This window comes from Ricinus communis, chromosome 5, assembly GCF_019578655.1.
Source record: "Ricinus communis isolate WT05 ecotype wild-type chromosome 5, ASM1957865v1, whole genome shotgun sequence".
In the NCBI taxonomy this organism is placed as follows: Eukaryota; Viridiplantae; Streptophyta; class Magnoliopsida; order Malpighiales; family Euphorbiaceae; genus Ricinus; species Ricinus communis.
In genome coordinates, this window is record NC_063260.1 from 1,080,301 (window position 1) to 1,206,325 (window position 126,025).

General features: G+C 31.2%; 19 protein-coding genes across 32 annotated transcripts; 9 read left to right on the plus strand and 10 right to left on the minus strand.

Annotated features, from left to right (window-relative positions):
- Positions 1 to 284: 284 nt before the first annotated feature.
- On the minus strand, positions 285 to 11,060 carry LOC8258338 (nucleolin). 5 transcript variants are annotated; one of them, XR_007215901.1, is made up of 13 exons: positions 10,640 to 11,060; positions 9,463 to 10,460; positions 9,308 to 9,397; positions 8,759 to 9,223; positions 7,154 to 7,268; positions 6,908 to 7,072; positions 6,562 to 6,818; positions 6,270 to 6,363; positions 6,117 to 6,169; positions 5,958 to 6,035; positions 5,802 to 5,867; positions 3,217 to 3,326; positions 285 to 713 (listed from the first exon to the last, which is right to left on the minus strand). XR_007215901.1 is itself a non-coding variant. In XM_048374148.1 (11 exons), the coding sequence occupies exons 1-10, from the start codon at positions 10,875 to 10,877 to the stop codon at positions 5,973 to 5,975; spliced, it is 2,538 nt and encodes an 845-aa protein (XP_048230105.1). In that variant the 5' UTR covers positions 10,878 to 11,060; the 3' UTR covers positions 285 to 5,867; positions 5,958 to 5,972. The 5 variants fall into 5 exon arrangements, 1 of the variants encoding a protein (XP_048230105.1); XR_007215902.1 differs by lacking the exon at positions 3,217 to 3,326; XR_007215900.1 differs by having other exon boundaries at positions 285 to 3,326.
- A 2,398-nt stretch (positions 11,061 to 13,458) lies between these two features.
- On the minus strand, positions 13,459 to 17,239 carry LOC8258339 (6,7-dimethyl-8-ribityllumazine synthase, chloroplastic). 2 transcript variants are annotated; one of them, XM_015726812.3, is made up of 8 exons: positions 16,974 to 17,239; positions 16,777 to 16,898; positions 16,204 to 16,278; positions 16,003 to 16,098; positions 15,795 to 15,873; positions 14,575 to 14,621; positions 14,421 to 14,480; positions 13,459 to 13,803 (listed from the first exon to the last, which is right to left on the minus strand). In XM_015726812.3, exons 1-8 carry the CDS (start codon positions 17,098 to 17,100, stop codon positions 13,765 to 13,767), a joined length of 645 nt encoding a protein of 214 aa, XP_015582298.1. In that variant the 5' UTR covers positions 17,101 to 17,239; the 3' UTR covers positions 13,459 to 13,764. The 2 variants fall into 2 exon arrangements, with proteins under 2 accessions (XP_015582298.1, XP_002531521.1); XM_002531475.4 differs by having other exon boundaries at positions 16,183 to 16,278; positions 16,974 to 17,238.
- A 1,562-nt stretch (positions 17,240 to 18,801) lies between these two features.
- On the plus strand, positions 18,802 to 23,374 carry LOC8258341. The gene is made up of 6 exons (XM_015726824.3): positions 18,802 to 19,015; positions 19,102 to 19,185; positions 19,277 to 19,367; positions 21,800 to 21,888; positions 22,697 to 22,808; positions 22,923 to 23,374. The coding sequence occupies exons 1-6, from the start codon at positions 18,980 to 18,982 to the stop codon at positions 23,147 to 23,149; spliced, it is 639 nt and encodes a 212-aa protein (XP_015582310.1). The 5' UTR covers positions 18,802 to 18,979; the 3' UTR covers positions 23,150 to 23,374.
- Positions 23,375 to 23,794: 420 nt separating this feature from the next.
- Positions 23,795 to 25,298, minus strand: LOC8258342 (GDP-mannose 4,6 dehydratase 1). The gene has a single exon (XM_015726823.3). The coding sequence runs from the start codon at positions 25,121 to 25,123 to the stop codon at positions 24,008 to 24,010; it is 1,116 nt and encodes a 371-aa protein (XP_015582309.2). The 5' UTR covers positions 25,124 to 25,298; the 3' UTR covers positions 23,795 to 24,007.
- A 7,481-nt stretch (positions 25,299 to 32,779) lies between these two features.
- On the plus strand, positions 32,780 to 38,032 carry LOC8287856 (zinc finger CCCH domain-containing protein 6). The gene is made up of 4 exons (XM_002530704.4): positions 32,780 to 33,156; positions 36,014 to 36,220; positions 36,380 to 36,504; positions 36,591 to 38,032. The coding sequence occupies exons 1-4, from the start codon at positions 33,097 to 33,099 to the stop codon at positions 37,831 to 37,833; spliced, it is 1,635 nt and encodes a 544-aa protein (XP_002530750.2). The 5' UTR covers positions 32,780 to 33,096; the 3' UTR covers positions 37,834 to 38,032.
- A 3,077-nt stretch (positions 38,033 to 41,109) lies between these two features.
- Positions 41,110 to 43,522, minus strand: LOC107260748 (peptidyl-prolyl cis-trans isomerase Pin1). Its single transcript, XM_015726338.3, has 2 exons — positions 43,050 to 43,522; positions 41,110 to 41,525 (listed from the first exon to the last, which is right to left on the minus strand). The coding sequence occupies exons 1-2, from the start codon at positions 43,282 to 43,284 to the stop codon at positions 41,401 to 41,403; spliced, it is 360 nt and encodes a 119-aa protein (XP_015581824.2). The 5' UTR covers positions 43,285 to 43,522; the 3' UTR covers positions 41,110 to 41,400.
- A 1,002-nt stretch (positions 43,523 to 44,524) lies between these two features.
- LOC8267110 (50S ribosomal protein L20) lies at positions 44,525 to 47,426 on the minus strand. Of its 4 annotated transcripts, XM_048375056.1 has the most exons (4): positions 47,188 to 47,404; positions 46,322 to 46,436; positions 45,209 to 45,422; positions 44,525 to 44,839 (listed from the first exon to the last, which is right to left on the minus strand). In XM_048375056.1, the coding sequence occupies exons 3-4, from the start codon at positions 45,392 to 45,394 to the stop codon at positions 44,651 to 44,653; spliced, it is 375 nt and encodes a 124-aa protein (XP_048231013.1). In that variant the 5' UTR covers positions 45,395 to 45,422; positions 46,322 to 46,436; positions 47,188 to 47,404; the 3' UTR covers positions 44,525 to 44,650. The 4 variants fall into 4 exon arrangements, with proteins under 4 accessions (XP_048231013.1, XP_015581820.1, XP_015581819.1 ...); XM_015726334.3 differs by lacking the exon at positions 46,322 to 46,436 and having other exon boundaries at positions 47,283 to 47,426; XM_015726333.3 differs by lacking the exon at positions 46,322 to 46,436 and having other exon boundaries at positions 45,209 to 45,418.
- Positions 47,427 to 49,089: 1,663 nt separating this feature from the next.
- LOC8267109 (peptide methionine sulfoxide reductase A5) lies at positions 49,090 to 52,252 on the plus strand. The gene is made up of 3 exons (XM_002530702.4): positions 49,090 to 49,582; positions 49,675 to 49,819; positions 51,812 to 52,252. Exons 1-3 carry the CDS (start codon positions 49,164 to 49,166, stop codon positions 52,007 to 52,009), a joined length of 762 nt encoding a protein of 253 aa, XP_002530748.1. The 5' UTR covers positions 49,090 to 49,163; the 3' UTR covers positions 52,010 to 52,252.
- Positions 52,253 to 55,218: 2,966 nt separating this feature from the next.
- Positions 55,219 to 56,487, minus strand: LOC107262166 (auxin-responsive protein SAUR50). Its single transcript, XM_015726339.3, has one exon. The coding sequence runs from the start codon at positions 55,802 to 55,804 to the stop codon at positions 55,487 to 55,489; it is 318 nt and encodes a 105-aa protein (XP_015581825.1). The 5' UTR covers positions 55,805 to 56,487; the 3' UTR covers positions 55,219 to 55,486.
- Positions 56,488 to 61,065: 4,578 nt separating this feature from the next.
- Positions 61,066 to 63,484, minus strand: LOC8267108 (transcription initiation factor TFIID subunit 14b). Of its 2 annotated transcripts, none has more exons than XM_048374053.1 (6): positions 63,258 to 63,484; positions 62,954 to 63,042; positions 62,625 to 62,846; positions 62,364 to 62,551; positions 62,009 to 62,049; positions 61,066 to 61,455 (listed from the first exon to the last, which is right to left on the minus strand). In XM_048374053.1, the coding sequence occupies exons 1-6, from the start codon at positions 63,363 to 63,365 to the stop codon at positions 61,363 to 61,365; spliced, it is 741 nt and encodes a 246-aa protein (XP_048230010.1). In that variant the 5' UTR covers positions 63,366 to 63,484; the 3' UTR covers positions 61,066 to 61,362. The 2 variants fall into 2 exon arrangements, with proteins under 2 accessions (XP_048230010.1, XP_002530747.1); XM_002530701.4 differs by having other exon boundaries at positions 62,009 to 62,121; positions 63,258 to 63,482.
- Positions 63,485 to 64,038: 554 nt separating this feature from the next.
- Positions 64,039 to 66,737, plus strand: LOC8267107 (probable small nuclear ribonucleoprotein F). Its single transcript, XM_002530700.4, has 5 exons — positions 64,039 to 64,197; positions 64,321 to 64,408; positions 64,499 to 64,536; positions 65,403 to 65,467; positions 66,398 to 66,737. Exons 1-5 carry the CDS (start codon positions 64,192 to 64,194, stop codon positions 66,465 to 66,467), a joined length of 267 nt encoding a protein of 88 aa, XP_002530746.1. The 5' UTR covers positions 64,039 to 64,191; the 3' UTR covers positions 66,468 to 66,737.
- Positions 66,738 to 67,429: 692 nt separating this feature from the next.
- LOC8267106 lies at positions 67,430 to 70,618 on the minus strand. 3 transcript variants are annotated; one of them, XM_015726347.3, is made up of 3 exons: positions 70,403 to 70,618; positions 68,502 to 69,369; positions 67,430 to 67,970 (listed from the first exon to the last, which is right to left on the minus strand). In XM_015726347.3, exons 2-3 carry the CDS (start codon positions 69,359 to 69,361, stop codon positions 67,796 to 67,798), a joined length of 1,035 nt encoding a protein of 344 aa, XP_015581833.1. In that variant the 5' UTR covers positions 69,362 to 69,369; positions 70,403 to 70,618; the 3' UTR covers positions 67,430 to 67,795. The 3 variants fall into 3 exon arrangements, with proteins under 3 accessions (XP_015581833.1, XP_015581832.1, XP_002530745.2); XM_015726346.3 differs by having other exon boundaries at positions 68,502 to 69,402; XM_002530699.4 differs by lacking the exon at positions 70,403 to 70,618 and adding an exon at positions 69,930 to 70,227.
- Positions 70,619 to 75,670: 5,052 nt separating this feature from the next.
- Positions 75,671 to 78,843, plus strand: LOC8267104 (endoglucanase 24-like). 3 transcript variants are annotated; one of them, XM_048374638.1, is made up of 7 exons: positions 75,671 to 76,105; positions 76,227 to 76,510; positions 76,599 to 76,742; positions 76,860 to 77,036; positions 77,240 to 77,387; positions 77,545 to 77,711; positions 77,824 to 78,843. In XM_048374638.1, the coding sequence occupies exons 1-7, from the start codon at positions 75,859 to 75,861 to the stop codon at positions 78,148 to 78,150; spliced, it is 1,494 nt and encodes a 497-aa protein (XP_048230595.1). In that variant the 5' UTR covers positions 75,671 to 75,858; the 3' UTR covers positions 78,151 to 78,843. The 3 variants fall into 3 exon arrangements, with proteins under 3 accessions (XP_048230595.1, XP_048230594.1, XP_048230596.1); XM_048374637.1 differs by having other exon boundaries at positions 76,599 to 77,036; XM_048374639.1 differs by having other exon boundaries at positions 76,599 to 77,036; positions 77,814 to 78,071.
- A 3,482-nt stretch (positions 78,844 to 82,325) lies between these two features.
- On the plus strand, positions 82,326 to 83,273 carry LOC107262165 (uncharacterized mitochondrial protein AtMg00810-like). Its single transcript, XM_015726336.2, has 2 exons — positions 82,326 to 82,503; positions 82,603 to 83,273. The coding sequence occupies exons 1-2, from the start codon at positions 82,326 to 82,328 to the stop codon at positions 83,271 to 83,273; spliced, it is 849 nt and encodes a 282-aa protein (XP_015581822.2).
- Positions 83,274 to 95,062: 11,789 nt separating this feature from the next.
- On the minus strand, positions 95,063 to 98,269 carry LOC8267100 (AAA-ATPase At3g50940). Its single transcript, XM_002530693.4, has 3 exons — positions 96,877 to 98,269; positions 95,967 to 96,308; positions 95,063 to 95,802 (listed from the first exon to the last, which is right to left on the minus strand). The coding sequence occupies exons 1-3, from the start codon at positions 97,804 to 97,806 to the stop codon at positions 95,182 to 95,184; spliced, it is 1,893 nt and encodes a 630-aa protein (XP_002530739.2). The 5' UTR covers positions 97,807 to 98,269; the 3' UTR covers positions 95,063 to 95,181.
- Positions 98,270 to 101,267: 2,998 nt separating this feature from the next.
- Positions 101,268 to 105,779, plus strand: LOC8267099. The gene is made up of 7 exons (XM_015726340.3): positions 101,268 to 101,606; positions 102,076 to 102,458; positions 102,559 to 102,589; positions 102,814 to 102,887; positions 103,001 to 103,185; positions 103,782 to 103,862; positions 105,400 to 105,779. The coding sequence occupies exons 1-7, from the start codon at positions 101,441 to 101,443 to the stop codon at positions 105,458 to 105,460; spliced, it is 981 nt and encodes a 326-aa protein (XP_015581826.1). The 5' UTR covers positions 101,268 to 101,440; the 3' UTR covers positions 105,461 to 105,779.
- Positions 105,780 to 105,828: 49 nt separating this feature from the next.
- LOC8267098 lies at positions 105,829 to 106,634 on the minus strand. The gene has a single exon (XM_002530691.4). It carries the CDS (start codon positions 106,516 to 106,518, stop codon positions 105,985 to 105,987), a length of 534 nt encoding a protein of 177 aa, XP_002530737.1. The 5' UTR covers positions 106,519 to 106,634; the 3' UTR covers positions 105,829 to 105,984.
- A 2,307-nt stretch (positions 106,635 to 108,941) lies between these two features.
- LOC8267097 (RNA demethylase ALKBH9B) lies at positions 108,942 to 113,307 on the plus strand. Its single transcript, XM_002530690.3, has 7 exons — positions 108,942 to 109,344; positions 109,595 to 110,215; positions 110,559 to 110,644; positions 111,795 to 112,105; positions 112,278 to 112,349; positions 112,447 to 112,716; positions 112,822 to 113,307. The coding sequence occupies exons 1-7, from the start codon at positions 109,173 to 109,175 to the stop codon at positions 112,826 to 112,828; spliced, it is 1,539 nt and encodes a 512-aa protein (XP_002530736.3). The 5' UTR covers positions 108,942 to 109,172; the 3' UTR covers positions 112,829 to 113,307.
- A 7,830-nt stretch (positions 113,308 to 121,137) lies between these two features.
- Positions 121,138 to 124,256, plus strand: LOC8267096 (protein WUSCHEL). The gene is made up of 3 exons (XM_002530689.4): positions 121,138 to 122,841; positions 123,024 to 123,112; positions 123,612 to 124,256. The coding sequence occupies exons 1-3, from the start codon at positions 122,394 to 122,396 to the stop codon at positions 123,966 to 123,968; spliced, it is 894 nt and encodes a 297-aa protein (XP_002530735.1). The 5' UTR covers positions 121,138 to 122,393; the 3' UTR covers positions 123,969 to 124,256.
- Positions 124,257 to 126,025: the final 1,769 nt, after the last annotated feature.

Genomic DNA, 126,025 nt, shown 5'->3' on the forward strand with positions numbered 1-126,025 from the left:
GGAATAAACATAAAGCCAGTACCAGGAAAATTTCTTTTACCTGCTTCAAAATTTCTCGTACACTTTGGGTAATTGGATTGCAATTTATGCAGCATATGACGGTACGCCCTAAGAAGATCATGATTGGAGAAATGGGCGCAAGGGGTATGGAGTTGCAGTAATTCATTGTATAACAAATTACAATGTCAAAAGTTATGGACAGCCTCATCCAGTATATTATCCATCAATTTTATGTTGTACCATAATTTGCCCTTCGGGGCAATTGAAAGAGAGAAGGCCACAAGTCAATCCCAATGTAAAATTTACTACTATTCTATCACATTGGACAATTGATTGTCAAGTGCAAAACATTGCAAAATGAGTTTGGAAATAACAGAAGAGAAAATAAGGAACTAGGCGCACATACATAACACTATACAAACTGCAGCACCCTAAAAAAGAATTGGTCCAAAATACTATGAGCATTCTAAAAGAGCACCTTGACACCAATCAACCAGCATTCTGTGATGTTATGTTACCAACACTAAGTGCCACCGAGAAAGCATCAGATGAATACTCTTAGTAGTGGTATGCCATGGCATCGGCGCATTAGCCGTGGTGAAAGAAAAGTATCAAACAGCTGAAAGTATGAACTAGAATACACTCGTGTGCTTGTTTGATAGGACTGTATTAAGATCTGACCTAGATTAACTGTATTGTATTTCTTCATCAAACTGAAGTACCACAAAAAATGAATCAACAAGCAGCATTGTATAAATAAATTGCGATTAGTGTTGAGGTGATGCATTAAAGCAAACAAGGAAACCATATAATGAGAGGACGAGACAAATTAATAAATCATCAAGAACAAAATACGCTAGCAATATATCCTTATCAACAGAATAGATAGTTATAGATAGAGATATTTGACCATTATGATCCTTTTTTCTACAATTATAACTTCTTGGGAAACATTATCAACCAAAACTAGAAGTCTCGAATCCCTTTTTCTGGTGTCATCTTACCTTCCCTTAACTAGCACCACTAGCAAACATGAAAAGGTATCCACCCCCGAAGAAAATTTCTTTTCTCCTCAAATTGGGAATTTGACAAAAAAAAAGAAAAAAAAAAAAAGCATTTTTTGCATGAAATGGGAAGGGAAGAAAATGCTAGATGGATCATCAGGTCGACGTGGTCCACTTGAGCTAATAGCATACCCTCGTAGTGTTATAAAGTATAGGCCTAAAACCAACACTTCAGTTAATTTTAATCCAAACTGATGTTTATACTGTTGGTTCTAGACTTTTACTGCTTATCAACCATACAAACCAAGCACATAATCCAACAACCAACACTATAAAGTGTCGGATTAAGGTTGTTAGACAACTTCTCTTAAAATGTTTTCCATTGAAAAGCAATTTCACTAATTAAAAATTGATAGATATAATCTAATTAATATATTTGTTCATCAAAATAAAATAAACAAGCTTTACTTTAAATTTGATTGTATTCAAATTGATTGAATAGTGTTAAATATTCTTGATATGAAACTTGCTGATAAAACTCGCGGAGCTCGACAAACTTTTACAAAAGGAATAAAGTTCAATTTGGCCCCTAAACTTTATGGCCACGCTCAATTTGGTCCTTTTTGACCATTTGGGTCATTTTAGTCCATAACTTTGTTATTTGGCTCAAATGAGCCCTTACATGAGAATGACAGTCACTTTCCTTTGAGAAATTAAGAAAATTAATTTTTTTTTAAATGAAATAAAAAATTAATTTTACAAATATTTTTTTAAAGAAAACTATTTTATAGTTTTAGAAAATATTTAAATACATAAATAAAAAAACTAAAATATCTTATGATTCAACTTAATAATCAAAATTGATTTTAAATAAATACTAAATTTTTTTTTTTTTGAAATTAATCAAAAATTTTTAGCAACTCACCCTCTTTTATAGAGAGTGGGTGACACTCTCTCTGAAATAGGGAAATTCGTGCAAAAAAAAAAAAGCAAGGTTTTGGACTAAATTCACCCAAAAGATCAAAAAGGGCTAAATTGAGCCTCACTGCAAAGTTTAGGGGCCAAATTGAACCTTATCCCTTTATAAAATGAATAAGTAGTTTACTACTAAGAGAATATATATATAATATATAACTTTGCAAAGAAATTAAAAGAGGAATACCCTGAACAATTAAATTAAAGAAAAAAATTATATCTACTAATTTTTAAAAGAATCTTTTCTACAAAGACATTAAAGAACTTCCAGCAAACTTAAAATAGACTGCTTGCAAAATGATAATTTCAATGTTAAAATGTATGCTAATAAAACCAATACTGGGGTTTGTACTGAAATGTACTAAAACCGTCAGTATAAGTGTTGTAGGTCAATATATGTTTAAAACCAGCAACTCAAACAGTCGAGTAGTTGACTTCTCTAAGTCAAAACTAAAACGCTGAAATAATGACCACATGAAAGCAAATATCAAAGCACACTAAATCTACCCCCATTTTCACAAGTGACTGCCTTGAGTTCAAACCACCCCATTTTGCACAACAACTATACATTGAACAACCAGTGAAAGATACAAAATTTACTGGCAAAGGCATCAAATCTACCAAACAACTCAACTAACAAATCAATATCATATACCAGTTACCTTAAAACATTTTGACTACTGCAACATTCACCAGTCACTATAAATCACCACCCACCACATAACAGTTGCCACACGCTTGGAGAAACACAACTGAACAAATCAAATAGAAAACTGAACAACTTCTGCTATACTTAGTCTGAGAATGAAGAGAACATATAGCCCAAATTGGGGAAACCAAGTCAAAGACCCATTCAAAATTGTGCAATCCTTTTAATTAGAAAACCAAAAACTGTTTATACTTGTCCAACATCAGTTTTCTAAGGACTAGTTGTATTTTACATAAAACTATTATTAAAAACCATGGTAATAGTATCAATAAATTGATTGTAATGACAGTGAGTGATGGTGACACTCAAAATGGTAATTGCAGTGGTCCTGCTGGCAGTAACCATCTTCTTTTAAGAAAGCATAATAACATTGAGAAAACAAAGTAACTATCCCTTCTAACATCAATGGCAACAGGAATAAATGAGCTTACCAAGGTAAAAAATATTGGGCTGATATTGGACTAAAGACAATGCAACATACATGATAAGTGAAAATGAAGGTCGAGAAATTATGAGAGATGATATTACCTCATCCTAAAAGTAACGGGAAATATAGACTGTGATTTGTGGTTCCACAACCATGCAGTTGAAAGAAGGTCCTTATTGCTTTTCTGCAGCGCACTAAATCAGACCCTCACCTAACAAATTGGCAAAATTTGAAACCAATGGAACAAGAATCCAGCTTCAAGAACAGGGAGTGCAGATTCAAAATTTAACATACTTTTAGATCAAGTGACAGGGTCAGGAAGTAACCAGGATGCAGGAGAGAGATAGAGACAAATGGGGGCAACAGTTAAGCCTGGTCTCATAGATTCAGATTGGATGATGGCATAGTGGTGGCTTATTCTTGAACCTACGACACTAGATTCAGAAATGAAGGACTCTCTATCTTCTAACTCTTTCAGTCCAAGTAAACATGCAAAACAAGAATGATCAGTAAGTCATAAAGGTTTCTTTCAAGCCCCCACACTATTCCTTGAGGGACAAACTGAGTAAAATAGATGATTGAACGGTAGTATTCTCTCTGAAACATGCACTCTTTCTCAGCGGCGAAGTAAGTTCATGATGGTAATATTCATTAGTATTAGCCATGTTATATCTTAAAGTCTCGCTGAAGAGCATCGTAATGCCTAAGCAAAGAAATTATGGGGCAAGTAACATCGCTTCAGACAAATTCTAATAGCAAACTGTCTCTTGGATGCACAACTAAAAGTTTGGAAAAATGAGCAAGACTAACCAATATACTAATTCTAATGTTACTCCCGGATTGATATGAAGTATGTGCAAGTGCTTGTGCACAAGCGGGCACACTCACAAGCAACATGGCCTTAAACAATCTACTAATACCAAGCATCATATCTTAACCCCAAACCTAAGGTTCAAAAAATAACAATATGTAATCCATCAATACTAATATTTGTCCTATAGTGAATAAAGTTTGAACGGGACATGTAATACACATCATCACAAACAATCACATTGAATGATAAAACTAAATTTAAAAAAAAAAAATCCAAAATCAAAACCCAACTGACCGACTCAGGAAATCACTTCCTTTCAATTTAATTTTTTTATTATTTTCCATTCAGTTCTTCAATCTTCTTAATCTCCCACACATGGTTATTTTTTCTATGCAAAAACTGGCCGGGCTCTAGAAAAGATTATTCAAGTGAATTTGAAGTTAAGGGTAGTAAGTTCCCAGCAGAATGCAACTAATCATTTTGAATAGTAACCAACCATGTCACTGTCACCTCACAATTTCCACGAAAAAAATTAAAGAGCCATAATTTTGCATAATCTTTGTTTAGAGCAAAGTGACTCCATGTTGCAATCACTGGCAGCCACCTTGTTTATGCAGCCTAGCACACTTTGATTTAAGTAAAATATACTAACTTCTCGTCAATTATGAATCAAAATTTGCAGAAAATGATCCAATCCAAAGTATCGCACCAATATGCAGAATTCCAGGTCTTTACCAAACATCAATATGCCACATCAACCATCTAATGTTAGGAGGCCTAAGCAATATACCATCAAAACTGTGATTCGTTGCTGGCAGCCAATGTCTTTTCTCTATATACAGATCAATCAGAACAAGATGCAATTTAAAAAACATTCCCCAAACAAAACAAATCTGTCTCGCCAGAAAGTCCTGTCCCCTAACAGAGAATTCCTGTTTAAAAGCTACCATAAGGATCTTTCTCATATCATATAAAACTGGTTAGACTCAAACACCAAAAGTAATGAACCAAATCAATCATTTAAGCTCCTCAGATGTAATAACAATAAGAAAAGAAAATGTATTTAAGATCTCAAGCTCACTAGGGGACAATGCACCTTAAATAAGAGCTTTCAAAATAGGTGCAAAATGTTACACGAACAGCCAAAATAAATCTGTAAGACAAGAGATTCCATGTAATACTATAAGTTCAATATTCATAGAGAGATGGTATCAACATCAAATGCTCCCTTTGTAACTCAGGTAACCATTACTTTCTATTAAGCTTCTATATCATCACAACAAATTCAGATCTGATGATAGGTCTCCGATTCAATAGTGCCTACATGTCAGGTATAGAAGCTCTAAAGCTCTTCATTTTGCCAACAAAAATTCAAGGTAGTCTCCACATGGCCCTCTTCAGCATATTTAATATTTTAGCATCTGCACCTCTTTTCACTGTGAAACCCTTGATTCAAACTGTCCTTCCATGAAATGAAGTCACCAATTTGGCTTCAAAATAAAGGATCTCAAGCATAAATAATCCATGATATAGATCATGATGATTACAGGGTATCAAAAACTGCACTTTAGCATATCCATCCTGCAGTCCTCAAGCAGCCCAAACCTAGATCGAAAGGGCTAATGCCTATTCCAATCTCCAAAATATACAGAAAATATTACTTAGTCTAAGTCCTCTTGAGACATAACCTAAACTAGACATTTTAAAAACTCAGGATACTAAACCATATTTTCTATCTATATATATATATATATATATATATATATATATATATATAGAGAGAGAGAGAGAGAGAGAGAGAGAGCAAGGACTCGGAATCAAGACAAACAGCAGAAAAAAGGCACGAGGAGAAAAAGGAAGTGTGACTTTAACTAATATTCTGAACAGCAAGTCATTTGCCTGTAACCAAAAATGAGCATCCTGCTCTTCCAAGTCCACCTAGACACAATGGAAGTTAGAATCAAAAACTTAGTACTTCAGGTGAGCTTTAAAATAAAAACATTTAAGAGGCATGACAATTGGCATTACCAAGCATTCATGCACCTAATAGTAGTAACCACCTCGATACGGACCATCACCTCTATAATAAGGTGGCTGCGCACCACTCTGCAATACAACCAAACAAAAAATATCATAACACTGTCAACAGTTCCACATGAAATGGGATAATAAAGATTGATTACTTACATCAGGACCATAATAACCATGAGAGTAAGGATCACCGCCTGCTCCATACATATCTAAAATATAAACCCATAAAGATGATAAATATCAGAAAGCAATACACCACTAAAGACAACCATGCTTATAGAAAGCAACATTGGGTACAAAACATCCTACCATGGTAATGTGCCTCGCGAAATGGAACTGCTGGATCACTGTAATCTAATCTGGGCCGGTGCCTACTAGGTTCTGCATAGTCAGGATCATGGTCCTAAAGGCAAGAGGAAAGTTTCAAAATAGCATGAGATACAGGGCACCAAATACCTCAGGAACAAAATTTATATAAACATCAGCCAGTAGAAAATGAAGACAACGACAACCCCAAACTCAGTCACATTTAGTTAAGGCAGCCAAAAGAAAAACGGACAAAGAAGCAGAAAAATAAAAACAAGAAAAGAAAAGGACTTACAGTCATGTAAAATGGCCGCTTCATCCCGTGTGCACCATCATCGCAGAGATAAGGGTCATCAAAGTTCCTTCCTACATATGATCTATGAAAGGCTGCTTCTGGGGAAAATGGCTGCCTCCTAGACGAAGGATGGTCTCCATGCCCTCTCTCAGGAGCATCATACCAAGGTCTATTGAAATTAGTTCTCGATGGGCCAGTACCAGAAACACCTCTGCCAGCAGGATAATAACCGCCTCTGGGAGGGCCCCTTCTTCCTCCTAGATTTGTATAACAAACGTTAAATTCTTAATAGCACCTAAAGATAATCGCATGAATGAAAGCACCTTGCAAGAGAGAGACACAAAACCTTGCCCAGTAATTTGCCTCCCATAAAACGGATTATATCGGTTATTAAAATCATACTCATTCGAACCCATTCTACTAGATTGACCACGTCCACGATGATAGAAGCCTCTACCACGCTGGAAATTTCCCCAGTTGAAGTGATGTCCACCCCGCCCAAAACTCCTCCCTGTTGAATAAAGAATAATAATCCAAAGGTAAGAGACTTGCAGATAATAAGAAAGATCCAATCCTCAAAATTAAAGAATACCAAATCTTGAAGAGGTTCCACTGCCAGTCCGATCTATCAGAAAACCACCACACATTCCACCTTTGACAGCCTGTGTTTTAGGCATAGGATTTGACAGCCTTGCTTTCACTCTTGTCTGCCAGTATGTAACAACACTATGAACTCATTTTGCACAGTAAGGGCTTCAACTTTAGACAATAGGTAAAAATTTCTTTTATGCATCATGCAATTGAATTAATAAATGCCATAGATATTTATGATGGAATGAATTTTATTTCCTACATAAACATACTGCAGCATAATTAATATCGAGAAAGCTTGCTGTAACAGTATTGAAATCCATAATAAAATTGAGGATTGCATGGTTGACAAGCATGCTTTCTCAAACAATCCAAGGAAAAATGAAAGCAAAATTATCAAGGAAAACAAATGGAAAAGAATTTTTACCACCCACTGAACAAATGCCTTTTTCCAGGGTGAAGAGAATTAAAAGCAAATGTATAAAAAAAAAAATCAGACTCTATATAAAAGTAGCTCTTAAGGGAAACCATTTTTGGACAAAAAAGGGCATGTAGTTTTTACAAATAGGAATAAATAACCTTAATTTTTAAATTTTAAGTTTTAGATTAAGTAAAAATCTGAACATCGAATTTAAAATTAAAGTAGTATAAGATAAAAATAATAATCATATTTCATTAAAAAATTTAAAATATTATGAAATCTATTTTTAAAATTTTGATTTTTTAACTTTATTATAAAATAATTTTTTCACTATTTGCATATGTATAATTCAATTTTTATTAGTCTTTTTATTTAATTATAGATAAATAGCAAAGTTAGATTGGCAAAATCCATAAATTCCCCCTTGAACTTTGCTATTTTATTTTATTAAGCCCTTCAAGTGAATTTGTGCTCTATAGAGCCCTTCAAGTATTTAATTGTCTTCTATTAAATCTTTTTTTTTTAAAGGACATCCATGTCATCTCGCCCCAACATATTATAACTAAAAAAATTTCAAAATTGATTCTACTTAAAAGAGAATTAAAAAGCAAATGACATATGTAGAAGTATTAGCCAACCATATACTGTGGAATAAAAATTCAATCACTCTTTTGCTCTAACCTTTTCATCAATTTATTCAAGATACCTTTTTTTTTCAATATATATTCAATAAATGAGTACGATAAGTAGCTATTATCTTGCTAAAACTCTGAGAAGACACTTTCTTATCACAATAGATTTATTTACCACTTTTTAATTTATTCTTTCTCTCATTTAATAATAAAACAATTATGATTCTCCCATTTAATAATAAAAAATATATGTTAGCAAGAAAATACATTCTATATTTATTATTTGTTCAATTTTCAATTGTTTATAATTTCATACGATTGATTTTCTACACTTACATAAACATAAAATTATAAAAGTGAATCGAATTATGTGTTTAACAATAATTCTAATCACATATAGTGTACGTGTAGAAAAAGCTAGTCTAAGAAAAAGGAAGACCGACACACAAGAAAAAGTCCAGCTAGGAAAGAACATAAGACAGAAAGGGAAAGGAAACTCCTGCAAAGCAAGAGACAGCAAAGTAGCTGAAGTAGCAAAGCAAGAAGTAACTACCTTTGAGTTCCCATCACCCAATTCTGCATTGTTTATTCTCTCAATACATGCAATAGCAGCTTCATGGGATGAGAAATCAACAAATCCAAAATCCTTCCTCTTGGCAGTTGACATATTTCGAGCCAGGACAATCCGCATTATCTCCCCATAACCACGCAACTGCTCCCTAACACGGTCTTCATCCCAGTGAGGAGGAAGCCCATCAAGAAAGACAGTTTTCACATGAGCCATAACTTCTGGATCAGGCTCCCGTATAGGTTCTGCAAAGGCTACTTTGGCAGTTCTCTCTGGATGGCCAAATACAACATCAGGCTTCTGAAGCCTCTTGTACGCATGCATTGCATCAGCATGGCAAGAGAACTCAAGAAATGCAAAGCCACGGCTCCTTCCTTCATGTTGAACATCTGCGACAAGAGTGATGTTCTCAACACCTTCAACACCATAATCCTTCAACTTTTGTCTTATCTGTCAACCAGCATTTCATCCCACACCAGTGAAAAAACGAAGAGGTAGCCAACTAACCATGCACTATATCTATGAAATACTTACAGCTTCCTTTGTCCATGTATTGCATATATTGCCCAAAAACAAAGTATCATTGTCCTCACTTGGTGCTGTCCCACATCGCTTTCCACATATCTACAAACTAGAAGAGTTAGAACAAAAATTTAGATAATTGTAGAACGCTAAATAGAGACTCATACCACGGGGTTTTTCATTTCTGACAAAGAGCGTTTAGCATGCTCCTTGTTTGCAAACTTCACAAATGCATACCCCTTACTCTTACTCATTGCAAGATTCCTATGTAATCGAACTTCAACTACTTCACCAATTGTCTCAAAAACCCTCCTCACGTCTTCCTCTGTAGCTTCTCTATCCAGGCCACCTACAAATATCTCGTATTCTTTCTTAATCTTTCGCTCCTTCACAACAGCTGTTAATTCCTTACGCTCCTCTTCTAATGCCTCAGTTTCTTCAATGATCTCCTCTGGATCCTCTTCTACAAAATCATCCTCGCCATGATCTTCAAAGTCCACTCGATCAGCATACTCCTCATATCCTTCATCGCCACCATACTCATCCTGCACAGGTTGAGTGTCATTCCCCATCAACTTATCTTTATTATTTTCATCGGTCTCAACAGCCACATTTTTTTTCTCCTCCTTTATCTCAACCTCCTTGATTTCTTCATTCACATCCTCTCCTTTATCTAGACTGCCCGATTCTTGAATGTTAGAAAATTCAATAACCTCATTAGAAGGCAGATCCATAACCGTTGCATTTTTTTCTGTCTCTTTAGAATCTTCAATCACAATTTCTATTTTATTTGCAGATTCGATTACAGGCTCTTCAACTTCCACAATCGCTTTTCCCTTCTCTGATAACTCTTCAACACTAACAGCAACAGGTTCTGCCACTTGAGCAGTAATTTTTTCATCCTTAGTAGATTCGGCAACAGCCGTCTCAATAGCAGGTTCCACTTCCTCCTTTGCACTCTCTTCATCCTTAGCCGAAGCAGTTTCTTCCTCGGTCATCGTCTTAGGTGTGTCCTCACTAACAACTTCTTTTATACTAGTAGGAGTTTTAGCCTTTTTAACTACCTTCTTCACTACTTTCCTCACTACAGTTCTCTTTTTCGGTGCGACTTTCGTCTCAGGTGTTACTGAAGTCGCAGCATCAACCACTACTTCTGTTTCTTCAACTAGTATACGATTACGGAAAAAAAAATTGCATTTAAATGTTAGTGATCAGCGGTAACTCTTTTATCCAATTCGAATTCAGGTAAAATGTACTTTAGTATCTGAAATTAATATTCTCAAGTGTAAATTAGCGAGTAAATAAAAAGCCCTAAAATCATTAAAATTGGATTTATCGACATACCTGTAGATTGTTGAGGTTTTGAATCAGAAGAAGCAATTGGCGAGGGTGCGGTGGCGGATTCATTGGTCTTAGCTTGTTTGGCTTTGGCTGCAGCGCTGCGTTTTGTCTCCGTGGTTTTAGGAGTGGAGGAGGAGTCGGCCGGCGTAGAATCTGGAGTGGTTTTGGGAGCGCATTTCCTAGCCGGCGTCGTTTTTTTAGGGGTTACTGATTTCGTAGCGTCTGCATTTCTAGTTCTCATTTTGGGTTTGCTTTTCAATGGTGTTTCTGATTACGGAGGGAAGTGAGAGAGAGAAATGCCAAAAGTTTATATATAAAGGTTCAGAGGAGAAGAGAAGGAAAGAAAATTTTAGAAATTTGAGGTTGAAAAACGGCGTCGCTACTCGTTGCTTGAAAGTCAACACCTGTTCAGCGGGGCTCGCGACACCAGAGTCCGATATATTCATATTAAAGATATATGTTTTTATTTTATTTTTTGAGCAAAACATAAACTTTTAAAATTACTAATCAGGCCTTATCGAGCCGAGCCAAAATTTAATGAGTTCAAGCTCAATTCAGATTAGTTTGAAAATAATTTAGGTTTGGCTCCTCAACTTATTTCTAATTAATTAAATTTGTAAGTAATTCAAGCTTATTTTATAAATAATTCATTTATTTGCAAAATAAATTAGATTAATTTATTAAATAATTATATAATAAAAATTTGAGTTCAAATTTAAATTTTTTATATATTTTTAATATTATTATTAAATAATAATTATTATATATAAAAAATATATATATTATATTATCTATTTAAATCTAAAAATAAAATTAATTCAATTTTAAATCATTAAACAATTCTATACAGCAATATCCTTAGTAGTAAAGAGAGATCATTGTATGAGTAAGCACATAAGTCCAAACCTCTCCCAGCTTAAAATAAATAATTAATCTGTAATTTGATTTGTTATATTAATGTCTATGGATATATCTAAGTATTTACAGGTATTCCTTTAAAATTTTTGAAAGAGTAAAACCAGTTTTTATGTGGAATTTTTTATGAAAAGGTGCAAAATAAACTTAAAATTTCGTTATTTGATTTTATATTGTCATTTAAAAAATTATCTAAAAAACTTGAATTATTTTTCGAAGTAAAAGCGCGTATAATTTTTCCGTATTTATTTTCACGTTTCAATATTTATGTTTTAATACCACATACAACATGACAAATAAAAAATAAAAATAAAAATTTATATATATACAAAAATTTATGAACTTAAATTATTTGACATATATATCTAATTTTTGATATTTTTGATATGAGATTTAAATTTATATGTAATTTTATAATTTTTTCTATTATTTTATTGATTCAATACATTTCTAATGAAACACTAATTTATTTTGAAAAATTAATATATTATATATTTTAATATTATATTAACTAATAAATAGTTTTTAATGAAATAATGATAATACTTTTATCATAAAAAATAGCACATTAATTATATTTAATATTATATTAGTTATAAATTAATTTTATAGTTAAATAATAATTTTAATTATAGAGAATAATATTTTAAATAATATTTTTAATATTATATTCAACAATAAATTAATATTTTAATTATCTAATAAAATTTTAATCATAAAAAATAGTAATATCAGTTATAATGATATATTGATTTATATAATATTAAAATTAATTAATAAATTATTTTTATATTATTTCATTTAATAAGTTTTAAAAATTTAAAAAAAATTAAAGACATTTAAAAATATTAGTTTGCTATTATTTTTTAAAATTTTATCTATTAACTTTATTTTATAATTAAAATAATAATAATGATTGTACAACTAGTTTAAATAAATAGTATCCAAAAAAATAAATGTTTCAATTAAACTTTTTTATACCTTAATAGAGCTTAAACTAACTTATCAAATATGAATTAAATATTAAATTACTCATCAATTTATTTAAGAAAAAATGAAACACTTACATATAAATGGAAAAGGTACAAAAACATACTATACTTAGGTGTTCTTTTTCTCTTTTACATTTTTATTAGTTTACAAATCAATATCTTTAAATTTTTATAATTTAATATTAAAATAATATTTATCTTTAATAATAAAATTATTTTGTAAATAATTTACCATCAAATCAACTATCAAATATTCTTAATTTATTATAATTTTATTTTAAAAATTATTTTATTTTACTTTTAATAAATTTAAAAATATATATATTAATTTTATTTAGGACAAATTCATTATAGTTAGTATATGTTAAATCACTTAATAAGTGATCTTATCATTAAAAATAAATATTATACTAATAAATTATAGAAACTTAAAAATATTAGTTTGTAAGATAATAAAAATATAAGAAAATTAAATTATTGGATACTTTTTTATCCCGGAAAAAAAAAATTTCTTAAGTATAGAAGCATCAAAATCACATGACACTTCATTGTACAATTATAACAGATTTTAAAAATTTGATGGTATTATTCTAGTAAATATATTTAAATAGGTATTGTATATCTAATACAAAGAAAAAAAATATAACTTTTATATAAAAATCTGAGGTTACCAAACATAATATACGAAGTAGCTCACAAGCTTAGATATACAAACTGGCTCAGGGGATCAAGCTTTCTCTTCCTACGCTTTCTGAAAGTTTTTCAAGAATTTTGTAAACTATTTATCATTCCAATGGCAAGGTAAATATCAGGACTGCCTTTTGCATAAAGTAAAAAAGCACCTGAATGGGAAACTCTTGCTATTTTCTCAACTTCTTGTTGACACTTGCGAGAAACTAAGAGCAATAAAATCAATGAACCGTAAGGCAACAAAATTCTTATTTCATTTGTAAAAGCAGAAACTACCGGGTAAGACCCGAGCATTGTGCTGATTAGAGTTGCATAAATAACATTTCCTCTGTGTCTAAGCAGTTTCAGTGCAAAGATAAAATTTAGGAAAAGAAATGAACAACTAGCCGGGTATCGCGTAAACTCTGAGGCTACCTTTTGAAAGTTCCATCTAAATCTCAATACTAAACAATTTTCACTGGAAAGTCTGCCTGAACAGCCTCCAAAAGGAAAACCAGGCATTCACGACAAAGGAATAGATGCACAGTATCACTACTTCAAATGATGCTCAAAAAGGGATGCCATCTCAATCTGCAATACAAGCCAAAACAACCAAGGAGTGAATTATTCAGTGAGGTAGATATTTACAGAATTTTGTTTTCCAGGCTTCAATTATTCGACAGCTTTCATAGTTCTGTTATAAAGGAGCAGAGCTCCAGGGCTACGAGATTGCAATGTAAACATATAAACATCATGTAGATATTTATAGTGGATCAATAAGTGGAGGGTGATTCCAAACTGAAAAAGTGATTTTCACATGCATGTATCATGACATGGCCAATGAACTAGTTTTCAAAATGGTTATCAGCATGCAAGCCAATGCCTAAACATGATAAACACACATGGGACACTGTATGCCAACTGCCAAACCTATTAAGCGTACCACATGAATCAATATTATCCTTAAATATATGTAAAGAAAATGGACTTGACGAACTATCAGGCCTTTAATGCTCAAAAAGTATATTTTGTTTGGCAAGAGAAACTGATGCAACATTTTCCCCCCAACAACTTACCCCTCACGACAATTCATAGAAGTGATGAAGACTAGTTCAAAAAATTAGCAGCAAACATGCAAGGTGCAGAGAGATTAACATTACGGTAATCAACACAAAAACAGCAACTACATAGGTCTAAGTACAACTTACAGCTGTCAGAGCACCCTCAGCGCCCTTATTCCCAGCTTTACCACCAGCACGATTTAAAGCCTGCAGTTATTATGACATGCAAAAATCTCAGATTATATTTATCACCATAATTTGCCTGCATGCAACTGCTTTAATGCTTTTATCATAGCTTTACCTGATCCATGTCATCACATGTTAGAACACCAAATATGCATGGAACTCCTATAATGTCACCAAGAAACAACGTTAGTTTTGTATTAGGTTGCCCGTGAATGAAATTTGAGACTAAAGCCTTTAAGAGATTTTGCAAACTGAGGAAAAAGGCAGTGATAAATATTTTTCAGTCTTAACTTAAAGACACTGGCGTTCCCCATGAGCATGGTACTTCATAGTAAATTTCATTTACTTGTTAATGCTCCTTACACTCTTTCTACATTTAAATCAATTCAAAAGCATGAGGTATTTCTGCAGTTTTGGCATGGTGGATTGAAGGTGTTTGTGCTGGTGATCCAGACTCCAAAGGTCTACTGTGTCATATTTCTGCTACAGGTCTCATTTGTCTGAGGTTTTGAATATCAAGGCAAACTTGAACAGATAGGTTGTCCAGGAAAATAACAAAAGCCAAGGTTCGATTATGACTATTTAACAAGTCTATGAAGTGTTACAAGAGGCTATTTTACCATCTCTACTAGTAAACATAAAGAAGAGGATAAAGAAAAGTGCATGTCATTAGAGTCCATAAACAACTTAAAAGATTTTGTAATGCATATGATGTGAGAAAATTACAATCTAAAAGAGATTGGCACCATATCACTTCAGCCAAGTATTACATATGACATATAAATAACCAATGCAGTTGATGACTACTCCTCCCCCATTTGAAAAGGCAATGGAGTTCAGGGAATTTTGTTCCCACATCCTAGGATCGTGAGATTTGGCGTTATAGAAGCTTATTTAAAAATAAAACAATCAAGAAGTAAGGCCATATCTTCTGGAACCTCAGTCGATAGCAAAAAAACCCACTCAATTATCATGCCAGCATTTATTTGACTAAACATTTGACTCCAAAATCAAGTGACTCCATGTTGGCAACTCTTTGTAGTCGTTTAAGCAAAGATAAATTCATGTAATATCATTCCAGCAATACTTTGACTAAACATTTGCAGAAAAACTTATGAAGCATGACTATGCCTGTATGAATGGCACTGTAAGTTTGAATAAATATGCAAAATATGAAAAACCAAGGAAATAGACAATAGTAAACTAATATGTGGCTGATATTTAGGCGTGCGAGACTCAGCATAATTATATCTTAAAGCTCGTAGAGCAAGAGATGGGAAACAGAATGAAATAATCAAACTAATAAGACAAATAGCATAAACCATTAATGCCAACCTGAATTCAGACCAGCTGAAAGTACTCCAGATGCTGCTGAATTAGCAACTGCATCATAGTGAGTAGTATCACCTCTTACCTACTAACCAAAAAAGAATTCAGACAGGTTCAACTAGCAGCTTGCAATTAACAAAAAGCTAACTTAATTCCACATCTACTTTTTTAACTAACTGTTAAACTTGTTATCAATTATAAGGGGAAATCATACCACAGCTCCAATACATAAAATTGCATGATATTTCCGTGACTTCCCTAGCCTTTCTGCAACAACACCTATTTCAAAACTGCCGGGAACCCACACCACCTGCAATGAGATAATCAAAAAATTCCCAGGATAAGAACGTGTAAAGAGATAAAATATTCTAAAACTGCCTCTGCAGTTCCATACATCAACATCTTCTTCATTAACTGAATATCTCTCGAAAGTTTCCAAAGCTCCCTCCAAAAGCTTCTTTGTAACAATCTCGTTAAACCGCGCTACAACCTATCATGTTAATCACAGTAAGTTTTCAGTAATGAGAACAAGTTAATTATGAAAAAAATTCAATTGAAAACAGCATATCCCTTAATATTTAATTGATTGAGGAACTACATTTATAGGTAAAATGGCGCAAGTTGAAACATATCATGAAGCTCAAGGATAAGCAAGTTCAAATACAAAATTCAAAACTGTGGTCAATATTTCACAAAAAGCTTAGTTGGGAATGCAATTCAACCCTATAATTAAGACAAACTTAGACATTAAAAACCACGAAATTTTAAGTGAGAAGCATAGAATCGGATTATCTTATTTCATTTTAACAAGCAAAACTTCAATCCGATGGAACCCGAAGCAATTAATTACCTGTTTCAGCTTCTTCTTTGTCTCCAACCATAAGCTTACATTACTATTTGTTATTATTTTATTGCAACTAACAAGGCATCAGAATTCAGTTCAAATTGAAGTATAAAAATTGAGGAATTAAAGAAATAAAGAACTGACCACGGCGAAACGAAGGCCCTCAGTTCTGGTGAGAGATCCGATCAAATGTTTAACAGCTGCCGTTTCAACAAACGACGAACGATCCTTCTTCGTCTCAAAGGAAATGCTGCTAGTACCAATTCCTGTACATCCAAAATTAAGAACTTTTATTTCATTGTCATACAGGTCTAACAACTTAGGTTCTGAATTTAACTAACCTGGTATAAAGGAACTAGAAGTGGAGAAAGATAGATTCACTGGTTTGTGAGAAGGAAATCCATGACGGACATGGGAGTGACGAACAATCTGAGTTGAAGATGACAGGCAAAGAGTATTTGAAGACATCCTAAATTTCTGGAGAGGTTTTCAAATTCTACTGTAATATAACTGTTAGTCACTGCGGCGGCTAGTCTCCTAGTGCTTCTTCCGATTGTCTGCCTCCTGTTCCTGTTCTGTTTGTAAAAATTTAACCCAAAACACAAAGCAAGAAAGAATGCAGACATGGCCAACGGTTCAACCCAGGCTGGGATCGGTCCAAAACTGCCGGTTTTGGTCCTCTATGAACCTATTGAACCATGATTTCTGACCGGTTCATGGTTTTAGATAGAGTGATTCCGGTTTAGGCTCATACTTCCAACTTGAATCTTTCCAATTTTAAGTGAGTTTAGTTGAAATTTATAAAAGAATTTATTTCATTTAAAAAAATGATGTAGAAAAAAATAAAATATAATCGATAAGGTTGAAAGAGATATTTTGATGTTATAAAATATATTGATTTATTAATATAAAAATTATTTAAAAATTCTACATATTTTATTATAATTTAGTTTTGTTATAATTAATTCTACAAAAATTTTATTTTATAAAATACTAAATTAACTTTCATTCCATTTAATGTATATAAATTTTAGATTTATAAATAAATTTCATAAATTTTATAGATTTCAATTAAACATTCTTTTTCAATTAAATTTCGATTTGATTAAATTAAAATCTAAAAAGTGAACCAATCAGCTTTTTATTTTTATTTATTTAATCTTTTATAAAAATATATAAACAATATAAAATAATTTTAAAAATAGGCAACTTATTTTTATTTATATAAATACATCTTTTATCCAAACAATTGTTACGTGATTGATTATAATATCTTTTGTAAAACTTACTAAAATGAGTTATTCAATAGAAAATAAGATGAATAAATAAAAATTGATTATCAAAATTTAAGATTTGAAATATATCAAATTGCTAAATAAAATCAAAAAAATTAGAGAGTGATATAAGTTTTAATAAATAAACACTTTTAACAATATAAATAGGGTAAAAATTAGATGACAATTCTATAAAAAAAAGTTTGACATATTTAAAATAATATTTAAGAATTAGTTAAAGTAGAAAGTTGTTAAATAATTTATTTGATAAAATGGCAAATTGAAATTTTGATAAATGTCAAATATCACATTTGATTTTCATTGTAATTTTTTATTTTATTTTTGCTAAATTTTTACTTGGTTTCTTTCTACTAAATTTATGTTTTATTTTATTAAATTTATTTAAAAGACTATAAAAAATGTAAATTACTGTCTATAAAAAAGATTGACTTTTTTTATATTTTAGTTTTTGTTAAGTTTCTTTTTCATTTATATTTGATTTTTGTTAACTTTTACATGTTAAAAGTTTTATATTAAATTTATCTTTTTGCAGATAAAACAATTAAATAATAATTTATTTATCATATATAAAAAATTACAAATTATAACATCAAAGAAAGAGCAATATATAATAATAAATTTTAAATAATTATATGAATATAGTTCAAAACATCCAATTGTCAAATAAAGTAGACAGAAACTAAGTGAAAAAAAGCATAAGAATAGAAAAATAATGATCTAAAAATAAAAAAATTAATATATTTTTGTAAGAAAATTGAAAATTAGTTTTTACTGTGTAATTTCCTTTTCCTTTTTTCTTTTTTTTTTTTGGTTTGAACCAGTCTGAGCTACCAATTCTATTCCAAGCGTTCGAGTTAGAAGAATAAATCGTTAATCAGCCTCTCAATGGTTTCAAGCCAGTTTCTGAACTGTAGACCGGTTCGGTTCTGGTGTGAACCGAGCTTGTTGTGGCCAATATATGCATTTTTTATCTTAAAATTTATATAATTTCATTTTTTTATATTTTATTATTTCACTCTAGAGCAGACTAAAATCAAAGAAGAGTTGCAGTCATGGGGGCTTCAGAATCAGCTCTCTCGAGTTCGCAGGTGATTCAAAGACAAAAGTTATTTCATTAATGTTGTCGATGTTAAATTTTACTTTCATTTATTTATTTATATAATATTCATTTAAGGGACTTGCCGATGAGATCACCACCGTGTCTGAGCGGTCAAGAAGTGTCGATCCTATTTTGGAGAAGCTAAAATCACTTCAAATTGTATGATGTCTCTTACATTTCTCAATTAATAGTTCCAGAATCTTTTTCTTTCTTTTTTTTTTTAAACTGATTTTAACGGCTTTAACTGTAGTCGCGCCCAATTCTGACTTCACTTCCGGAGGAAGATAGCAGCTTGACTGACATTTTGGTTAGGAAGCCATCATCTTCTTCATCTCTTCACTGTAAGTCAACTCTACAACTCTTTCTTTTCCTGAGTTGCATTTTTATCTCCTTTAGATAATTTGCTGATTCTTTCAACATTAAATAAATGTTCAATCAGGGTATTCTTGCATGACATATCCACTTTCTAGTTGTGTATCACAAGCACTTGCAACAGGCACGTAAAAGAATTTGTGCTTATAACTTTCAGAATCATCAGGACAGTAATTTCTTTTAGGCTATAAGATATAATGGTAATTAAGACTGTTATATAATTGAAACGACAGTTCAGCATGGTTGCCATTGCGCCTATGAAATGAAACTGCATTCTTTCAGCTTGCTGTTTCTTGTTTATAGCCTCGTTATGTTCTCCCATTATGAAATTAAGATTTCTGTTGTTGATGTTTATAATCTATCTGAAGATGAGAAAGGACAGACAAGAATAACAGAGGTCAAAAGGTTTATAAATGAGTAATCTGTCCTAAAGATGACAGTTTTGTCACTCTGAAGGTTATCTATAGTGCTAAATTATAAGGTTTATTGGTGAGTAGTGAAAAGCTGTTTGTATCCCTTTCAATTGATACAGTACTTCAGTCAACTAAAATAGTTCTTATTTTGTTTTATCAGCAAGTTACTGCTGGAATTGTACATATTATTTAATTTTCAATTAGTTATGAATATTTGAAACGTTTTAACAAGTGTGTATATTGTAGTTCAGAGAAAGATTAATCACATTAGTTGTTTAAACCTGCCATCATAAAGTGCTCTTCTTTAATTTGGTTAGCTATTCTCAAGATGCTCTTTACTAAAAAGAGACATCTGAAATGGTGTAGCACTGTAGCTTAATCGTGTATTTCCTTGGCTGCTGTTTCAAGTCGAAGGCCTCATCTTCTTTACTTGCCTCTTTAATATAGGATTTTTAGCTGTAAAAGATTTATAGAAGGGCCAAAAGACCTGCAGACAGAATTAATCCGGCTACATACAATCTGAAGGAATAAAATTTTTTAATTCTCTTTGCAAAGTTAGCTTTGAATGTGTATCTGTGTCATGTTGAGAGCTAGGAATCATGTTCTTCTTATTGGCATGAACACTGATGCAGCTAGTTTCTTGAGTAAATTTGAAGATATTAGGTGTAGGATCTTAGAATGGTGTGGATGTAAGATGACATATTTTAGTAATTATAGTGTCCATGATTAGTTAAACCATTTTCTTTATAAGGGCACGTTTAACCAGAGTAATAGATAAAAGCCACTATTTAGCACTGCTTTTACAAGAGCAAAAATATTATCATAAGATTCATTTTCTTTTTCTTATTTCTATATGGATATGGTATCTTGTGATATTAGCAAAAGTAAAAATAAAATGTATAGATAGTTGTGTTGGGATAAATTTGTTACATTTGTGTTGTAATCTATAATGTACAAATTATCTTGATTGGGTAGATTCATTGAATATGGGCCAAATTCGTAGAGGTGGGTTTTAGTTGTTTGAGTGTAAATTTTGCAATGTTTACCATATAAGGTGTAATTTTGGCTGCATTCTTTAGAATTCAGTACAAGCATGGTCTCCTTTCTTTCTTTGCAAGTAAATATTAACAACTTAAACTAATAACTCAATCAAGTTTTGTGCTTCTATCAAGATGGACTATATTATTAGTTGGAAGTACTTTAGAAATTTTATGATTTTCATTCCAATTCCTTTACAAATCTATGCGTTAAACTTCACTTGGCTAAAATGGAAGTTCATATCTGCAATGGATGTGGCTGTTAGATAACATCCTCAATGATCTGTTTCTATAGCACTATTATTGCAGCCACTATTAAGATTTATAATTAGAATGCCAATAAGTTCTTGTGTTCAAATCCCACTCTGGAGTTGAAGTATTATTTTAATTACTTTTTGAAAATTTACTTGGCTAATCCACTTGTGCGAATGTAAAGTCATGTAGACTTATATTTCTATCTCTGTGAAAAGAAAGAAAAGCTACAGGGATGAGTGTTGCAGGTTAGTGAGGTAGGTAACTCCTTTTTCCACGGATGTTAATGAAGAACTTTTGATGGGACAAAAACACTTTTCAGTTTTTTATATTACTCGTTATAATACTTGAATATGGAATAAGAGCCCAATAGCATTGCACCTTCTTTCTCACTGTTGTGCAAAAGAAGGAAATTCACCAACCACTTTACTTATTTTCTTCTATTTTTCTGAACATGTGAAATTATTTGCCTAGATGTCAGTAAATTTGGCTCCCATTCATTTGTGATCCTCATTCTGATATTATGAGCTGTGTTCTTCATCCAAGTGGTTTGTTGTATCTTTCTCATTTCCTTTTAAGGGACAATTTGGAGTTTTTCTTTTATCAGCTGTTTTTAAAAAAAATAAAAAATTCTTTTCCCTTTGTTTTTCTCATTTATTCTAAATTTTCTGTTTTCTCTATTCTTATTGGCCAATGTAGCTACTGTGAATCCAAAAGTGCTGCTGGAGCTCTTCTCAATGTACCGTGAATGGCAGGAGCAGAAGGCCCAACAGATTGGCAAGAAACAGGTACTCCTTGGAGATCATATATGCTATAACCTCAAGGATTCTTTATTACCTATAATTATGATTTAGGTAAAGGCATGAGATTTTGAAAATTGGGGTAGGGTGGAGGAATTGAATTCTTAATGCTTCTTTGATCAAAAGAAAATTTGGACATGGTTTAATGTCTAGGTTAGACTGATACTAAATAATACTTGCCTTAAGCACATAATCATGGAACTTTACTCTTTTCTAAGGTCCTTGTAGAACTCAGATATAAAACAAGATCACATCTAAATGTATTTGAAGAGTGGCTTTGCAAATTATATGCGGATTGTATTGGTGAAGAAAAATAAGTTATGAGAATTTATGACAGTGATGGCCAGAGAAATGTGCTACGTTAGCTGCTAGTTATACCTAAAGGTATGATGTTTTCATGTGACATCAGCATCATTCCTATCCCATTAGTCTGATTCTTTAGTAGATCAAGATAACATCCCAAGGCACATGATATAATGTCAAGTATGAGAAGCTGATAAACCGCCTAAACTTGTTTTTGTTTTTATGTTTTATCCTCTGTCAATAGCTTAATGGGTTATCCTGCCATAACAGGTTATAAAATGAAACAGTATTCTAGTTTCAGTGTTAGAACATGAAAATTCGAAAAGCCTATGTTTTAAATCCTTGTAGTGACATGCTTTTCTTTTTCTAATCCCTTTTTCTTTTGAGTATTGGTCATATTTATTAGGCTATGCAACTTCTTTTGCTATTTTATGCTGGAGAATACTAGGAAACTTAGGGTGCTTGCACTATACTGTGGTGAAAATCGATGCAGGAAGAGATTGAAAATAAGATAGAAGTTGCAGATGCTTTGGCAGCCAAACTTCTCCAACGGTTTAATTACTCATTGTCAACAATGAAGACTACTTCACAACGTCTATCAGAAGGTAATTTGCTCGTGCATTGGATGATTATAGATTCAATCGAGTAAGTTGCCATGTCTCAGTTTCATCACATCTTTTATAACTCCATGATTGCATTCCCTTCGGAAACGCATGCAGTTCATGGATTACAGGTACAGATTGGGGAACTGAAAGGGAGGTTGACTGAGGTTATTAGCAACTGTGATGCATTGTGCAAGCGAATTGCCGCAGAGGGTCCAGAATCTCTTCAGTCTTCTGTTAAGCCATTTGAAATTGCTATTGCTGACTCAGAGATCAGCTGTGACCCATCCTTGCAGCTAGATCTAAGAAGAAACCTGGTTTCAAACGAAACCAATAAAGAGTGACCTTCTTGTACAAATACATCCTCAAGCCCTTCAAGTCTTCCTTAAAATTGAGGTTTGACAAATGTGACAGGCGTAAGATGAGAAATGCAAAGATACGTGTCGTTATCAGCTTCATTGCTGCTTCTTTCAAATTGTTTTAATTTAAATAACTGTGACCAGTCTTGTTTCTGTATAATTGAAAAGTATTGGCCCATGGATTCAAGAAACCAGATATTTCTGGCACCACATGATATCAGCATTTTCAATTATAAGACCATCATGCTGGCACCGACATGAACCCAGATCCAATTTTTCTTTTGCCAGCTTCCACATAATATATGGACCAAAGGAAAATGGAAAGGCCAAGTTTAAGTAAAAAAAAAAGGCAGCAAACAGCCCCACCTATACTGTGAACATTAATAAAAAGCAAGTTATTATTGCAACTTGAAAGCACTGGACAGTTTCTTCCTAGTGTACATTGTGCCAGGATCTTCTTTTCCAGAGCTGTACTTGGAAAACAGCAATGTAGAGGACATGAATATGCCCTCTGTTTGAAAATTTAACAGCAGTGACTTCCTGACAATCCACTGCAGACTATATTTTATGATATAATAGGAGTCTTATCTTTAGTATAACTTGGAAAGAAAAGCAGAATGTAAAATATCTTCTGAAATTTGAATGAATTTGATTCTCAGATTTGCAGACAAACAGAACAACAAATGAACAATAAGGAAATACACTTTAAGATTAGATGAATAACAGCAAGATAAATTATCTTTCACTTGAAACAAAATGAAGCCATTTTATCTAGTATTATGTAAGCTCTTAACATCATCTGGGATTAACTTAAATCGATCTGAATATAGATTTTATTACCAATCAAGGTTGCTGTTGAGCATCCATATAACCAGCATCAACAAGCACTTTCTCCCTCTTAGCTAACTCAATATCTTCATCAACCATCATCTTCACCAACTGCTCAAATCCCACTTTTGGTTTCCAGCCAAGAACTTTCCTAGCCTTGCTTGAATCCCCTTTCAAGTTATCAACTTCAGCAGGCCTGAAATACCTCTTGTCAATCACCACATGGTCTTTCCAATTCAGACCCACATACCCAAATGCCACTTGTAAAAACTCCTCCACAGTATGCGACTCCTCAGTTGCCACAACATAATCGTCAGGCTTCTCTTGTTGTAACATCATCCACATAGCTTCAACATAATCCCCAGCGAAACCCCAATCTCTCGACGCATTCAAATTGCCTAGAAACAGTTTGCTTTGCAACCCAATCTTGATCCTTCCGACAGCCCTTGTTATCTTTCGAGTCACGAAATTCTCTCCTCGCCTTGGAGATTCATGGTTAAACAATATCCCATTACAGGCAAACAACCCGTACGCCTCCCTGTAATTAACAGTGTACCAATGGGCAGCGCATTTCGACGCTGCGTATGGAGATCTTGGATGAAATGGTGAAAGTTCAGATTGTGGAGGCGCAGTGGATCCGAACATTTCAGATGATCCAGCCTGATAGTAACGAATATGACTTCTCCCAGTTGCAGCAATATGAGATCTCACTGCTTCAAGCAAGCGCAGAGCACCTGTAGCAACAACATCAGCAGTGTAATCAGGGATTTCAAATGAGACAGCAACATGTGATTGTGCAGCGAGATTATAGACTTCATCAGGATTAATAGTATCCAGCCATCGCCGGAGAGAGGACGCGTCTGACAGATCAGCGTAGTGTAGCTTCATGCGAGCCTTGTGGGTATTGTGTGGATCTATATATATGTGGTTTATTCGCTGTGTGTTGAAGTTTGATGATCTACGGATCAACCCGTGAACCTCGTACCCTTTGTTGAGAAGGAATTCCGTCAGGTAGGAACCGTCTTGGCCGGTTATGCCGGTGATCAATGCTATTTTGCGCTTCTGTGGAGCTGTGGCATCGCCATTCACGGTGGTGGATCCAGATCCGGGTGTGCTGTCGTCAGTTGCCATTGAAAATGGGTTGGTTGAAACCGCGGAGGATTGATGGATTGAATGGAGAAAGTTTTGTAAGAAATTACAGAAATTGAAAGATTTAGATTTAGATTTAGTGTTGAGAGAGAGAGAGACCCGGTTTTTGTTAATGGAGGGAGAAGGGGGTTTAATAGTAGGATTGATGTGGGAAAAGAGGATAGAATGGTCAATGTGGAAAAAGAGGGGACGTCGATATAAAATAGGAATAAGATCCAATTTGGCCCCCCAATTTATGACCCGGGATCAATTTGATCTCTTTTAACCTTTTTTGCCAATTTAGCATAAATGTTTTCCCATTTTTAGCTCATTTATGTCCTCTTTTTTTAACTAGACAGGCGCGTGAGTGAGTTATAAATTCTTAATTAATTAATACAAAATTCAAATACTATAGTTACTTGCTAGTAAATACTGAAATCATTAATTCATTGTTATTCAATTTAAGCATATTTTAATATTTTCGCGTTAAATTTAATTCTTAAATCATCAGATTATAGATAGGTTTAGATAATAATTCCTTGTTTGGCTGATCTGAATGGGGTGTGTGGGTCAAAAATTGCCACTCTAGTTTCAGATAATAAAGTAACAGTTATTAGTTCAGAGGAGGTAAGAGTGTTGACGCAAAAAAGAAAACGAAGTAGAGTAACCCATAAACAAATGCTGAATTAACCAATAGTTGTGGGAGATACATGGACCAAAATAATTATGATATGCCAATTGGATAGATTATTCAACCATCAGCAGTAGCTTTATTTAATCTTTAAGTTTTGGGGTATATCTTAATTTTGTCTCTCTAAACAAATTAAAAAAATAAAGAAAAAAATTAATTAACTAAATCAATAATAATATATGATATTATTTATTAATTATTATATTTTTTTATTAATTTTTAATTAAATTAACGGTTAACGATAATAAATAAATAATAAATATAACAATTAATTAAAACATTATTTGCCAATACTATACAATTTAGGTTATCTAAATTTATTATTTAAAATTTGAGCGGTAACTTTGGTAAGTATGACGTTATTTTTTCTGGTAATCGCTGATGGACGGAGCCACCGGTGGCCTCCCAAACCAACAGAAAAGGAGGAAAAATAAAAGAGAAAAATAAAAGCAGGGATATTTCTGCAATAATTTTAAAAAAAATCATTATATATAATGCTATCGTAGTTTTGGAGCTGCACGGATGGTGTTTTCATGTAAAATATAATTAATTAAATAGAAATAACCACGAAAATAAATTTTTCACTGATAACAATGCTCAAGCATTGGAATATCGAGTAATTTGTATTATCCATAGGCTCTATTTCCAGGTCATTGAAGGAGCATAAGCCACTCAAAATATATGTTATCAATGAAAAACCATTAATCGACCTCTGCATCAGACACCTCAGGTTATGGCAGAATTGGATCTGGCACTCAGAGTTAGGAATCAACAGGAAGACGTAGTCATTTCCACTCCACTCATCTGCACACAGCAATGGATGGATGTTGTGTCACGATCTCTCACATTGCCAACACCCCGGGATGACCCCACACTCTCTCAAGAGCAGCAGGATGCACTAATATAAGATTTCCAGCCACTGGAAGATAATGAGGAGCTAGACGACATCAACACTGGTCCATGGTACAGACATCTTTATTAAGTGTTATCATGTCTCAATTACAGCTGTCAAAAGTTGGGGTAAAATTATATATTGGCATAGTCTTTATGTATTGTCATACTCTTATTGTATTTGTGTCATGATAATGACGTTTCAGAAGCCAATCACGTGGTGTGAACAATTAGGCTTCCTTGAAATGTGTAATGTACAAGCCCTGTCACTTAGTATCTTGGGTGAGTCTCAAGTCCTTATATAAAGAGGCTATGGTTGTAATGAGAGGGCAAGCTTCCTTCCCTCTTCTGAAAAATAAAATCTCTGTATTCTAATACTTATGGTTTTCTGAGCTCTCTCTCTCTTCTCTGATCCTTTGGCAATGGTTCTTTAGCTAAGCTACGATCTGTTTATTCTCGAATACAAAAGGGCTAGCTCGGCTCATCGGGATTTAAAGAACAAAGGACCCTCAGGCTAGGTGTGCCGTCTTGGTCGTAGTTTGCGATTTTTATCCAGCCTCGAGCTTACAGCATGAGTATCTGGGAATAAGCAGCTCTTGACCTGTTTTGGAACAACCATGTTAACAATAAAATGAATATTCACATAATAAAATAGTATTTTAATTTGGAAATAATAAGAAAATAATAGCTAGAATACTTTATTATAAAAACTGAAAATTATATGTTTAGACTTTAATTTAACTAACGGGTTATTAAAATAAATTACAAAAAAATATATCATCTTTTTCTATTTCTTTTGTAAATAAAACTGATTTTTTTAGTCATGAATAAAATTATAATTTTATAAAAATATGCCTAATAATCAGTATATCAATTCTAACCATCAGAATCCAAATCATATATAAAAAAAATTAATACTTTGGCACTCATAAGCTTCATAGGTTTTATGGATGTTATCTATCTTAAGATTTTTTTTTTCAAACTTAACATATTTAGCTTTTTATTAAAATAATTTATTTGAATTACAAATAAAATTATAATTTCATGAAAATATAATTAATTGTTTATAAATCAACATAACAGTTCTAATTTAAATCATATAAAAATTATTTATTTTGATAATCACAAGCTTCATATTTTATTTTTTTCAGTAAAATTAATAACTTTTGAGACGTCCTGTTCGTAGCTAAATGATCAAAATGTTATGTAAAAAATGGTCGCAATTTACTTATACATATAACAAAATTTTTAATTAATTTCAGATAATGATTGAGATTTATGGAAATTAATCTAACGGTTGATTAACACCAAATAAAACTCTATTATTTTTCTGTTAAAATCTATTGATATTAAAAGAAAAAAGAAATGCATGAATTTTATTTCTACACGGCGCCAATATTTTAAGATTGCAATCCAATTTGACCTTAGTCGGTGGAGTCATCGGGGCCTCACTTTGCCTTCATCCGCACCTTTGCTTTGCCCCGCGTTTTGCCGCCTTGTCTCCCTCCCTTGTGTTCTGTGAACATGTGCTCTCTTTTAAGCGAGAAACTAGAAATTAACCCCCAACTTGTGCGGATTAAAAAAGAAATCTAATTTCAAATTAATAAAACATTAGTAATTAATCTATATAATCTATAATTATATATAATTAAAATAGTTTTAAAAATTTATTCATTATAATAAAATTAATAAAATAAACTTAGTATGAAATTAACTTTTAATAAACTTATATTTGATATTTTAATTTTTGTAATAGAATTATTAATTATTTTAGTTATATGGAATGAAAATAGCTTTGAGAATTCATTTGTCATAATGAAATGAGAAAAAATTAAGATGGTGATTAAATCTTAATTAGATTACTTATAATTATTATATATTATTTTTTATTTTTAACATTTTTCAATAAAATCCAGCCACTCTATATTTTTTATTATTACTTAATAATATCTGAAAGTTTATAATTTATATATATATATATATATATATATATATGACATTTTAAATTACTATATAACCGTAGAGTCGGTTTGTACCCATTGCATTGAAAAAATTATATTGATAGTATTTTTTCTAAAAGAATTTATTATCCTTTTTGTAATAATTTTTCAATATTCATGTATGTTTATGAAACAATATTATTGTAAATTAAAAATATTAAGTATTCTTGATTATTAAAATAAATTGTTGGTAAATATAAATCTAAAAATTAAGATTTTAGTAAATAGTATAAAAATATTAAATATTTTCAATGGATTAGAATAAATTTCAAAAAACAAGTATAAGTTCAAAGATTAAAGTAAATAGTCTTATTTGACCAAATTTCATTATAAGAAATAACAATATTTTAGCATAAAATCAATGGCACTTACTTCTTCAATTATAAGTGCATAGAAGAAAACAAAAATATAAAATATATGTATTGGAATATAAGAGAGAAGAAAATATTAAGATCCAAATTGAAAAATTAAATTTTTAGATTTTGTTACATTATAGTATCAGTAAGAATTACTCGAGAGTTTATAGTAATAAAAATTATATAAAAATGTAATATATAAATAAAAATATTGAAAATTCTAAAAATAAAAAATAAACAAAATATATATCTTTAATCTCAATAATTAGAAAGTCAGTTAAATATTTATAATTTAATCTACAATTAGGTAATTAATGTTGTTAACTTTAAACAAATTTATTTAAAAAAATAAAAGAAAAAAATAGATATAGAAGTAGAAAAGTTTTATTTTGGGAATTGTAAGTATTAATAATTTAAAAGAGAACTGTAAGAAATAATTGTATACATTAACTTAGTTTTAATAGCTTAAATCTTGTATATTAGATGAGAGATTATAATTTGAATGTATTTTGTTATTTTAATGCACTAATTAGTGGAATATTATGAATGTTTAATAAGTAATATTTGTGCATATTAAAATATATAAAAATATTAAATGTTATTCAATGTTGTTTCCTATCTATATTATTATACCTATAAAAAAAATTACAATGTAGAAATATGTATTAAGATTTAAACTACAAAATTGAATTTTTAGATTTTATTAAACTATAATGTTAGTAAAGATTAGACTACAAACTCATAACATAAAAATTGTACAAGAATTTAATAAATAAATAAAAACACTGAGTATGTAAAGACAGAAAATAAATAAAAACTATATCTTCAATCTCAATAAAAAGTGAAAAAAATTTGATCTACAGTTAACTAATTAACCTTAAAAAAATTCAATAAGGAAAGAAAAGAAGTATAAAAGTAGTGAAGTTTTATTTTAAAAGCACTTTTAATTTTTTAATTTAATATAATAAATTTCTAATTTTTAATAATATTTATATACCTTTATATAATATATATAGATGTATTAAATGAAGTCACATATTCAAAAATATTTAAATATTATAAAATAATAAATTGAGTTAATTATTAGATTATATTAAAATGTATTAGTATTAAAATAATCAAATGATTAAATATGAGATTTTAAATATACATCTATATATATTAATTTTTGAGATCTAAATTTTTACTGATATGTGTGTTTAATTTTTGATATGTAAAATTTTTATATTGACATGTGTACTATTTTTGACACATAGAATTCAAGTTTATATATAATTTTGTGATTTTTCTATTAATTTATTGATTAATAAGTTACATTCATAATTAAACACTTATTCTAATTATAAAGAATAATATATTATTAATAAATTAGTTTTCTAATTAGATAATAATTATTCTAAAAGATAGCATATTAATGATATTTTAATATTAGATTAACTAACAGATTAATTTTCTAATTAGATAATAATTCTAATTATAAAAAATATTTTTAAATATTATATTTTTTAATAAGATAATTTTTAATTATATAATAATTTTTAATTTTTAGAAAATAGTGATATTAAATATATTGATTATTAATTTATATAATATTAGAGTTAATAAATAAATATTTTCAAAAATTTTAAAAATAATTTATTGATAGTATTAATTTTAAGATAATATTAATAAATAAATATTTGATTAATGCAATAATATAAAATAAAATTAAAAAAATTAAAACATTTAAAAATAGTTATTTTGCTATTATTTTTAAAATTATTATAAATCAATATTAAATATTAAATAATTGATTAAATTGTACCTATAAACTTGATTTTATAATCGAAATAATAATAACAGTCGTGCAACACATAGGTAGATGACTAGTTTGATCTAAATTTTCACCATTTCAACGAAAGTTTAATATAGATTATGTCTATTTTCTGAAACATTTTCTCAATTTAAAGTAGAGAGTGAGATTTATTTAGAATTAGTAGTTTACCCATGTGTTGCACGACCTTTATTATTATTTCAATTACAAAATTAAATTAACATATGTAATTTAATAAAATTTTAATATTCAATATTTAATTTATAAAATTTTAAAAAATAATAGCAAACTAACTATTTTTAAATATTTATTATAATTTTTTAAAAATCTGAAAATACTATTAATTTGATAATATAAAAATTATTTTAAAATATTTAGTAATTAATTTTAGTGTTATACAAATTAATAATATCAATGTAATTGATATTATAATCTTTTAGGATAAAAAATTTATTACATAATTAAAAAATTAAGTTAGTATTGAATAATAAAAAAATTATTTAAGATATTATTTTTAAAATTAAAATCATTATTTAATCAAAATTTATAAAAATTGAAATTATTATATAATTTATAATATTTATCTATTGATAATATAATATTAAGATATAATTAAAATATATATTGTTTTAAATAAAACAAGTATTATTATCTAATTAGAAAACTATTTATTAGTTATATAATATTAAAATATAATTAATATATTATTTCTTAAAATTAAAATTATTTTTTAGTTAGAAATAGAACTTATTAATTAATAAATTAATAATAAAATTACATATAAATTTAAATTTTATATATCAAAAATAAATAAATATGTCAAAATAAAAATTATATATTAAAAAAATTTATATTCTAAAAGAATTATAGATATATATATAATCAATGTTGCATTAACGACTCTACTAAAATTGAAAAGGATATGCTAAACTAAAACATAACTTGTGTTGTTCCATTGTGAAAAATAAAAGGTTTAATTTTATGTCATAATAAAATGCAATATTTCTTCTAATTATTTTAAGATTATGAAGTAGAATGAGGTATGAAAGTGAACAATGATTCTTACGAAATAGAATCAATTAAAATAATTTGTTTTATTTCTAAGACAAATTTTTATTCTTTTGTCTATAGAATTATATAAAATGTTAAAAAAAATTAAATATCATGCAGAATAAAAAATAAATTCAAATGATGGCGGTGAATAAAAATTATGGTATATGGTCATGAATAACACAAAACAGAAATAATTAAATTAAAAATAGACAACAAAAAAATATACTTCTTAGAGTGCCAAATAATTATTTTTTAATTTACGATATAAGAATTTTATAAAATTGAATAATAATAATAATAATAATTTATGTAATCATTTAAGACTAGGATTTAACAAATTAATAATTTTATTAAAAATTAATTATAATATTATATTTAAAAACTGTATTTTATAAATTAAAAATAAAATTTTCAGTCAAGACGAAGGAGATAAATTTATTGGATAAATAGATAAAACTAAGAGACAAATTAAAAATTAAAAATAAAATTAATATAACACTACAAATTACAAAAGAATTTAGTAAAATATTAAAATTATGTAATATGAGAATTTAAAAAAATTAAAATAGCAATTATTTTATTCTATTTATTAAATAAATTCATTAATTCACAACAGTAAACATAGTAAAAAAATCGCATGACTCTAATTTTAGATTAATTAAAAATAAATAAAATTTTAACCGGAACGTAAGTGAACCAGAAGTACAGCGCAGCATTTTATTTATCCAACGTCACATGCGCTGTTACACGTTGGTCAAATCTCCAATAGCCACCTCATCATAATCAGTAATACTAAATAATAATAATAATAATTCTTATTATAATTATACTCCAAAAAGCAAACGGAAAAAGCTTTCTAGGGTTTCCTATCGCCACCTTTCCTACTATACATATATCATCTTCTTCTCTATTCCTTTCCTTCAGTATATAAGCAGACGCGTTCTAGCTTCCTTTCTTCTATAATAGCATAGCATATAAGAAAATCAATTTGAAATCCTTAGGTTTATTTATTTATTTATTTATAAATCTGGTATCTGGTTTTCTATTATCACTAGTCGATTAGGGTTTTGTTTCGTTTAGTTAGATCTGATTAATCGATCTTGTTCAGTTAGAAATCGTTGAAAAATAATTTTTTCTCCGTGATTTGATTTGAAGCGAAATAAATTTAAGATATGAAGCGATCCAGGAAATCGAACAGGGTAACGTGGGCACCAGGTCTTAATCTTTGTCAGGTATAATATGACCTTCAACGATTTATTCAGATCATATCATAATACTTTCTATTTATTTGTTTTTTTTATTCTGTTTTTTCTGTTTTTCTTTTTTAATAATTTACTTTGCGATGTTAGATGATTATGTACTGTAATGTTATAAGAAAAAATTCTTATATAAAAATTTGTAGAGTTAAAAAAAACTTATTAAAAAAACCTGATTGATTTGTTAAGAAGATTCACAGTTGAGCACCAAATTCCACCGCTCAATTTAGATGAGTGAATTGAATGGCGAGAATGGTGCTAGACTATTGCTTTAATCTGCTCCAGTATGTTAATCAATGGGCGAGTTTGTAATTTTCCTTTTCTTTTAGTTGCATACTCGCACCGAAACATATTGGAACATTCCAAGTCAAGTTTCTCAGTTTATTAATTTAGAAAATTGTGAAAAGTTAAATATCTTACAGATTTTTTAGAAGATTTAAATTGATCAAATGGATAAAGTATAATCACACCAAGAAACTTGAATCCACGCATATGGATTTGATATTGAATTTATAGTAATCAAAATTATTGATTTTTTTCTTGATAAAAGCTATATTGAGGTGATATTAGAACAATCAATTCCTTGCAGACAAGCACTCAATATAACTTTAAGTCAAGTGAGGAATATCCTCTGTAATTTCTTCATTTGGTTCCCAATTTTACTAGGTGAACTCTATACAAACCTTTAATTCATTACATATATGAACTGGATCTGCAAAATCTCTCATTGCTGTGGAGTAATACCCATCAATCATTTGAACAAAGAAAAAGGATAAGATAAAAAGGGGGAATTGAAATGAAGATTAAATACCAAAGGAGGATAATTATTAAAAAAATATGGGAATATGATAATTAATCTATAAATGAAACCCATATAAACATCTCAAATCTTCAAAGGTTTGAGTTCACAAAATAAAGTATGAAAAATAAAAGAAAATTAGAATGAAAAATAAAAGAAACTTTTGTTTATTGCACCATAAGGACATGTAATAGAGAGTTGTAAAAAGGGGACACAGTGGCAATACCTAAATCTTTCAATTATATAACTATGCTTTTGTTTAAGCATCACTAATACATACCCTAGTTTAAATGTAAGTTTCTAAATGATGCGTCTCCATTGCACCAGACTATAGGCTTACTCAAGGTCGGTTTTAAATAATAAATATTGGCACGGTATTCATCCAAATATTTTTCATTTAAACAGCTGGAGTATTTGATCCTTTGGGTGCCATAATCAGTAGATAAGGATTATGAAACTATATGTCACTGTCATTTGTCTCCTTAATATCTGCTCTGGTGTATAGCCTTTTTTTGGCCATCTGGCATGTTCCATGGACAATTGATTTTGGCTTTTACATCTGATTTTGGTTTGAAACTAAAATGGATTCAATCTTGTTCATTATGTGCAATAAGTTTACTTGTATTATCATATGTAGAGGTGAGGAATAGTTATTCAATTAATAGAAAAATCACAATTTATCAAGAAAAGCATTAAGAGATATATAGTGGTTAGATTAACTATAATGCCCTTTAGGTTAGAAGAGTTGGGTTACTCTAACCAGTTGTGACCATTGGATAGATTCAGTAAGTGAAATTTTTTCTCTTTGTATCCATTGGCACAGTCTTTGGAGAAAATTGAAGTTAGAAAACTTCAAAAATTTTCTTCTACATGTGTACTGGGAAATTCTATAGAAATGTGTTTTGGCATTTCCTGTATTCCTTAATTGAAGCTTGTTATTTTTTGTAAACCGAATTGAAGTTCTTATTGTTAGTAATTAAAATGTAATCTTATTCTCGAGAAGAAAATATTGGATAAATGACATGCATGTGATGTATAAGTTGAATGGGGGCCATTTCTTAGCGCAATGATAGTCGCTTGAAATCAGAAGTAGGTTTAGTTTTTGAGAGTAAGCATTTAATGCAAATAGGCACAATTATTTGGTGACTCATATTACATGTATAAAAATGGTCTGAAACTAAAGATATGTTAAAATAGATACTTTTGGCCAAGTTATAATAATTTGTTCTTTCTTATAATAAACATCATTCTCAAGCTTGGTATTTCTGAGATATGCTGTTTTTATTTGGAAAAGTGATAAAAACAGTGGCAATGTTTCTGAATGCTAGGTTTGCTCAATGGGTAATTAGGCAGATTTTGATTATGACCCGATGAGCATAGGATGTTATGATATTCTTGGGTTTCACATGATGAATAATTTTTACCAATAAATAATATTATTTGCATTGCATTACTAAAATTTTGTTATTTACCTCAAAGCTTGTTGCTTTGCATTTGTAGATCAGTCCGACTATCATGGGCTCATTACTAGAACATTGTTTTATTTCACCTTGAAATTTGTGTCTGATCTTTTCTGCTCGTGAGGTCTAACTGCTGTTTTCACCAATTGTAGCAATATATGTTGTTAATATCATCATGTTTGTCTTGCCTGGGTGTTGAAATAGAAGGTCTGGAATTGAAATTTAGATTGCTTATAATATAACTCTGAGATGTAAAGTTTATATTAGGGAACTAAAGTCTATTGCATTGCTTCCATTTGGTGTGAACTCAAAAGCTATGAGTCTGTCTCACTTGTGCTGCATCTATTGCCATTTGGTTTTGATTTTTCTTTCGGAGCATGGTGTATTTATAGGGAAACTGTCTTAATCTGCTGTATATTTCATATTCGTTGATTGAAATCCTCCTGATGGGTTGTCCATTAGGTTCTTGGATATCTCTACACATTATCCTGTTTGGATTGCTATTTGTTAGTATCGTGATTAAGTGATTTACTAGATATTAATCAGTTGGTGAATTTTTCTGGGTTTTAAATAGGTAAAGCTATTTCTAGTCGAGGACTGTCCTTCAAAAGTTGGCACGCAAACTCAGGATCATCTGCAAAAGAAGGGCTCATGCATGTTGCATCATTTGCCTGGTAAGGAAATTAGTGACCTTCCCCCTGGGTTTGGAGACAGTCATTTGAATCATTTGAAAGAGAAATCATCCAACATTCCTAGGATTGCATGGAAGTGTCCTCCCAAAGTAAGCATATATTTCTATTTTGTTAAAGCTCAATAGAATGTGGAAATCTTAAGTGACTTATAAACTTTATTTGAGGACCTTTCAGCTTATAGCTTCTAGTATATATATCAGCAGTCATTGTTATGAGTTGTAAATTAATGCATATTTGTCTTGAAACAGGTGGTTCTGAGTCACAACTGGCATGTTGCAGCTGGTGAAGAAAGTACTGAGGCTGAGGCTCAAAAAGTCAGGGAAATAAGAGTGCTTGAAGCTGTTTTTCCACGTCAGTCAGCCATTCCTCCTAGGTAAAGTTTTTTCCTATTGTTTTATGTTGTGCTAATTATGTTCATCTTTGTCTTACCAAGTATTTCGCATGCTTTTCTATATATAGTCCCTCTATTTCATTGGACGTAGAAGAGGAATTTTACAATGATAACTTCACTCCAAGGATCCCGGTCACTCCTATTGAAGAAGGGGTGGTTGTAGATTTACCATCTGATTTATCAGCACCTCTGAACACCTTGTCAAACCCCCAGTTGCCAGCATTTCCTCGGGATCTTGTATCAGTCCCAAACTCTGCTGAACGTGACACCCCTGTTCTAGAACCACCTGCAAGTGAAAAACCCAAGCTTGGAGTATTACCTGATCTGGGTGCTGATGTAGTAACGGCTGCTTCTGCTGCTGTAACTGCAATTATGAAAAGCATGGAGAAGGGAAGCTTGATTGATACTGGTCTGCTTGTTAAAATATTGAATGACCCAGAAATGATTGACAAACTGATTAATGGTCGTGAAGCACCACTCAGTATGACCAGGACACCCATGCTTGTTTCGAAGCCAGTAACCAAGTCAATTCTCCCATCCTGTCCAAAACCTAATGTGACTTTCGCAACATCTACTGATGGAAACTTCCATTTTTTACCTATTGGGTCGCAACCTCCATCAAAACCAGTGGCAACATCAGTCTTCCCTTCCTGTCACAAATCTACCATGCTTTCAGTGCCAATGCCTGCCAATGGAAGTTTGCAACCCCCAACTGGAGAGGTGCAGCCAACAGTAACTAGGCTGCCACCACAACCTGACACGAATCCAATTCCTGGATCAAAGCCAACTGCCTCAATATCATTAGCCAGACAGCAATCCGTCAATATATCCATACCTAAGCCAGCAGTCTCAAACATGTATACAAAGCCTGATCAGGTGCAATCTACGGTGAGTAGTATCCCTGCCCAACTAGCTCCGAAATCATTCGCTGAATTGAAACCCAACCCAAACCCAATCTACGGTGGTACTCTTCAAGCTAATGCAGTGTCCACGAAAACCAACCCTGTAAAGGATATCAACTACATTAAGGACCTGATTAGGGAACATGGATCTGACAAGCATAACGAACATATGTCGTATAACGGACCTCATGCTACTAATCACATACTAATAAAGGAATTCGGACAAAATAACTTGAGACCCAAGTTTCAGAAGCCTTGCATGTATTATAGAAGTCCAAAAGGATGCCGGAATGGCTCCAATTGTCCCTATCAACATGATTTGTCATTCCAGTTTCAAACCGGTGGCAACTTGGAGGCCCCATACGCTAAGAGAATGAAATTAGATGGGGAAATTACTGGGAGGACGTAAATCAAGTTTGGCCTGCTTTTTAACTTTGGCAAGATAGTGTAAATGGTAGGGGGTTTCTGGACAACGTTTTTCTGTAGGTTTTGTACATACGTGGGGAAAGAGAAGAAAAAAAAAACAAAAAAGAGATAGAATTGGTAGCTTTGAAACTCGTTTTTTATTTTTGAGAATTTTTAATTCAAGGGTTAAAAGTTTAATGGAATTATGTGTAGTGAGATTCTCTAAAACAGGTTGGAGATTTCATGAAATTTATTTTAATTCTGAATCTGGGTTTTTTGCTGCGTTGACAAGAAAATGAAGTGCGTCTAGCAGCTTGTACAGGAAATTTAAGGAGCCTTGGTGTATTCTTATTCTTCAGCCTGAGCCCAATGAAAAAAGGCCTGAAACTACGGTGTAGTCTGAAATTGTTATTATTTTAATTATAAGTAATAATATAAATTGAGGCTATAAATAAAATTTTATAATTAATATTAATTTTAGAAATTAGATATTTGAGAATTTTATTAATGTAATAATATGAAATTTATTTTATAAATATATATATTAATTAAGTTTTAGTATTATATATATGAATATAGTCAATACTATTAGTTTAAAAATTAAAAGTTGTTATACAATTAAGTAATTAATTTATTAGTTATATAATATTAAAAGTATAATTAAATCTCTTTTTAAAAAACTAGAACTATTGTTTAATTAAAATATTAATTTGAATACTAAAATATAATTAAAAGGCCACTTTTTAGAGTTAGATCTATTATTTGATTGAAAATTTAATTAATTAGTTAATTAATTAAAAATAATATAAAAATATATAAATTTAAATTTTATATATTTAAAGTAAATAAACATGTCGAAGAAAATTTATGAGTCAATCAAAAAATTTGTTTTAATACTAAATATATATTAATTATTTATTTATATATTATACGACTGTTATTATTATTCTTGAAATTAGTTTATAGATAAGATTTAATAAAAAATTAATATTTAATATTTATTATAATATCTTTAAAATAACAACAAATTAACTAGTTTTTAGATATCCATTTATATTCTATAGTATTTTTAATATTTAAAAAGTTTATTAATACAATAATACATGAGTTGTTTTAAAGATATTTTTTAATTGATTTTAATATTATATATTAATACTCTTGGGATAATTGATATTATCATTGTTTTATCAAAAGTTATTATATAATTAAAAGTTAATTTAGTAAACATCATATTAAAAATATAATTTAAAAGTTATTTTTTAAAATTAGAATTATTATCTAATTATAATTAATTTACTATTTATATAATATTAAGATATAATTAATATTGCTATTTTTTAGAATTAGAATCATTATTTAATTAAAATTTTAATTTATTATTAATTAATTATTAAAAAATTTATAAAATTATACATAAATTTAAATTTTATATTAAAATATAAATATAAATATTAAAAAATTTATCTAAAAAATTAATATATATAAATATAATATTATTTAAAAAAATAAAAAGAGATGTCACGGAAAATATTAATAAAAAATTATATTAAAGTCTTCAAGGTTTGACCGGAGAAACCTTCCATGTTTTCGAATATGGTTTATAGTGCCTTATTTTTATAATATTTTCTTAAATTTAAAGATTCGGAACTTTAGTTCTCTAATTAAAAAAAAATGGCTTAATGAGCAAATCTATTTTTTTAGTGATATAACATTTATGCGTATAATATTTATGACGAAAATCTACTGCTCGTAAAATTGAAAAATTCAATAGCTATAAATGAAATTTAGATAGTCAATTGCAAAAGTTTAAGGATCCAAACATATATGTAGATAATATTTCAAGATTAAAGAAATCTCATGCTAGCCACCAACCATTACAAATGCACAACAGACTTCAAAATACAGTTTATTTTGCAGGGTTAAGGGAAAACCCCAAGAAATTATATTAATTAAATCGAAAGAAGAAACAATCGAGAAAATCAAAGGAATCATTAAAGTGGATTGAAATTTGATTAATTTTAAGAATTTAAAAACCCCCATTTTATAATTATTATTTCCTTCCCAAATAAAGGTTGGAAGTTACCGGTTCTTATAAAACCCACTAGTACAAAATGTAAGGAAATCATATACATCGTTTAACTAACATTTAACATTTATTATATAGCCGATGGAGGATTTTTGTGCTTTTTATCTTTGAATTTTGATGAATTCCACATGGGTTAGCTCTTTGCTGTACCAATAGATATATGGTTGATGAATAATGTGGTGTCTTTTATAAGCTTTGGTGTTAGCAATACTCAAGTGGCAACTATTTGGAGGTAGAGGTTCTGAGTTCAAATCTCCACTTTTGCACTAGATGAGACTTCGCCGATAAAAGAAAATAGATACTAAAATAGATACTATTTAAGATACTAAAATAGATACTATTTATTGTGCAACCCATCGCCCGGTAGATTTTCTATGGATAAAAATAAGTGTAGGAATGTTAGTCCTGCTTATTCATTGCACATTTTATTTTTAAGGAGAAAGAATTAATTATTAAAAAAAGACCAAACCTTCCAATTCCACTAATCAAATAAACTGAAAGAAAATAAAAAAAGAATGAAAATAAAATAGAAAAAAAAACTTTTTATATTTAAAAAAGAGAAAAAAAAAAAGAAAAAAATTATTGTTTTCAACCCTAAATTTCCTTTCCACTTTGAAATAAAAATAAAAGAAAGAAAAAAATAATGTTCTTATTTTCTTTCAGCTTTAAAGAAAAATCTGAGAGAGAGAACTTTTTTATAATCGATCCAGTGTGCCTTGACAGGTGATCAAATCCATGATAAACTATTTTCCTTTTCCAAGCACACATCATTAAAAACTTACATATAATATAATCTCTGCAAAATTTACAACCAACATTTGTAATCTAGTCCTTCATGATCAAGGTTATCAATACCATTCCGATAGGTGCTACGAATGTTCTATTGAAATCATATTATTTCCGGTCCACTTTAGTATGAAGAATTTATCATTACAGATTTGAATGCATAGTAAGTTTAGTAATTTGATTTTAAAGTTTATATATAAAACATGTTAATATTACCATATTACTAATTTACATATCAATTTTTATATTTCATTCAACCATCCAAAAGCTTATTCTATCCATGATGTGAATAAGCTTAACATCATTTTTCTTTACTGCCATGTTAGTGCCTCTCCCTAATCCTCTGCTGCAATTCCATGCAACTCAATCAGAATAGTATAAGATCCTGCTAATATACAACACATAAGATTAAATATCAAAAACCCTTATTATAGTCAGTCGAATTATCCCAAAACCAAAACCAAAACCACAACGACAAACAGAAAATGTAATCCCAAGAACACTACGTTGGACCAGTATTGGGGAACAATTGCATCAATGTGTCAAAAGGACTTTCAAACAATAAAAGACCTGAAGAAGGGAGCATCATAATGTTATGATATTACACTGACTGGAGGCGAATGCAATTTTTCCATATCCTGAATCTTTTGTGACAAGTCTACTGAAAAAATCGGTTGGAATTACCCAAAGGCTTCTTGATTAACTTGTTCTCATGATAATGTGCACTCCACTATCAGTATCCACGATCTCACTTATCTCACCAACCTTAAGAGCATATGTTGCATCTTCAAAAGGTTTCTGCATCTGGCCCCGGCTGAATGGACCTGTTGAAATATTTGCGTAAAGCTTTGTTTAGATTGAAGCATGATATACATCACAGTTAAATATACATGAAGTTACATTTGATTCAGCTAAAAAACTCGGAAGAGAGAAAAAAAGACTTTCCGTTCATAAGTACACACATAGACAGACAGGCATGGTCATGCAACTGGGATGGAGCAATGTGTTACTGTTATCTAACCTTTAGATTCAAAAGTTAAAATAAGCAAAGAGGAATCCTCTCAGTAAAGATGCAGTCCCAGAAAAAGAAATTTCTCCAAAGAAATTCTGTATAAAGATCCATGGAGTTAGTTATTCCAGTAAGGATTTTGCCTTTCCATGCATCTGATAATGTGGATTTGAGTATTTTGATTAAATTCAAAGGAATCTGTGCCTAACAATTCGTCCTCTCTATTTTCTTTCTTTTGTTTCGCCCTCGTCTTATCTTTCCTTAACAATTCTGCTATTACAGTATAAGGTTCAAAAACAGTCACCGCATCTTCCTTTTCTTGCATCAATTCAACTTCCTAATCTCTATCACCTATATAACTCATCAATTAATTGATACTTGCGAAACATAAAAGAACTAGCAACAGTCACTAAATCTCTCATACATCAGAAAGGCAAATGGAATTTTTTGCTGCAACCAAAAAAGTTACAAGTGTTCAGCTAAACTTAGTGTTACCTTAAAAGTTCTTCATTTTCTTACTTCCCTTCTATGATTTAATAGAAGAAAGTAGCCCCCATTTTGAAGGTTCAAAGGGGGAAGGGTTGTCAAATATTATCAATTTCTAGATCTCACTTCATACAGATACAAATCTATGTCTTTTCCTCTTCAAACTTCAATTAATAATGCAAATATACTATATCCATCTTTATATTAATAAGTAATAAAACAATATGAAAACGACTAACCTCTTTTGGCTTTTGACTTGAACTGAGTTTGATTTTCAGCCTAAAATTTACTTCTATTAAACTTTCATCTTTGCAAAATTATAAATTGTTCATATAATTTTAAAACAATAATTGCTTGGGTAAGATTACAAATAAAATTAATGAGTTAGTTATTATTATTTGCCTGTTTGAATTCTTGTAATTACGTATCAGTTCATAACATGTTAATCAAAACCATACACTCCCAAGATGCTATGAAATCTAATCTGAAGTCAGAAGTTAAAAATTCATCCATTTCAGAAGAAAGGATTTCAAATGACAAATCCCAAATTGACCCACCCAAACGCACCCTAAGTTCATTTCAATTCCAAATAATGCATTGCCATTCTTTTAACAGTAACTCAAGAGCAGAGACTAATTACCAATACAAAATCCTAAAAATAACTGTAAAATAACACCAGGCACGAAAAACTGAAGCTACACGTTAACCAAATCTTTTATTACCATATTACAAGTAAACAATTTACGCAAAACCCTAATCGGTGCTACAAAACCCTAAAAATTAAAGCTAAATTTAGAGATCTCCAAACTCTATAACAAACAAACAAACAAACAGATAAGGAAAAGAAACTAACCGAGGTCGCCGCCGCGCTTAGCGGAGCTACAATCAGAGAAGCGAGAGGCAATATCCTCAAACTTAGCTTTGCCAGAAACGATGTCCTCACGGAAAGCTTTGAGTTGAGAAACAGCGGACTCTCTTGTCGTATTCTGAATGACGCGACCTTCTGGATCTTTCCAAGAGGCCTTTCTTCGAGAGCCTTGATGCTTTATAAGTATATGTGATGCCCTGACTTGATTGGTTGACGCCATTTTAGACCTTTTCTTGTTCTTTTCTCTTTCTCTTTGTTTGTCTTTGCTGTTAATTAAAGCTGTTCGATCTTCTGATGAGACCGATTCCTTCTTCCTCTTACGATCCGACTCTATTTTTACTATTCAGATATAAGTCCAAGTGGGTGTCTCTCTGTGTGAGTGCGCGCTTAGCAGAATATAAAAGAAGAAGAAGGAGGTGCCGGTGACTGTGAGATAAAAATAAATGCTCGGCTGTAAGCTTATCAAAATCCTTTAGTACCATTCAGAAGAAAACGCGTCAAATAAAATATTAGCTTTATCTTTTCCAAATCTCTTAAGAAAAAACTTGAATATTTTGAATTTGTAAAAGGGACGAGAAAAACATTAGTAATTTTATTTTAATTGTTTTAATGGGAAAAATATACAAAATTCATCCTGTAATTATATAGAAAAAAGGTTTGTGATAGGATTAACTATTTAGTCGGTTTAGTTTTGTTTTATGGAATAAATTCAACCAGCTTTAAAAATGAATTAAAATGAATTAATAAATATAGACCGAATTGAATTATATAAGAAGGTAAATTATAGTAATTAAATTAAATAAATTCAATTAAATCTAAAATCACTCTTAAAATAAAATTTTATTATAAATATAAGAATCTATTTTACTAAATTATTAAAATTAATTATTTTTATTTATTCGATTAAATTAAATTTATTAATATTAAAAGAAACATTACCGATGTAATTACAATTCTTAAACAACTTAACCCGAGTCTACAAAACATTTAAAAACCAATCAAACTAAATCAAATCAAATCAGTTCGATTCATTTTAAAATTTTCTTTTAGACTTTTGCTAGTCTACAAAACATGCGATTTTCTTTAGTTAATTTTCTATTTTTTATTTTTTAATATTTAGCGTCGAGTTAATGATATAATTAATGTTTCACAATGTTCTTATTTTCTTGAAGTAAAATTCACTTTGGTATTTTTTTGAAGTAATTCTTTCAAAACAAAAAGTATTATAAATAAGTTACAAGAACATATTATCCAAGTAATGGTCGTCCAGATCCAGAGAACATGTTTTGCCCACGTCAAAGACTTTTGCCAAGGAGATCACATTTTCCCACCACCATACATTCCTACGTTCTTGTTTCTAAAATATATACAAACGGTTCCTTGACTTTGATTAGGACAACATTAAGACACAAGGGAATGTACAGCACATTCATAACTTGAACGTGACAATTGGAAGTAAATTAGCAAAAACAAAACAATAATAATTATTGAAAACGATTACTAATTATCTAAAGTATCAAATTGATTGTTTAGAAGATTAGTTCCAACCAAGAACTAACTGGTGTTGGAATGGATGAGTAAATTGATTATACATTAATTGTGTCAACCTTCCTAGGAGGGAATACCAAGTTTTTGTTTCCAGGATTGGTATTTCGAGATATGTCTACCAGGGCCTTGAAACTATAGGGTTCATGCATGGATAGCTCTGACAAAACTTTCCTGTTCAGCTGAATGTTCTCCTTCATCAACCCATGCATGAAATTACCATAGTTAACCTGATAAAAAAGCAAGTAAAAATTAACCATGGGAAAACAGACGTCAGTAGCCCATCATAAATCTGTTCACAATAGCGAAAAAGATTGCATTCTCAATCTGCATCAGAGTGTAAAGAAATAAATCATCCCCAAGGTTGTATTTCTACATACATGTTCCCTATATAAGATAATACACTAGCACAGCAAAAGTTATAATATTGGACTGACAAATTTGAAAATCCTTGCGTTCGGCACACCTCAATAACCTAGTTACACCTTCTCTTGATTAACCGAAATTAACCAACAGAGCCGCAACACAATGTAACATTATAAATCTAGTAAATGCTGATGCAAAAGAACATAGAGTAATAAATCATAACAATGACTTACGCCATGTTGACGGGTGCCAGCATTGATGCGTTGGATCCAAAGGGAGCGCATGTCCCGCTTCTTATTGCGACGGTCTCTGTAGGAATATTGCAAGGCCTTCTCTACTCTCTCCCTTGCGATCCGAATGCAGTTCTTTGCTCTTCCCCTAAACCCTTTTGCAAGTTTAAATATCTCCTTCTTGTTCATCTTTCTCCCTTCCCTCTCTCTTTACTGCCTAATCAAAGTCAATATCCAAATCATTTTTCTTGCACTTAAAATTAAATTAGAATTAGAACCACATAGAAAACATGATTTCTTTATGCCATTACAGATTGGTTAAGTATAAAGCAAGCCAGATACTACCCTAAAATTAGGGTAGTTTAAGGTATGACAATTTCAATTCATTCATAAGGTATTAATATTATCAACAACAATTAAAAGAACACAAGAAAGGGGCATGCTTTAACATTATGATTACAAAATTGACCTTTAATTACATTACTATCTACTTAAATGCGATCTAAATAAACAAATCTGAAGGTACAGAGATTTGGGTCTAACAGGATGTTTTGGCACAGTATGGGAGGAGTGGAGACAGTTCTGTTTTATTCAGTAAATAGAAAACATAACAACTGTATCTGAAACTTCTAAAGATATAATTATCTTCTTCTAGAGCAATTTCACTTGTAACCAGTTAGTTTTCCCTTCTGTAACGACATTTCCAGAAGAAGAGAGGACAGCATTTCAGATTATTCATTAAGAAAATAAATAGTAGGAATTAGAAAGCATGTGATCTGTGCTAGTCCAAATGAGCCTGCCATTCTCAAAAGTGCAGTTACAAGCCTTGGCTTGTCTCCACGTATGCATAATTTTTGTTAGTGCTAAACTTGGACGTTATGCTTTCAGGGCTACTCTCTCTTGCACAAAACTAAACTACAGGGAAAGAAAAAGCAGTGACAAAATAATGTTTAAGTTGCTCATTTTCATCATATTGCCGCATATCCCATATGATTATATAATGCCACATATGTAGTAAACAGCAGAAATATGGATAAATCTTTCTGGGCAGAATATAGCTTGTGGACCATCCCAAGTTCTCCAAAACATGCCAGGGAGCAGGAAATATCAGCAAACCTTGAAATGTTTTTTTGTTAAAGAAAAGGTAACTGATACTTAGTGGCGTATCAAGTTTGACAAAAGACTAATCTGATCACTAAAACCCACTTTTCAAGCTTGGCTTCCACGATCTCTAGCATCGAAAGTAACAATTTAAATTAGATTAAAGAAAAAAGTCCATATATAAAGAAAATGTCAAGAAAAATGAATCACAGCATAACGTATTTTGTACAGTACGAATCATTTGAATGCAATATGAGAAAAAGACAAAGGGCAAATCTTGTATTCGGAATGCTATAACTATATACATTTTCATCTATTTATATCAGTCCAGTTACAAGCTTCCTTATAGTAAAGTTAATGAGCTCTGCCTTAATAAAAGCCTACTTGCATCACATAAGGGATCAAAGAACCAAACGAGCAATTTACATATACGAACTAACAAGATGACTCAATATATAGCTGACCAAGCATTACAACTGAAAACCAAACGCTGGGACAGCTTAGAGAAATAAAGGAGAAAAACTGATGAAAGCTCAAATCTTTACGATCAAAGAATAATGTTTTTGTCCGGGGCTAAGTACATCAACAGGAACAATTGAACCAGGTATTAGCAAATCAAAGTTTTCTTGAGTTTCATATTAAAGAAGTAATACATATATCTAACCAATGTAAACAAATCAAAATAGCAAAAATGAAAGAGAAAATGAAGTTAGAAACTCAACCAGATATTAATCGGACAAAGATCATGTCAATAAATTAAAAACAACCCCGATCAGAAATACAAAAGGAAACAGCCCTAACACAGCACAAATCAACTGTGCATCCAGAAACAGAGCAACTGAATAAAAAAAAGTAGCATAACTTTATATAAAGAGGCTTACAAGGAATGTAAAGCTTGTTAGGAAGATCAAGCCTGAGTCTTCTAGTAATAGGCAATAATTAAAGACTTGACAACAAAAGTTCTTTAGATTTCAACCTCGAAGGATGGCGAGGCAGCCGGGACCAATAGCGAACGATGGCGGAGCAGGCGTCCAGTAGCAAAGAGTAATTCTTTCGTTAAGAGAAGACGGTGCGCGGCTGCATTTTTTTAGAGTATATGTATACTGTTGACTGTAAACCTAAGCTTTATTGGACAAAGGGTCTATTTGCACCCTTTAAGTTCTGTCAAGGGATCAAATAGTCCGCCTTTCAACTTTTTCAACAAATAAGACTAAAATTTCTATTTAAAAGCCAAACTAATCCATTTACGGACTAGAAAGAGAGCATGACTGAATTTTAGCATTAGAAACACCATAATTTCCTTCTCAAATTATGTATTCTCAATTTCTCTCTAAATTCCATTTCTCACAAAATTCTTTAAGTTTTTAATTTAATTTTTCATAACATCAATTTCTAACTCTTTTATAACATTTCTCAAATACACATATCATAGATAATGGAAATGAATCAAATGGCAATGAAAAATTTAAAACATGCCATCTCTCGAATCACATTCTCCCGAGTTTTATAAAAAATATTTGAATTTATCCAAAAATTCACAAATTACTCCAATAACAAATTCATGTCACTAAAGCCATCATTAGATTACTTTTAATTAAATTAACTTGCCGCATTATTATCTGTTAAGTTACACTTTAATCTTGAAATAGACCGATATCGAATGAGTTTAATAGTTTGAGATTGAATGATATAACTTAACTTAATCATTAGTATCATTCTTAGGGTTTCTTATTGCGATTATTCATGAAATCAGTAAAATGGTAAAATGGCATTGGTCTGATAACAAAATGATTTAACGTTATAAAGTATATTTACTTTTATCTATTGGATGTTTATAATAATTCTTTTAATGAATGATTTATCTAGTTATTTTTTATTTTTTTACTTTTCTAAGTGATTAGCGAATGATTTGTTTTACTATTTGATGTTTGATATAAATTTTAAGATGAATTAGGCTAATTATATTAGAAGAGTAAGAAAAATAGTAAATAAAATTTGCATTCTCTCCCTTATGAAAAAGTAAAATGCATTTCAACAACTAAGCTCATAAACCCCTAGTAATTGGTCTCCCCAAGAGTAATGAAGCTTGATTCAAATACCTCTATTAGAGGAAATGACAAGGCTAAAGTCCAGAGCCCTCATAATGGTGATCTGGCAGTGGTCTCTTGTATCTCCCTCCTACGAGAAGAACCACTTGCCTTACTATTTGTATCTCCCTCCTAATTGGTTTATAGTACGAGGTTCCCTGCAACCATTTTTGGAACCAGAATGCATTGTGCTCAATGCCTTATGGAACCTCAATTTAACTAAAAGATTAGCAAAACTAATTATTGATTGGATAGTTATACGAAGTAATTCATTATATAAAAACATCATTTTAGAAATACAAACCAGCCAATCGAATCGAGTTTTTCATTTAAAATACTAAAATATTTATACTCATTACTGAATTACTAGCCTAATGCAGTGAAAGGAGACCTTTTATTAAATAAATAATATATACTAACAAATTAAACTTCTTAAACTCTCTAATTAAAGATTAGTGTCACTCATTAAGTGCTAATACATATATATAGAAACTTTACTATAAGTATGGAGTATTTTAATTTTAATTTTATCTTATTTTGTTTTAAATATTAAAATGGACAATCATTAGTTTTATCTTTTGGTGTTTCGTCTTGTCCATTTTTACGCGCCACATGCAGTTAAAAGAAAAACCGGGAAAAGGTAAGATTGTAATTTCAATATAATCTGAGGGGGTAAATAGTAATTATGCTTTATAATCCATATCCTCTCACCATGTCTCACGTCGAGAAGACAAAAAAAGCAAAAAAGAAAAGGAAAAGAAAGAAACCAGATGGCTTTCCCAGAAACGGAAGCCATTCTTCCTAAATTCTTAACGCTGGCGCTACTCACACTTTCACTAACCAATCAAACAGCCTTTTCCATTCGGATCCCGAATCGGAGCTCTATTCCATCATCAGGAGACCCATCGGATCATCAGCCTCTTAAAACGGCCGTCTTCGCTCTCGGTAGCTTCTGGAGATCCGAAGCAGTATTTGGATGCTTAAATGGCGTCGTTCGGACAACCGCCGGCTATTCCGGTGGATCGAAACCCAACCCCGAGTACAGAAGCTTAGGTTATCATGCCGAGTCCGTACAGGTGGAATATGATCCACGGGTAATTAGTTATAGGCAACTTTTGGAGGTGTTCTGGTCAAGTCATGATTCAAGGCAAGTTTTTGGTCAAGGTCCTGATGTTGGGAATCAATACAGGTAAGTTAAAAATGATCACAAACCCAGTGGTCTGTTTGGCTTGTTTCAATTAAGTATGAAAATGTAATACGTGCTTTATAATTATAATGCAGGTCTATTATTTTTACTAATGGAACTGAAGAATCTAGATTAGCTGGTGTTAGTAAAGAAAAAGAGCAATTAAAGTCCAGGAGTAGTGTTGTCACTACTCAAATTCAGCAGCTTGTGGCATTTTATCCTGCAGAACCTGAACATCAGGTTCTTAGCTTTCTTTTATTATTATTATTATCTATTATTATGATTACTATTCTCTCTGTAGAATTTAATACTTGCTTAGTATTATGCATGGTGCAAAATTCTTTTGATTGGGTATGTGAATCTTTTAGATTTTAGTACGATGGTTTTGGAGTTTGATAGAATTTGTATTATTGAGTAGGATCTGATCTTAAGTGTGTGCTCCGCTGGATTTGTAAAAATAAAGTTGTGAATTCTGTCCACTTTTTCATTTTTAACTATTAAGCTACGAGGCTAATGATTTGAAATAGTAATGTATGACCAAAGTTGGGTCTACATTTAGGAAATTTGTTAAGTTCTGGGAATGTTACTTGTTTGAGGGTGAGACTTAGATGAGCTGAGTTATTAACATGGACTCAGTGGCACTACACAGACAGAACGACCAAGATTTAAAATTTCTACAACTTTTTAATGTCTTTTAATCTTCTATTAAAGTTGATATGTATATTTCCTACCAGAAAATTCTCATTTGAAGCAAACAAATCTGGTGGCCAATCGATTTTCATTCCTGAAAAGTTTTTTTTCCTTCTTAAAGAGAAAACTTAAAATAGATAATTCCCATCCTAAGGAATAGAAGCATGCAAAATTTCAAAAAGAGATCTAAGGGCCAATCCAACTAACAACCCTATCTGTTTATGGAGAGGGCGAGAGAAAGTTTTTACTTGTTGATCTCAGTCATTGCTACATTGAAGAAGATGGTAGCCATCTCATAGAGGCCTCCATGAGCATGCTTTCTAGTCAAGTTCAGCTGGTCTTCTAATCACATAGTGAGCCACCCCCTTTTAATTCTTTTACGCCAATCACAATTTGCAAATCCTGAATCTATGGTGTCATTTCCTTTATCTGCTGAGAATTTTTCTCTCTCGAAAAGATTGGCTTTGCCTGCAGCTTCCATATCTATCTAGCATGTCTTGGCTTGGCTTGCAATGAAATTTGATAGTGAGACTTGCATAATTAGAAAAGCAAGAGAAAGTTGGGAAACGGCTGGGTTAGTATTGGTATTTAGCCTTGGAGCTTGGAGCCCTGAGTTACCAGGCCTGGTCTGGTGGATGGTTTATGATGAGCAGAGTAAGCTAAATGGCATTTAAATGCTGGAGATCAATAAAAGAGAGAGAATAGGGAAGAGTTCAAAATTTTGAAGAATTTGGCACGTAAAAGGAGTTCAAGTTGGACTAATTTTTTATCCTAAGATGCTAGATCATGTGGTGCTGCTGTTATGGCAGCATTATATTGGCAGTTTAATCAAGTTTCTACACAAAATGCTAGCTACAACCATGAGTATACTACTAATAACTGGTCATTGTTTGATCTGTTAAAATTATAAGGTTTGGTTGGTAGCAGTTGCAAAAGCTCAAACACGTGCATGTGTTTGTTTTGCTTTTTTCCTTTTAAACTTAACCTTAAATACATATTTTAAGAATTTTTATTCTTTTATTGGTTCTTAAATTTAAATCTATAGAAATTGGAATAATTCTGATGGAGTTAATCTGAATTATTTATCGATGAGCATGTATCCATTTTTAGTTAATTCTTATCATTGCCTAAAACAAATATTTTTCACTGTATATTTATTTATGCAAGGTGTAAATGATCATAATATGTTTGCTTGAGTAGATAATTGCTTTCTATTAATATCTTATCATCGCATGATTTGCATGTGGCAAATGAATAGTAATTTAATGGCCTAGAGAACATTTGAAAATGTTCAAGTAGAAAACCATTCTGTATAGAACTTAGGGAACATTTGCTATGCCTTGGGATAAGAAGTAGAAATTGATTTCTATATCTGAGAAAAGGATATTACGAAACGTAAAATTATCATAAAACTTGGATTTTTTGTCTACCAAAAGAATCAAATTGAATCCTATTCCAAGAGTTGTACGCATTCCAATTCCAAAAATTACTGAACTTTCCCTTAAATAGTGCTAATGGATTTCAAATGTTTGGTGACTGCAGAAATTTGAGCTTAAGCGAAGACCATTTCTTCTTCAGCTGATGGGTAACTTGCCTGAAGAGGAGCTTGAAAGGTCTAGTTTGGCAGCGAAACTAAATGGTTATGCTGTAGAGCTCTGTCCTCCAAAGGTACAAAGCCAGATTGAAGCGAAGATCAATGACATTGTTAGGAAAGGTTGGCCTGTTTTGAGAGACGTGTAACTGGCATTTGGGGTATATATGTGTAATTGGCTAAGCTTTTCTTCAAGAGCACAATCAATGCTGTTAGTAATGTCATGCTATTGAGGATCACAAGTAATGGATGACAGAAGCAGATAGATTTTGGGTACCCTTCTAGGACTCAATATTCTTTTGTTGGTCAAATAGTCTTCATCATATCCTGGTTGTTCAAAAAGGACTTTATTCTTAAAAACATTATAATTGAATTTATTTGTTTATACTAAACATTTATGTTGGCATATCAGGAACTTAAAGAATTAGCTCTTTCATGCTGTGCCTAGACGTCTCTCTTTTGCCTGCTTCTCATGAGCAGAATGAATTTTATAGATGGTCCTAGAATTGCACAATGACCATGACTCTGAAGATAAGCATGGAAACAAATTTTCCTGTTTCCAGGGGTTCAACTCCTCTCTGAGCCATTTATGAGGACCAGTAAAACAAGCTTACTACTGAAAAATACAGGGATCCAAATATGGGTTTTGCCCAAAGACTTGACAAGTCAAGAAAGTTATGTCAAGGCATTCTTTATTACTGATTACAGTGTCTGCATAGACTTGGGCACTTTGGCTTCCAATCGGTTACAGCAGAAGCCTACATACATTAGATCGCAAAGGATTCATATAAGCCTGGAGATCAGAGGTTATTCATGTACTCCTGTAGTTGGGGGGGCTCTAGCGCAGGCTCGTTTTTCTCGGTGATAATTTCTGAAATCTACAAAAATATATAAGTTTCTAGTTAGTATATACATGCAATGCACTACTAAACATAGATAATCTTCTAAAATCTGAAGAAACCATATAGGTTATTACTAGTACATCTGCGCAATAAGTTGCAAAATTGGACATTCCAGATGGATAGGAATTATGTGATTTTTGAAGGATGCAATCTGCAGCCTCATGATCTTGCACAATTTTGCTTTGTTGATGACTTGTTTTTGTTTCGCAAAGGTGACAAGGAGTCAGTTGGCATTCTTCAGAGTTTTTCATATCGTTTTTACACAGTTTCAAGTTCACAATCAAATATAGCAAAGAGTCAGATTTTTCCTCTGGAATGTCTCAACAAAAAGGATAAAATCTTCATAGAATGTGTGGGACTCAGAAAGGGTGTATTGCCTGTTTTTCCTCTAACTACTGATCATTGTAAAAGTCTCATTAAAGAATTACTGCTAGTTAGGATTAGCTCTTGGACAGTAAAGTTCTTATCATACTTTAGCAGACTACATTTTTAGTCAACTTTCTGCTGATAAGCCTGCAACCCTAAAATGTTGAGCTAATGAGGGTATAGTTAAGCCTCATAATAAATGGAAGCTCCAGTTAGCAGAGGCCTCCTTCAAATCAGGAAGATATAAAACAGACCACCTTGTATAAATTTGGTCATGGTAAATGTCTGTCTTCTTCTTCTTCTTTTGATCCATGGATGAAGGGTAAAAGTCTTACTGATATATTTTCTCGATATTGAAAATGAGGAAACTGATCTGAGAAGCAACTTCAAGGGTCCAAGAAACTGAACCTGACAGAATTTTCTGTAACAGTAAGGGGGGTAAAGAATGATGAGAGGTAGGAAAGAAGAAAGAGGGTCCATTATTTTTTTAATTTTATTTTTTAACAGCCATTAATTGGTTGTATATTTAGAAATTCTTAATAAGATATATAGAGCTCAATAAAACAGAACTGCAATATAATTTAATAAAATAAAATTAAAAATCAAAGGAGTTTAATAATAAAATACAGTTTGCTATGTTATATAATATTATATTTGATATTTATTTATCAGCACACTGCTTTAACATGTGAGCCTTGTCTCCAACTTCAATGAAAGCTTATTGTTGTGGTCAGCTCACATTTTTCTTCATCTTTATTGCCAAAGCATCACTGTAACCATTAATTTAAGATATAAAAGTTTGCCTTAATAAATAGTTTAGAAATTTATTTATATTAAAAAATTTAAAAGGTTTTTAATTTAAGTTTATATTTATTATTATAAAAATTAAAATTTAATTAGGCAACTGGATATTAAATAAATATAATAAAATTAGAATTTAGTATATGATTATTGCGAATATAAATGAATTAATTAGATTGTCACGCATGCATTGATGATTCCTTTGACTAAAAGGATAAAATAAAGCGTTAATAATGGATTTTAAAATGTCCGATAAATATTAAATTAAGGATTTTTTTTATAAATATATATGATACATGAAAAGTCAAAATTCAGATTAAAGAAATCAATCAGTGAACATTTTGTCAATATCTTTTTGGTAATAATATATCAACATTTTTGAAATATTAATATCTCATCTTAATAAGAGATGGACAATATATTCAATTAATATAAAATTATTTTTTTATGATAAAATAATAATTCAAAAAAATAGAATGAAATGGGAATTCATTGGTTCATGCTCATCCACTCATGGCTTTTTCTTTTTTCATTTTGGTTGCATATGAATAAATGGAGACAAATTAATACTATGTGTAGCAAGCATGACAAAGCCATCTTGCTGTACAACATTACCAATTATTATGTTTTCTTTCAATTATTCTTATTATTATTTATTTATTTTTAATCATAGAAATTCGGAAAAGAGATTTGAATTTAAAACCTTTGCTCGAATTTTATAGAACTTTTTTACCGAACTAAATATCTAATAATTAATGATGGTGATTTTCTTAAAAAAATTTAACCTGATTTATATATCAAACTTCATATCTTCTCTTACAATATCAATAAGTTGACATGTAAATTATGTAAAAATTGAAGGGTTTATGGTTTGGTTTGGTTTAAACGCTACATAATTAGTGTCTAGTGTATCAGACAAGTGAATTGTACTTAGGATGATATAGGAAGTACCCTGATATGCTTCCTGAACTAACCCTAGTTGTTGAGACTTCAATTTTTCCCCATATGTTGTATAACGTAGTCAATAATGGAATTATAGAACTCAAGCCTTTCCCCACTTGCAACCCTTATTCTCCCTCCAATACAGAAGTCAAATGCCACACCACTGCGAACTTTTCTTGGCTACGATCGCCATATATTATATTTTATTATTAAATAGATGACCGTTTTAAATATAAAACGTTAAATTATATATCACTGATTGCAATATAAGAAGGGTATATCTTCAAGCTGAAATTGGCAGCCCTACACTTGCACCATGCATGAATGAACTAGAAAAGTAAAATATATAACAGAAAAGAAGGTATAAGATTGATCATGAACAAGAAAACCCCACCAACTTTACATTATCAATCCTTTGAAAAGGATTAAATGATAGAGAAAAATCAAGAATTGATGGTACATACATCCACCTTACTAGGTTAAACAATGCTGAGTTCAGGTTAGGGTTACAAGAATTTCAAGTATATGTGTGTGTGTGTGTGTGTGTATAAATATATGTTCTCCATGCATCTTCAAAAGATATTGATGAATGCTCTCCAAGAGTCTACATCCTTTTTATCTGATCATTGCTGTTAGAGAGCGGAAAACAACTTCTTCACAGGGAATGGTAAGACCCATGTCGTGTTTAAACCCAAATTCTTCTTCAGCTCTTTGAAGCAAGTTCTGAAACTCAGGATGATCCAACCATGAAATCGGAACAATGTATCTACTTCTGTTTTGGCCAACATAGACAGCAAAATGACCCTTTGGCACATCATCAGGAAGGCCAGATTCTTGATCATATCCATGTTTCTTTCCAAAACTCGAGCATCTTCTGAGGATTTGCTTTAGAGCTGCTGTTTGAGGAAGCTTGTTTGATTTCCTCATAGCCATTGTAATTGGGTTATGGATGAGTTGTGCTTATGTGGAAAGTGCTTGAGAGTATAAGATTGATCGAAAGAAAAAAGAGGAAGAGACGTGTGGAATGATTGAAAGGGGTTAGAGAGGTACGTATTTATGGGGAGAAGGTCCGGTTTGGGTTTGGAACAAAGACATGTGATGTGTAGGAAGAAAGAAGAGACCAAGAGAGTTTTAAGAAGGTGGAAATGTAGGTAAGGGCAAGCAAGTTCCAACCCCATAGGGGCTTATCCTACCTTGTTGCCTCCTCCAAAGACATCAAGGGACACACTCTTTCCCACTTCAGAGTTTTTTCTAACTTTTGTTTCTAATACTATTGGAATTCTAAGGTTGCAAACATTTGTGTGCTTTTGTTTAAGTTTTTCATGTCCCAATTGTGTCTCTACTTAGGAGAAGTCATTTTATCCATTCCAGCCAGGTCTCCACGTGTCTTCATACCAATAATAATAATAATAATATGACAATTTATTCATTTAATTTCAGCATTGCTTATGCATGCTTCAATATGAACTCTTTTTTTCTTTTATTTTTATATTGTTTTTCATTCAATCCTTTCTATATTCTTTCACACTAGTCTCCTAAGACCAGTTGGTAAGATTCAAAACCCCAAAACAGCTCTTAACAAAATAGTAAGAGGTTCCATAAACACAGTTGCGATCCACCGCATTACCAAAAATGATATTGTTATATATCATTCCCGTTTTGGATATTAACCTTAATCTAAAAATTAATTAGGATTAATAAAATAGTTAAAATTAATAAAATAATTAATTTTTTGGTGTAAGTTTGATATAAAGATATAAAATATAAAATAAGATATTATAATTTTATTGAACGAGTTTTTTGATGATATGACAGATCGGATACGTATAACAATTTTAATATTAAGTGATAATTGTTTTAATAAAAGTGGTACAATAAAATTTGTTTTTAAATGAATAGGAATGATAACGAGTATGGTACAGGAAACTAGGATAGTATTATATCTTTGCCCATATCCAAAATGATGTATGTTTATCCATACCTATCTAGATAATAAGTATTAAATCCGTTTTGTAACTATAGAATTTTAGGTAACTCATAAGTAATTCACTGTCCAAATAATTATTGAAATATAATAAAAAATTTATAAAATAATATTATTGTGACTAAAAAATATTATTTTTTAGATAAATTATTTATTTATTTTAAAAATATTTATATTTTAATTATTTATTTATATATTTTTATCAAAATTTATTTATATGTGAAATTTAAATTTCAAAAATTATCATTTATATATAGAGATTAGATACGTATAGGCCAAAAATTTATTATATTATATATTGAGCGAGATTATTTATTTAATATATTAACTCGAGTCAAGATTTAAAAATTTTATTATTTAGTCGAGATTACTAATTTATTAATTATTTATTTGTCAAGATTTTAACGTATATATAAAAATCTAAGTAAACTAAAACATCAAATACATAAGCTTTTAATTAACTAAAATAATATATAATATATTCAAATATACTATATATTAAAATAATAAAAATAAAATATTGAATAATAAAATAGTTTGTCTAATTTTTATAAATACAATATTTTTAGATAATCAAAATTAATAAGTTTAATTATATATTTTCTAATATTTTTATCTAATTTAAAAAGAATTATTTGAAATAAAATATGAATACGAATACATAGTACTGGTCAGTTTTTAAATATGGGTCAGCCGTACCTATTAGTGAGTTTCGAGAGAACAAATTGGCACCGCTAAACGTAAACACGTCCTAAAAGAAAAATACTAATTTGAATAAAAGTCATATGATGATTTTGTCTAAAGTCTCACTTGGGATATGGCCGGCTAGACGTACAAATTCTGTTCCCAAAGAGAAAAGAAGTTGGACACACTAATGATTCATAGAATAGGACTTCAGAAATTAGGCTAATGACAAACCAGAAAAAGAAAAAAAGAAAAAGAAAAGAAGGGTACCAGCCAGATTCATTGGATTTTGGCAGAGCCAAAGTGGAACAGTGGGTTAAGGTTTAGTTCAAGCCACTGCACTGCACTGCACCACCGGTAAGAGCCCAGACATTATAGTCCTGCCTGCATGGTACTAAATGAGGTTGATTTAGACGTTTCAAAATTAAGGATTTATTATTATATCCAAAGTGTATGGCCCCCCTTTGCTGCTGCTGTTGATGTTGTTTTTGGTTCTGTCTAGCAGACACATTTCTGGTAACTTAAAAGAAAAAAACAATGGACCACTAAGTGACATCAACGGCAATGATAGCCTTTTGAGTCTGTTCAATTTTGGAATACTCATAACTGAGTTTCAAAACTTCAGCTTATCCATGTCAATCATGCTTCAATTCCAATTCATAAATGTAATGAAAAATAGATTTACAATTTTTTTTAATTTAATGTACTATTTTTTTAAACCTTTTTTATAAAATGAAATTACTTTAGAAATGGAGCACCCGTTGAGGTAACAAACCTCACTGATCTCAGAAAAAAAAAATGAAAAAAGAGGAACAAAAGCTTATTTTTTGTTAATATATGTTTATTTGATAGAAATCAAACTAAACCAGAATTAGATTTTGAGACACCAAGAACTATGAAGAGAGCAAGTTTCACACACCAAAGCTCAAATTTTTTATTGAATCTGAACCCAGCAAGTTGTCCCTACCCAAGTGGTCTACTCTTATGAAATTTTGTCTGTTCAAGCTACTCAACTTGGCTGGGCATGAACTTCCCTGACCGAGTGAAGAAGCTCTTCCCGAATCCCGATCCACAGTTTTTTCAGCTCTATCCAAAACAATCTGAATTAATGCCCCATCTTTAATATAATTGAAAAAATTACAAATTTAATGTTTTAATATTTTAATTATTTAATTAAATATTTAAACCTATTCCGAATATTCAATATAACTTACTTTATACAGTAAATTAGTTTAAATATTTTTCTTCAAAATAATTTTACATTCTCTTTCTTTTATCCTCTTCCTCTTTTTTTTTCTCTATCCATTTGCAGCATTATCTTATTTAAAATTTATGTTTATTTCTCAAGATATTAGAAAGAAAAAATAATAACTTTCTTTTTTCTTTAATCCAAATAAAAAGCTAAACATTATTTTCTTATTTTTTTCTTTGCATTCACCTGAAAAAAAAAAAAATATATTATTTCAAGTTAAGATGATAGAGAGGAGGATGTATTAAGTTTTTTTTAAAAAGAAAATAAAATTTAAAAATTAAAAAATAATGAGTAAATTTCTTTCTTTAAAATGAATGAAAAAAAATAAGAAAATAATCTAACTTCTTTGCTTCTTTAGTGCTAAAAAAAGATTTAATAAAAAAGGAGAAAAAAAAATAGAAAAATTATAAATAATGAGGAAGAATATTTAAATCATTTCAATATATAAAATGAATTAAATTATTAATTTAATCTATTATATTCGTAAGAGATATTATAATATACATAAATTAATACGTTCAGACACTTAATTGAACAAAAAAATAATTTAAACACTGAAATAGAAAAAATTAAAAAATTAAGATATTAAATTTATAATTATTTCAATAGAATTCGACCCTGCTCTCTCTGTTCTATTATGATTTTACTCCTCCAAAGAGATACTATCCCAGCTTCTATCTATAACCCCAATAATATTTATTCTCATATGCTTTCTGCATACGAAATAGATGAGCCACCCATTTAAAAATCAACTCTCAGAAGATACTTCTTTTCTCCTTTTTCGGCTAACGTCTCATCACTTGCACTAGTAACTTGTCAACCCTAGATTAGTACAATTTTAACAGCTTAAGTATGAAATCAAACATGTGACTAATACCTACTTAATTTCTTGTGCCGACCACATGCTGCCTCAGTCAGTTCCTTCTCTTTGGCTAACAAAAGCTTATAGACAGCTAAAGATCTTCAGCCAAGATTGTGATGTAGGATTCCCATAATTCTGTTAGGACATATAAGAAATCAAACTATATCAATAACTGTTCTCAGTTGTCAGATATTCATCAGTTTTCAGGACGAATCCTGCATGACAAACGGGATAGGGGTGTCCATGTGTCTCTGCTTAAACCAAAATGGCAAAAATCATCACATAGCCACCACATACAGGAAATAAACAAACAGTGGTTCGTTCCTCCTAAAACTGACCACCACTCAAATCTTCAGCCTTTGCTGAAATGACACGAGTCATTTCTCATGTTCTGAGGCTGACAAAGCTACCTTTAGAAGCTTATAAGATTAGTCTTACCTGTCTTTCACGTTCCAATGGATAAGCATTCCTGCAATTTGGTACCAAAACCAAAGGTATGTCAAAGTGGATCATCAGTAGCACATACCTAAATTCAAGTATGAAGGGAAGTATAATATCATAAATGAAGAATATCGACACAGGCAAAAAGTCTGAAAATAAGTAGGATTGTAAGAAATGCAAACGGGGGATGGCATGTCCTTGTCACTCAGAGTCCAGCAAACCGCCATAGATAATCATAACAAGGCAATTACTTTTGGTAGATAGTGACCCTATCAATGATTACATGTGAAGGCCATGTTACCCTTGCCTCCAAAACACTCAATAGAGACAAATTAGCAAGGCAATGCAATATCTTCCCAATGGCCAACAACACCTTCAGTTGTCAATGCAACCTCTAAAAAGTTTTCTACTGGAAATTATATCGGAGAGCTTCTTCCCCTTAAACTAACACATATCTTTTTTTCTCCATGAATTGGCTAAACATAGAGATCACTCTGATCGATTTCCCTCATATGAACTTTATACCACTTACACCAAATTGATTGAGTACTAAAATCTACATGCAGTATAGATGATGCCCAACTTTAAGAAATCAATGGCTTTCATGCGTATTTTAAAAGGGTAGAGAGAGACAAACCGTTAATAAAAAGAGATGAGCAAGACAGCCACTATCCATCAATATAAAAGAGAATAAAATAGCTTCAAAACATTACTATGTACATCAGAAAGTGTCTACATTTTCTGGAAGTGAATAAAATTTTATAGAAAATAAACATATTTCCTAAATGCTGAATCAAAATACAGACAATATGTAATTAATTGAAAAGAATCAGAAAAATACCATCATGCTATCTGCACTTTGAATCATTTCTTTCAACTAAACCCACCATGGTAAATCTCCTACTTCATTCCTTTCTTAGATCGAGAACTATCTTGACTGTATTCCCTTCAATGCATTGACTCGATCAGCATAGAAACATATAATCATAAACATTCCACTCCAATATCCTCTTTGAGACATAAATACACGCCAAGTAGTCTCTGACAATTTTCTTTGCTAACATAGGAGAAAAGAACATTGTTCATTGCTAATTCTCTAGAAAATGCTATACAGCCATCTATTGTTCATGAAAGTCTCCAGAAATATTAGCTCTTTACACAGAAATTACACTAAAAAAAAAGTTGATTACTGCAGCCACGAGGAGTTGTCACCCATTAATTAAATTTGATGATAAAGCTCCAAAATTAATCCAGCACGATATTTTCATTCACAAATCATAAGTAGAGGCTGTTATAGGTGGTTGTGGTAGCCCATCTATCACATTCAGTTGTCTTCTCAGCTTAACAATATGAGCTTGCACCTATCACATTTTCATAGCATCAAATATACATCTTGATAAGTTCAGAATCTGTCTGTCAAACAATAGAAACAGACAAACAATATGCAATGCAAAATCCAACAAAGGTCACTCAGGTGGGGTTATCAATGGTGTGTGCAAATAGAACAGCTTATACTGCATGCCAATAACCAAAATAAGATATTATTAAAATGTCAGATCATTTCTTCCACGACTAGATATTATTAAAATGTCAGATCATTTCTTCCACGACTCCCTTAAATCAGGTTAGGCATATGAAGTATTGACTTCTGTGCAAAGGACAATTACTATAGGCCGAGTTTAATACTAATATTTTTGGGTTGGTATAATGATCAGAGGTAAAATAATTGACAAAGAGATAGCAGCAAAAGAGACAAAATCATCATTAGCTCTAGCAAGTCATGGAGGGGATTATCATCTTTCGAAGTACAAGCAAGGAGTTTCTTTAAAAAATCCCATCATGCTAAAACAGTCAGCACTCACTAAGCAGTTACACATTGTTTGACCAAGTTATTTAGAACCAGAACATGCTAACCTGCTGACGAGCTGCTGCAAGTTTCAAAAGCTCATCTGCCTCTGAAAAATTCAAGAACCAATGATAAAGTGGATGATCTTTGGTATCCCCTCTCTTCTCATTCACAATTTCCACTGGAAATACCAAAAGTTCAAAAAGCTAATATAACAACAGAGAAACTGAGAGTTTATTAAACAGTGCAGCCATGTTACTCGGATCTTCATCATGGAGCATCCAAGCACAACACTTTTACATGGATAAGCATATGGGTGCTGGATATTCAAAAATAAGAAACATATCTTATATATTGACAAGTCCACTACCATATACTGGGACATGAATCCATTAAATAAAAGAAGGCAAGAAGAAATCTTACTGGGAGTAGGCAAGTTGAATCCAGCAGGCAACCGGGGCACAATAACAGCAGGATGATTCTGCACACGAGCCAAAAAATTCTCAGAAGGATCAGGAAAGACAATCTCATTGTAAGACTCCACAACAACAGGCTTCTTAGTAGACTGAGGCCCAGTTTCATCTTCGGGATACAACTTCAGCTGGTGATACCTGCATAAAAACTGCTTCCGGTAATCAATCTTCTCCTCATCCAAATCAAGGCAGTAAGAAATAAACTACTCACAAGTCCAACTGCTCATTACAGACATCGCTATGGAAGTAGAGAGTGATGGCAATTTCGAATTCACCCCACCCACATTCCGATAACTCAAATGGAGGTGACTCAACGACTCTTGTAGGGTTACTGAAACTAGGATGCAATTGAAAAACAACTCGCTTTATCACTACTCCAATATCTTCATTTGTTGCCCCACGTACATACACTGTCCACCTATGTGACTGAGTCCTAATAAACAGACAAACAATTAGCAAAAACCAACACAAAATACATTGCGATAATAATAACAATAATAATAAATTAAAGAGAACAAAGAAACAAAGAAAAGCACTTACTCACTGGCCTTTCGGCCAAGATAAAATGCAATAGTTCCATATACAACAGGAACACTTATCTCCACATCTTTAATTCTCATGTTTGCAACCTACATTATAACCAATAACATGCAATCAGAAATTGAACAAAAGTTACTATCTTTTCAAGTTCTAAACTAATGAAAGTCAGATACTCAAATTAATTTCTACGAGATCATGAAATAATGTCATTCATATACCAAAAAGAACTATTAAACCTAGAGAGAAAACATAATTGAGCAAGAACTAATCAAATAAAGATCAAGTGCGAATGAAGAAATATTACCTTGTTGGTGTCGCTATTTTCAGTAGGTTTTCCAAATTTGATACGCTGTGGCTTCGCGGCGGAACCACCATCTTCTGGTTGGGATTCGACTGCCGTTGGATTAAGCATTTCACAATCCAGCAATGTTGATTGGAATTGGAATGAGATACAATTAGGGCTTTCCCGCTTTAATTGCAGGCCTTACGGTTTAACGACCAATTTTTAAAATTGGGCTTAGGGTTTATTTTTAAATTTCTTTCAATTTTGTTTCAAAAGAAAATTCTGTCAAGTTTATATATTACAAAAAGGTTCTCTATCTTATGCTAATCCTTGAAATTAAGTCCCTCAAAAACGTTTTTCTTACAATGTTAACCTTTTGCATTACAATTAAGAACATAAAATTAAGATTTTGTTAAAGTTAAATACATGGGCATAATTTTTTTAGCCATAAAATTAAATTTCTAAAATAATATTGAGAAAAAGTATATGATGTTTGATAACTTGCTTTCTTTTATTTAACTATCCACCACATGGAATAAGTATATATATAATATCTTTTTTGATCTATATGAAATATTATTTAAATTAACATTTTCATAATTCTTTTAAATATTTATAATATTTAAAATTTTTATATATCATCACATGATAAGTAAGTGTTTCATTGTAAAAAAGAAGAAAAAAAGACTTAAGTCTTTAAGTGGTCAAAAATAAAGTTGAGAGAGTGTAATGATAAGATGAGATAAATTCAGGTGCCAGCATTATGCATTAGGCTGATTCAAAATGAAGTCAATTAATAAAAAAGAAATAAAAATAAAATGCCAAACTAGAAAAGGCCCGTTTATAGTCTCTAGTCCTCATCTATTAAAAAGCTTTATTAGTCGCCCCAACTCCACCACCGACCCTTGCTGCCGCCCAATATCTCGCACCCCCAGTTTCTTCTTTTTCCTCCTCCATGGCAGTAAGTACTTTAATTGGTATTCTTTTTTTAAAAAAGTTTTTGTATGTTTTTCTTGTTCTTATAAAAAGTTATGAATTTTATCTTAATGGGTAGTGGGAAATAATGGAATCTGTATGAATGCAGACTATACCAGTTAATCCAAAGCCATTCTTGAACAACTTGACTGGCAAGACTGTTATTGTCAAACTTAAATGGGGTATGGAGTACAAAGGTAACCCAATTCCATCTTCTTTTTTTATTTCTCTTTTTTTTTTTTTTTTTTTGTTTTGTTCCTTATCTTGAAAATGGTTTCTTTTTTTAGGTTTTCTTGCTTCAGTGGATTCATACATGAATCTACAGGTACTGCTTGTTTAATTGCATGTTTCTAATATACTTGTGCAAACTGTTTACTGGCTCATTGCTAGGTTCTTTTACCTGTTTAATGGAGAACTTGTTAGATTTTATAATCATAAGCTTTTTAAACTTGGATTGTTTGTTATGTGTATTGTGGACAGAAGGAAAACCTAACATAAAAGAGTAATTTAGTTTAAGGAGTATATATATATATGTGTGTGTGTGTTTGAAAGCTAGCTTTGTTTTAACAGAACAAACTAGTTTTGCACTGCTTTTGAGATCAAGTGTGATTTTTTTGGGGACTGGAAGATATGATTGTATCCCTAGTTTCAGGCACTATTGAAATGAGAGAGAAATCTTTGATAGCTTGAAGTAAAGAAATCAATAAATGGTGGAGAACATATAGATCTGTAGGAAAGGGATGAGAATTGAAGGAAAAGATGTCCTTTAATTTTTTTGAACCAAAACAAAGAGACAGATATGTATTTGCTGTTTAGGCCTGTGTATCTATTTAAATTGATAATGAAGAAAACACAACCCATTTTGCGTAAAATGATAAAAATTAGAGCATGAAAGAGGTTTTGTCTTTATTCTTTTTGTCACAAAACCAACTGCATTCATGTATATTATCAAACAATTTGTCAACCTTAGTATTTTCTGTCAATAGCCAAGTAAGTTCAAATTGCCAACCCAACTAGACTTGGACCAAGGCAAGGTCGATTTTAGTTGAGTTAAACTTCTACTTGTTACTTGTTTAGCATAATACAGTTTTTCTCTAGCTGTTGGAGTTCCTCTTGCTCATGTTCTTCCAGCTTAATTTTTCCCCTTTGGTGCACTTTCTAATGTTATCATATAATGATTTCTCATTGCAGCTAGGTAACACAGAAGAATTTATTGATGGGCAGTTTACTGGAAATCTTGGAGAGATTTTAATCAGGTAACTTAAAGTAACCAGATCAACTAGTATTACTGCGCCTTGTCTTACCGCGAGATGTGTATTTTTGGTGTGAGAAAACTATGTGCAACTGCTAGGTGTTTATGTTGACCTCAAATTTCTTTTCGGTTGCTGGGTAGATGGATGGAAATAGAAGTTTTGAGGTTTTCAACCTATGAAAAATCTATCAAGTTCCTTTGATTTTCTCCATCTTCCAGACAATGATTAAGTGACTGATTTTTCCTATTTTTTCTTTCGAAAATTGTGGACATAAAAATAAAACTCAATAAACCAAATGCCATTGTTTCATTTGCGTGACATAAAGATGGCGACAGCCCTCTCTGTACGGTGATTTGGAAAAGTTGAATGTCGAGTCCATGAGAGGGGTTAAAAAAAGCAAAAGAGACACGAATTCAGCAATCTCAACAACTCATGTACATGCCTAAGCAACAGATACTTGAATAGCCTTCACAGAATGATGGTGTTTCGATCCCTTTATTTGAAGGACTTGACATTTTTCATTCTAGCTCTAATTCTCTCACCCAGTTAATCTGAACTATGACAAATTAGAGAAAGACTTTGGCTTTGGAAAATTTGTTGAAGTTCAGGATAGGATGGTTTTAGAAGTTCTTGGATGATATTTAGCATCTTGCTTATTGAGTTTTATCTGTCTGTCCGACAATATTTTTCAAAGACAGAAAAAGTATGTGAATTATTTACGTAAAAAGAGCATATCTTGAGGATAGCTCTCCCACCTTACAGGAGCGCAATATGTCTACAACCTCAGAGGAATGTGTTATAATCTGAAAATCTGTGATGAATCTCGCATCAACCTTTGGAAGTTCACCAGATCGCAGCATAATTTTTTTCTTTCTTTCTTTTTTTCCCTCTATATAGAAATGTTAATGGCTTTTATTTTCTATGTACATCCAGATGCAACAATGTTCTCTATCTCCGCGGTGTTCCAGAAGACGAAGAATTAGAAGATGCAGATCGTGACTGAGATAGGGGCCTAACAGTTATTAAATCTAAAGGACTCTTGTAGTCTTACTTTTTAAGAGAAAGATGGTAGAACTTTGTTGCCTAATTATGATGTTACCATTTCCAGATTAAGAAATTGAGGTCACCTGACTTTGCCTTAGATTGACTGAATATGAAATATTTGCTCGGTTAAAATGTTATGGCGAAAAGCTGTGCAGGGCCAACGGCTCGATCGTATGCTTTATGGCTACATTTTACTATGTTTTGCATAACCAATTGTCAGTTTTATTTATGATCTCTTCTCAAATCCGATGCATGAAAGTAGATTATTATTTGTTTTTTCGTTGTAAGTTATATTAATAGTCTGTTGGGACGTTATCCTATCCAAAACTGGTTTGCATTTGAAAATCTGGCATCATAAATGCACCAGGAAACGTCATGAAAATGGCCATTGATATAGGGCTACTAGCCTGTAAGAATTGGAGGCCAACAGCTGTAGATCGCCTGTGGATTGCCGGTCATGGAAGGAGAAAGGGGTCGGCTAAATATCAACTCAGCTATAGATTTTTGCCCTTTTGGCTTCTTGATAGTTTCAACAATAAAAGCTTTTTGATACTTATTACACACTGAATTATATGCTTTGCTATCTTCTCTCTTCAATGCCCATTTCACAACTTATATTTCAAGTTCTAAACAGTGGTGTCCACTTAAAATAAAATTATCATGAATCCATCTGCCAATCAACTTGAGCTAAAGACCATATCAGTCATATGTTCATGTTCTGAAGTAAAGAGCAAGGCATAAAAGAAACAATTATGGAAATTATGATATGCATACCACTGCCCCAAGATTTCAGGAAAAAGGAACAGGCAAGACAAGTGATATCATTCCAAGTATGATATTCCAGATGGGTAGAAGCCTTGTGCCAACTTGCACTGCAAGAACCTGCACCATAATCAATTATATTTGACCTCAAAAGAATCATATCAAAAATCTGACTTTGTTAATGAGGATAGGTCATTTGATGTGAAATAGAATTGATCCCAGACAATTACAGCAAAGATGCATAACTCAACAGCTATTTGATTAATAATACAAATCGGAATTCACACAGCACAACTCTTTGTTTTATGCTTTCTGGCTTGGCTTTACCAACAGCACAAGAATGGTAATAGTAAACATGCTCTCCATGCTCTTCACAATGTTAAAATTTGCATAAAGGATCTGCGAAGTTCTACACTTCAGCATTCCTCAATTCCAGATCTTCTCTGGCGAATTGGCAACTGCGCTTGAATGAAGCAACCATCCACCGCAAGCCACCAGAAGGTAGAACAAGATAATCCCAGCAACTTATATATTTGAGGCACTCAGAGCCATTACTTTGCACTGTTCATTCATGGCCAGAAGTTGAGCCTCTTTCTTGTCAAGAAGAGCAGTCAACCTCACATTCTCTTCCATAAGTTTCTGAACCTCAGCCTCTTTCTGCATTTTCTCACCTTCCAATTGACTTGTCTTTGCAACTAGCCTGCTCCACAAAAATATTAGATAATAAAGTAACCCAGCTCGTAAAGCAGCTATCAGAGGAGAAAAGGCTAGAAAGCTAGCTTTCCCCAAACAAAATGAAAAGCGCAAGCCTGAATAGACTGGAAATGTTAATGAAATCATGCAGGGACTGACACTGACGTCATTATGATTCTAAAGAGAGTCAAATGTTAGCCCTTGTCTACATTTTTTGTTAATCCACGTTAAGAGTAACAATACTAAGAAATCATACTATTTAACATCAGTATCAGTACCACATACAATCCTCATAGAAGTTATCATACTATTACAAATTTAAAAGCTACAGTTATCCTGTAATATTAGAATTTATCATTTGGGACAAGTCTAAGAGTGACCCATAAGAATTTGGCAAAACTTGCCCTTTGAGGGGTTGGGAAGGGAAGGCTGGAGAAACTCATGCATTCTAGGCTGTTAGACCTACGATTGAGTAAACCCTTAGAAAATAAAGAATACATATCATCAGGCAAATTCACTTATTTGAGAAATAACTGACCGTTCAAAGAGCCTCTCAATAGTTTGAAATTGCTTCTCTGAAGAAAGAAGTGTTTCTCTTACACTAATTAGACTGCTAACATATGATTTCAGTGACTCAAAGTCCCTTTTAACGCGGCAAAGCTCCTGTTCATTTTCTGCAGCTCTTTGCCTCTGTCTAGATGTTTCTTCGACCAAGTCTTCGACTCTCTGCCGCATCTCACTCAGAATACCATTTGTACCAAGAGCAAATTGCTCCATCTCTTCTAATTTTGAAGACATGCTCTCAATTTGGATTGCCTTCTTCTTAATTTCTTCCTGACCTAAGGTTACCTTCTCTTTCTCGATTGCAGTTTCAGATTCTGCCATTATAACCCTCTTAACAAGAGCTTCCATTACATCTGTTACCATTTGCACAGACTTCAGTAATTCACCAATATAAGCTTCATCCTGTTCATCGAAGCTACCTTGCTGCTCACTAAGTCTGATCCATGTTTCTTCATCTGGACTGTCAAATGAAGAAAGATCAACATTTCTAGACCAACTAGAAAGAGGTGTACCATCCCTATCTATAAGTCCCACTCCCTCTAATTGTTTAATACCACATGATGTATGAGCTAAATCAGGAACAGCCATGATTCTGGCTTTTGATTTCAGGTAGGTCAATAATGTTGCAGTGGTTTTCACTCTCCGCCAAAGGACTTCCAACTCCTTCTTTGCGTCTTCCTCAGACCCCTGGATACAAGCTTTTACCTCCATAAGCTTTGCTTGCAACACATCCACTTGGGATTGTCGTCTTTCCATCTCCTGCTTCCATATTTCATGAGTGTCATTTAGTTGGGACTTCAAATTTGACAAATCAACATCTTCTCCGGCTGCCATGCTCTTTCCTAAGTTAGGAAACACATGTGAGAACTTCAATTCTGAAAGATTAATACCCATCAACTTCAGAAAAGCATAAAGCATTAAGCATTATGAAGCACATAGGTTACAATTTAACATTTGAACGAGATATGCTTAGCATATGGCAAGCTTCAAGCAGAAAAATGGATTCTGAGACTCGCACATTATTATATGCAGCAAGACGAACCCTTAACAAGCAATGTCAAGACACAGTCCCTAAGCACTGAAAATTATAAAACAGCCACATAAAACAATAATATTTCTATGCATCATTTGAAATAGATATCCAGGTTTCTATCCTAAAACAAGCTTTATCTAAACACATTATCATGTTACACTACAAATAACTAGAAATGAATTGGTCACAAATTGGTGATTCCCTGTATCTCTAAACTACTAAATTCCCACATGCATTTTACATAGTTGATTATCTTTGAGCAGACAAAATTCCCAAAACAGATTATAAATTGCGTTCATGAACACAAGCACACAAAGAAGGGGCACAAAATAAACCTAACCCAAGAAAGATAACAAAAATGAAACTCACCCATGAAAGATTTTGAGAAGAAAAAAAAGGCTTATTCAAGTTCAAAGTCTCAAATTTCTGTTTCTTCACTACAATAACAAAAAGATAAATCATTTCCCAAGAGGGTAATTTTATTTTTCTATAAATTATAAAATAAAGCATTAACAAAAGGGTATCCTTCATTAAAGATTTGAAAGTTCAATTCAATGATCTGAACTGACAAACTAAGAAAAAGCACAAGAAGGAATTAAGAAGAAAAAAAAATAAAACCAGGTTTAAACCCTAATTAAGGATTAAAACTAGCAAAATTCAAGACAAGAACACGAAATGTGACTAAGAAAACTCAATAACAGACAAAGAAAACGGTGCGATTACATGCATCAAAACGACAAAATAGAAAAAGTGATGATACAAAAAAAATTTAATTTAAACTTTTAATAGTAATAAAACAATAAAAGAAAATAAACATTGATCAAGAGAGAGAGAATAAATACCTTATTTTGTGATTGGATGGAGAATAAGAAAACAAAAAAATTTGAGAGAATTGTGGTTTCTTGGAGAATAAAAGTCTGTTAACAGACAAAGCCAGAGAATGTGTAAACAAACAGAGTTTTTTAGCTTTGCAGGTTTGTTTCTTCTTCTTCTTCTCCTTCTTCTCTCTTTTATTTTAATTTTTTTCTTCTCTTTTCTCTTTTTTATTTACTTTCCCTACCTAATCAGTGACATTAATTATAATATTATTCCATTCCAGTGTCATAAAACATAGTTAAATGGAATAAATAATATTACTTTCCTTTTGCTCTTTCCTTTTCTGTTCCTCCACCCATCAAACAAAAATAATATTTATTGGTATGTTCAGTTTAAAATCAAATTTATTAAATTCATTAATTAAAAATATTTTAGACTTTACTTTTGAAGTAATTGTAAATATTATTTCTGTTTTAGAAATATATTTGTCTCTCATCCATCTCAAATTATAAACTTTTTTAACTTATAATTCAATAGCTAATGATTAAGAATGCCTTTTATTTATTAGCATAGATGTTATTATTTAAGAGAATTTTAACTTTTTTTGTCTCAAAAATGAATATATTCTTTTTATTCAAATCTTAAAATCATATAATAATAATGATTGAATTGGCAAGTATAATATAATTAATGTAACTAATTTATATTTAAATACTTAATGAGGATATTTTAGTAAAAATAGTAAAAATAAATAGTATTAATTACGAAAAAATGACTTTTTTCAGTCTATGTATATTATTAAAAATTAATTATTTTTTTCAAATTGTGGGAATATCTTTTTTGAAATTTGCTTTATTTTCTATTTTCATCGCTTTTTTTAGAATATACACTTATACCCCTCATAATAACTTATTGATAGTGATTCATATATATATATAGGAGTATGTATAATTTAATTTATATTTTTAATAGTTAATTTGTATATTAAGTATTAATTTTATTTATATTTTTTTAAAAGGATCATTTTTCATTTTCTTTAATATATTGTACACAATTTTTTTTATATAATTTTTTTCATTTATATGTTAAATAAAATCATTATAAAGGTGTTATTATGTCATTATATTTATCATTTAATATGATTTAAGTTCTTGATACAAATGCTTTATCATGTTGTGCTTGGTTAATTCAAAATCATATTATATTTATATCTTAACATCACATGAATATAGTTCATTCATACGAAATTTTATTCCTAAAAAGAATAATATTACAAAAAAAAAGCTAATTTACTGTAACACATAAAACTCAGTCAGTACATCTAATCTAATCACAAAACACTAATGTAATAAAGAAGAAATAAAATAAAGAAGACAAACTAACCAATCACAAAAATATTGACTCGCTAAGAAAACAAGGGTCTAAATGGGTAAAAATCGTTAAGTTGTGTATTAAATTGAACCAAAAAGATTAAATGGGTGATGTGTAGGAATAACATCAGTTAGGGTATCCGTCCATTTAAGGATATTCGATTCCGATTAAAAACGCATATCCAAACTCGTTCCAAACTCGTTTAAAATTTATCTTTGTTATCTGAACCCATTTTAAATCTGAATTAAAATACTTGTATAATACCCGAACTTGATTAAAATCTATTTAAATTAAATAGTTATTAAATATATTTATAAATATTTAAATAGGTAACGAGTATTTTATTTATTTATATAAATATTCGTGTAATTAGTAGGTACATGTTTATCAAATCATTTACAATAATTAAATTTCAAAATATATTAATAAAAAAATTAATATAAATAAAAAACATAAAATATAAACTAATTAAATTTAAATATTTAACATTAAAGATTCAATATATTAATACAATCCAAACATAAGTTTAGTAAAATTTAAAAAAAAATTATAAATAATAAAAATGTAATATAATAAATTTTAATATAATCGAGTTTCAAGTTTAAATTCAAATTCGACCTAAATCCAATACAAATTGTAAAATTAAATCTTAAATTTATTCCAAACTCATTTATTATTACTCAAATCCATTCTATTAGGGTTCAATAGGATAAAATACCTAAAAATACCCATCACCGAAAATACTCGTCCGATTGTCATCGTGTGTGTATTTAGACTTTCTTTCCAAACAAGTAACCACCATCTTCAAACCTCACAATTTGGCGCTCTCTCTCTTTCAGAGTCGAGAAAACTCAAAACTTTCCTGATTCTCTTTTTCTCGTCTTTCTTTGTTTCTCTATCTTCTTCAATTCTCAACATTTGGGTTCTTTGCTATTGTTTGATTTTTTAATTAGAATTTATCGATTGAATACAATGGCTGTAATAGAAAAATTAGACAATCTCTGCACTGAGCTATCCGAGGCCTTGGTGAAAGCAGCAATTGAAGCTCTGCAGATACAACAGAAACAAGAAGAAGATCCCATGGAAGGGTTAAATGAATCTTACAAAAAGTTTGATCTGGGAAAAGATTTCATTGACTTGAACAAAAGCAACGAAGAAAATTTTGAGAATTTGAAAGCCTTGCTTGATTCACCTTTGTATAGAGACAACTTGAAAGGAATTGATGACAAGACGAGAAGATTCTTGTCTTTGGGTCTCATTCAGGAAATGAAAGCCAAGATGTATCCGCTGTTACAGGATCAAGTTTTCAAGCATCATCAGGAAGGGCAATGGACCATGAAGAGTTTCTTGGACTGGATTAAAGAGTGCGATGCATCCATTGACTGTTTTCAGTGGCTGATAGAATTAAAGGATAGAGCAATCAAGGATGGGATTAACATTTCTCACCTGGTTCTTAATTTCATGTTTCCAATACTAGGTGATGACAGATACGTAGCGAAAGTTGAAGTGTTTGTAACTTGTCTCAAATGGGTATGTGAAGGTCAGAATTCCATTGTAATTCGCAGGATTATTGATTTACTTGATGCCGCTGGTCTAGAAATCAAGAAGATGAGAGAATCTTTCAAGAAAGCACACAAGAATTCGATCGAAGAATACAGCATGCCGTGGATAGAAGACTTTGAAGAAGAGTACACTGATAAATATATCCTTATATTGCTTGATCAGATTCTGCTATTGGAGAGTTTCTGGATGCATCAAGGATTGCCCAGTTCAAAGATACGACTCAAGTATTCACTTTCGTTGATGGAAATTGATCTTGGAGATTGTGAAGAAACCTTGGAGAGGGTAAAGTTTGAGATTGATGACTGGACAGAACTACCTGCATTCGGATTGGAAGACACTGACATGAAAATGAAGGACATTGATGAGTATAAAGCAATGGTTTTAAAGGTAGAAGAACTATGGAGTCCAATTGAGGAGTTAGAGAAGGAGACGGGCCAAAAAAGGGACTAATCATGAATTTTTGAATCAGAAGAAATGGTCAGTGGAAGTTAGCATTAGTTCTTGTTATCTTCTGGTTTTGTCTTTACATTCTTTGTTCCTCCTGGGCACAAAGTTGTGCATATGCAGTAGATAGTAGAAGTATAAATAGACACAATAATGTTCTTGGAAAGGATAAGGGTAGAACTGTATCAATCATATTTTTCAATCTCAATTCAGTATAAAATGAGTGCTTAATTATTAGCAATGATTTTCCATGTTTCTTCCAAGTTTTTCCTCAGACGGTTGCTGCATTATTTGTAGTTGCAGTGGTATGAGTGAACTCAGTGACTGAATAGCTTCAAGCTAAATTGGCTGTATCAAGAGGTATCTATAGCAATATACAATGCTTTGGCAAATGATATCTGATAGCTTAATCAAGCATCACAGAGAAAAAAGAATTCGTAAATAAAAAATTTAATTTAACTATAATCAATTCATTAAATCTAATTATATAAAATTATAAATTAACTTTTATTTCATCAAGTTTTGTTTGAAATGGTATGGTTTTTATTTTTAATTTTAAATTGAATAGATGAAACTTCATTTAAGAACTTAAATTTAAATTTTAAAAAACTAGTATTTATTTATTAAATTCTCAATTTAAATTTTAAATTTTAACTTTTATTTATTAAATTTAAATTTTAAAAAACTAGTATTTAATAATCATGATTAATAGATTTTGAAAAAAAATTAATCTATTTTACTAATAACAATATAAGAGGATTTTAATCCGATATGATAGTATGTACCACTAGATCAAATAATATTTATTCACATTAATGAAAAGTATCCGTCAATTTATACTTTTATTTTCGGTTAGTAATCTTTATGTAACATATCGATTTATTTAAGAGTGGGAGACTTGAGCTCCATTTTTCATTTATTGGTGTATTATTCTTCATAATAATCTAAAAATACTAACCTCTAATAATCATTTTTTTCTAGAAAGTAATTTAATAATGCCACTAGTAAAAAAAAAAAGCGAGACACTTCTCCAAAAACATAAAAATAGTACTTTTGAACCTTTTTGTCACTTGTGACGAGTTCAAGTTCTAACTCCCCATTCGGTGATATTTTATTTTTATGGCGAACGTAAGAAAATGACTATTTTATATTGTGTAATTCATAATTTATGGATATGAATAAAAAAAATATAAAAATAGTTTTTATCTTTTTTTCTTCGATCTATCACAATATGTACACATATTCAATAAAAATAAATCATATTGATTAATAACGTCATACCATCTTATATAATTGATTGAAACTTAAATATATATATATATATATATGATAGATAAATTTTAATTTATAATGACTTTTTAACATATATATATATATATATATATTTATTTATTTATTAAATAAAAATTATAAAATTTTAAATTAATTTTTATAAAAGCATTTTAGTATATAATTTTATATAAAAGTTATATATTAAAATTAAATACATAAAGTTGATCCGATTTCATAATTTTTTTAAATAAATATATAAATGTATTAAAAAATTACTGTAATTTATGTAGCAGGCACAGTCTTGGTAAGAATTTCTACATCGATAGCAATGCCCATCAGATGTTCCTTTATGTGTTGCAAAAGGAAACGACAAAGCAGCATAACCTATCCATTTTAACCAGTTTCTACAGCCTACCCACAAGCCGCCTGCCGTTCTGGCACTAGTCCCTGTCCTGTCAACTCGTCTTTCTTTTGATAACGGTATCATTCCTCGGCCACATCCTCACCCTCCACTTCTATATGACCCCACATAATCCAATGGCTCAGACATCTCCCTAAGTTTCCCGCGTCTACGAAGAATGAAAGAATCTTATATAGAGTTGCACAAGGAACTAAGTCCTGTGAAATTGAAAGCAAATCCTGCAAGTCATCAGGCTTTTGTTTTATGGGTATTAAATAAAAAGTCAAATCTTTTCTGCGTCCATTGTATTCTGAAATTCATTGACATGGTTTCAGATTAACACTTAAATTATATTTCCTGTTATAATATTCTTTCATACTTGAATTTTCTTTCTTTCACTCGTAAGGAAAGAAAGCAAATCTTGGACATGAGATGGAAGGGAAGAAGGTAGAGTCTTTAAGAACCCAAGACTGGAAACAAGTAGAGAGTGCAAAATTCAAAGGATGGGGTTGGTGGTTGTCAGTGTTAGTGATAGGAGCTATAGTTGTAACAGCTTGTGGGCTCACCATTTTAAAGAGCTTTAACCACTTCAAGAAAAGTTCAGGTTACCACAGAGCCATTGTCAAGAAATATTCAGATGCTCTTGAAGTCTCCTTGCAATTCTTTGATATACAAAAGTGTAAGTAACTGAGTACTAAACTAAGTTTAATTTCATGTACTATATGCTGCCACCTAGTTTGACATTTTTATTGGAGCGAAGATTTCGATGTAAATGGCATCCATTTTTGCTGTTGTTACAGCTGGTAAGTTGGTGAATAATAGGATTCCTTGGAGAGGGGATTCAGGGTTGCAAGATGGGAAACAACAAGGATTGGATCTTTCAAAAGGAACGTATGATGCTGGAGATCTCATTAAATTCGGTTTTCCTATGGCTTTTACTGCGACAATGTTGTCTTGGGCTATTCTTGAATATGGAGAACAAATGAATGCAGTTAAGCAATTGGGTTATGCTCAAGATTCACTTAAATGGATCACTGATTATCTTATCGATGCCCATCCTTCTCCATATGTTCTCTATATCCAGGTTGCCAAAACTTTCTCTGTTCAATTTATGCTTGAATTAGTCTTCGAATTAATATGGTTGTCTTACTTTGAATTGCTTTGCTATAAAGGTGGGTGATCCTGAACTGGATCATAATTGTTGGCAAAGACCAGAAACAATGACAGAGGAAAGGCCAGTTACACAAGTGAATACTTCTTTTCCAGGGTCAGATGTTGCAGCAGAAACTGCAGCTGCAATGGCATCAGCATCTCTTGTATTCAAGAAAATCAACTCCTCTTACTCCAATTTGCTCCTTATGCATGCTCAGCAACTCTTTACTTTTGCCGATACTTACAGAGGTTCTTATAGTATCAGCATTCCCCATGTACAGGAATTTTATAACTCCACAGATTTTGGAGATGAACTCTTGTGGGCAGCTGCCTGGCTCTACCATGCAACTGGAGATGAGTCATACCTTAGTTATGCAACTGAAATTAATGGCGAAAAATTTGCTAATTGGGGTAATCCAACTTGGTTTAGTTGGGATGACAAGCATGCTGGAGCTCAGGTACATACCACAGTTTTCAATCAACTACTCTATACATGTCTATTTACAGGCTAAGATTGATTAATACAATCAATTGAGTTAGTTAGGCTCTGATGTAATGGAAACATGATTTGAGAAAGACAAGATTGCTTACTACATAAAAATGGTGATGCTAACTGGGTTGAGACAAACTGAAGATAATAAATTTTGGGTTTCCCTAACAGGTTTTACTTTCCAAGATAAACATGTTTGGTGTGGAAGGGATGTCAATGGAGGAAAATCTTGAACTTCAGATATACAGGGAAACAGCTGAGGCCTTCATGTGTAGACTTCTTCCAGATTCACCTACAGCCACATCTAGCAGAACCGAAAGTAATTTTCTCTACTGATTTAGCAGCAAGTCCATATATCATAGAAAAGCTAGAAAAGATTTGTACTGATTATTGGGTTCCAAATTTCACCATTTTGGCATTGCCACATTCATTGCTGGACTAAAGACTGATAGTTTGATACTGTTCTGTAAATGCAGATGGCCTGATATGGGTCCTAAAATGGAATCCTCTGCAGTATGCTGTGGCTTCTGCATTCCTAGCTGTTCTGTTTAGTGATTACATGGTTGCTTCCCACATTCCAACTCTATATTGCAGTGGGCAATTCTACAGGCCAGATGATCTTCGCAGCTTTGCGATTTCGCAGGTAAGCCATTTGTTGCATAAGCTGTTGGCTTACTATTTACATTCACATAGAAATTAAGGAGTGTTTGTCTCAACTGTTTGATATATAATTTCTTGTTGAAAGATGCTTTCAGGCAGACTATGTGTTGGGAAAGAATCCAATGGAGATGAGTTTTCTTGTTGGGTATGGACTGAACTTCCCTCGTTATGTACACCACAGGGGATCATCGATTCCTGTCGATGCCAGGACCGGGTGTAAAGATGGGTTTATGTGGCTTCACTCACAAAATCCTAATCCAAATGTTCCTGTTGGAGCTCTAGTTGGTGGCCCTTTTCTTAATGAAACCTATGTGGACTCTCGAAACAATACTGATATAGCTGAGCCAACTACTTATAGTAGTGCACTATTTGTCGGCCTGCTCTCAGCCTTAGTCATCGATAACTCTCATCATACTGTATGAGCATTCTTTGTTTCTATAGAATTGGGTGCAAATGGTGAAGAAAGATGGCTGATATAATCAAGAATGTGTTTGCTGTAATTGTGATAATTGAAGTGAATACTAATAGGTTCGATATTTTCAGCTATTTGTATAAAGTAGGGTGATTGCAGATGAATGATTGAATAGACTACAAGGCCTCTTGATTAATTATTTTCCATTTTTATAGCTTTTCATATTTATTATTTTTATTTTTAATCCTTCATGTCATGTGATCATCTCTTAGCTTTTTTTTCTTTCACTTTAATTTTCTTGATTTTTTATTATATTTATTTGCTTTTATCATCTTATTTTTTCTATTTTTTTTATAACTAATCTAATTTTTTAATCTATTTTATATTATTTATTTATTTATATATTTTAATATATAGAAATATAAAATTAATAAAAATTTGGATTGGATATTATTTTATTTTTATAAATAACTGAAAGTATCCAACCAATTAGTATTCACATGCAAGTGCCTAAATCAAAGTGGACCAAAATGATAGCTGTTAAACAATGTAATTAAATGTTTATTGTAAGGGTAGTATAGTCATTTCCATGTTAGAGTATAAATAGTCATCTTTCCTTTGTTTTTAGGTTAAGCTTTACTTTGGTTATGTACGTTATGTTATTCCTTCATTTGTAACTTGGTATCAGAGCAGCTGGGTCTTGGAAAATAAATTGTTCGTCTTCTTGCTCGTTCTTCCTCTTCTTTCTTTGCCGTGCATCTACTTCTTCTTTGTTGGCTCTTACTTTGTGCGTCACGTTCTCTTCGTTGTTGCTTCGCGTCCGGGAAAATAGGCTGTGTGTCTGCTCGTTCTTCCTTTTCTTTGTTGTGTGCATCTGCTTCTTGCTGTTGTGCGTCAGCATTTCCACTTTGCGCGCCACCTGCTCGACAAAACTCCCCTGTTAAATCTATTGTGCAGACTGCTGTTTGTGGCGTGTTGTTCAGTGGTACTCTTTGCATGCCACCTGCTCGACAAAATTCTTTGCTCTCCGACATTGACAAACACAACATTATAAGGTTGGATTTTTTGCTTGGTGATAGGCATTTTGTTGATAAGGGTTGTGGCGTAAATTTATTTGCTTGGTGAGAAATTATATATTGTGGTTTAATATTAATAAATGGTTATGGAACATAAGCAATCTGTAAAAGAGGCTTTGTAAGATTGTTATCGGTTTGTAAAAGTAGATTTGTTGCCCCTTCTTTGGAGTAATTGATTGTTGTTGATTTCTGTTGAATTTTTCTTTCTTTTGTCTGTTCCGTATGGCTGAAGCTAGAGATGATTCGCTCAAGCAATTAGTGTTCAGTTGGATGGTAAGAATTATGCGTATTGGAGCTACGTGATGAAAAATTTCTTGAAAGGGAAATAAAAGTGGGGATATATTTCGGATGCTTATATTAAGCCTCAAGATAATGTGGCATTATTGGATAAATGGGAGGTCGATAATTCAAAAATTATTACTTAGATCAATAATTCTGTTAAGCATCCGATAGGTACCCAATTAGCAAAATATGAGACGACTAAAGAGGTTTGGGATCACCTAGCTAGACTGTATACACAGTCTAATTTTGCAAAGCAATACCAATTGGAGTCTGACATTCGTGCTCTTTAGCAGAAAAGTATGAGTATTCAGGAATTCTACAATGCTATGATAGATTTGTGGGATCAGTTGGCTCTCACAGAACCTGCTGAATTACGAGCCTTTGGGCCTTATATTGTACGAAGAGAGGAGTAGAGATTGGTACAGTTTTTAATGGCCCTTCGTGATGAGTTCGAGGGACTTCGTGGGTCTATTTTGCATCGTCATCCACTGCCTTCTGTTGACTCTGTTGTTAGTGAACTTTTGGATGAAGAAATTCGTTTGAAGTCCTCAGTTGTAAAAGAGGTTTCTTCAGCTTCTACTCCATCTGTTTTTGCCATGCCTCCTCGATCAAACTCTAAATCTCAGTTCAGGCCATATGGATCTGTTGCTCGTGATGAATACGGGTTCCGCAAGCAAAAAGGTCATTGAAAATCTCAATGTCTGAAATTGAGCAGAGGAAAACATCAACAGTTTCATCAACAGCAGTAGCAACAGTCTCATCAGTGGTCGTATCGATCACCGCCTCTCCATAATGGACCTCCTCTTCTACCCCGTCCTCACAATGCCTTGTCAACCTCCTCCTTAAACCCATCAACGATTGGCGGTTTCCTACCTCATGCCATGTCTGCTTCCTCTCAAGTAGGTCTGTCATCTAGTCCTTCAGGTATATCCCCTTCCTCTTGGATTTTTAGATTCTGGTGCTTCAAACCATATTTCACCTAATTTATCATCATTTACTTCTTTAACCCCTAAAGTTTCAGTTCCTGTTATGAGTGCTAGTGGTACACCTATGCCATTGCAAGGTGTTGGTTCGGTTAGTACGCCTTCTCTATCTTTGTCTAATGTCTATCACATTCCTAGTCTTGCTTTAAATCTTGCTTCTGTTGGTCAGATTTGTAATACTGGATGCTCAGTCTCATTTTTTTCTTCTGCTTGTTTTGTTCAGGATCCACAATCTCAGAAAGTGATTGGGATCGGCCATAGAGAAGAAGGACTTTGTGTATTGGATCAGCTCAAAACCCCTCACACTACTGTTGTTGTTCCTGGTGTGAATTTGTCATCCTTTTGTTTGAATCCCTCTTCATCTGTGTTTTATTTGTAGCACTCTCGCCTTGGTCATGTCTCTGTGTCTCGTTTAAAATTTTTAGTTTCTACAGGAGCTTTAGGAAATTTGAAAACTTATGATATTTTTTATTGTAGTGGTTGTAAACTAGCCAAGTTTAATGCATTGCCTTTTTCTAAAAGCACTACTATGTCTATTACTCATTTTGATCTTATTCATTCTGATGTATGGGGACCCTCTCCTGTTTCTACAAAAGAGGGTTCTCGCTATTATGTATCTTTTATTGATGATTGCATTCGTTATTGTTAGGTTTATCTTGTGAAACGTCGTTCAGACTTTTTTGACATTTATAATAAGTTTCGATCTCTTGTGAAAACCCAATATTCAGCTGTTAACAAATGTTTTAGATGTGATTTGGGGGGGGGGGGGAGAGTATACTTCTCATGCTTTTAAGGATCTACTTGCTTTAGATGGTACAATTTACCAAACTTCTTGCACTGATACTCCTGAACAAAATGGAGTTACTGAAAGAAAACATAGGCACATTCTAGAGACTGCACAAGCACTCTTGTTGTCTGCTAGTGTTCCTAGTGAATTTTGGGGGGAATGAGTTCTTACTTCTGTTCATTTAATTAACAGAATTTCTATTTCTCATAATTTTGGTTTGTCTCTCTATGAAAGACTGTATGATCGTCCGCCAGATTATTCTTCTCTTCGTGTTTTTAGTTCTACATGTTTTGTTCTTCTTCCTCATGTTGAACGCAGTAAGCTAACATCTCGATCTACTATATGTATTTTTCTTGGTTATGGTGCAGGACAAAAAGGATATCGTTGTTTTAATCCAGTCAGTTATAAATTATATGTTTCTCATCATGTTGTTTTTCTTGAACATATTCCTTATTTTACAATTCCTGACCGTCCTCACCATATATCTATGTCTGATCTTATCCACATTGACCCTTTTGCTACTGATGTTGATGAGCTATCCTCTGCTGACATTCCTGACACCTCTATTGGCTCCTCTACTACACACTCTGCCCAATCACCTCCTGAGATTGCGGATACTATCGAACCTCGCTATCCTGTATGCAATCGTAAGTCCACTAAACAACCTAATTTTAATTATTCTTGTTATTCGAGTTCATTTGTTTCTTTTCTCGCTTCTATTCATCGTCTTTCTGAACCTTCATCTTTTAAAGAAGCCATTCTTGATCCTCTTTGGCAGCGTGCCATGGCTGAGGAGTTAACCGCTCTTCACAAAACCCATACTTGGGATTTAGTATCCCTTCCTACAGGTAAACATGCTATTGGTTCTTGTTGGGTCTACAAGATTAAAACTAAGTCTGATGGTTCTATTGAAAGGTATAAAGCAAGTTTAGTGGCTAAGGGTTATTCTCAGGCATATGTCATGAATTATGAAGAGACTTTTGCTCCCATTGCTAAAATGACTACAGTTCGAACTCTTATTGTTGTTGCTTCCATTCGCCATTGAGATATAACTCAAATGGATGTCAAAAATGCCTTTTTGAATGGCGATCTTCACGAAGAAGTTTATATGGTCCCTCCTCCTGGTCTTGATCATCATCCTGGCAAAGTTTGTAGACTTAGGAAGGTTCTTTATGGTCTCAAACAAGCTCCTCACGCTTGGTTTGAGAAGTTTTCTACTGTAATTACTTCACTTGGTTTTCATCCTAGCAACCATGACTCTGCACTGTTTATCAAATATATTTCGGCTGGTTGAATTTTTCTTTCTCTATATGTTGATGATATGATTATTACAGGTGATGATGTTGTCGGGATTAGTCTGTTAAAGTCCGAACTGACTCGTTGTTTTGCTATGAAGGACTTGGGTTCCCTTCGTTACTTCTTGGGGATTGAAGTTGCTTCTTCTCCAAAAGGGTATCTTCTTTCTCAATTTAAGTATATTTTTGATATTTTTGAGCATGCTCGCCTTTCTGATAATAAGACTATTGATACTCCAATTGAGCTCAACGCTCGTTATTTTGCTTCTGATGGTTCTCTACTGCCGGATCCGAGTCTGTATCGGACTGTTGTTGGAAGTCTGATTTATCTTACTATCACTTGTCTGATTTATCTTACTATCACTTGTCCTAATATTTCATATGCTATTCATATAGTCAGTCAGTTTGTTACTTCTCCTACTATAATTCATTGGGTTGCTGTTCTTCGCATTTTGAGATACCTTCGCGGCACTCAGTTTCAGACTCTTATATTTTCATCTGCTTCATCTTTAGAGTTATGTGCTTACTCTGATGCTGATTGGGCTGGTGATCCCACTGACCGCAAATCAACTACTGAATTTTGTATTTTTCTAGGTGATTTCCTTATCTCTTGGAAAAGTAAGAAGCAAGACGTCATTTCTCGATCCTCAACGGAGGCTGAATATCGCGCTATGGCTTCCACTACTTGTGAAATAGTTTGGTTGCGATAGTTGCTTGTTGATATGGGTGTCTTTCTGCGGCAACCGACTCCTTTACATTGTGATAATAAGAGCGCTATTCAGATTGCACACAATTTGGTCTTTCATGAACGGACCAAGCATATCGAAATCGACTGTCATATTACCCATCATCACCTTCAGAATGGCACCTTGACATTGCCTTTTGTTTCTTCTTCTTTACAACTTGCAGACTTGTTTACAAAATGTTTAACTGCTTCACTTTTTCGTTTTCTATCTGACAAACTCTCGATGCTTGTTGCTATCACATCGTGAGTTTAAGGGGGAATGTTAAACACTGTACTTAAATGTTTATTGTAAGGATAGTATAGTCATTTCCATGTTAGAGTATAAATATCTTTCCTTTGTTTTTAAGTTAAGCTTACTTTGGTAATCTACATTATGTTATTCCTTCGTTTGTAACCGTTGCCACTTATTTGACAAAAACATAATTTTGATGCCACTGAGGTGGATTCCAATGGAACCCAGAAATTCATTTTAAAGAAAAAAGAAAAGAAGAAGAAAAGGTTAAACTTTAGATTGTTAATTGCTTTCTTTCTGATCTTTTTAACTCTTCCATTTGGGTTCTTTTCTGCTCTTTGCTCCTATAAACCAATAATGGCTAAGAAAGAAGTCAAGGACAATCAAGATCCTAAACTTGCCTCTTCCGATCAGCCCAGTGAGAAATTGCCAGAAACAGATAAAACTCGACAACAACATTTTGAAAATGATCTCCTTAAAGATATGGACATCGGTCGGGACATTTATGATCATAGTCAAACTGGAGTTCCAAGTGAAAGTGAAGGAAAATGTAACAAGAGACCCAATCCTGGGGTTATGATTAATAGAAGCAAAGACCCTAAGAAGCCCAAGAAAGAAGAAAAAGAAGTAAGCTTTGAGAATCTGAAAGCCTTGTTGAAAGGAACTGTGAGTACCAGCTTCAGAGAATTGGACGAAAAGATTATCAGATTCATTAATGAGGATAAAAGAATTGAGGGGCTAGAAGCCGGAATTCATGCACTGTTGCATGAAGATGAAGATAAAGAGTTCAAGAACGATGAAACAGAACCAAAGAAGTGTTTCTGGGAGTGGCAGAAAGAGTTTGATGGATCTGATATTGGTAGGGAGAGACTGCATAATCTGAAGGAACGAGCAGTTGATCAGGGGATTAATCTCTCTACTGCCATTATTGATCTCATGTTCTTCATGTCATATGACTATTATGATGAAATGCTGGAGAAATTTCGGGTTCTTGAAACCACGCTTGAATGGATAATTCAACGTGGGAGTTCTGTGGTAATTCGCAGGGTTCTTGGAATACTTCGGACAACAGACATCAAATTGAGAAACAAGAAACAATCTGAGGCTCTGGGAGACAGTGGAGAAGACATAAATTTTGTTGATGGTATTATTTCTCAAATACTCCATGTAATAATTCGTTTGGAGCTATTCTGGCTGCACCATGGATTACCATGGTCCAAGGATTCACTCATGGATGCAATTCCATCACTGTCAGTCGACATCGATGAATGTGAGACATAATTGATTATTATTGAAACAGAGATAGTAGCCTCGTTAGAGCAATTATCAGAAGGTTTAGACGAAGATGATGTGAGGGAAACTGATGAATACGAAGCAGTGGATGTTGAGACAACGGAACTTTGGGAAAGAGAGGAGAAGAAGGGCCAAGGAAGATACTGATGAATTTAAATCAGAAGTTCAGAACTAATGTAACTTGTGTTCAGGAGATACATTTTTGCTTGGATTTTAGGCCAATTTGTGCATGCAGATGCAGAATATCAGATTATAGGTTGTATATTTGTAAGTAGAAAATAAACTTTACGTACTTTCTTGAAAAGGGTATAGCTGTTAAGTATCTTCGAATCTAAATACAGTTAATTTGTGGTAATTGTAGCAAGGAATGATTGGGCAAGGCTTAAGTAGTGATTGATTCAGTTGATTTGATAATGCTAGGAAGTGTTCATATAGGCATTGCTTCTTTTTTTCTTTTTCATAGAGTCACGTATTATAAATTAATTTGAGTAAGGTGAGAATTAAATAGATGAAAGAATGTAAATTTCAAGTTTCAATTCAATCTCAAATTTGAGGAAGATAATTTTAATTTTAAATAATAACTGTCAAATTCCAGTTGCACTCGAAAGAAATGTTAGAAATCTCATATTATTAAAAAAATTAAAAAAAATAATTTATAAAAATTAAAATCTACTTAATTAAATGACTAATTCTAGTCATTTTATTATTTATCGAATTCAAGTCCAAATCCATTAGTTGCGCGTAACTCACTCATTCATTTAATTTTTTTTTAATCAATTAATTTGTACGTATTACATTGAAAGCAGAAAGTTAGTTTTGTTCAGTTTCAACACAAATTGGGCTTTAGAGAAAAGTATTACAACATATTTGTGGAAAATCAAAATGGGTGATCCATGAAATGAGAACATGAAATGGGGAGAGACCCTACTCCTAATGCATTAATGTTCTGAGACTTGTAACAGTTAACTCCTTGTCAGCTTGCTATCAGGTTTAGTCTCCAATTCTTTGGTTCTCAATTTCTTCACAATCCTATTGTAGCACCTTATACCATATAGCTTGTCAAAAATGCCAATTAAGTGTCAATAGGCAATGGCAGTGTGGTTTTAATGAATTTCATTAATTGGTAATATTTTAGAAGTTTTATAATTTCTTAATATTTAAAATTTGTTTTAATTAAAAAAATAAAGTCCAATTAATTTAACCCTTAAATTTTGTGAATAGGCTCAATTTGCCCTTTGTTCATGACATGTGCATTGTGCCTGCAACTTAATTTTGGGCCAAAGATATCATGGTTTTGGACTAATTGGTTGGGAATATCAGAAAGGGTCAAATTGAGTCTATTCATAAATTTCGATGGCTAAAGTGGTTTTTGTTCCCTCATTAACGATTAGTCCGAATATACTCTGGGAATTATATTATTAGCAATTTATATTTAAATTCATTAATATCTTTAATAATTTTAAAAATTGAATTTCAAATGAAATCTATAGCTGCAAAACCAGTCTTGTCGGATAAATGACGAAATATAAAATTTTTTAGTCTTATGAGATCATTCAAAATTCGTTAGAATTGATTAGAATTTAAAAAAAAAATCAAATTATGAGACTATTTTTTCTCTCTAAACTCTATAAAAATTGACATAACTGGCTTTGGATGAAAGCTAAGTTGGTAAGAAATCACAACCAATTAACACTAAATAAATCAACTATAATTATTTAATTATTAATAGTGTCAGTTCTTTCCATTACTTCAGTTTAAAATAGTCCAAACCCTAAATTTCAAACTGAAAAATAGGTTAATCGAATGGGTGATATTTGTTTCGATTTTTTAAAAAATTTTAATTTTATTTATTTATATATATATATATATATATATATATATGTATATACTGTTTAGTTGATCTTTGAAATTTACTCTTTCAATTATTTTTTTATAAAACGAAAAAACATCTAAGAAAATACTCTAAAAAAATTATAGCCCTGCTGTCATGTTTATCTATGTTGATGTCTGTTGTTTATTAATAATCAACTTAACGTATTTGCATCACATACAAATACAGATATACAAGGAAGTATAAGGCTGATCAAAGTTTCTACAAATTTGCTAAATTTTATTTAATAAATTCGTATTATATTTTACTATTCATTTTATGGGATTTAATTTTTTATTAACTGATTTATTAATCATAATCTTTAGATTAATATTAAAATATTATTTCTTAAAATAAAATAAAAAAATTCAAAAGATAGATTAAAACACTATTTAATTAAAAAATAATCATTGTCATTTAAAGGTTAATTAATATATAAGCCACTATAATTTTAATTAATTAATTTATATATATGTGCTCAATTATTTTATGTTACTTACTTTGTTTTAATTTTCATTAAAACCCAAATAATTTTACCAAAAGGGATCAATATTAAGCCTTTGAGCTTAGCCAATTGTTTCACTTTATATTCCCGCATTAGTTTAACAGAAACAATCCACTTATCAAAACCCACAATTGGCGCCTTCTCTGCGTCTCTCTCTCTCTGTATATATATCTCTCTCCCTCTCAAGATCAAGAAATTTTCTGCAACTGTTTCGTTTTTGTGCTCCTCTTTTTATTTGTTTCTTTGTGATCTTTTGACTCTTGCGTTTTGGTCGTTTTGTGTTCTTTGATATCAACAACATTATTAATGGATAAGAAGGATTACAAAGACAATCGTGATCCTGAATCTGTTTTTGAGAGAATGCTGCATTATTTGAATATGGGCAAGACCGTTTCTGATTGTGGATATGAAAGCGAAGGTACTGAACCAGAAGCAAACTCTAAGAACTTGGGAGCTTTTCTCGATGAACCTGTGAAGATCAACTTTCAAGAATTCACTGAAAAGACTGCCAGATTGGTTGGCCAGGATAACGGTATTGAAGGACTGGAAGCCAAGATTCATGCACTCTTTTGTCAAGATGAAGACCAAGATTTCAAGAACGATGAAAGTGAATCAAAGAGGTGCTTCTTGGAGTGGCTAAAAGAGTTTGATGGTTCTGATGCTGACAAGGCGACTCTGGAACGGTTAAAGAATCGAGCAATCGTTGAGGGGAATAATCTCTCTCGTCACCTTGTTGATACCGTGTTTCTTATGTCGCATCACAAGTATGATGAAATGCTGGAGAGGATTCGAGTTCTTGAAACTTCACTTGAATGGGTACTTGAAGGTGAAAGATCTGTGGTGATTCACAGGGTTCTTGAAATACTTCGAGCACCAGATATAAGGCTGAGGAACAAGAACCCGTTTGAGATGGCCGACTGTCCAGGCGTAGGACAGGGAGTGATAAAAATGGAGGACCTTGATGATATTATTTTTCGCTTACTCAAAGAGATTTTTCGCTTGGAGCTTTTCTGGGTGCATCAGAGATTCCCTGATTCCAAAGATTCATTCATGGGTGCAATTCCATCGCTGGTAGATGATATTGATGAATGTGAGACGGTGTCTGTTGAGATAGCAACAGTGATAGTAGACTGGTTAGAGCTATTTGCATCTGGTTCGTATTCAGATGATCTGAAGGAATTTGAAGCAGTGGACGCGATGTGGGTTAAAGTTGATGACTACGACAAGGAGCAAGGCCAGAAAAGGTACTGATGAACTTGAATTAGAAGTCAGAACAGGTGTAACTTTTGTTTCAGGAATACAATGTTATCGCAGGGGATTATTGAAAGGGGTTAGATTTTCTTACTATTTAGTTTTGTTTTGATTGCTTTTGACAGACAGACAGTTTCTCTTTTGGTACCATTATTAAAAATCAGTTTGCTGTTTAGTTTGACAGACTATTTTGAGTGAGTTTTTCTGTATGTGTATGTGTTAGTTTCCAGCATTATATGGTCTCTTTTGTCATATTTTTAATAATTTTCCCAAAAGCAGATTTAAGAAAATGATTTTAAAAAATTAAATAAAGTAATATATTAAATAAAGAAAATCTAAACTTATTCTTAAAAAAAAGAAAAAGAAAAATCCACAGCCTCAGAGTAACTGCAGCTGAGTCTGAATTCACATACAATTGCCATATCCATTGAGCATTTGGATTTGAATACTATCTCTTGTTTTCTTTGCAAAATTACAAGCTAGGTCCATTGAATTATAGGTTAATTACAATTTCCCCCCCTGATTTATGGCCTATATACGCTAGTGCATCCCTGTGTTCTTACATTAGATTTCTCAATTTTATTCTTTTTAACTAAAACTCCCTGTCGTCATAAATAGTAAATTACATTAGAAATTTCATTTTTTAATTAACTGTGATTTAACATTTATATTGATTTTTATTTTTTTATACATTTAATACTAATCAATTTCAATAAATAAGTATTAAAATGTTTTTTTAAGGAATTTTATGGTTTTTTTATTATAAAAATATTAAATTTTCTTTATATAGGAGTGTAACGTGGGTGATGAGTTCTCTCTGTAAATATCTCTATAAATGTAGGGAGAAAGACTCATTTTTGCCCTTAACATTTATAGTTAGGAGTGTATTTGCTCCTAAACTAGCTTTGAGTGCAATCAAGTACAGTATTATGAAAACCTACTACTTATGCCCCTCTTTCAGTTGAAGATTTAATGTCTGGTACACTTTGTTGAGGTGGCAATATACTTAGCTGAGTGGCAAGTGAGCTGGCTAAAATAGTGAAGGACTTAATCCACATTAGCCCTTCTCTTCCTTCTCTTTTCTTTTTCTTTAATCCACATCAGCACTTTTTTTTTTCTCTCTTTCTTCTTTCCTCTCCTTGTCAGCAATAAACACTATTTTAAATCAATCAAATTCACTTTAGAATAAAATCAAACCCAACGAGTCACACGCAATAACATTATCATCGAAACAACAACAACACTCTTAGCATCATCGTCCTTATGTTGGGTCCTCTTTCTCCAACTAGTCATCATCAATCGGTCAACAAGATCCTCAATAATAATTAACAATCTCTTCTACTTTGTTTATGATATAATCATATATCAAGAGAGTCAAATCTCTTTATATGTTCAAACCCCTTATATATCATATCAACAACTATCCACTTCAAAATTATTTTCAATCATGAACTGAATTTGTCTAAAAAAGATTAATTTCAAAAAAGAAAATTAATTTTGAAAAGAAGGGTCAGTGTTCTTAATTCTCTATAATTATAGTTGAATAATGCTCTACTCTTTTATAAGTACTCTTTTAATAATGCTCTTTTACAAATTCAACTTAATTATAGTTGCATAGATGTTTGGTAATTTGGCATTGCTTTTGAATCCTCCTAGAGCTTTTGATCATTGTCAATTCTTGGCGTTGTCCTTTGTAATTCAGATTGTGAAGACATGAGTTATTCTTTCATCAGATTGTGAAAGCTTTCATTCTCTCAGTGATACAGTAATTATGTTTACATTGAAATTGCTAGATCAACAAAGGTCTACAAAAGCTAAATGGCTTTCGCTTCATACATGAGCCACACCTAAAAAAAGAACAACCTTTGTACAAGTTTGGATCGAGTCAAGATAATTGTGGAAGATACTTATCAGTTGGGCAAGTCTCTGTTTGCTTTGTCATTTGAAAGTTTAATAGAAGACGAGAATTTGAGTGTGGTGGTGGAAGAATGGAAGCCTTTCTGATATTAAACCCAAGAGCTTTCAACTTGAGGCTAAGATGGTGACTGGTTTAGCAGAATTCATTTAGATGTATGTGCCACTTGTTTCAATGAGGATAACCAAAAAATTCAATCAAAATATAAAGTCTGAATCATGATATTAGTCAGACATTATGTATTCAAAGCACAAAATTAATGTTAGGGTATAAAAGAATATTGCAATTGCCTCTTAGTTCTAGCACTGTTTGATGGCTATTCATATATTGTGATTTCGATTAGTCTCTTTCGTAGCCATGATTAAGCTTCTTATTTTCTCTAATTGATTTAATTATTTAAAAATATATATATATATATATATAAATAATACTTATAATTTTACATTTTTTTTTAATTTTTAAAATATCAGTATGTGACAATTATGTGGCAGATTTGATATTACAATACTACGAATATAAAATTTCAGCACATTTCATAAAATAGTTTAATACTCAAATCTGTATAATGTAGCGCAAGGTCACTAAGAGCTAAATTGCATAAGTTTCACTTTCACCTTGAGCTATCAGGCTTTAGTTACACCTAAAATATACCTAAGCTAAAGCAACTCATAATATGTGAAAAAATCAACATGATAAGCATAATCGAGCAGCAGCCACCAGTGGCATTCCTTGATTCATACCTCCATTTTAGCTCTTTTCTTTAATATATACCGATCTCCTTGAATTATTTGGTTTAGTAACGATGAATTTTATTTTTTCTTAATTAAGTAGAATTGTAATTAAATTTTTTATTTTATAAATAAATTTCACTAAATTTTATTTTTTTATTTGATATTCAATAAAGACTAACAGCATGAAATTTTGTAATGTGAGAATTCGAAACTCAAGAAGTTTAATATTACAAATCGAAAATTAAGGACTTTGATGATATTAATGTTAAAATTTAAGGATTGAGAATGTAATTTAGCCCTAAATTATATGCTCCTTTATTTAATTTTTCCTTTCATTAAAATATAAACTCACAACCTGTTTATTTGTATTTGTTGTGGTTGGGCCTTTTGGCCCAAGTGATGGGAGTAGAAAGGTCAATATAAACTCACTATTATGGGCTTGGGCCTTTTATTTAATCTAAAAGTCTTTTAATTGATAAAAGAAAAGAAAAACTGTTCACTTCCCTTTTAAGAAACTTCTCTCTATTCCCATAGTCCCTTAACAGAAACAACCCACTTTTCGAAAACCCACAATTTGGCGCTCTCTCCCTAAAAATCAACAAAAGCTCTGACAATTCTGCAACAACGTTCCCCTTTCTTTGTTTCTTGCTTTCCTTGTGATCTTTTTCTCTTCTGGATTCTTTGATATTCCTCAGAAAATCAGCAATATGGATAAGAAAGAAGACAAAGATAATCGTGATCCTAAATTTGGACCCAATGAGAATATGGATATAGATAAAGATGAATTGCAAGAAGCAGATAAAACTCCGGATCAAGATTCCATGAAAGAAAAAGAAAGCGTTCCCTCGAAAGATTCTGGAAGCGAAACTAAAAAAGATGGGGGAATGGAGCGGGACATGCATCCTCGTAGTGGAATTATGATTTCAAGTGAAAGTGAAGGAATTGGTACTAAGAGAACCTTCAGTGGGAATGTGATTCATGTTGGATTTGAAAGCAAAGGTACTAAGAAGGCCAAGGAAGAAGAAAAAAGAACAGATTTTAAGTATTTGAGAGCACTGTTCAAAAAACATGTGGATATCAAATTCGTAGAATTCGATGAAAAGACTATCAGATTCATTAATGAGGATAAGAGTATTCAAGGACTAGAAGCCAAGATTCACGCACTTCTGTGTCAAGATGATGATAAAGATTTCAAGAACGATAAAATTAAATCAAAGAAATGTTTCTTGGAGTGGCTGAAAGAGTTTGATGGATCTGATGCTGACAAGGAGACTCTGAAAAGCTTAAAGAATCGAGCAATCGTTAAGGGAGTTAATCTCTCTCGTGCCCTTGTTGATATCATGTTTTTTATGTCATATGAGAAGTACGAGGAAATGTTGGAAACATTTCTAGTTCTTGAAGCTTCACTTGAATGGGTACTTAAAGGTGAAACTTCGGTGGTGATTCACAGGATTCTTGAAATACTTCAAACAGCAGATATAAAATTGAGGAACAAGAAACACTCTGAGATGGTGGACAATCCAAGTGCAGGAAAGGAAGTGATAACTCTGGAAATCAGAGGATCGTTCACTGATGACATGATTTTTCGATTGCTCAAAGAAATATTTCGCTTGGAGCTTTTCTGGGTGCATCAGGGATTGCCTGATTCCAAGGATTCACTCATGGGTGTAATTCCATCACTTGCAGCTGACATTATTGAATGTGAGACCGTGTTAATTGAGGTAGCAGCACAGATAAGAGACTCGGTAGAGATATGGTTATTCGGTGTGTTTGAGGCAGAAGAGCTGAGGGAAACTCCTGAATATGAAGCAGTGGATGCCAAGATAGATCAACTCTGGGAGAAAGTTGAAGATTATGACAAGGAGAATGGCCGGAAAAGGTACTGATGAATTTGAAATTAGAACTCGGAACTGGTGTAAGTGACAGACAACAACGCTCTTCGATTCCAAAAAAGAAATACTTTCAGTGCTCATTAGGATGTAGAATACTTTCAGTTAGTTTTTGTTGATGTTCATTTGGTTCAGAAAAAGAAGAAGCATAAGCTTTTGTCCTGAAAATATTAGAACCCATCTTGGGCATATGGTTTTAACTATGCTTACTCCGCCATTTTTGCCATGCTTGCAGAAATATTTCAGCTAAAGAATATGTAATTTGCAGCAAACTTTATGAAACTCCAATCAGTGGGCTTTGTCCATGTGTTGGCAAGATAACTTTGATTACCCTTTGATGCTTGCCTGCAAGAACGATGCCCACTGTGGATAATGACATTCAATTCTTTAATGTTTCAGTAGTAATCTTTTAGGGTTTAACAATATTAGATATCAAGAAAACTGTGGATCGTATTCTAGAAAAAGCAGAGATCAAAGTGTCTTTAAGGGTAAGTCGCAAGAATAATGAAGTTAATGGAATATGTAATATTTTCTTATAAGTATTGAATGTTAGTAAAAATTGATTTGTAGTGCTTAAATTTGAGGCAGAAATACAATAAATATTTTCATATAAAATATCAGTCTAAGTTTGTTTTAAATATAAATTAGTGCTATAGTATGCTTATAAAGTTAGTATATGATAGTTGTTAGTGAAATTGATGATTTTTTTTTTAAGTGGGTCAATATGAATTTATATAAGTAATTAGTTTTATTCTATAGAAAATTAATCCTACAAAAAATAGAAAAATCTCGAGTTATATCTGAATTGGTTAAATAAAATTAAAATTGATATATAATATCATTTTGCCACAATTCTTTTTTTTTATATAAGAAAAATCAAAATGATTATATATCTTAATCTATTTTTTATCTAGAAATAGTGCCATACAAACATTAAAAGAATGGTTACATTTTGTTTTCATTTTAGCATACGATTTGAGTTTCTGTTCAAGCGGATCAAGTAAGGTTTTTTTGGTATTATTATACATTTCATGGCCAAGAATTTCTTAATCAAATTACAAAATTAATTTAACTAATCGTCTATTCGTGCGTTGCACGACGGTTAATATTATTTCGATTATAAAATTAAGTTGATAGATACAATTTAATCAAATTTTTAGTATTTAATATTAATTAATAATATTTTAAATAATAACGAGCTAACTATTTTTAAATATTCTTTCCAATTTTCTTAAAATTTTAAAATGTTACTAGTGTAATAATATAAAAATATTTTAAAAATATTTATTAATTAATTCTAGTATTATATGAATTAATATTATCAATATAATTGATATTACTATTTTTAAGATTAAAAATTTATTATTATAATTAAGATTTAATTTATTATTAAGTAAAATATTAAAAATATAATTTCAGATGGCATTTTCTAAAATTAGAATTATTATCCAATTAGAAAATTAATTTATTAATTAATATAATACTAAAATATAATTAATATTTTATTTTTTAAAATTAGAGTCGAGTTTAATTAAAAATGTAATTTAATAATTAATAAACTAATAGAAAAAATTATAAAAGTACATATCAGTTTGAATTCTATGTGTCAAAAATAAGTATACATATCAAAACAAAAAATTTATGTATCAAAAATTAAGCATACATGTTAAAAAAATTTCAAGTCAGAAATTAATATATATATATATAATCCAAACACAGTATAATGATTATGTAGGAAAATGCAATTATATAGGAATAATAATAATGCCACAATCTTAAACTTTCCCGTTCTATTGATTGAACCCTTAAAGCTTTTATTTTCTTAGCATTAAGCACTTTATGGGTAAATCATACACATGCAGCAGATGAATCTTCCTACAGTCTCTTTCTACGATGTTCATTTAATTCAGAAAGGATTCTGTAACTTTCTGTCCTAAAAAAGACATAATATGCTCATATCTTAACATTTTATCAAGTTTTCAGGTTCATCACCACCCAGATGCATATGTATGAAAAACCCAAAATAGTACACATTATGCATTTGTAGTTGATCTTGGAAGGCTGTAAATTGCCATGGATGTTTAAGGTTGAATACTTTGAAATTTCTTGGGAGAGTGCTGGACATATGCAAGTTGACAAGAAAATGTAAGTGAAAGAAGTTCCCCAACAGAATGAAAAAGGACCGAGTCAGAGTAACCCATCAACCAATGACTTGTGGTGCAGAGGATGCAGTCTGGTATTAGTTATTGGGGTTGTTGCAGTCTCCTTTGGTAGTGTTAATGTCTCTTCATTTCTGTCGTCCTGCTTTCTATCCATCTCCTTGGTGTCTTCAACATTTTCACTCTTGATTTTCTTTGGTGGCACAGCTTGAATAATCTCTTCCAATCTCTGTCGCAGCCAGCCAACTTCTAGTCGCACTGATTCAAGATCATGTACACTGCTTGACATAGACTCGAGCTCAAATTGTGTTAGATCATTGGTCTCTGTTGCTTGTAGCTTCTGGATGATGCCACACACAATGTCCAAGAAGGATGATCGGCATTGCAGAGAATGCAATGAGCAATTGGCAGCAATATCTCCATGCTTCAACAGGACAGCTTCAAGGATATGCTCAAATTCTGCCTTAACTGTATACTCTTTTTTCTTCAGGGCACTAGAATGAGCTGTGACAGACTTGAATTCATTTTCATTCTGGAAGCAACTATCACCAGAGTCGGTGGTCTTGCAGGACTTCTGTGACTGCTCATCCTTCTGATTAAAGCTGTCACTTTGTTCTGATCTAACCTCAAGTTCTTGAGCTTCTAGTTTCTAATGCAAGCAACCCAAGAATAAAGAATTTAAAATCAACAAATATAAGTTTGTGAATCACGCATGGACAGCAGAACCATCTAATTCTAATAATAGGAAAGGAGCAGAAAATGATCAGGAAACTTAATCATACTAATATTAAGTCTTAAGAATTGACATTTTACCTTGTTTTCCAAAAACCTGATGAGGGCATTTAGAGAAGTCTTTGGATCTTTGGCTTTCATTAGTTCACCTGCAACATCTGCAGGGCTAACTTGAACTTCTTTGAGGAGCCTCTCAATGCAAGAAAAGAGATCATGATCCCAAATATCTAAGTAATTGGCTGCTAGCTGCTTGAAGGTGGAGTATGTGCAGTAGGACAGGTATATGTGCTTGTCCATCCGACCTGCTCTTAGCAATGCAGGATCAATGCGGTCTTTATAGTTGGTAGTGAAAATTATAATTCTTTCATCTCCACAGCAGGACAATAGGCCATCAATGGCATTAAGAAGTCCAGACAGTGTTACCTTTACACAACAGCAAGAAACATTGGTTAAGAATAGTACTAGTTTAAACCTCATAAACAATTGGAAACATCTCACTCTGATTAACATGAAAATCTCCAGTTAAATGATACAGATTTTGATATGATGAACAGTAAATCTCAAATGAACAGTACATTTGCTACCATTTCTACGCGATTTTTTCCATTGCCTCAGCTTAATTCTGGTTTGTAAAGCTCAAAGTTTCTTTTTTCTTTTTTGGGTTCTTTTAGAGGAATTCTTTGATATGCCAAAATTTGAACTCTTCAGAAGCATCACTCCCAATAAAATATGATTTAACACTAAGAACTAAAGCAAGCAAGAAACGAAAGAGTCCAGGGACCCTGCCCTGCTTAGCTCCTGCAAAGAATGTTACACAACACTGCATCCACTACTCTCACATCATCAAAACCAAAGCCACTTTGTAGAATACAGGGTGCAAAATAATCATGAAGATAAGTTAATAATTCATATTTATAAAGTACCATAAATGGTAACTCATAACAAATTGTAAGTGCCAGTACACTAGGAGCAGGGGAAATAGATGATGAACCTGAGGCAGCCGAGGAATTTGGTTATTACTAATACTGTCAGATTGATGATCTTGTGTTTGACGATTCTGTAGCATGATTGAGCAATCAATATCCTCCACAACAAGAATTGATCGATTCGACATGTGAAGCAACAAGTACTCAAGGGAAGAATCAGAGTTCACAGCAGATAAGTTCAAGTTATAGATATCAAAATTAAGATAATTAGCGATGGCAGCTATCAAGCTCGACTTCCCAGTTCCAGGAGGACCATATAGCAAATACCCTCTTTTCCAAATCTTACCAATCTTCTTATAATACTCTTTTCCTCCAATAAAACTGTCAAGATCTTCTATCACTTGTTGCTTTAACTCTCCATCCATTGCAAGGGTCTCAAAGGTCATGGGATGATCAAGCTTTATCCCTTTAGAACTCCATCCATCTCTTCCACCCCTGGTGGTGTAAAACTTCACAACTTTGTTCTGATCTTTGATTCGTTTAGCCATGTCCAGAATGTAAGGCAAGTACTTATTCTTGACCATATCAGAATAGCTCTTATGAAACCTGAGCTCATACCATCTCAGTTCAAAGTGAAGTGTGGAGTTAAAATCAGTATAGTAACCCCACTTCATAGGAACACCATGAAAAACATCAATGATCTCTGAGTTCCTGTCCAGACCATAAGTTAATACCTTCATGCTCTCACTCTTGCCGACAGCCACGCGCCTGGGAGCAGATGGATTGTTGAAAGCATTGCTGCCAAGATATGTAGACAGAGCATTGAAAAGATGGTTCGTTGATCCTTCATGGGATTCTTTAACAACTATGGTGAGCTCTGAAGAGAATCGCCGACTGAATTCTATTATGTAACTGCGTAGTTCTTGTGGAACAAAGTCATTGAATGAGCTACGAAGAATTGCAATTGATGCTAACACAGACAAACTTGATCCCATAGTTTCTTGATCTTGTGTTTCTTCTTCCTCTCTACAGCAACTCGGCCTCTATTATTTTATTGTCACTAAAATAGAGCATGCCAAAAGGGAGTTGCCCCAAGACCAAATTATAATTTAATCCCTCCATATTCTCAATTATAAAAGTTTCTCTTCCTCATCCTAAAATTCTCTTTCGGACCCATGTACGGATCTAATTAATATTTTAAATATATAACTCCATTAAAACTTTTAAATCAAAATTCAATAAATGATTAAATCATTGAATGACTTGCTTCCTTTGGAAATTATTGATGTGAGGAAAAGAAAGAAAAGAAAGAATCGACAAAGTTGAAAAAACACACAAGGATGAGTGTATTTCCACAAATCTTCGCATGCAGAAGAAAAACGACCAGGGAAAAGGGGAAAAGTTCTTGAAACTACCAAAGTAAATGAAAGAGAAAAAGAACTGAAATTGCATCATTCATTCATGTGTATTCTTAAAATCTTATCCAATCAAATGGAAGAAGGGTTCTGAATCTATTTATAATTTTTAATATATAAATAAAAAATTTATATACTAATTTGTAATTTTAAAATTAAATATAATTATAAATGTCGATACTTATATTTATTAATAAAATATATTCTAAATATTTAGTGGTTTAATTAATAATTATGGACAAATAATTTATATTATTTTTGGGCGAGTTAAGTGATAAAATAGAGAGAAAGTATATAAAAATCTAGTGCAGTGGAGTATATTCTCAAAGACAAATGTGGCCATTCAAGTGGTGTATCCTTGAATTTGTTATCCAATCATAGAAAGAAAAGTGTTTGGTTATTAGGTCAGTCAATGTTTTGAAAAACAAAGCAGGTTTTTTCAGATCTCTACACATGTGCATAGCTGAGCTGTAACTTGGCATAATGTGTTGAAAGGGTTGGTTGGTAGCCTTGGCAAAAGACATGACCACTGACACACAGTATATACATATATATATATATATTATTATTTGGACCGAGGATCAATTTGCACCTAAACTTGAATTTAATTTTTTTTAGTAATTAGCTTTCTGAATTTATATTTAAGTGTCAAATGAATTTAATTTAAAATATTTTAATAAATAGCTCTGCGAACTTGTATTTAAGAATCGAATATACTCAATTAATTTTTTTAAATAAAATAACATTACATTCTTAAGTTTTAATTTAATTATAAAAATTAAAAATAATATTTATTTTATTAATTTATTAATACAATATCTAGTGACGCATTATATAAAAAAATTAAATTTTTTGAATCTAATTAATCCAAAGATGATAATTATTAAATAAGTTAAATTTTAACTTTATAAGGATTAAATAAATTAAATTTGAATCTTTTAATGATTAAATAAGTCAAATTTTAATTTTTAGAAAAAATAAATGAATTAAATTATTATTTTTTTAACAAATAGGTCGTAACTTGTCATTTCTGATTCAATTAGATCCGAATTTTAAATTTTATCAAATATACTTTTATATAGTATGTCATTAGATAATATATCAGTAAATTGATGAAATTAAAATTATTTTTACTTTTATAATTTAATTAAAACTTAAAAATCTAATATTATTATATTTTTAAAAAGTTTAAATTTGTTGTATTTGACCATTGAACATAAATTCAGAGGCTTATTTGTTGAAAAAAATTTAAATTAAATATATTTGATTTCTAGATATAGGTTCACAAAGCTATTTGCCAAAAAAATTGAAATTGGATGTATTTGATCATTCAACATAAATTTGAGTGGTGAACCGGCTCTTTGTCCATTATTATTATTATTTTATTATTATTGATATTTTAATTGTAAAGATAAAATGGCCACTATTAAGAATTGCTTACGTAATGAAAGAAATGCTTTATGACGTGTAAAGTATTCTTTTGTTTTTTGTTTTTTCTTAAAATCACTATTATTATGATCCTCACCTCTCCAGATTGCCTCTTCAATCTCAAGTGGAAAAGCTACTCTTTGCCCATGACTTCACATCCACTCCTCATGGATGAATTCTACTTATTTATTAGTTACACACGTAAATTATTATTATTATTATTATAAAAAACATAATAAAGATTTATATATTAATAAATAAAAAAACATGAAAGAAATTTTATATTTTAGTTTGAATAATTTCTGTTAATACTTTTAGTTTTATGATATTATATTTTTAGTAGTCATATAATTGCAATTAGATAATTTTATCTTTTAAAGAAGAGATGGTAAATAAAAATAAAATATATAATAATATTAATGATGCTCAAAATAATGAAGCTAAAAGAATAGGTTTTTTGCAAATAGATTTATGTCAAAATAGAAAATAACATTAAAGAATTTAGACTTTTTGTCTAAAAAACCTCCGATGCATAAATCAGTAAAAAAATATATTATTAAATGAGTATGGAAAAGAGATAAATATAACTTAAACTTAATCGGTGGTGAATCTGATATATAATAATAATAATAATAATAATAATAAGAATAGTGTTAAGTGCCTTTTAATATATTAATTTTATAATTCATATAAAGAACACTTATTTATCATAGAATGTAACTCTCTTTATAAAAGATTAAAATGTAACTGCATTATAATGAAGAGATTTCTTAATTAAAGGATGAAATGTAACCAGCATATGGAGGAAAAGGTTCTTAGTATCGAATTTTAGCAAGATGATTTTTAATCTTTATTCTTACAGATTAAAATAAATATTTATCGAATATAAATTTTAATTTTTATAATAAATGAAATAAGAAATTAATAAAAGATATAAAATAATTTAAATGATAGTTTCTTTTATATTCTCGACATGAATTTTTTTATAATATATATAAATATTAAATTATAAAAATTTATAATTATTTTTATTACAATTAGGAAAATATGGAAGTCTTGCTTCTAGACAAATTTTTCGACCTGAAACCCAATATGGCCTATAATTTAATTTTTATTTTCTTTAACAAACTGGCTAATGTTCTTAACATCATAGATTTGTACAAAGATAAACAACTTGGGGTGGGCTTTCTTTTGGGTTGAAATGTGTTCTAAGGAGGTTTAATTTTGGAAAAATTTGAGAAATACCTATATTTTCTTTTTATTAAAAATATAGTCTAAATATTTCTTTTTTTTTTCTTTCTGAAAATATCAAAAATTTAATTTTTAATTTTTTTAAATATGATACCAGTTATTTTTGGTTTTCTTATTGCTTTTGATAAAATAAATAAAAAATAATTAAAGAAAAAAATAACTGAAAAATATTATACTGTATTTTAAAAAACTTAAAAATAATATTTTTCAAAAAATTTATACAGTAAAAACAATACTTTTTTTTTTATTAATTTTAAGATATCTTTAAAAAATTATTTATGATTTTTATTGATATCAATCCACTTGGGCCGTAAGAGCCCAATTCTGATTTTGGAAGTGAAAATAAGAAGCAGTTGACTAATGACTGTTTGAGTTATTGAGAGAGATGCACGTGCGGGGTCCTTTTCATTCCCCTTCAGGATTCCTTTAAAAGAAAAAGGAAAAACAATAACAGAGAGAGAACAGAAGAGGAACATGTCTGAATTCTGAAACCTGATTCATTGTTTGTTATTGGTTATTACAATAAAAAGAACAAATGGGAGAAGGAAGAGAAGGAGATTGGGAGTGCAGTGGATGCAATAACAGAAACTACGCCTTTAGATCATTTTGCAACAGATGTAAACAGCCTCGTCTCCTTGTAGACATTAAGACTCCTGCTGACTCTAAGTGGCTTCCTCGTATCGGCGATTGGATCTGCACCGGTTAGATATTCCTCTTATCCTTCTTGTTTATGCTTCGTGTGGATTAATAGATTAGGGTTTTTTGATATTTTTTCTTATGTTTCTTGAATTCAGTTCTTCATTTCGTTATCTGTCTCTGTTTTAGGGTTTAGGGTTTAGGTTTAGCTAGATATTCAATTTTTTCAGGGTTTATTTGCTTATTTTTAAATTGTTGTCTAATGTAGCAGATTATACTTCAGTACTTCGTGCATATACATTTCAGTGAGAAAATAAGTAATTTTTATTTGTTTGTGCTTGTGCATATATGAAATGGAATGAAAAAGTTGTTTTATTACAAAGTCAGGTTGAGTTGAGTGTGGTTTGTGTTTTTTGTATGTGTAATTTTGATGTGGTGGGATGGGCTGGTTGGTGTGCGTATACAAATACATGGGCTTCCTTTCCATCTTCGTGGGGTTGCGTTGCGTGTGTATGCCAATTGGGGATCAAATAGGTTGCACTAACAACAATTATGCATCAAGAGAAAAGTGCAAAAAATGTGGTCAACCAAAGGAGATAGCAGCAATGCCGGCAATTGCGGTGCCTGGAGCTTCTCTCCTATCTTATTCACATTATTTTGCCAGGGCCCCAGGAGGAGGACCACAACAAAAGATGAATAATGGATTACCACAGCAGTCGCTCCCTTTCGGTTCAACCTGGCCTGCAGGAGGAGCTGCTGATAAGTATGGGGTTCAGTCAGTTTCTTCTTGGACTTTAGGTGGAAATCAGACTTCCGGACCTCCATATGCTAATCAGCCTCTTCCAGTTCCAAAAGGATGGCGGAATGGTGACTGGATGTGTAATTGCGGCTTCCATAATTACTCTTCACGTGCACAGGTATGTTCAGGTTAACTAAGCATTCCACAAGTCAAATTTTTTTCTTTAATTTTAGGTATGTAGTTTTTTTTTTGTGACATGGTTCTTACATCAATTGCAGTGTAAAAATTGCAATGCTTCTGTACCACCAGGTATGTTCTCATTCATGGTTCCATACTAGTGGAAAATATTTTTGGCATACAATTTTGATTAATTGTTGTTTGTTTGTATCTATGTTGTTGCTTTTTTGTACAAACTGCTGCTTATTGTATAATATTGTTTATTTTGTCCAACACTTGCTTTAGTTGTTTGGAATGTGTTCCTTTTACTTGCGACTTACTTTTACCATTTTTTGTTTCTCTTTATTGGCCTAAAGCACTTGGAACAAAGCGACTGGCATCGGAAGATTTTGCTCAGGACTGGGAGAACAAGAGATTGAATTCAGGACATGTAGGGAATTTTATTGTACCTTGCTATACTTTTGCGCTTTTAGAAATTGCTGCAATCCCCTACTTAAAATTACAGTTGTCTTTTCACTTTCTTATGCCAATTTTTGCCCACAGAATATGCAGATAAATGGACATCAACAAACATATCCGGGGTTTGATCATTTGGTAGGGACCAATGGGGATCTAAGACCAGGGATATATACTCCCCATCCCAGTGTTGGCTCTGGCATCGCTCCAAATTGGCAAGCATCAGTGCAGTTTCCACATCAAATTACAACGCCTGCACTCCTTGGGAAAGGGTATGTGATGTTGATCGAGTTTCTCCATCTTCTTATTCTCCAACTATCACTTCAGGCATCCTTTGCGAGACAGACATATATTGCTCATACCATTTCGATCAACTGTGGAGAATAAGCTTTCATGTGTATGTCATATTAGTATATTATTTTCACATTTTTTTCATCTCATAATTGATTTCCAATATTTGTTTTTAATCCGTGAGTTCATGGAAGTAAAGGCCATTGACTAGGGAAATGGTAATATCTTCTGTTGCCAAGATACTGACATATAGAAACCTGTCTTGCATCTCAATTGTGAAGGGTGTATGAAAGATGAGGTAATACAATACCAGTGCGCTGATGAATTAATTTATTAGCTAGACAAGTTAGTGTTGATTGTTTACTGAAGGCAAGAATATGAAAGAAATATGCTAGAACAATGGTCCATTGCCTGGAGTATGTGGGGGGTGTATTATGAGCACCAAGTTTAGGTATCACTTAAGTCCTAAACATTGTATTTGGATCAATATTTAATAATTCTGGGATGCCACGTCTTATGTATGATACTGACGATTGCCTCTGTTGATTCTTTAATACATTTCCACCTATCTAAGCAGAGCAAAGCAGTGGCGTAATGGAGATTGGATGTGCACAAATTGCAGCAATCATAATTATGCTTCTCGATCACAGTGCAATAGGTTAGTTTCTAATTGTTTCCTTCAATTCGGCATATGATCTTTCCAAATTGTCCATTGAAAGCTGGCTGTCTGTTATCAGTTACTTTTTAATTTTCAATTTTTTGGTCAAGAAACCAAAGCAAATTTATTAAACATAAAAACGTACAAAACATTTGAGATTACCAGCACAGGCAAATTATGGGCCATGAACCTGGAAAATCTCATATCTCATACTTTGCCTGTCCATACAATCACAAAACTCCAAGATCAGTTTAGGTACTTGACTGATAACCCTCTACTAGAGGCATTTCCTGCTGGAAAATCACCCTGTTTCCTTTGCAACCAGTTGAAATAAACTACTTCAGTGAAAGCAACATGCCTTGCTCTGATTAGTAAGCTCTGATCACCTGCATTTTTACAGTGGCAGCTAATTTTTCTCCAATCATAGCAACTTTGTTAATATGACAAGCTTCTTTAACCTTCTTCTAAATGAGCTTGGAGAATGGACAATCAATTTAAATAAATAATTCACTGTCTCTCTATTATGACACAAAACACGTATTAGCTATAGCTCCCCATGTGTACAGTCTTGACTTTAGTATACAGCTTGTTAGTCACAGCAAGTCATAAGATGAAACTTTGTCTAGGTACATTTTGAGCATCCCATGCTAAGGTTCTGTCTAATCCCTTTTCAAGCGCTTGCAATTCTAAGGATACCTGAAATATCAAGCTTCCATCTGCGTCTGTTAGGCTCAATCCTAAAATTATCTAAAATAATACATCTAGTTAATTGTGTTTGTATTATATCTATTGAATTTACATGCATCTCAAGCTTTGTGCAATTGTTTTTCATTATTTATAGATGTCGCATTCACTCATGTAGTTAGACAACATAATGCCTTGAAATGGGAACCTTAGGTCACATGAACCATCTAATATTAGTTCTTTTCTTTGCCTTACAAATACATGACCCATGTTTGGATATGTTTTTCGCATTTAAGTTTTTGGCTTTATTACCCTTTGCAAATGCTTTAAGCAGCTTCTGTATAAGGAAGAGTATTTGTGGAGTGATTTCTTTCTTTGACATGATACAATCCAATGTTAACAAAACTTTCAGAAATAGATTCTAATTTTTTGTCAACATTTAATGACAAAATGAAGTAATGTTACTATGCACAAATAGTGTTTTACCTTTTATTATTTATATTATGTCTTTGTTATCGGAAGCTGAATGGAATCTTCAATGTTTTCTGCATCATAATTTCCTATCCTCCTGCTTCATACTCTTTCCTGTTCTCCTTCTTTGCATATTCTTTTACTAATTCAGCTGATCAATCTAACCAAGTCTTTCTACCATGCTTATGAGGTCTAAAGAATATTTCATCATACTTGAATACTGTCTTGAATTTCTCCTTAGCCTTTAAGCATTCTATGTTTTTGTCATTTTACTGAATTTCGAAATTTTTGCTATAACTTGAATACTGTCTTGAATATCTCCTTAGTCTTTATGCATTCTATGTTTTTTTCATTTTACTGAATTTCGAAATTTTTGCTATAGGTGTAAGACACAGAGAGAGACTGTTGTGCAACCAATTTCCCAGCCAGTCACTGCTGTGTAGCTGTGAGTTGGGGGCTTTCAATTGTTGTTAGCTTCTATTGCCCCTTGCTGAGGTTCTTTCTCCATTTTTCCACAATGTATTATTTTGAAAAATGGGATTATTTGACACCCATTTCATCCCATAGATTAATCCCTTTAGATTTTAGCGAATGTTGGGACATGGAATTTCAAAGAATGTATTGCCAGCTTGATAGTTTTCTTTTGATAGCAAATAGAGTTGATGCTTGTATCATATCTTTTCAAAAGTATATCCCTTGCTATGCTAATACAGTTTTGTCTTGATCAGTATATCAATTTATTTTGGTCAGTTATTTGGATTATTCTATGAAAAGTTCATTCATGTTTTACTGCTGGCATTGTTGCTGTAGATTATGCTGCAAAACACAGAAACTCATTTTATTACTGTGATTTTACTATCGATTCAAGGCTACAAAATCTCTAGAAACCTGAAAGCTTGAAGAGAGAAAGCGCCTGGAACTCATTTTTAACATAACATGCCAGTTTGAAGATTTATCGAATGGTGATTTATGAGCCCTTGAACATGGAGGAAGGGGGCAGTGGTTGAGTATCCAGTTGGTAAAGATTGAGAGAAGGCCCTACAAACCGGAAGAGTATCCAACCCCCAATCACAATGAAAATGGAAGCATAAGCAAACTTGTTGAGCCAAAACAAGATACCCTTCTCTCCCATGTAAAGCTCAAGTGCCTTCTCCGCAAGGCTCATATCTTCCCATTTCTTTGGAGGATCAGGAGCTTGTGCTTTCGCTGACTGCCCTCTGCCAACGCCACCTTCTCTCTGCTGCTTGTTCCTCTTTTTGGAGCGTCGTCTGAACCTTATCTCCATGGGCTCTGGTGGTGTTATGGTAGGTGGAGCTACTTGTGGAGTGTCTTCATTGGCTTCTGTGCCGTTGGTAGAAGAACATAATCTCAACCATCGTCTCCTGTGAGGTATGAAATTCCGGGTTTGTGGTGTTGTGTTTACTGTTGAAGGGTTTGTGTAGATGTGAATGGTTGATGTGAGCGACTTTGAAGTGATAAATTGAAGAACATTGGTTTCCATGGTTCTTTTCTTTTCTTTCTCTCTAGTGCCAGCAGAAGCAATTCTATGGCTGTGGTTATCCTTTTTATCCTGATGGGGATGAGAGGGTCTATTTGTGAAAAGAAATTAAGAAACCAGCTTCAGTTGAAGAGGTCTAGTTGGGTCTGATGGATCTCAAGACCTTGAATAAGTCCAAGTGTACTGCTCGAATGGATTGGGCTGCACCAGCATAGAGGCATAAACAAAATGGAAACTTGCTTGAAAATCTCGCACCAGCGTATTTAGATTAAGACGATATTTGATAGTTTATTATTTTTTAAAAATTGATTTGTGAGTACAATTTACAATTTTTAATTCAAAATCATTTAAAATTATGAATCAGAACAGTTAATTTGACATTTTTTTACTTATAACACTTAAATTATTGGTTCTTTTAAAAGATTTTTTATTGAAGCAATATTTGTACCCTTAATACATTCTTAAACTATCATTAGCAAGCTAAAAGTTCTATCTTTAATTTTCATACATTTTATATAATTAAATTACTGCTAACCATAATCCTCGTGTGTATAAATGTAATTTATGAAAATTTCGTTATATTTAGTCTTTTATATACTATTTTCTAAGTAATTTTTAATGTACATTTGATGGCTAAGTCATAATAACTTAGTAATTACCGTTATCAAATAGGCTAATTTATTTCAGTGTTTAAAAATTCTAATATATATTCATCCTATGGTTGAAATTTAAAAAAAAAAATTCATTTCATTTGAGAAAAAGACATAAATGAGAAAATAAAATAAAATAATAAAGTTAAAAAATATTATAGTATTATAAAATGTATTGACTTAAAAATACGGAATTCATTTGAAAATTTTATCTATTTTGTTAGAATTTAATTTAGCTATAACCAATTCTATATAAATTTGATTACGTAGAATATTAAAGCGACCCTTACTCCGTTTAAAGCATATAAATTTTAGATTCACAAATAAATTTCATAAATTTTATGAATTTCAACCAAACATCATATCAATATTTAATATTAATTTTTAGTTTTGCTAAATACTACTTAAATTTTGGAATTATTAAATATTAACCTATCTACTCATTCTCTTGCAAGAGAAGCTTGTTTGATAAGTGGGGTTTCTAACCCTCTAGATTTATGTTTGATGTTTCTATTTTGGATATATGATCTTCTTTTGCAGAAAAAGATTTCATCTATTAAAATGCCAAAATTAGATTTAATACTTTAAATTTTTTTCAATTAGTATATAGATTATATTTATAAATTAATAATAAAAATATTATTAATGCCGCATTAACTAAAAATAAATTAGTAGTTCATATATTTATTGTAGTTATATAAATTAGTATATAAGATATAATGAATATAAAAAATTCACATCTTTTTATGTTAAAATTATTGATCAATTATATATATATATATATATATATATATATATATATATAATATTTATTAAATAAATTTAACTATTCTATGAGTATTTTTCTTTATTTTCTTACAAATTTATTGAATTATTAGATTTCAAATAGTTTCATATAATAATTATTTTTTAAAAATAGTTTAATTATGTTATTTTAATCATTATTTAATAAAAATATAAAAATAATGTTGATAAAAGAGAAAATATGGAAAAAGTTAATATTTTAATTTTAGTAAGCTTTTACAGATGTTTGATTTTATAATATAATATTTTAAATAGTAATTTTGTTATAATTAAATAAAAAGAATCTCTATTTAAAAAATTATAAAAAATATAAAAAAAATAAATTTTAAATTTTTATGATAAAAATGTGTAAAAATTAACATAAGATATCTACATATAAATAAACATTAAAAATTTAAATATAATTTTCTATATTGTTTGATATTTTGTATTGAATTTAAACAATAGATAAAATTAGCTCTTTAAATTCAAAATATCTCAGATTATTTATTTATATTATACATAATTTAAATTGATAATATGACATAACGATAAAACTAAATTTCATATATATATATATATATATATATATATATAAACATCTTGATGTGTAATTAGTTTAGTATATAAAAAAGTATTCACCATCTGAAGTGATTCTTTTGAAATAATTCTACCAATAAATTATAACAATAATGATAATAATAATAAATATATATATAAAAATTAATATACAAATAAAATAAAATTACAAGGATTTTATTTTTTTATAATTTTTTATCTTTAATTCTTAAAAAAATTTATAGTAAATTATTTAAATTTTTCAATACATATAATATGATATAATAACTTATTAATGACTTAAAAATTGAATAAAATTAGATTAATCATTAATTAGTTCAATTAGAATTAAGAATTTGTTAAATTAAATTATATATATGAAAATATATATAAACACATGTGTGGGGTGGGTTTTACTGTAATTTAGGAGTTCAGGAGCAGCTGTACTGTTTAGACATTATTTTTATCAAATAATATTTGCCACTTTCTCTGGAGGGTAATAGTTTTTGTGGGTGAAGCTGTTTTGGCCTTAACTGCTGCGTCAATTCAATCTTTGCTCCACGTAAAAGTGAGGATTTGATACTTCATTCCCTTCTGTAATTTCAATTCTTAATTAAAACCTACAACTGAACAAAAACCTCTAATCTCTCCATCATTCCCCGAGTCATGAGCGATCTCGACCGAGTCAGAAAGGACGATCCTTTCCTCCTTCAGTATCAGCCTTCCGATCTCCGAATTGCATCAGAGTTCCTTACCACGTGGCTCCCTTTTCTCTCCAGAGATCTCTGCCATCACTGCACTAGAACTCTCTCCCATCGCATTCGCTCTCTCGACTCTGGTACCTTTCCTTGTCTTTTTTTTTTTTTTACGAATATAATCATAATCTGCATGTTTAATTTATGGGCTTTCTTTATTTAGCTATTTGGATTACGGGTTTCTTTTTTTTAAAAGAAATTGTTATAATTTATTCTGGATGTTAGGGTTTATGTTTAAAGTTTATAGATGAGATTATTATGATTTTTTTTAAAATAAGAATTAATACTAACTGGAATATTTGTTGGTGTTTTATTTGTGAATTGTTGTTGTAGAACTTCATTCCGATGCGGAACCTTCAACTTCAACTAAAACTATAACACCTGCCAACTCGAACAATGTGGATTCGCATGAGAATTATTGTGATTGTGATGATAATTGCGAAAATAATTCAACAGAAAGTAATAAAGATGGTGATGGGGATGACACGAATTCTTTAGGTAGTTGGAAAGATGGATCTAATGGGTGGTCTGAACCTGTTTCAGAACCTCCTTCAAGTGGAATACTTGGTGCACCGCCTTCCATTCAGGTTCCAACCCATCGAATTTCTTGGGCTGACATGGCTCAGGAAGATGAATTTGAGGAGGAGGAGGAGGAGGATGAGGACCGAAGGGAGTTGGATAAACGGATGGTAACTTTAAGTGCTTCGACAGGGAAGATGAAGATATCAACTGTTGAGAAGCCTAAGCTGTCAAGGGAGCAGAGAGAGTCTATCCGGTTCAAGAGTGTGAAGAGGAAGAAGGATTTTATATGTTTGGAGAGGGTTAAAGGGAAGTTTGTTAATATTCTTGAGGGACTTGAACTCCACACTTGTGTTTTCAGCGCTGTAGAGCAGAACAGGATAGTTAACTATGTTCATGAACTCGAGGAGATGGGGAAAAGAGGAGAGCTTAAAGGTTAGTTGCATTGTACCTGTCCTCATCATTTTTTGTGGATATGGCAATGACCTTTCTGATTATAAAAAAGAAACATATAGCTAGTTCACAAAAGATTTTTATTATAATTCTTCACTAAATGCCTAAGTTATTTTTTTAGAGAGATTAGCTGAGGTTATTGAATATGCATGCCATCTTTTATGTCTTCTATACACGACAAACTTAATTAGCATTTGGATTGTAGATTTCACCTGCCAGAAGCTTTTAGTTGCATGAAAAACTCTTGATATGCGATAGGTTTCCAATAAGTTTCGTGTATCATGTTTTATAACTGCTTGTTGATTTTTCTGATTTTCTCATGCAGAGAGGACATATACAGCTCCACAAAAGTGGATGAGAGGTAAAGGGCGTGTTACTATCCAATTCGGTTGTTGTTACAACTATGCAACAGTAAGTTCTGATCCTCTCATTTGCATTCAATAACTTATGTTGATTTGGTAATTTTAATAAAGCACCATCTTATGAAAGCTAAAAGCCTTGTAACCAGAGTTATTAGGACAATAATTCACTATTGGATATGCATGTACAAGATTATTTGAGTTGATTATAAGAATCAAAAAACAATAATTAAATATTAATTTATTAAATAATTAAAATAATTAAATAAATATTAATAAATAAACAAAAATAAAAAATATTAATAATATTAATAAAAATTAATAAAAAAACTATGTTGTATAACTTCATTCAAAAAACTTTCTTGGAATCACTACGGAAATTACTACAAAATAAAAAAAAATAAAAAATTGGAACATTATTTCTATTTTGATAGTTTCTTTTAGTTTATTTAGTTTAATTTGTATCTGTCTTAATTCTGCCTTTTATTCAAGCAATTTTTTCTTCACAAAATTGCCCGAAGCCTACGCCTTTTTGAATCCAATCGTAGATGTTATGCCAGTAATCCCTGTACTCCTTTTTCTATTAGCCTTTGTTTGGCAGGCTGCTGTAAGTTTTCGATGGGATCTTTAATGCTATCCTAGAATTCAATATTAAAATTAATAAAATTTAAAATAAAGTTCTACAATTTGTAAATAAAATTGAATTTTTTTTTTACAAATTGTAAAAAGAATAAATTAATAAAAAGATTAATGCATAAAATAAATATAATAAGAGATAAGAAGAGATGCGACCGCTTCCTACATACTTTATACTCTCTCCTACAAAGAATCAATAGATTACTTTGCGATTCTTACAACTTGATGAGTATAAATGGATTCTACTCTTTTGATTGAGTGCTCATGGGCACATTTTTTTCTGTTCTATTCTCGTTTCGATCCCTTTCCTATTTTTATATAGACTCTTGTTCTTTTTCTTTGTTTTGCTTCTCTGAAAAAAAAGGAACAATATCATCATTAAATATATATTTGCTGCAGTGGATTGCCCAATGCATTTATTTGGTTTTGAAGAATTGATTTATTTTTGATTTTGTACCAAATGTGACAGTCCATTTTGATTATCTGTGAAAAACAATTAGTATTTGGATTCATGATTTGATTCTCAATTTGACATTATGCTTGCTATTTGAATATTTTATTGGCAGGACAAAAATGGTAACCCACCTGGTATCCTCCAGAGTGAAACTGTAGATCCTATACCTCACCTCTTCAAAGTGATCATTAGAAGGCTGATCAAATGGCATGTTCTCCCTCCGACCTGTGTACCTGACAGTTGCATTGTTAACATTTATGATGAAGGGGACTGTATACCTCCTCATATTGACAATCATGATTTTAATCGACCTTTCTGCACAGTGTCCTTTGTTAGCGAGTGTAATATAGTATTTGGATCTAACTTAAAGGTTTTGGGCCCTGGTGAGTTTTCTGGATCAATTGCAATCCCTCTGCCTGTGGGGTAAGTCTAAATGAAATTATTTACATGAATTCAGTCGTCCTAAGTTTCTTGCTTTTCCCTGCTTTCCCTTTAGTAATTATTCTTCCTGTTGCAATTGTTACTTGGTATGTGCTTATACTCTATTCTCGTTTTACGGAATGAAACTCTTAAGGTTACCTTTTGGTCCTGGCAGATCTGTTCTTGTCCTAGATGGGAATGCAGCTGATGTGTCTAAGCACTGTGTGCCGTCAGTTCCTACAAAGAGGTACAACTTGAACTTTCATTCATATAATTTGGTTGTAATTGCTTGTTTTGATGAGCCGTACGAACTTAATTTGCTGCCACGCTTTTATTTCTCATAGGATATCCATTACATTTAGAAAAATGGATGAAGCAAAACGACCTGCTGGCTTTGTTCCAGAACCTGATTTACAGGGGATTGAACCATTAGTAGATGACTTGGACAAAACAAAGAGGTTAAATTCTCCCAGGTCTGAGCCTCATAGGAGAAGGCAGCCAACTGGAAGGGAGAGTAGGATGGAACCGAGAGGATTTGGAGTGAGTGGTTCCCAATCAGAACCACGCCACATGACTTCAAATAGGCGAGGATATGGAAATAAGTGGAGGGCCAGGTGATGAAATTCAAATCCTTGTGGTGGCCCAAGTATAGTTTTTAGATATGAACAGCTGCAATTAGTTGTAGACATTCTGAGGTTTGCTGTGGAGTTTTGTTTCAGAGTCTGAAAGAGCTGAAGGAAATGGCATGTCAGGGTTTATTATTCAAATGCATGCAAGTGTTTGGCATCTTTTAGCTGAATTCTTGCTTGACCAAAATCTGCAAGTATTTTCTGCCTGCAATGGAGGGCAATATTGAAGAATCTGCAATTATAATTAAAGTGTTGGAATGACAGGCTTCAGTTTTGTGCAGCTGGAACATTGTTAAGTTCTGGTTCGTTTATACTTGACGCATGATTGAATGACTAGTCACTACTGGTTTTGGTAATAGCATAATTGGATCTGATCTGTTAGTTTGGAACTCTGCCTGGCACCCCATTGTTGGAGTCACCTTTTTGATGCTTGCTTGCTTGTATGCGATGGATTTGGTTTATTGAGATGCCGCTCAATTAATTGATTGTGCAAATGTATCATCACTGCAGCATAAGGCTGGACTCTGATTTTATTTTTCACTTTTATATACATAATACATATAATATAATTTTAGATGTGAAAGTTGTAGTAGCTATCTCTTTATGCCTGCTTAGCATAAATCCATTCATATTCTGTAAGTTTCTCAACTTCATTTTGCGTGGAATTTGTTTGTGCTCTGCCTAGTTACTTGAACCAAAACAGGAGAGATTCTTTGGTATGTAAAGTAATAATTTATTACTTATACATGTGAAATAATTTAAAATTTTCATTCATCTTTACTTACAATTTTTTATTTTTTGTTTCTTTTTTTCTTATTTTTTAGTTTTTCCTATTAAAATTTCTTTTAGCACTACAAAAAATTGGATTAACTTTTTTAATTTTTTAATTTCTTTCTTCTCTTATTATTTATTGTTTTGGAATAAAATAATATATTTTATTTTTATTTTTTGAAGTGAATATATAAAAATAAAAAAGTAAGTAAATAATATGTAATTTCTTAAAATTTTTATTTGAATGAATGAGAAAAATAAAATAATTTTACTTTTTTTTTTATATTTTAAAAAATAAATAATTTTTTTAAAAAGTAGTGTTGAAAATTGATAAAAAAATGATATTATTTTAAAAGATAATATCTAAGTTAATTCACTATTTAAAATAAATTAAACAAATATCTTAATATATAAAACCAATTAGAAATATTATATTTGAACATTTTTAACTAGTTCAAACATTAAATTGAACAAAAAATTAGTTTAGATACTAAAATAAAAAAAGTTAAAAAATTAAGATACTAACTTTATAATTTTTTTATATTAAAATTAAAATCATTTCTGACGTATTTTATATTATGATGAGAAAAATTTGCATAAACTGAATAATTTATTTGGGCGACCCTTTTATGGTTCGCAGTGCTTTAAATTATGTCAATTTGGGCAAAATGAAACACAAATTAATATTATTTTATTCCTTATAAATGAGTCACTACAACATAATCTAAAATAATAATAATTTGTATAGGACTTATATATGACATACACTCTTAATTTTTTAATATATGGATCCTATTAACTATATATGAATATTGTAAAACTATATATATATAGTAAGTTTACAGTTCTTTCAAAAATAGTATAGCAACTTCAAAAATCATATTTATATATAAATATTAAATCCCTACCAACATTAATAATTAAAATCTTTAACAATTCTCTTCGGAAAAAGGACAAACTATTTATATTACTTTTCGGATCAAAATTTGATTTTTATATATAAAAATTGAAATTAAACGTCTTATTCTTTCAAGAAAGTTTTTGATTATAGACAAAAGCAAGCTTTTCTTTGATAAATTCTTTAATTTATTTTTTTGATATATAAATTAAAATAATTGGAGGTTCTCACTAGTTTAAGAGTTTTTATTTGATTTTTGAAATCAAATATAAAATTATAAGTAAACACAACTCAAAAATGTGATATATGTTTTTTGGAAAGTAGAAAATGTATGTATTTTATATGAAAATAATATATAAAAATGATATATGTGATAACAAAGATTAGGATAGATTTTGAAAAATAATGTTAAGTTACAAACTAAATTTTTATTATGTTAAATTTATTAAGAATATAATTTATTTTAATATGTCAATTATAATTTAAAAAGAATTAAGAAAACAATCATAAAAGTAATTCATTTATAAATATAATTTTTTTTAATCAAACATTATTTTTATTAGTATAATGCTAAAGAATTTATGATTGAGGAGAGAATAACATATCACTTTGGAAGTGTGTTTGTTATCATTTTTATTTTATTTTATTAGAAGGAGAAAATGAAAATTTGAAAAGTAAATGAAAGAAAAATGTAGAAAAAAGAAAGGCATATAACTGAAAATGAAAGTCAAAAATAATATTAAAATATATACTATAATTAAAAATATATGAAAGAAATATGATATAAATGAAATTCTGTCAAATAAATGGTAAATTATGTAATTTTCTCTTAAAATTATGTATGAGTGGATTTTTGCTTTGCTCCTTCAAAGAACCTATACCGGATATGAGAGGGTTTTAAGTCTCCTACCTCAATTCCTAATTCATTTTATTCTTTTAACTATTTATATAAATTTAATTTAATTTTTTAATTTATTGAAAACGAATAGTTGGTATGCTACTTATCATTCTCTATAACTCACCATGAAAGTGATAAGTTTTAAAAATATTAGTGCACGATGGATAAAAAGATTCAAATTTAAGATCTCTTAAATTTTCAAATATCACTTTTCTTTAGAAGAAATATAAAATTCTACTAATGATGATTAACAATTACATCTTAATAGAAAAAATAAAAAAAAATATATGTAAAGAGATATATTTTTAACAACTCTTAATCATACTAATTAAGTAATATATTATAATTTTATGAATATTACGCTTTACTTATACGTATATATAGATTTCATAAATATCTAATTATTTGAATATCATAATTAATTTCTTTATTTTACCATTCCATAAATACCCATGTTACTCTTCCCATATAAGAAGAATTTAACATCTTATAACCGAAAAACTATACGACTCTTCAATAAGCATGTTAATATTTATTTATAAAAATTGATAAAAATACACTAAAAAATTACCGCCAATAAAAAAAAAGATTAGCATTGAAAATAAAATTAATGAAAAATAATAATAAAAAAATAATTGAACCACTTTTTCATTAACTTAAAATTAAATTTTATATTGAGCTCACCTTCTGAAAGATGTTGAACCTTAATTTAATAATTTATCTTGACATACATTATTTATCATTCCAACTAAATTTTTAGTTCTAAATTATTATTATTATATATATATACATTATTCATTAGAAGTCAACAGGCAATGAACTACACAATAGGGAAATAGTTATGATCATAAACTATACAAAAGGAGCATAAGTAGTCATAGTTATGGATTACACAACAGGAAATTAGTCGTCTCTTTGCACTCGTCGTAAAAGTGAAAACTCATTTAATACGAAGAAAAAGACTAAACACTTTTAAAAATAATCGTTTTTGCCTTTTGAACTAGATATTAAGGATAGTATATATATATACACATTAAATAATGGATAAAAATATATTGAATACAGGATGCACTATTGCGGACTAAATCCTGAACTTAAAAGCTCTTAATAATTTTGACAATTTTTTAAATTAGGAGTCTAAGAACCCTTTTTTTTTTCTTTTCTCCAATGCTATGAAATCCCTACCATTTTTCATTTATAAATCTGAGGATTTATTTTCCGGGTCTGTCACTCACTCACTCACTCTAGACCAAAAACACTAACAAAAAAACCAATGTCAAATTGCACATTAGAAAAACTGTGGGACAGTCTGCATTCATTTTGGTTGCTGTCTACGTACTAAGGAGTAGAGCAAAATTAAAAAAAAAAAAAAGAAAAAAGAAAAAAGAAAAAGAAGAGAGGGAAGAAGATGTGGGTACGTAGGTAGGGATTGATCTCTATGGGGGGTACCTATGTATCTGTTTCTAAAGAATTAATAAGACAGAAAGTGAAAGAGAAGTGCAGCCTAGGAAAGTGAAAACAGAAAAGAGGTTAAGAGATATGGAATGATACTGTGATGTATCTTCAGAGATATGGAGTTAGAAAATAAGAGCCAAGAAGATGATTACCCGAAAGAAAAGGAAGTCTACCTCTGCACCTCACTACTCCTTCTCCTTCTCCTTCTCCTTCTAAAACCCATTCTTCTTCATGAGGTAAGCACCTCACCCTTGCCTTCTGTATAAGTGATATATTATATTATTATTATTATTATTATTTATGTCTCTTCCCTGCCAAATCAAAAACTGATATCATGATGATGATGATCAACACAGAATGACACTTGACAATTACATTTCTTTTATTATTAATATTATATTTCTTGCCAAGAACTTGATACAAAACTAAAATATTCTAGTTTGATATGCTCTCCAAACAAGGGGAAGAGTAAGGGTGCAATCCAGTGTCTGAGTCTACATGCGAGCTTGGTTCAATTTAAAATTTTAAAATTTAAAGTTTTAATTCAAAATTTTTTGAGTTTAAACTCGATTGATGATATATTTGAGTTTAATTTAACTCGGTGAGATTAATATATAAAAATAATAAAATGATAAAAGCTTACTTAATCATAATGATTAGTAATTTTAATTAATTAGTAGTTTCTTTAATAATTAACTAATTCTTAATGATTTGATTAGTTAAGTATTAGCTAGCAATTAATTAGTTTGTTATTAGTGTTTTAACAATATATATTACACATATTATCCACTACATAATTAATTAATAACTGTAATTGGTTATTCTGAGAATTTTAATTGTTTAGATAATTATTATATTTATAACTAACTAAAATAGTTATTCCAATTAATTTAATATGAAAAAACTCAATATGTAAATTGTGTTGCTTATTTAAAAGAACATGCTAAGTATTTCAATTGTTAAAAAGGGAAAAAATTAAATAAATTATTGAATAAGAATCAGTATTATTATTATTATTATTATTATTATACATCATCCTATTCCCCATGACAGAGAGGAAGGAGCAAAACCCAATGTAAATTCATGATAAGGAGAGCAAAATCTCATGATGGAAGTGTCAAAATCAGAACAAATAACACAATTGTGAAAAGTTGAGCCTTGAGAGAGACCCAAAGAGAGTGATAAAAAGTTAAGACTGCAATTGTCAGAATTGTTAGAAAAGGGAATGTGACTTTTACAAGTTGAATTCAAGGAGATGGAATATTACTCTATGCACCAATATCTCATATTATTTATTCCTGAATAAGAAGAAGAAGAAGAAAAAAAGAAAATAGTTTTGCTAGTTTAGTTTTCCACTACAATGATCTCTGCTTCTATTTCTGTTGCTTGTAAATGTAATGCATGAGATGGGACAACAGAGAACTCAACACTAAGACTGAAAAAGAAGCTTAGAATCTTTTTTCATACAAGTTGGCAGTATTTAACTGAAGACAAAAACTTGCAAGCTAGATTTTACAATCTTCTAATTCTTTCCATGTAACAAGAGATTGAGTAATTCAAGAGAACACATGTTTTTATAAAATCCTAAATTTCCTTATTGAAAATAAAAGTGCTAATATGCCTTATATTTAAAAAAAATTAATAAATTAAATATATATTTGTAGCTCTGAATTTATATCAATTAGTCAGTCTAATATTTTAATTTTTAATTTAATTTAATAAATATCTGAATTTTATTTTTTTAAATATCTAAATATTTTTAAAAAGTATTACAATATTACACAAAAGTAAATTTAAGTATATGTTAAATTAAATTAAAAAATTTAACTAACTGAAACTCACGAGTATAAATTTAACACTAATATTATTACCAAATTGTCGTTATTTAACAATAGTTAAGGCATGTAGAATTTTATACTTTTGTTTTTCTTCGTAATGTTGGATTGCTCAATATGTCAATATAACAAATGAATTTGTGAGCATCAACTGCATAATATTGAAGATTTTTTATTAACCCCGATGCATCATTAGGTTCAATGATAAGCTTGCCAAACCCGCAGTCCTTTGCAATCTACAGGCCAATACCAGCATAATTAGCCATAACATGGCCCATCGCAAATGCATAACGCACAACAAAGCCAACCGGTGGAGGAGACCATCTGATGCAGAGCAAGATACTGATAAACAAACCTGTGCTTTCATGGAAAAGTGAGAGAGCAAAAAGAAAAGAAAAGAAAAGAAAACAGGTCATTAGAGGCAGTTTCTGTAACCCTGGGCAGGTTTTTACATTGCCATTTTTGTGTTTCGTAAGCTTATTTTGGTGAAAAAGGGGTCAAGGATTTCAAACTCGTTGCCTTCTGTAGATGGCCTTTTTTTTCCCCTTTCAGGAATTCTTTGTCTAGTCTGATTAAATATTTTTATTTTCATATGATTTGCTGAAATTATTTGTCCTTTCTTTTGGTAAGAATTTGGATTAGGGTTTTTATTTTATTTCCTATTTATATTATATGCCTTAAAGATTAGAAATTCACTACTTCAACGGCCCTGCCAGTCAGGCTTTAGATGAGTCAAGCATATAATAATACATTTTGCCACTAAATGAGTCTCCGATCTTACTTTGCCAACAATTTTAAATAAAATTGTCCAAGGCTACTGCCATTTCTCTTTGTGGAGCTTAATTTTTCCTACCTCAACTACTGAATACCTCCAATAAGAGTTAGATTTATCCTAACAAGACCTACTCATCATCCTTTGTATATCATGATAAATACCCAATGGCAATGAAAAATAATCCATATGCAATTCGGGCTATTTTTTTTTTTATAATAATAGTCTGGTTTAGCCAATTGAATGTAATTTTGGTCAATTTATCAACTTAGTTAAAATAAAATTGGTGAGATACCAATTCAGATTAGTCTAAGGAATAATTAAAGATAAAAATAAATATCATGTCAACTTAAATAATCACTTTTGATGAAATGCATTTTTAAGTCTTTGAACATTTCAGTTTTATTTTATTGAATCATTTAATTTTAATTTTATTTTATTAAGCTTTTGTACTTTTATTTTTGCTTGTATTGAGGATTTAATAACCCTTAATCAAAGCAAAAATAAAAATACAATGGCTCAATAGAACAAATAAAAGTCTCGTAAAATATGTATAAAAAATTCTTAATAAAAATAAAAATGCAAAGGCTGAATAAAATAAATTACAATTTCAAATACTCAATAAAATAAAATAGAAAAATTCAAGGGTTTAATAATAGATTTTTCCATAATTTCTTAAGTCTACGTGGGTGCTACATCACCTTAGTATTGACTAAAATTACACCCAATTGGACTATTTTGCTAAGAAAAAACATGGATCAAAATTGTACAAACCCAAAAAACATGTCAATTGTTGGTGTCAGTGTACCTAATATATAACCTTAAAAATATGAGTATATAAATGATTTAGTTTGGTTGAGTAGATATCGAAGCATAGAATTACTTTTCATTAGCCAATTAAATGAATATTAAAATTGAACTAAATTAATTAAAATAGATGGTGATAAAAAAAGTAGAAAAGAAAATCTTCTCTCAAACTTCAAAAATATATACAAAATAAAAGATGATAATTAATATATGTTAGTCCCCAACAAAAAATGTTCTGACAAAAACAAAACAAAATGAAAAGGGTATCAATTTAATAAGCTATAGGTGAGGTGATGAAAAAGCTTGTATAGAAGTCATAACTTAAAGAAGTACAAGACACTCATGGTGGTCAGATCAGAAAAATTGATTTCAGAATTTCCCCTGTAAAGTATGAGTGAGAAGGAACTTTCTGAGAGTAAAAATGTGCCTCACTCTCTGAGAGAGTAAAAGGAGATGACATAACCTTCATGCACAATGGATAGTTAAGTTGATGTTTCAATAATTCGGTTTGTTTGGGGAAAGAAATAAAAGAAAAGAAAACCCCAAAGAGAAAGAATGATATATGCTCTTCCTTCTTCTTCTTCTTCTTCTTCCTCTTCTTCTTCAATTAAATGCTCACTGCATTTACTTTTGGGAAGCGTGAGCCACAGCCTATAAAGGACTAGTTGCAGACTTTGTGATAGTGAAGTTGAGGTTTTCATTTACATGAGGTTGCATCTGTTGACTCTAGTTGCATTATGTGCTATCCATTTTTTGACTTTGTTTTATTCATAATCTTCTGTGTTACAAAATAAAATATTTTAGTTCATGCCATTGTCTAGTGTCCCAGATAATTCATATACTACATATATACATGACTCAATCACCCATTATTAGAATTTGAGTGAACTAAGATAACTCATAGAGAGAACTACACAAATATTAAAATTCATAAATAAAATAATTCTTTTAGGCTCGTTGGACCGTAAATTACGTAATATAAAGAATAATCATTTTCTTTATTTATTATAAAAGTGAATATTTATCTAATATAGAGATGAATACTTAAATTTAAAATATTTTTTCTTTTAAAAATAAATATTTTTCTCACTTTAACTGCGGGTTTTTTTTAATTGAAATGTTCAGGCTTACTATACAATACTAATTCTTTCTCTTCTTTTCTGTACTTTTCTTTGTTTACAAAATCTATTCATTTTTTTTTTCTGGTTATTAAGGCTACTTGAAACCAGAGATAGCTTTTTTACTCTGGACATCATAGAATTCAGCGGTCCCCCGATACTCTCCAATGCCTATAGAAATAGCCAATGAGAAGCTTAATTTTGTTTATTAATTTATTTTGTTGCAGAAGATATGAGCTTGAGAGATATAGCTATGCCAATAGGGTAATCAAAAGCACTAAAAAAACACAGACTCTAATGGCAAAGATTGTGACATAAAGGTAGCTCATAGTAACCCATGATTAGAAACAGGAATACCCTCAATTCCTAGCCCTATATATTTTGCCCTTTCGGTTGGGTGGCTTTAAGAGTAGGAAATTTTTTACATTTTTGCCCCCAAGAATCCATAAGCAAGTACAAAGAATATCTTCTAGTCTGGCCTTTTAGCCTGATGAAAAAGCAGAAACCATATCTCCATTGAAAGAATAACCCAAAACCCCTCTCCACAAGCTCTACTAAATCACACACAACCCATCATTTTATAACATTCATTCATTCATTCAGAACCCTCTCATCTCCATTCTTTCTTTCTTTCTTTCTTTCTGTCCAATATAGTCACTTCATGCTCTGATTTTTTTTCTTCTTCATATTTTTTTTTTGTACATATTTTACTTCTCTATCTGTTTCCTCTCAAGAAAGAAAAGATAGAGAGGTGTGATTAATCATACCTCGTCATGCCTTTTGATCCAAGTAATTCCACTGGTACCCTCCCTTTCTAAGCCCTCTTTTGTCCCTTACCTTTTTATGAATCCTTACCCTGTCAACTTCAGTCCTTCTCTCTCAGATATTTCTCTGATATCCTTTCTTTCTTTCTTAATCTTCTATCAGTATCACTCCATGTGCTTCTTATTAGTAGCCTTCCTCTCCTCCTTTTTCTAATAAGTAACCCATATCCTTCTATTTCATGCATTAGCCTTTATCTCTCTTTCACTCCTTGATTCTCCTTTATTTTGTTTGGTTCCCTTTGTTTTCTTCTTCTTGTTTTTTTCTTATCCAACAACCACCCATCATGGAAACTCAACAGCAGCAGCAGCAGCAACAACAACAGCACCAAAACCAACAACAAGCAAATGAAGAGAACAGCGGCGGTTCTAAAGGAAGCTTTCTTTGCAGGCAAAGTAGTACAAGGTGGACACCCACAACTGACCAGATAAGAATACTGAAGGACCTTTACTACAATAGTGGGGTTAGGTCTCCAACTGGAGAGCAAATTCAGAGGATCTCTGCTAGGCTTAGACAGTACGGTAAGATTGAAGGCAAGAATGTCTTTTATTGGTTTCAGAACCATAAAGCTCGTGAGAGGCAAAAGAAAAGGTTTACTACTGACCCTCATGTCTCCATGCAACAACAACAACAACAACAAAGAACTAATAACCCTTCTTCTGCTTGGAAACAACCTGAAGATTATTCTTCTACTCACAACAATAAGTACCTCAATAGCAACATTAGCACTCCTGGTAATTAGATTCCCTTCATTTTCTCTCCCGATCTTTTTTCCTTGTTACTCTAATTAAATTTTTCATTTATCGTCTCTGACTGGTTACTTTTCTCTCCTCTTCTTCCTTTTGGTTAAGATTTGCTTTTTAGACATGTAGTTTATGCATTCCCATGTGGGTGTTTGTGCTTTTCTTTTTGACAGGGTTATCTTCTGCATCTTCATCTTCAACTACTGTTGGGCAGATGGGAAACTATGGTTATGGATCTGTAACCATGGAGAAGAGTTTTAGGGTAAGTAATAATGACTATGGAAAGTTCTTTCACTTACTTTGTTACCCACTTGATAGAGGAGGTACTGATGATGAAGTTGGTGCATGCAGTTATGTCTTTGCTAGTTATTTAAATGGCAAGAAAGACAACATAAAAGTTACCCCTATGTAGATGTTGTTTTAGTTCACAAAAGTGTACCTATGTAACTATATCTGAACAGATTGTTCATGAATATGAAAAAGCATATATGAATTGTCAAACATTTTCTCCTTCAAACATCCATAAAAGGGTAGAAACTTTTTGGTTTCCTTACCCAAAACTCTGACTTCAAACTTGGAATTTTGTTTTACTTGTAGCACCACCCAAGTTGCTATATGAACCCAAAATGAAAAGAAAGTGATTTCAAGTTCTTTTAAAGTCCACTTTTCAAGGAGTGAAAATGAACCCACAAACATTTAATTGGTGGAAAGCTCTTTCTCTCTCTCTCTGATAGCTAGCTCTACATGTTTTCTGGAAATAGGACTGCTCAATTTCAGCTGGGGGTGGATCCATGAGTCCCAACTATGGATGGGTTGGTATTGATCCTTATAATTCATCATCATACTCATTAATTCACAAGCAAAAAACAAGTGAAGAAACCCTAGAAGATGGAGAAGATCAAGAAGAGGAAGAAGCTCCAGAGATTGAAACTCTACCTTTATTTCCTACCCAAAGAGAGGACATCAATGCATTTTGTAACATCAAGCACAACTCCATCTGCTACTCTCACAACTGGTATGGCTATGGGTATGGCTTTGACGATGGCAATAGCACTTCTCGTACTTCTCTTGAACTTAGCCTCAACTCCTACACTGGGCAGGCACCGGATTCTATATGATCTAATCTAATTAATCAATCTAATACTGTTAATTAAATCTCATATGTGTAACTTAGGTACTACTAATTATGCGGTTTTATTTGCTTAAGCCTATGTTTTCTTCTTGTTTTGACACTTGTTTTAGAACTGCAAAACTATTGTCAGCTTGACATGTGTCATCCAAAGAACTTAGTAGGTGATTATGTTACCTTAACCATGTCCCCTTTTTATATAATAATATAATAGTTAATATAATTACTGTAATTTCTTTGTTCTCCTTATAAATCTCCTCAATATTGGAATTTACTTTTTTTAGTTCATGAAAAAGAATTTCTTGGGATTTCAAGGAATAGCATCATCACCTACAACATTAAAAGAACCAATAGTAATTATTACATTCAAAATAACTATTAATTGAAATGTTTAAGAGAACATTCTTTTTTAATTTTTTTTAATTTTTTCGGTATATTATATTCTGTTGATATATGAATTACATGTTTAGAGTGATTTTACACTTTAAATATATAATCACTCATTATCTAAAATGCAATATATCAATAACAGTCAACAATATTTCATATATTTTTGCAGTATTTCAATGATATCACAGGTTAATGAAAGAAAGGAAATCAAAAAATTGGAGTATGTAGAATATAGCTTAGAACCCATGAATGGCATGCAAGAGCACTATACTACTCACTGTCTTTTCCTCGTGAGAATTAATTTAATCAGCTTCACCAAAGAAGATCATGACATGTTCATGATCAAACGGTTTATAAGAAGAAAAACTGCTGTTAGTTTTCTGTCACATTCAGTAAATAAATGTAATTATAAATGAGAAGAAGGAACATTCAAAGCTAACATTGAAAACATGCTTAGAAAATCTTACACCTTTTACACTGGGGGCATTCCTCGACAGAGATTTGGAGTGGGACCCTTTTAAGAGATGACAGATCAAATCAGTAATATCGATCTGGCCTAACAGGTTCTAGCACTTAAGCTAGGGTTTTCTTTGTGGCAGCCAATACCTAACTAGAAGCGTGAAACTGGGCTCTTTTTTTTCCTTTCTTTAGTCAATTAGCAAGTTCATATAGGACCTCTTTGTGGGTTACTGGTTAGCGTTATCTGTCCATCCATTTCAATGATTAGAACTCTGAAACTTTTCCTTTTTCATTCAAAATCACAAGATTTTAGCCTTTGTTTTGTAATGTATCCCTTTTGCTAATTTTGTTTTTTCTTCTTCTTTTTAACATGAAAACAGAGTCCCATTTTAACTGGAAGAGTTTAAAGAATTAACAACTAAATCTAACAACAAACATTGTTTACGTAAAAAGAAGCATAGGAACTGAAACAAGATTGGTAAAAATTGCATCAGTAATGTGCGTTTCAGACTCCTATCTTTGAGGAGGAAAACGCACAGATCGAACTCATGCTTTGAGAGAGAAAGAAAAGAGTAAGCCAGGGCTGAAAGTGATATTTCTTTTGCTATTACTTGGAGATTTTGAATATAGACATGCGTATTTTTTTTATTTTTTGTGGATTTTATCTTTTCTTAATGAAAATTTATTTGATGTAAACATAAGGATAATTTTGGGTCAATTCTAGATTGCCACAGTTTTTAATACTTTTATCTATTTATTGAGTAAAAATTTATAAAATTCTATATTAAATTATATAAAAAAAATTTCTAAAAGAAATTTATATAAAAATATTTTAGAATGTATTTTATATAAAAGTTATATATTAAAACTTTTTAAGTTTTCTTTAAATAAACACATAAAAATATTGAAAGATTACTATAATTATGATACTTTAGAATTCACCTAAATAAAATGTATAAATTAAAAAAGGACCTTTTTCGATTTGGAATATATATATATATATATTCCTCTCTAGAATTGATTTAGCATTAGGTTTTAAGGACAACTTTTTGTATCAAGGCTTGTTCAAGAATTTAAAAAGAAAAAAAAAAAAGAAAAACCATGATTTTGCTAAGGAAAATGATTTCATTTTTGAGTTAGGTTAAGAATAAAAGAAGGCTTGCTACTTCCTTTTTGACATGTTCTAGTTTCCTTTAT

What these genes read in the sequence shown, in the direction of transcription:
- LOC8267096 (XM_002530689.4), top strand. Translation starts at nt 122,394, where the DNA reads ATGGAAACTCAACAGCAGCAGCAGCAGCAACAACAACAGCACCAAAAC. An exon ending in TAGCAACATTAGCACTCCTG is followed by an intron (nt 122,842 to 123,023) that starts GTAATTAGATTC and finishes TCTTTTTGACAG; the next exon opens with GGTTATCTTCTGCATCTTCA. An exon ending in CCATGGAGAAGAGTTTTAGG is followed by an intron (nt 123,113 to 123,611) that starts GTAAGTAATAAT and finishes TTCTGGAAATAG; the next exon opens with GACTGCTCAATTTCAGCTGG.
- LOC8267098 (XM_002530691.4), bottom strand. Translation starts at nt 106,518, where the DNA reads ATGGAAACCAATGTTCTTCAATTTATCACTTCAAAGTCGCTCACATCA.
- LOC107260748 (XM_015726338.3), bottom strand. Translation starts at nt 43,284, where the DNA reads ATGGCGTCAACCAATCAAGTCAGGGCATCACATATACTTATAAAGCAT. An exon ending in TAAGCGCGGCGGCGACCTCG is followed by an intron (nt 41,526 to 43,049) that starts GTTAGTTTCTTT and finishes ATATTTCAACAG; the next exon opens with GTCCATTCAGCCGGGGCCAG.
- LOC8267097 (XM_002530690.3), top strand. Translation starts at nt 109,173, where the DNA reads ATGAGCGATCTCGACCGAGTCAGAAAGGACGATCCTTTCCTCCTTCAG. An exon ending in CATTCGCTCTCTCGACTCTG is followed by an intron (nt 109,345 to 109,594) that starts GTACCTTTCCTT and finishes TTGTTGTTGTAG; the next exon opens with AACTTCATTCCGATGCGGAA. An exon ending in GAAAAGAGGAGAGCTTAAAG is followed by an intron (nt 110,216 to 110,558) that starts GTTAGTTGCATT and finishes TTTCTCATGCAG; the next exon opens with AGAGGACATATACAGCTCCA.
- LOC8267107 (XM_002530700.4), top strand. An exon ending in ATTCATACATGAATCTACAG is followed by an intron (nt 64,537 to 65,402) that starts GTACTGCTTGTT and finishes TTCTCATTGCAG; the next exon opens with CTAGGTAACACAGAAGAATT. An exon ending in CTTGGAGAGATTTTAATCAG is followed by an intron (nt 65,468 to 66,397) that starts GTAACTTAAAGT and finishes ATGTACATCCAG; the next exon opens with ATGCAACAATGTTCTCTATC.
- LOC8258339 (XM_002531475.4), bottom strand. Translation starts at nt 17,100, where the DNA reads ATGTCTTCAAATACTCTTTGCCTGTCATCTTCAACTCAGATTGTTCGT. An exon ending in TTCTAGTTCCTTTATACCAG is followed by an intron (nt 16,899 to 16,973) that starts GTTAGTTAAATT and finishes TTGGATGTACAG; the next exon opens with GAATTGGTACTAGCAGCATT. An exon ending in CTGAGGGTGCTCTGACAGCT is followed by an intron (nt 13,804 to 14,420) that starts GTAAGTTGTACT and finishes CTTGTATTGCAG; the next exon opens with ATTGAGATGGCATCCCTTTT.
- LOC8258338 (XM_048374148.1), bottom strand. Translation starts at nt 10,877, where the DNA reads ATGAGAACTAGAAATGCAGACGCTACGAAATCAGTAACCCCTAAAAAA. An exon ending in TGGAACCTCTTCAAGATTTG is followed by an intron (nt 7,073 to 7,153) that starts GTATTCTTTAAT and finishes TTTATTCAACAG; the next exon opens with GGAGGAGTTTTGGGCGGGGT. An exon ending in ATGGTTATTATGGTCCTGAT is followed by an intron (nt 6,036 to 6,116) that starts GTAAGTAATCAA and finishes GTTGTATTGCAG; the next exon opens with AGTGGTGCGCAGCCACCTTA.
- LOC8287856 (XM_002530704.4), top strand. Translation starts at nt 33,097, where the DNA reads ATGAAGCGATCCAGGAAATCGAACAGGGTAACGTGGGCACCAGGTCTT. An exon ending in CATGGAAGTGTCCTCCCAAA is followed by an intron (nt 36,221 to 36,379) that starts GTAAGCATATAT and finishes GTCTTGAAACAG; the next exon opens with GTGGTTCTGAGTCACAACTG. An exon ending in CAGTCAGCCATTCCTCCTAG is followed by an intron (nt 36,505 to 36,590) that starts GTAAAGTTTTTT and finishes TTCTATATATAG; the next exon opens with TCCCTCTATTTCATTGGACG.
- LOC8267099 (XM_015726340.3), top strand. Translation starts at nt 101,441, where the DNA reads ATGGGAGAAGGAAGAGAAGGAGATTGGGAGTGCAGTGGATGCAATAAC. An exon ending in CGGCGATTGGATCTGCACCG is followed by an intron (nt 101,607 to 102,075) that starts GTTAGATATTCC and finishes GGGATCAAATAG; the next exon opens with GTTGCACTAACAACAATTAT. An exon ending in CCTGCACTCCTTGGGAAAGG is followed by an intron (nt 103,186 to 103,781) that starts GTATGTGATGTT and finishes CTATCTAAGCAG; the next exon opens with AGCAAAGCAGTGGCGTAATG.
- LOC8267110 (XM_015726334.3), bottom strand. Translation starts at nt 45,394, where the DNA reads ATGAACAAGAAGGAGATATTTAAACTTGCAAAAGGGTTTAGGGGAAGA. An exon ending in CTGGCACCCGTCAACATGGC is followed by an intron (nt 44,840 to 45,208) that starts GTAAGTCATTGT and finishes CTTTTTTATCAG; the next exon opens with GTTAACTATGGTAATTTCAT.
- LOC8258341 (XM_015726824.3), top strand. Translation starts at nt 18,980, where the DNA reads ATGGGGGCTTCAGAATCAGCTCTCTCGAGTTCGCAG. An exon ending in CAGCTCTCTCGAGTTCGCAG is followed by an intron (nt 19,016 to 19,101) that starts GTGATTCAAAGA and finishes TATTCATTTAAG; the next exon opens with GGACTTGCCGATGAGATCAC. An exon ending in TTCACAACGTCTATCAGAAG is followed by an intron (nt 22,809 to 22,922) that starts GTAATTTGCTCG and finishes AAACGCATGCAG; the next exon opens with TTCATGGATTACAGGTACAG.
- LOC8267109 (XM_002530702.4), top strand. Translation starts at nt 49,164, where the DNA reads ATGGCTTTCCCAGAAACGGAAGCCATTCTTCCTAAATTCTTAACGCTG. An exon ending in GATGTTGGGAATCAATACAG is followed by an intron (nt 49,583 to 49,674) that starts GTAAGTTAAAAA and finishes ATTATAATGCAG; the next exon opens with GTCTATTATTTTTACTAATG. An exon ending in CTGCAGAACCTGAACATCAG is followed by an intron (nt 49,820 to 51,811) that starts GTTCTTAGCTTT and finishes TGGTGACTGCAG; the next exon opens with AAATTTGAGCTTAAGCGAAG.
- LOC107262165 (XM_015726336.2), top strand. Translation starts at nt 82,326, where the DNA reads ATGGATGTCAAAAATGCCTTTTTGAATGGCGATCTTCACGAAGAAGTT. An exon ending in TACTGTAATTACTTCACTTG is followed by an intron (nt 82,504 to 82,602) that starts GTTTTCATCCTA and finishes TGATTATTACAG; the next exon opens with GTGATGATGTTGTCGGGATT.
- LOC8267106 (XM_002530699.4), bottom strand. An exon ending in ATTGAGAGGCTCTTTGAACG is followed by an intron (nt 67,971 to 68,501) that starts GTCAGTTATTTC and finishes TTTGTGGAGCAG; the next exon opens with GCTAGTTGCAAAGACAAGTC.
- LOC8267100 (XM_002530693.4), bottom strand. Translation starts at nt 97,806, where the DNA reads ATGGGATCAAGTTTGTCTGTGTTAGCATCAATTGCAATTCTTCGTAGC. An exon ending in AAATTCCTCGGCTGCCTCAG is followed by an intron (nt 96,309 to 96,876) that starts GTTCATCATCTA and finishes TGTTGTGTAAAG; the next exon opens with GTAACACTGTCTGGACTTCT. An exon ending in TCAGGTTTTTGGAAAACAAG is followed by an intron (nt 95,803 to 95,966) that starts GTAAAATGTCAA and finishes TGCTTGCATTAG; the next exon opens with AAACTAGAAGCTCAAGAACT.
- LOC8267104 (XM_048374637.1), top strand. Translation starts at nt 75,859, where the DNA reads ATGGAAGGGAAGAAGGTAGAGTCTTTAAGAACCCAAGACTGGAAACAA. An exon ending in ATTCTTTGATATACAAAAGT is followed by an intron (nt 76,106 to 76,226) that starts GTAAGTAACTGA and finishes CTGTTGTTACAG; the next exon opens with CTGGTAAGTTGGTGAATAAT. An exon ending in CATATGTTCTCTATATCCAG is followed by an intron (nt 76,511 to 76,598) that starts GTTGCCAAAACT and finishes TTTGCTATAAAG; the next exon opens with GTGGGTGATCCTGAACTGGA.
- LOC8258342 (XM_015726823.3), bottom strand. Translation starts at nt 25,123, where the DNA reads ATGGCAACTGACGACAGCACACCCGGATCTGGATCCACCACCGTGAAT.
- LOC8267108 (XM_002530701.4), bottom strand. Translation starts at nt 63,365, where the DNA reads ATGCTTAATCCAACGGCAGTCGAATCCCAACCAGAAGATGGTGGTTCC. An exon ending in TGTAATGAGCAGTTGGACTT is followed by an intron (nt 62,552 to 62,624) that starts GTGAGTAGTTTA and finishes GTTTTTATGCAG; the next exon opens with GTATCACCAGCTGAAGTTGT. An exon ending in TTGCAGCAGCTCGTCAGCAG is followed by an intron (nt 61,456 to 62,008) that starts GTTAGCATGTTC and finishes AAAATGTGATAG; the next exon opens with GTGCAAGCTCATATTGTTAA.
- LOC107262166 (XM_015726339.3), bottom strand. Translation starts at nt 55,804, where the DNA reads ATGGCTATGAGGAAATCAAACAAGCTTCCTCAAACAGCAGCTCTAAAG.